The following is a 115,262-nucleotide window of genomic DNA, read 5'->3' on the forward strand; positions in this document are numbered from 1 at the left end:
TTGGTCCTTTTTTTGCAGAAGATTTCCTTGGTCCTTTTTTTGTAGAAGATTTCCCTGGTCCTTTTACGAATTTCACCTTAATTTTTTTTTAACACCTCTTGGGGCAAAGCCCCTAGAGGCTAGGGGCGAAGCCGCTAGTGTTTTATAATTCAGGTTGAAAATTAATACATTCCATATAATAAATATATTTTAGATAGAAATGTTTGTAACGATAAGTTATAAAATATAAGAATAAGTCATTATTAAATAGGCAGTAACTTCCATTTAATTTCTAAATATTTATACCAAAATTATATCATTTTCATTTTGATTTAGCAATAGTGATTCCTGGGATGATTAGGTGACATTTATGTCAACACAAGTTTAACAATGATGATAATCTTTGATTATGGATGTTGTCATCATTGTTTTTAACCATTAAATTTTCGGGTATAGTCCCTTTCGTGACATCGCCTTTCAAGGGGCGTTTCATCGTTTTTTTACATAAGCTTTTGATAATTTATTTTGGCTATGTTAGGTGATTGCCCCGCAGGGTTAGATCCCCCCGCAGCGGCTAGAAATAGGAGAAAACTACTGTGAAAATAAGACGAAAAGCCACTTATGAGGCTATGTCACGAAAGGGACTAAACCCAAAATTTCCAACCTCTTTAACTGTCTTAACTGGAATTTTTATACAGTAATAAAATGTTGGAAATTTTCTATTAGTAAATGTTGTGAATGTGACTTTTTATTATATGTCAAAGATTAAAATGCACATTTCTGCAATTTTAGTTTAATTAATTACTAATTAGTTTTAAAAATTTGAATTTTTTAGAAGGTTTGTGTAAAATCTTTATTATAAAGATATTTAAGGTTAACTGCTCTTTAATTTTATCCTCTAAAATCAGTACATTAATCATTAAGAGATAAGGAGTTAATTCAGGCTCTTATTTTGCTCGTTTAATATTTTGTTCTTATGAAGGTTTTCTCGAGTTGAACCAATATATATTTTAAAGCGTACTTTACTTTAGTACAAAAGTAACAGATGTAAAAAAATTAGTAAAAAACATGATAAAGGATATGTGTATAATTTTTTTTGGTGTATCTTCCCCAAACTTAATGATGAACTGTACTTAGAGAAATGCTTATAATGTTACAATTTTCAGACACATTACAAAATGTTTGAACATGAATCTCGTAAGAAAACAAGCAGAAGGAACAGTCTTGTACTTATCACATATGATACTTCAGGTACGAATTCAATGGAGTTAAACCTAAACGGGAGTGCACCCTATTGAACCCAAGCCAACACAATGCGAAATTTGTACTCCCATAAATTCCAAAAAAAGTTTGGGGGATTTATTACCTCCCCAAAAACTTTGGGGTTAATATTTTTATAGGAGGTGTAACAGCTAATTTATTTCCAAAAGAAATGGAGTGCCTAAGTTTTTAATTTTAAGCATAAAAACGTTTCTGTTTCAAAATTTATAATTGTTTTTCTTTTTTCAATCCTAAATTTTTAGAGGTTGGTAACTCAGCAAGTCCTGGAGTTGGTGGTAAAACCTGCCAGTACCTGGGGGATAATCTATTCCTGGATTCACCAAGAACAAGCACAATGCAAAGAAGTTCCTCACATCACAATCTTGTTTCATATCAAGATAAAGATCAATTAAAGGTAAATTACTAACATAACATTTTTCATTTTTAAAAAATATATTTTTTTTATAGAAAATTTGAGTATTTAAGAGTTAAATTACAAATAAATTGGTTGCAAAATAACTTATAACAAGGATGACAACATCCATAAAAGCGAAGCTCTGAAAAGGTAGGACAAAATTACATTAACACTTGTATAGTGTCAGAACTGAATAATCAGAATATAAATGTATAAGAGTCGAAGCAAAATTGTAAGTAAATTTGTTGAAAAACTGCTTGAAACAGGATAATGTTTATTGACAAACTTACATTTATAGGACTTGATTATAGATTAGCTTCGCTTATAATATTGTACTTTGCTGTCCCAGGAATCAGTATACCAAAAATCAGATCAATCGAATAATTAGACCACATGAAAATTTGTTGTTAAAAAAGTAAAAAAATTAACATGTTTAAAATAGACGTACGGACATTCTGGTAGTGATCATAGAGTTGATATGCGTTCTAACTCGTACCTAACTCCTATAGGAATCATCATGCAAAGTTTGAAATCGATAGGAAAATTCTAACATGCCTAAATTAACGAAAAAAGTTGGACAGACGGACCGACCCTAATTATAGAAAAGCTTCGCTATTAAAAATATTTAAATTGTGAAAAGAATGAATATATAGAGACCACAGACATGTAACTCGCAAAGATCAAGTCCTACAGCCTCAAACTTGGATGTGGCCTCTGGAAGGACAGGTACAATTTCATCTTTTAAAAACTTGAAAAACAAACAAGCCATACACAGTACACACATATTAAATTACTTCAATATAATGTTGTTGAATAACTTTCTATAACTTGTGTTCTGTTGTAATCTATGCGGTTTTTTGTTTCTCCGCAATCCGACCATCTAGTAGTTAAACTAATGGATATAGGATATTATTATATAAATACATGGATTCATTGACAGGCGAAAATTTGTTGTCATTCATTGGTTAGTTTGTTATATCCAGTTGGAGGGAGGGGAGGTATTTAACTACCTGCGAGCATCACTTTATCAGTGAACATGAAAATCTGGTGCAACATCAAAGTAATAATATATAGATTGTTAAATCATGTATAAATTAGGAGTTATTGAATTCGACTTTCTTGAAAATTCTGCTTATAGCCTAATTACGCAGGTTTATATGTCCATGAATCTGGACGACGGAGTAGAAATCCTTCTGGAAGGGGAAGAGACAGCTCTGGGAGGGACCGAGATAGCTCCGCCAGAGAGAGAGATAGCTCTGCTAGGGATAGGGACAGCTCTTGGAGGGACAAAGACAGCTCTGGGAGGGACAGAGACAGCTCTGCTAGGGACAGAGAGGATAGAATAAAATCAGGAAAATCTCCGTCAAGAAATTCTCATAGCCACCATGATAATTCAGGTAAATAAATGATATAAGAATAGTTATTTATCGCATCGTATTATAGACAGCTTTATGCGGGTATCAAAATAAAATAATAAGATCAACACCAGTTTTGTTAGCACTGAGGTTCTGAAGGCCCAGGATTAACAAAACTGGTATTAATTTTATGATTTTTATTTCAATATTCGCGGAAAATTATACGATACTGTACATGATTGTTCTGTATGGCAGAAAACCATTTCCAATCCAGCGGATATTAATCTGTTTCGAAGCCATACTTCCAAGTTTCTATCTCTGCAAGTCCTTCGGACTTTTGGAGAAGATTCGCTGCTGAAATATTTTTTTTTCTTCTGCAGAATCCCCAAGTCCCCAAGATTCTACATCACCCATGACTCGGAGATACAAAACAAAGACAGGAAGGATATCAATTATTCAAGTTAATGTTTCACAACAATGGATTTATTATCACTTGGATCTTACACCAGCTTAGAATGTACTCTAATAGAGTGAAACTTGTAGCTGGCTAAATAACTATTCCCCAACTGTCACGTAAATTCTATATCCATTTTCTTAACATTTTTAAAATTCTTTTCTGAAATTATACAGCATATGAATTACAAACTTAATTTTAAAATCCATTTAAAATATCTACATATATTTTGCTTGCAGATGTGAAAAAAAATACATAAATTTCATTCATTGTGAAAAAAATAAGTTAAGCAATCACTATGATAACGAAATGAGAGATACTTTTCTTTAAATATATGTATTTTTGTCATTTCTATATGTATTTAAGTATGACTAATATGATAGGATCTGTTGGAAATACAGAATTTTAAACATTGTGCATAAGATTTAAGATTTCATGCATATTTTTGTATTTCTATTTTACTGACTCAAAGTGTGTTGATTCTGAAGCAGCTTATAGTGCCTATTAAAAAATGATAGGATATTCGTGGATATATTGTTAGTAAAAATTTGTTGTCAATTTAGCTTGCTAACATGAATCTCATTTACTTGCCAGTTCGTTCATCCAAGTAATAATGTTTATAATAATTTTGACGTGTATGACGTAAATGTAACAAAAATTACAGTGTGTCCCTTGTTGTATAGAAAATCTGGTAATTTGTTTTAGCATTATTGGGCAGGTTTAACTAAAAAAGAAAAAAATACCTACCTTAAGCATGCATGACAGGCATTGCTATTCACTAGTTTAAGAATGACATTACACTAAATACAGTTAAAACCTTTCATCGTCAGTCAAAGTAATGCAGTGGTGCTATCCCCAAAAGTGTTTTGCAAGCACAGAAACGCCTCCCCCCCCCCCCACCCGACCTCTCATGTTTTCAATTAATTGAAAATATAGATAGTTGTGGTTGATTTTTTCCCTAATACTAACTCCTGCATAGGGCCCTAACCCACCCGTTGTCCTAGCCCTGCAGGACTTACCAGTACAGAAACCTACCTGGCCTAAAATAAAAATAAAACACGAAAAAGGTGCTCTCCTAGACATTTAAGGGAAACACTTGATAGAACAACTTTGAAAGTTAATTAGCTTCGAGGTATAAACTTTAAAAATACGATAGTATATCATTGTTTTTTAAGCTACTACATAAACTTGATATCCACTTGAATTAAATTCAGGTAAAGGTAAAGAATCTTCCAGCAGAGCCTACTCCAGAGAACCAGATAGGAAAATGGACCTTAATTTAACAAGGGATAGAGATTATAAAAAAAAGATTATTAAAGATAGTTTTTTTATACCTTTTGTTAAAAAGGTAAATACATATTTTTTACCGTTTCTACTAATAAAAAAAATTGATGTTTTATTGTTCTTTGTTTTGCCCTAAGGAACTCTAAAACAAGGATCTAAGAAAATTTGTCTGTGTATAGTATATGTATTTTTAGTATCTCGGCATCATTTTATAGTTTACGATATTTTCTATGTAAAATTTATCTCTATTTTACAGCAGTTATAACAAGAACAGTGAGGTCAAGAAATCAAGAAGTAAGAACAAATATCAAGGTTGGTATAAAATATGGGTAAACCTATATTTTTCTAATTTTTCATCGAATACAATCGTTTTACTATTTCAATACACGTCAGTTCCAATTATAAATTAGTATTTTAAATATATTGTATGTCTTTGCATTTTGAATTTTTCATAGAGACTGAATAGAAAGTAAAAAGAAGGATTTTATATCCTGAAAGGCCTGGTGAATATGCAAGTATGACAATAGATATTAGAATATCAAAAAAATTAAAAATTAAGAAGCTAGTAAAAGTGGTGACTCAGATTATGACGTCAAAACAAAATTAACCATTGAGAGGCCACGATAAGGCTAAATAAGTAGGTGCTCATTGTCCATGGGAATCATCACAGGAAATTTCAGTTATCAGTCTCATAAAATAGCTTTGTAGATTAGATTATTTTGCATATAATTTTGCCATGCAGACGCACACAGTTGGAAATATGCTCAATCAATTTAATTGCTGAAAATTTTAATTTTCAATCCATGAAATTGTTAGAATGACCATGATTCGGTTCAAAATCTCCAATTTTAATGTATTAATAGATTATATGCATTTAAAGATTCTGAATAAGGAAAAAATATATATTTATAGTGCAAAAAAAAGAATATAAATTGCTTCAATAAGCCGTATATTTCTTTTTCAATTGTTCCACAATTTTTATAAAAGTTCCGTTTCCAATATAGGATTTTTAAATGTATGAAATTTCCAATACCACACGCATTGTGCGCAGAAAAAAAACAAGAAAATTACACAACAACGCAAGCGGAATCCTTTTGTTGTAAAAGATGGCAAAACCATCGCTAAATAAAGCAACATGAAACTTGAATCAAAATCTTTTTAACACACAAATCCCAGAGAAGCCTTTTATTTAATCACAACCCATAGTTTCATTGGACCCAAAATCACAAATAAACCTGTTTTTTTTATATTTTTACCCTCTTATCGCTTTCAGTTTACAGCTGCTACAAGTCTTTACATTCTCAGCCGATTATTCGGCTGTGACTGGAGATTGTTTATAAATGAGTTTTTTGAGGATAAGGCCACTATTTATATTTTACGGCTTGGGATAGTAAAAATTGGTTTTCTCTGGAATGATATAAAAGGACGAATGGCTAGCTCTAAAGGAATACACCAATGGCTGATAAACCAATGTACATCCTCAATTCTAATACACAAATTTACCCCCTCTGTAGATTACAATTAGTGGTTAAAAGGTTTGGACACTCAACCTTACGAACCAAGCAATACAAATTCAATAAAAGTCCCAACAGTTGTTCAGCCAACAAATCGGAAACGTTATTATAAAACTTTGCGGACTAGTGTAATAAACCTTCCCTACCTGGGTCTTAAAGCATGCATATAAACATAATAGCCATGGTAAATTTTAGAAAAAGAGCTGTGCTCCTATACACCAAGTCTCCAATATTTGTGGATATGAGTGACAAATTAATATTTTCTTAGAAAACCTTAATTGGAAAAATAATTTGTATGCATCACAAAGTACCGGGTGCGAGTGCCAAACTTGCCGCTGATTTTACCGTGGTTTTGGGGTACCTATTTTTGCTTCTTGCTTTATTTTCGGCGGCGGTTTATTAACTCATGTGGACAACAAACAAGCTTGAAAATAGCAAAGTTTGGAATATTTTGATATTGATTTTCTGCATGAGTCACAAGACAAGTCGCCGGCATTTTTTACTGATTTACTTTGGCAAGCCTCAACTTGTCTTTATCAAAGATATATAAGGTCGTGTGGTATCATAAAAAAAGGTCCTTATCAAGTTGTCATTAGAGAGCAAAAAAAGAAAAAAAGAAAATGCAAAGCCGTAAACATCTCGATCCTAAATTCTCCAGATTTCTTTTTGGCTCGGCAGTTCTAAGAAGGACCCTTTAGGTCTCCTTAAATGCGTCTCTTATGAAAGCCATTATAGATATATCAATGAACAATTTAAGGGTGAATAATTAAAGTTTAGGATGAATTTATAAATTTGCTAGATAAAAATTTTAAAAATGGCCCTGTTTAATATTTATCTAGGAAATTGATCTAATTATGTATATCCGGGAATTTTTAATATAAAAAAATCACCGACTGTATAGTTTAAGAAATTTGTCTAATTTTTTTTCTCCAATTTTTCAGAATCACAGCTGTTCTATGACTTTGATATACTTGCTAACTTACAATAATAAATTAAATCATATTCATTATTGTTGAATCTTAAAATTGTAATATACATATATTTCATATTCGATTAATTAGTTATTTGATAAAATGTTATTCTCAGCGAAATTTGATAAAATCGTTCTTGTTTCTATTCTTCATATGCTGAAAGAAAACTCTTTATAAAGATTTAAATTCATTTTGAATATAAATTTTGTTGACCAGGACCTTAGGCCCATGGCAACCAACAAAACAGGAATTAATCCTATAAACTTTAATTTTCTTATCTACGGAAAATGGCCTGTAATGCTGTGTGATATATATACTGTAGTATAATTCAGTTTTAAGTTTTGGCTTAAAAGTAGAAACATCATTTACTCTTTATTGCTCTGTAAAAGTTAAGAGAACATTTAAGAGAACATTTAAGAGAACATTTAAGAGAACATTTAAGAGAACATTTATTTAGTTAGTCAGTTGCAATTGAGAGTCCTTACACAGAATACTATCTGGTTTGGGGTCGAGTCTTATTAGACCAATTCAGCTATTTACAGACATCCTACTACTTCAACTAGTTCAACACAGACAAATATTCCACCTCTTCAGAGTTATACAGCTAATTAATACCTTTGTATTAATTAGACAGACAGTCATCCTGCTACTTCAGAGTTATACAGCTAATTAATACCTTTGTATTAATTAGACAGACAGTCATCCTGCTACTTCAGAGTTATACAGCTAATTAATACCTTGTATTAATTAGACAGACAGTCATCCTGCTACTTCAGAGTTATACAGCTAATTAATACCTTTGTATTAATTAGACAGACAGTCATCCTGCTACTTCAGAGTTATACAGCTAATTAATACCTTTGTATTAATTAGACAGACAGTCATCCTGCTACTTCAGAGTTATACAGCTAATTAATACATTTGTACTAATTAGACAGACAGTCATCCTGCTACTTCAAAGTGCATAGTTAATTAATACATTTGTATTAATTAAACAGACAGCCATCCTACTGCTTTGGTGTCCTGACATACAAACAGACATCCCGCTACTTCAGAACTTTCCAGCTTAAATAATCAGTAGTTTGACTTATTAATATATTTAACCATTTCTAAATAAAGTATACATATTTAATCTTATTTACCCAAAAACTGCATTTAATCCAATATAAATAAATACTTAAAAAACTGTTTGTATTTTGAATTAAATATTGAATCTACTCTATCATTAACTTATGTAAGTCTGTCTACATCTCATTTGGCGCAGTCTTATTGTGCTACGTGTTATTTAGACCTGCTGCAGAGTTAAAGGTGGGGGAAGTGGTGTTTAATTTGAATTCGATCACTTTTTGAGATTGTTTATCTCGGATTTTTCACAGTTTTGTTATATCTTTTATATTTATAACTTGATTTATATTTTAGGTTTCTGTGGAATTTCACTCTTTATCTTTTCTGATCTAAATTTCACGGCGAATCTAGTTCTAGTGCTCGGATATGGCTGATGAAAAAGGAGAGCGGGGTAAAGGTGAAGGCAAGCGTGGACGGCGGCCTAAGCGGCCTCGGGAGGCTGAAAGTCAGGATGATGATGGAACTCCCGACAATTGGGAGGAGGATGACGATGCTGTTGATGATGTTGGTGGAGGTGCAGGTGCTAATGCAAATGTGGAGTCGGCGTTGGGCGACGTGGAGAATGATGTTGTGCCTGAAAGTATAAAGAAATATGTTAGGGCAATGTTAAAGGAGCATACGACTGTCAAGAGTCAGGTGGATAAGCTAACGGCGGCAAATAAACGGCTGGAGAATAAGGTGAAAGAGTTCAAAAGTTCAGATGAGCATAAGAAATTAGGTTATGATGTTGATTTGGCTACTATCAAGAAAAAGGTGGCTCAATTGCCACCAGATGGCGACATTGGTGGATTCTTGTATGAGACAAGTTTGGGGGCTAGTGTGGCTACAGCTAAATCGATGGGGGATGATTCATTTAATGCATCTTTTATTAATCGATTAAGTGTGGAGGCTAAATTGGATTCTACTAGTTTCGAGGCTAAGAGGGTAAAGAGTGCTCCTGGACATTTGAAGTTTTCGCAGATAGATTTTTTGGGTCCAGCTGGTAATGGTAATTGGATGAATGTACGTGAGAGTTGTTTGACCGAGTATGAGAATCAGTTATTGGATATATTTCCTTTAATCGAGGAAAGGGCTGAAGTGCTTAAGGCTTACAAAAAGGTGGCTGGTGGCAGTGTCAGTCAGCAGACTGTAGAGGGACAGTTTAAGGAGTTTTGTCTGGTAAGGGGTGTCAAGTGGGACAGTGATTTTGTGCGGGACGCTCCATTTTGGGATGGAAACATTGATTTTGAGGATTATTTTTTGTCCTTGTGGAGGGTTGCTCGGTTCGCAAAATTGGAGGATCCCATGCTTTTTAAGGATGTGTTGTACAATAGGATGTTTGAGTGCAAGGGAAAGAAAATGGGGAGGCTTATTACTCCGGAGGCTAATGCCTCCCTAAGTGCTTTAGGTTATTACCTGTTGATAAGGAGGTTGGTGATACCGTTTGCAGATACAGAGTCAGCTACTGAATTCTTCTACGCCCTGAAACAAAAGAGTGGTCAGAATGTGGATGTGTTCTTTAATGAGAAATTACGGTTGTTTAGACTTATGCATCCTGGTCATATTTCTAAACAATCTTGGCGTGATTTTTATAACAATGTGGCGAAGAATTTGTTGTTTACAGATTTAGCTAGAGATATGGCCAACTTTGTTGAATCTATGCATTACCTGGAGGATTATAGCTCATTCTTGACTTATTTGATTCGTAGAGGTCAACATTACATCAGCTGGGCTTATTCTGGACACATTTCACCTGAAAATGTGATGTCATGTTATTCCCAGGCTATGGAAGGGTTGAAATTGGAAGAATCTAGGGAGGTGAAATCTAGGCCTGTGATTAGTGAGGTGCATGTATCCGACTTGGCTGACAGAACTGGGACTGGCGATAATAATGCTTGGATTGAGGGGAAGGATGATATCCCTTGGGATCAAGTTGAGAATGTGATTGGGGCTTTGAATTCGAAGGCTAAGAATATGATTTGTTGGTATTGCGGGAAAGAAGGACATATAGTGGCTGATTGTTGGCAGAAGAGGGATGGTAAGCCGCCTGCCCCTGATTCTCGCATAGGTAAGACCAAGGCTAAGTTCTTTCCGGTCAATAATGAAAAGGGAGAGGGGCCTGGAGTGCCTAATAATCGGGTGATACCTGAGCAGTTTCTGAAGAAATCAGTCAATCAGAGGGGGCCGGCTGTGGATTCTGAAAAAAGCAGAGATGAAAAACAATACGAGGCTATGATTGCTGAAATGGCTAGGTTCAATTATCAATAATATCCTATGTAGTAGTGTGATAATTGATTCGATGTATAAACCTTATTTTATATATTGTTTCTTTGTTCACATATATTATATCTAGGTTATATTTTAAGCTATGTAAAATTTGAAAATTTTTGCTGTTTTGTATTCGGATAATGGCTTTCAATGTTGTGAAGAAGTTTCTGTTTTTGTTTTTTTTAGTCAATGTGTGGAGGTGCTATTAACTGTTAATGGGAACAATATATTATAATACATTTAGTACAATTGTGTATAAAATTTGGTAGGTATCTAAATAAAGTTTTAATGAATATTAAACCTTTGAGGGGTACTTACTTGTGTTGCAAGGAGTTTGGTGTCTAGTCACGAGGGGCTGGTGTTCTGCAGGCTGTGCATGACATAATATGTTGATCAGTATGATGGCGGCTGGTGGATGGCGGAGGGCTGGCTGCTGTGTTGTAGATTGATGGCTTTGTATCTGAAATTTGAAGTTAATTAATTAAATATATACATTAATTATTTATAACACGACATTGAAATTTTAATCCGACGGAACGGTGGCAGAAGTTACTAGGGCTTTAAAGGGATCGTGAAGTCTTGAAGATAAAGAAAGAAAAATGCCTATTTGCGCGGATTTAGAGTTTTTGTACCAGGAGCTGATATTACAGTGGAGGAATTAGGAATTGTTGATACAGGAAATAATTTTAATTCTTTAATATCTAGAGAAATTTTTGATAAACATGAAATTGGTTTCTGTCCTGCTAAGTTATCAGCCTATTCGGTAGATTAAAAGAAAGTTAATATTATTGGATATGTTGAGTTAAAAGTTAGATTTGTGGGAACCAAGCTGTGTTTACAGAAATATTTTATGTACCTGAGGTAACAGGCAAGTTGGTGAATCTCAGTTCTGATTTCCTGAAGAAAAATAAAATTAATATTTGTTTGGAAGTGGATAAATTTGAATTTCATGGGGAATCATTTCCTATTAATTCTTGTTTACAAAAACAGGTAGTGGCTGAAATGTAGAAAATTCCCATTTTGTCTGGTCATAGATATTCTGAGATTCTTTCTAAACCTACTCTGTCAGGGATAAAGGAGGGGTTAACGTAGTTAATGCGTCGATAAAACCTATTACCTTGCTTAAAAATGTGAAGATGGGGCACTGTTTTGTCATGGACAATCTGGATTCCACCTGTAAGAAAACAATAAATGAGTTAAAGAAACCAGAAAAGTTGTCAGGACAGAAAATGCATGAGCGAGTACAGTTTATTATTCAACAATTGAAGTTAGAGGAAAATCAGATGATTAAGGAAAATCCAGAATTGAAACCGAAGATTATTAAAATTTGCAACGCGCCATCCTTGTTTTGTGCTTTGATGGACAAGGTGTTATCCATTTTACTAGGGATGTATGGTTTCTGTATCAGTTACCTGGATGATTTGATTGTGTTTTCGGTTAGTCCAGAGGAGCATGTAGAACATTTGCAGGCGTTGTTTCCGGTTCTCAGACAGGGCAACCTGGAATGGAATCTGGATAAGTGTGATTTACTGACTAGAGAATGCCACTATCTGGAGCATATTATTAGTGCCGCCAGATTGAAGATGAATCCTTCATATTTGGAACGGATTAAGGATTGGGGCAAGCCTAAGACAGGAAAGGAGTTACAGAAATTTTTGGGATTCACTAATTATTACAAACGGTTAAGTTTGTTTTAATCATAATCTGCTTAGCTTATTTTCCAGGTATATATTTACGTGTCAGCTAGTTGATGCTAAGACTGAGACAGCAGTGAAGGCTATTTTGGAGAATTTTGTACCTACCTATGGTTTATTTTGGAGAATTTTGTACCTACCTATGGTTTATTTTGGAGAATTTTGTACCTACCTATGGTTTATTTTGGAGAATTTTGTACCTACCTATAATTTATTTCGGGCTTTGAGATCTGACAGAGTTACAAAAAGGGGGTAATGAAAGGATTGGGGGTGGACACCGTTTTAGTTCCTTTCAAGAATCCGAATTTGAATCTCGTGGAAAGACAGAACCAAAGTTTGTACGCAGCTTTAAGAGTAGACGAAAATCATGAAATACTTGGGAGAAAAAAAAAATTACCTGTGGCAACATTGGTGATTAACTGCTCCAAGAGCTCGAGGACAGGTTATTCGTTTTTTGGTCGTATTTGGAATTTCTGAAACATATGGAGGATATAATTAAGAGAATTTTAACAAATTCCAAACTATATTTGGAGGTTCAAAACAAACACAGAGTACAGAAGGAAGCATTAAGAGTGACGTGTCCAAGAAGTTACAGTCTTTCTACGGTGGGCCTTTTATTGTGGTCAAAAAGTTTTCGGATGCTTTGTATGAATTAGCGCCTTTTGGGAATCACCCCCTCCTTCAAGGGATTGAACATAAAAAAATATTATGTATCATTCAAGTCAATGTTGAATTCTGTTTTAAAGGGACTGTGTATGAAATATCTCCCTTTAAATATATGATGGCGGTTGAGTCTGTAGTACCTGTTTCTAAAGCTGGAACGAGTGTTGATGAGGTCAATTTTCCATTGGATTAGTTGTTTCCATTCGCTATCTTTGCCTGAAAAAGTGGTGATGATTAAAATGAGTGGGTCAGTAGCTAAATGGGATACAAAGAGGAGGTTAAATCTCAAGTAGGAGGTCCTGTGGTACATGTGCAGATTAATAAATATGAAAGTTTTATATATATGTTTATATAATGGAGATTCATTAAATTATTGTTTAATTATTTTAATAACAAATATGTGCTTATTAAGCTAGTAAGTTGGAAAGTTGATCTACAATAAAAGTTAAGTCCAGTTGATAGTTGGAACTGAGATTGTGAGCAGTTAAATCATAATATCGAGTTATAGTGGTAAACCATCAAAATCAGGTAAACATTTTTACTTTGTCTGGTTTTGGGAAATTGTCTTTTACATTTTTATGTGATGCTGAAGATGTACCTGTATTAATGACAGAGTGGAATGGCAGAACTGTGAGATTCTGATTGTGATTGTTCGGTTTTTGGGCTGGTTCACAACAGATCACAAGAAGATAGGTGTCATTTCAGTAATTTTTGGGCTGTAGAAATTGCAAATATCACCTTGTTTATTATTTTTAATTTTAAATATGGCGTCTGAAGTCATGGTGGCCAAAATTGGTTGGCGATTTCTCCACATTTTTCATTAGGATTGGAGTAGGAGGAAAAATTGGCATTTTCAGATTTTTTGATGGATTTGTATTATTTTATTCCTGAATAAAATAATAAATATTCCTGATGTGTTTTTGTGGGTTACATCAGCCAAGCTGAAATTTGTCCTGGATGCATAAAGTGGAGGAGAATAGTGTTTTATTGTTGCAGCTGACTTCTATATATCATCAAGTGGAAAGGATTGGTTTGTACATTTATTATGGTTGACTGATAGCTGGCAGCATTTTGTCATGGTGGTGATTGGCGCGGCTGGAGTGTGAAATTTTCTTGGTATCTTTCGATTTGTACCTTGGCATCCCTGACATAAAATTGATATGATGATTCGTATAATGTAATCTGTTTTAAATGTCGTCTTAAATATAAAAAAATATTGAAATTGTAATAATCAGGAAAGATGGATGATAGAGAGAGACATCGGCTGGTTCCTGGTCAGTTGCAAGAGGAGCACGAGAGGTCTTTAGAGAGGTTGGAGGATGGTAGGACCAACAGGCGGCGGGTGGTGTACAGAAAGGATGATAGGGCTGGTCCCAGTAGAAGACAGCATAAGGATGGGCGGCAGGTGGTGTACAGAATGGATGATAGGGCTGGTCCCAGTAGAAGACAGCATAAGGATGGGCGGCCCAGGTATGAATTTAATGATGAGTTTCTGAAGTTTCTGAAGAATAATGATGATATTGGCAACGACGGTTTGGAAGTGAATCTTGATGCATGGGACAGGTGGCCGAGCAGTCAAAGTGGTCTGGAGGAGGGCGAAGGAGGGTCAAGAAGAGGTGTGGCCAAGCGTCCTGCTGTTGGGTTAGATAATTTGGGTTCTAAAAATAAAAATTTGAGAGTAGAGGTGACATGTATTTTAAAGGTGGAAGCAGTAGTTCAACAGGTGGAAAATGCTTTGACAAGTCATGGGGCCAGTGTGAAGGGGGCTAATTTAGACATGTCACAGAAAGAGGCAGAAGTTCAGAGACATTTGACAAATATATTCAGCGAGATCAGGCGCAAAATAAGTAAAGATCTACCTGCTGTACCTTGGCAGCTGCAACAGGCTGGGAGTACCAGTGGGGCGGTGGCTGCCAGTGAGGTGATGGTGGTTCAGGGAGACGTTCCAGATATTGGTGCTGAGTTGGAGGTTCAGGCTTCAGTGCCTGCTGAAGAGGGTTCTGTAGCTGCTGCTGTAGATAATGCGGTAATGGCTGCTGATGTAGATTCAGATTAGTGAAGCCTTGACGGCGTCAGGAGGGGGAAAATGTAGTATAATTCAGTTTTAAGTTTTGGCTTAAAAGTAGAAACATCATTTACTCTTTATTGCTCTGTAAAAGTTAAGAGAACATTTAAGAGAACATTTAAGAGAACATTTATTTAGTTAGTCAGTTGCAATTGAGAGTCCTTACACAGAATACTATCTGGTTTGGGGTCGAGTCTTATTAGACCAATTCAGCTATTTACAGACATCCTACTACTTCAACTAGTTCAACACAGACAAATATTCCACCTCTTCAGAGTTATACAGCTAATTAATACCTTTGTATTAATTAGACAGACAGTCATCCTGCTACTTCAGAGTTATACAGCTAATTAATACCTTTGTATTAATTAGACAGACAGTCATCCTGCTACTTCAGAGTTATACAGCTAATTAATACCTTGTATTAATTAGACAGACAGTCATCCTGCTACTTCAGAGTTATACAGCTAATTAATACCTTTGTATTAATTAGACAGACAGTCATCCTGCTACTTCAGAGTTATACAGCTAATTAATACCTTTGTATTAATTAGACAGACAGTCATCCTGCTACTTCAGAGTTATACAGCTAATTAATACATTTGTACTAATTAGACAGACAGTCATCCTGCTACTTCAAAGTGCATAGTTAATTAATACATTTGTATTAATTAAACAGACAGCCATCCTACTGCTTTGGTGTCCTGACATACAAACAGACATCCCGCTACTTCAGAACTTTCCAGCTTAAATAATCAGTAGTTTGACTTATTAATATATTTAACCATTTCTAAATAAAGTATACATATTTAATCTTATTTACCCAAAAACTGCATTTAATCCAATATAAATAAATACTTAAAAAACTGTTTGTATTTTGAATTAAATATTGAATCTACTCTATCATTAACTTATGTAAGTCTGTCTACATCTCAATACATTACAGATATATTTGAAATTGAAACAAACAACAAATTAATTATTTTAAAACTTACTTTGAACCGCAATATCAAATAAAGAATAAAATATATTTGTGGAGCCCAAAGCATTAAAGTGATGCTGTGAGTATTGGTGCAAAAAATATGACGTAACAAAAAAAATTAGCCAATGAGAGGCCACTATAAATTTTACCATTGGTCAATAACGGCCTCTCATTGGCTAATTTTTTTGTTACGTCATATTTTTTGCACCAATACTCACAGCATCCATTAAAGTAAAAGATAGATGTGACATAAGCTTTGTGTAACTCTCCCTTCTGGGGGTTCCAGGACAAATGCAGGAGTCCCAAACGTCGGAGTGGACAAACGCACGAGTGTTAAAATATTAATTTAATTAAGTATTTCTATGCAGATTAGGTTAGGTTAAGATATGAATGTACAAATAAGCCTCCCCGCAGGGGTTAGGCATTTAAGAAAACCTATAAGATGGTCTAAAATAGGTTAGGTTAGGTTAAGTGTCCACTCCTGCGTTTGTCCACTCCGACGTTTGGACTCCTGCGTTTGTCCACTCCGACGTTTGGGACTCCTGCGTTTGTCATAGGATCCTTCTGGGAAGTGACCTTTTCTCGAGTTTGTATTTGTTTTTTAAAATCCGCTAGTTGTATCGGAAATATGAACCGAGTATCTTCTTTGGGAAGGTAGTTGTCTGGGTTTAAAATCTAATTTAAAATACATTTATTTCCAGAACTATGCAAAAACTACAAGCATTTTGGCTAAATTTAGATTCTATTAGTCTTGGCTAAAGTCCAGCTTTATAATTAGCTTTTTATACTATATTTAGACTTTTATTTGTTTCGTTGCAAAATGCATATTTTTAAAAATACTATTATAAAAAAGCTATTTTGTAAAGTATTATGAATTGAAAATAGTACATAATAAGCAGAGGTTATCAGGGGGGGAGGGGAAATAGGGTTGTTTATTACTCTAGTCCCCAAAGATTTATAGTAACGTTTTTTTTTTCATTTGCTTGACAACTTTTAGGACTTTTTTAAAATTTTGATTGGCTGGTTAGTTTATAATGTTGAGCGTCCAAACGTTTCGGCCACTAATTACAATCTTAAGAAGGTTTTGTTTATCATCATATAGGAGATGAACTTCAATTTATCGACCATTGTCTTAACCCTTTAGATCCCTAAGAATTAATGACGGAATCATCGATTTCGGTCAAGGCATAGTGCAAAGCCAATTGAATTATTTTTAAGTGTTTGAAGTAAAACTTCTATTTGTATATTAAATGAATTATACAACTTCAAATGCAATTTGTACAAATATGTCCTCAATTTTAAATTTCTTTGACTTTAGGTCAAAGTTCACTTATTTAGGTGGCCATAAATAGATTATTAATCTTTATCACCTAATTGTAAGCAAGTAAAACTTTGAAAATCACAAAAATATTATTTAAATAATTTGTTCCATTTATACCATTAATTTAGCTGACATATAATAAATTTTTTTGCAAACAACTTAAACTACCACAGGCTATATTTCACACATTAGACTTTGGCAGCAATTAATATTCAAAATTATGCATTGGTGTATGTGTTTTATTTAACTACTAGCGGCTTCGCCCCTAGCCTCTAGGGGCTTAGCCCTATGAAGTAATGGGAAGTCAACCCTCCTAAATAGAAATATTCAAAAAAAATATACTTTGTTTAATTACTCTGTGGTAAAATTAAACCCAGCTTGTGCGTTTTATGCACAAAAATTTTAATTTGTACAAATTAAACCCAGGTTGTTTGCCGTATACACAAAAATTTCAATTCGTAAAAATTAAACCTAGGTTGTTCGCATACACAAAAATTGCAGTGGGGTTCCCCCACCCCAATTACTGGTTTTTGTTTACAAAAATTTTAAAAAATTAGAAATTTTGGAAGTGAGGATTTTTTTATTTTTGGGGGGGGTTGGGGTGTCCCACCCCCCAAGAAAATAGCTTAAAACCACCCGAGGACCAGTGGGTATATTCCCAGAAGGGTAGAGCCTAATTTGATCAGCAGTTACTCAGATTTTACAAAAAATGTAAAAAAAATTTTTTTGGGGGTGGGTTTTTTTTATTTTTCGGGGGGTTGGGGGTGTTCCACCCCCCAAGAAAATAGCCTAAAACCACCACAGGACCAGTAGGTATATTCCCTGAAGAGTAGAATTCGATCGGTTCAGTGGTTACCGTGATCTTAAGGGACGGACGGACAGACAGACGGACAGACGGTCAGACGGACAGACGGACAGACATCAAGCTACTTTGTATTATAGATTATGAAAAGCGAAGCCTTTCTATAATTGGGGTCGGTCCGTCCGTCCGTAACAGATAGCTTTTTTCGTTAATTTAGGCATGTTAGAATTGTCCTGTAGATTTTAAACTGTGTATGGTGATTCCTCTAGTAGTTAGGTACGATTTAGAAAGCAAAGCAACTCTATAATCGTTACCCGTACGTTCATTTTAAACATGTTAGTATTTTTAAACTTTTTTAACAACAATTTTATGTGATATAATCGTCCGATTGATCTGATTTTTGGAGTACTGATTCCTACATCAATAAGATACAATATTATAAGCAAAGCATCTTGATAATCAAGTCCTAAAAATGTCAGTATGTCCTTAAACAATATTCTGTATTTACGAAGTTTTGCAACAAATTTACGTATAATTTTGTCAAAACTTAACTCTACAAAAGTTAATGTTCGTCTGTCATACCGTTTCAGGGCTTCGCTTTTATGGATGTTGTCATCCTTGTTAATAGAAAACTCATGATAAAATAGATTAAACTCACCTCTATAAAAAAGTACAATGCAATTTGCAATTTTTTAGACAAAAAATAAACCTTTTCTTTGTTTGATCTGTATAAATTTTTAATAGCTATAGCAGCTCTATACAGAGAACTATATCTTACAGAGTAAGTTTCACTCTATTATTCATAAAGGTAATAGAAAATATATACATATGATATATGTAGGATACAGGTGGTTTTAAAGTATTTTTTAAAAAAGACAGTTTTTTATAATTTAAATTTTGAAGTAAACTTAAGATAGTAACTGTTGAAGCTATTTTCTAACTAAGGAAGTCTTTGCATGGCATTTTTGGTCAGGCCTTCCAATCCATATACATTTCCAAACTGGACTCGTCTATCTTAGCTTTCAGAGCCGTTCCTTCTCCCTAAGATACAGAACCATTTTGCCTACATCACCTACCTACATTATTCTATTAGTCAGAGGTTTTGAAACTTGGAGACCTGCTGCGGATAAGAGATTTTTTTTATTCTGTAAGAACTTAAGAAGAAACACCCTGTTATTATAAACCAGACTTATGGTTGGAAAACAATTTTAAAGTTGAAATTTCTGACCTAAGTTTGTTTTACCAACCATTTCATTTCCTTTAAATATGGTAATTCAATAAAATGTATAATTTACATTTTACCTTTGAAAACAGTTTGTTTTGTTTTCAAGGATTTCATTGTTTTTTGTTTTTTTTTTTGGGGGGGGGGTATAGAGAAAAATATCTCAAAAGGGAGAGAATTATCCTTGAATTTTAAGGCAAAGAAAAATTAGAATTCCATTTTTTAAGTGTATAAAATTGTAGAGGTTAGCCAATAACCCGCCATAATTTTGACTTTATAAAACTACAAAATTCAGTTGGATTACTAGACCAGTTAATAATATTGCAATACCTCTGTTCAGTAAAATCTTTAAAGTACCTTAATATATAAAAGATATTTACAACCACCCGATACGCCTCCTTCCCTCCCCAAAAAAATATTTTGGGTATATATCGTTAAGAACTTACTCCCTTTGACAAGCATTATTTTTTTCTTTTACATTTTTAATTAAAAACCTTACCTTTGTTTGTACTTTAAACTTTTTATTCATAGTTTTACATAATCAACTAAAATGCAATTTCATAACGTCACCATTTTATGAATAGAATGAAAAAATAAAAGTTAAATAGAACTTGGTCATTCTAAACTTTTTACATTATGACAATGTAAAATTATAGAGAAAAATATGAGGTAGACTGGAGAATTGGTCTTATCTCTCAAATATACCTTTTTGGTGGTGTTACAAAAGTTAGCAAAAAAAATATTAAAGAATTCACTCGGCAATGTATTGTTCTGAAAAATCTGGTTAGAAGTTTTAAACTTTTTTTTAAAGGATTGTTTAGTATTTACCACACCCATAAGGAAAAAGGATAAGAGGATGAATACTCACCCCTTTTTCATGGTAAAATACTACTTCCCCATCCCTAAATTTAGAAGCAGACGAAAATCAAAAGCCGCCCAGGGCTTTTTGTAAGTCAATCATAAATAATAATGTGAATAAAAAGAAAAGCGATATTTAACAAACAGCCGTGGGCGGTCAGAATCAGCTGAATGTTCATTATGAAAAAAAATTCCCCCTTTTTAGAAATAGAAGGATTCATCTTTCATGAACAAATTTTTTTAAATAAAAATAAAATTCTATGTAATTTTTAATTAAAACATTAAAACGAAAATATCTAATCTAATATTCCTGCCCTAAATATGGAAATAGTAAAAAGTAAAAAAATATTTTTTTTAATAATTTTTAATCCTCCCATTTGAAAAGTAGTGGAATAGCAATAAATTTTAGCGCGGCAACAGCGCTGAGTAGGCCTCTAGGCCCACTGCCTATTTTCGTCTTCTAGTTGCTTCGATTCCTCTCTTTTATTTTTTTCTCTATGACCACACCCTTTCTATAAAAATGTACATGAAAAAAAATCTCTGTGTTTAAAAGTTAATATTTCTTAATAAAAGGAAGACATTTTTTATATAGATACTTTATGATAATATTTAAAGTATTATAAAGGAACTACGCACATTAATAACGAGAATTTTTTAAAATTCACCATAATAATTTTCTTTGTTTAAAAATATTGTAATATTTTGCTGCCATGCTTTAAACATGAAGAAAATATGAAAGTGTTTATTCTAAAGTTTAGTCTTTTAGTAAATATAAATTGTTTTTATTTTGAGAAAAATTTTACCGTATAATAAAAAGGATATATAAACTTTATGACAACAATTCAAGCTGGATCTTTAAATTGTTTAGTGTAGCCGTCGCCACTGCCAGATGTACAGCCGATGACTTAATAGCGATCTGTAAATCAAAATGGTAAAAGTTGCTACGTAGCAACAAAGACGGTCACTTTTGATATTTTAATAATTAATTATAATATTTTATTTCGAAACTATCGTAAAACAATTGAAATTTAGGTTTTTGTTAAATAATAATTAAATAAATTATATAAAATATGTATAAAATGTCGAGCAATAAAAGATTTTGAAGATCCATAATCCTAGGATAGCCGGCATTGCACTGCCGTAAAATCTTTTAAAAATACATGTTTTATTGGCATCACTGGCAGTGGCAGCGGTTATGGCAGCAGCAGTGGCAGTAGCGACGGCTACACTAAACGATTTAAAGATCCAGCAGGATAAAAAAAAGTACAAAGTATTACTTTGCTAACCTATTTTTCTTTTCAGCTTGTGTGCTTAGGGTCTCTATCCCCATTAGCTGTTTAAGTGGGTGTAGACCCCTTTTTAAGAAGGTTGTATATTGGTGTTGAGATTCACCTTCTGTATAGAAAAATAAAAATAAGGCCTTCAGACAGAAGGACATAGGCATCAAGATAATTTGTATTATAGAAGATGATTAAAGTCTTCAACAGATTATGACGTCATACGATAGAATAGCCAATGAGAGGCCAGTATACACTGTAATTTACCTATGGTAAAATTTATGATGGCCTCTCATTGGTTATTTTATCGTATGACGTCATAATCTGTTAAGGGATTTTAATCATCTTTTGTATTATATATAACTTCTGCTAAACATACAATTTTAGGTGGTCGAACAGCTACAACTCCCGAATATGGAAACTTCCTGGGAATAGGTAGGTATTTGAATTAAACTTTCAGTACACTTTGATGTCTTCAACTTTATATAGATTAAATGTCATGAAAAAACTAATTTTGAAAAGATATACTAAGTAGCTACAAACTTTTAAAAGGTTATTTTCTTATATATATAAACTTATATTTTTTAGGATTGTCAGATGAAAGTTCCTCAAGGTATTTTTTTTTTTTATTGATATTGAAGAGTAGAAAATAGGAGAAAAGCTATTGTAAAAATAAAAAAATCGCCCCATAAGGTGCGATGTTACGAAAGGGACTATACATGAATATTTAAAACTTAAAAATTATTTGGATTTGTCTCATTATTGATGTCGTTTTTTTTTTCTTCAGATTATTAAATTACAATTAAATTACAATATTTTCTTTAATATTTAACTTCTTTGTTGAAAAAAAAACCAGTAAAAATGCAAGCAATAAATCTGTATATCTGAAAAATCCAGTGTTTAAGGTATGTTTCAAGAGCACTTATATAGTAAAGATTGATTATTATATTATTCTAATTGTTACCTAATGATTTATTTATAATATAAAAAAAGTTACAACTGGTCAAATTATTCTTAATTGAAATTTGGTAAATATTTGATTATTTTTACCTTTTTTTCTATCCCCCCATCCTTATAAAATCTCTGATATTTTGTGCAAAATTAAAGTTGTGTAACAGTTTATTTATAGACACAATTTTTCTCGGAAAATTTTAGCATAAATCATTTTTTAAATTTTGATTAGAAGTTATCTAAATAAAATCTAAAGCAGTAAAAAATTTAATAAACTTTAGAATTTTTTAGTATTTGACTTTAAATGTCTTAAAAATCTCAACTAAAATTTACAGCTTATAATTTTTTTAGTTGTCAATTGCTTTGCTTAAGTCTAAGTGACGGAAATAATATTATACCTATGTCAAAATGTTTTTGTGTTACATTTCTTGTTCGGGACTTTCCTATCAATAAGCTGTGCGTGTAGCCTCTAAGGGTATCTTTAATTTAAAAATGATCCATGAAATAAGTATTCGATAATATACATGGATGTAAAAAAAGTTCAATTTTTGTAATGTGATTAATTCTTACTTGAAAATTTTCTTTCACAATAACAAAACTAGAAAAGCATATACAATACTTCTATCAACGGTAGGAGCCTAAATTTAAACATTTCATATTTCAGAGAAAGAAGAAAATCGTCTCCTGCTCTGGCATTTCAAACACATGAGGTTGGTATTTATTGTCACCTTCGATTCAAGGAAAGTTAATAGGACGGCATATGCATTTTTTTTTCTTTTAGAAATTGTCAAAAATGTTGAAAGGATGAATGGCATTCTTTAACAATTAATAGAGCAACTATGAGCGGTTTCCGTCTAAGTCTAGAAGAGACTCTCTCCACCACTCTCCTTAGTAAAAAAAAACGAATATAAGTTTGGTTAAGGTTTCTATTTCGTCCCGCATAGTTAGGGCACTGCATGGTTAAGTATTAGGCATACGAGAAAAAGATAACCTTTCCCCTTATTTCAATTTATTTTTAAAAATAGCGGGAGAGAAAACACTTAACTATAATATAGTGTCAATTATTTATAAGGATATACAACAACTATGAACTGTGTCATTTTTAGTTGACGGATTTTTCCTTCAATTTTTGCCAAACTTTTTTTAACTAACAAGATATTTTTTATCTGATTGACATATATGAGATGGTGTCATCATAAAGGGATCACCAGATGCCACATGGGATTATTATAATGGATTTATTATTATTTGAAACGTACATAAATTATCATGTACTCTAATAAAGTGAAACTTATAGCGGGCTAAAATAACGATCCCCCTATCCATCCCCTTTTACCCCATTTTCCCCTTTAACTGGATGAAGAGACTGACCAATAAATGATTTCCACGTTACAAACTAAATGAATGACAATTTTTTTTTTCTTGTCATAATATCCACGTATATTTCATATCCATTACTAATATAAACAATAAGCAAAATTTCGTGAAAAAAAATGAAAATTAAATCAAAAAAATTTTTAAAATTTTATTCAAGAAATTATTTGCTAACATCACCTTTTTGTTGCAATAGAATGTTATTTAAGCAAACAAAATTTAGCATAAATGGATATTTAAAACCCTCAGTATTAAATGATGAGCTATCACTCGATCATTCTATACCTTAGGCACGTACACAGGGTCTTGCCACAAGGTGTGAAAAACGTCAAATAAAGTTTGTACACTTGGGCGAACAAGACTTATTTTACGCGTTTTTTCTTCGGTGAAGCTTTCCCTGTACATCATTGGGTTTTATCCAGAATATTTATAGGCATTTTTATGTCGCTTAACACGAAGTGCGAGCATGCCATGTACTTTCAGCCGTTTGGCAGCTAGCATTTCATAGATTTTTCGTTACCAGGAATATTTTACATTGAACCGCACTAGATCCCAAATTTTGCAACTAAAATTTGATATTTAAGATACTTTTTTATATTTTACTTCCCTTCAATATAAGATACTAGCAGCTACGCCTCTAGGGGCACTTAGGAGGGGGAGTTGAATCCCAAAACCCATTTTTTTTTTTTTAAATAAAAAAATATGTTTTTATTTGATTTTTTTTCGGGGGGGGGGATTTTTTTCTAGATGCGTTTTCTCTTTTGAGGGTTGTGTCATCCTCCTCCAAAATAGTTACAAACCTTCCCGGGACCTATGATAGGCTTCCCTGTAAAGGAGAACCCGATCGGTTCAGCGGTTAGCGAGATCTTTCGGTACAAACATACAGACAGATATCCTGTTACTTTTTTATAAAGATAAATTAAACGATGACTCTCCTAAAATTGGTATAAATTTGTTATATTCCTCGACATTATGAATGACATCCCTGGTTGAGTAAACACTTATATAAAGAATTGGATTTTAATACATTATGTTTCCTGTGCACTAGTTTTGCTTACACTTATGTAAATAAGATTCTTCATGTTTTTAAAAGCGAAGCTTTTTATAAAATTAGGGTATGTTCGTTTGTCTGACGTCAATACGAGACGGATGAATACACTCTAATTTTATCGCTGATTCAGGGATACTCTATCGATTTCAAACTTTCCTTATGATTCTTGTAATAGTTAGGTACAATTGAGAAAGCGTAGCAACTCTATAGTCGTAACCAGAAAAACCCGCAGGTCTATTAAAACATGCTGATTTTTAAAAGCTTATTTTCACAAGTTCTTTTTATATAATATGATATGTTCTACACTGATTACTTGGACAACAAGGTACACTTTTTTGAGCGAAGCATCTCTATAATCTGTTCCTAAAAATGTAAGTATCCTGTATTTAAGCAATTTTGCAACTATTCAATATTCTGCTTTGTTAAGTTATAACACTTATATGAATGTTGTCATCTTTGTTGTATATAAAATCTACTTTCTATAAATACACTAAGACGTAAATCCATGCATCTTATTGTAAAGCGAAGCTTATCTACGTTTAGGTTCGTTCCGTACTTTTGTCCGTCTATCCATAACGAATAGCTCGGATTGTTTATTTGGACTATTTAGAGTATTTTGTCAATAAATTTCAAACTTAGTTGGATTCCTGATTTAATAATAAAAGTAACTCTAAAATTAATCTTACCTACTTGTATAAAATTTTGAAATGGGGAATTCGATGGCGATTTGGAATAATTCTTATGATTAATTTGATTAACATGATATGAGGTAGTATTGGTGGCGTGAACACGGTTTTTCCAGGGGTTGTTAAAAGAGGAGAACAATTCATACATTTTATAAGAGGATGTTTAGTGATCATTAACAATTTAAACATTTTACATTCATTTTATAATTAAGAGAAATTACTGCATGGTAAAAACTAAACATAATTCCTGTTATTTGGATTAAAAACAACACATTTAATAAATCAAACTTTAGTTTTAAATATAAAAAAAAAACTTTAATGCACATTGGCAAAGTCAATCTCTTTTGTTTCAATTTACTCCGGAACTAAATGCAAAAAAATCATTCTTGTTTTTAAAATAAAATGTGACAGAGAAAAACTTTGATAAAACTTTTACAACATTTTATAATTATCCAGTTAGATTAATTTTAACCTTTTAAAAATGCCACTTATATCAAGATTTTAATTTTGGTCATCAAAATAATTTAGCATTATAATTGAGATATCAAAAGAGAAAATAAGATTTCACTTAATGCATAAGGAAAAAGTAATGAGATAAAATAGCAATATCGACAGAGGGACGGACCAAAAAGTTACAGACTGTTACTCATTGGTAAAAAATATACAAGTATGTCCTATCAACAAAAAAAGTTAGGGTTGTGTTATTTCAATATTCAAGGCTTATGATGGTTTTCAGTTTTTTTTCTAGCCCCCCTCTGGCCCCTAGATTCTATGGGCGTTTCTGAATGTCTTGTATTTTAAATAGTAGTTGAGAAATTAATGTTGCCCAAAAAACGATGGAAATGAATGTATAATATATATAGAATATATATTATGACAGGGGAAAAATTGTCATTTAGCTTGTTAAGGAACTCGTATGTTGGTCAGTTTATTCATCCAGTAGGAGGGAAAGATTTGGTTAAAGAGGGTGGAAAGTAGGGTTGGGCCGGATGTTTCACCAGATACCGGATTTTGAATTTATCCGGATATACGGCTGATTTATAATGCCGGATATCAAATTGTCCAGCCGTATATACGGTGTTGGCCATATATCCGGCATTAAAAATCAGCCGGATATCCGGTGTCCGGCCCAACCCAAGTGGAATGGGGGAATCATAATTTTAGCCCACTGCAAGTTTCATTTTATTAGAGAACATGAAAAATCTGGTGTAGGATCCAAGTTATAATAAATCCATTTTTTTTTTGGGGGGGGGGGGGGGGAGAAAAAATAGGTTTAAAATGATTGAATGTGGACAATGTCCAAATTTTGTAACCTCAGGTGAACAAACAAAGAGACAACTCTCAAAAATTTTCTACAAAACAAAATTAAATTACATTACAGAAGCAAAAACATATTGGTCAAAACATTTTGTTGCATAAAGAGATTACTAGCCGCATATAAAATAAATGCATTAAATACCTTATAAAGTACAATTGATTTTCTTCTATTATAAACTTCTATTTATTTTCAATATATTTTTAGGGGAAAGATGATGAACAAGCCGCAATTTCTGAATCTTTAAACAGGCTTGCCATAGGTGAGAATATTCATTTATTCCGTAAAGCTTAGCTTATCCCATTGCTTATGGTGTAAAGGAATTACCAGTCATGTTTTATTCGGTGAACGTTGAATTGCAATCATTTGATACTGTAGTAGCGGCCGCAGTTATCAGCCGTTACCGAGTTTGGTTGTTACAGCGGTGTAGACAGACGGGGACTGCGCTTCTCTATGTTTCACCAACAACAACTAGAATATCTGTTAAGGTGTGGATTTATTGAAGGCTTACAAAGTACTAACTATAATACAACAAAATGGAAGATACATAGATTAGGGATAATCAATAATCAGAACCATAGGTTAAATATAGATATATACAACAATAATTGGCAAAAGTTAGCTCCATCCCTGAAAGGGGTGGAGAATGGCAAGATAAATCAGAATACACACAATAAGGCTGTCAAACTATAAATACTTTACTAAATGGGGGGGGGGGGTTTAAGTGCCCCACCTCCTTGTCAAGGGAGATCACTAGGACCGCCTCAACTTGGAAGTGAAGCGGGCCTACAATTAGGGACGTCGGGTGGCGAATACCACAATACTACACAAAAATGTCATTATATAAGATAGGTTAGGTAAGGTTAAGTTCGGTACTTCAAGATTTGATTAGTAAGTTTATAATAGATAAATACAATTGATTGCTTGAGTACAATTCAAATGGGGGTTAAATTCAATTGGAACCCTCCTTTTTACATGACACTGTTAGTAAATACTCTGCAAGTGTGGTATTCTGTTTGTTATTTGGTGATATATAGAGAAGCACAGCTTCTCTATAACTACACTTGTCCACGTCTGTTCACACCGCCGTAAAACCCGGACTCGGGAAGCGGCTGACAAACTCCGGCCGCTACCACACAAGCACTGGAAGACTGTCGACCCTAACTAACAAAGTATTCTAATGAAAGTAAATGATATAAAAGCAAGAGAAAATTTGAAGAAAATAACCTATGTTAGTATACATGACTGTGTGTATTGAAGGATATCGCGTCGTAGGGGGCGTCGTAGCTCAGTGGTAACGCACTGAGTTACGGTGGTGAGAGTTCGAGTTCAAGTCCCCATGTGGCAAGGGTAAGGTAATAAAGAGTAGGTCCCTTGAGACAGCGGGTCAAGTACTTGTGCTTGAGCGTGGACCTTGAGCTGGCCATAGTGCTAGCATACAAAAGAGTCTCGTCCTACTCCATGACTACTTAGGTCCAAACACTAAGAAACTATGGCTACACACACACACAAGGATAATGCTAACCGCTGAATCGATAATAATATGGTTCTCCTTGACAGTGAAGCTTCTCATAAAGCCAGAGAAGGTGGTGGGGAGGGTCAGAGAAATTGCAACCTGTAAAAAATAACCTTACCACAAGTTTTTTTTCTTAATTTTTTTTTCAAAACAGAAACTAAAGTGAAGGATCTCTCTTTCCCCCCCTCCTCTCTCTCTCTCTTCCCGTTAGTGAATAGATATAAGATATACTTGTGTACTATAGACAAAAGATAAAATATGTTTGTACACTATCCTGTCAAATAAATATACAACAATATTTTTCATAAAACTGTCCAAGTTTTGTTTTATCTATGTTTTGTAAAGCCTACTCTAGGTATATTTAGAGCAAAATATGTAGATACTGTAATAGGTAGTTAGCATTTTATTATTCTTTCAAAACTACTGGGATACTATAAAGGCAGTTTAAATATAGCCTTTGCCAAGGGCTTAAAGTTGGAGGTCTAGTTTAGGGATAAAAAGTTGGAATTCTAGTTTATAGCTAGAAAGTTGGAGGTCTAGTTATGACTAGAAATTTGGGGGTTCTATTTAGGGCTAGAAAGATTAGGGTCTGGTATGTAAGCCATAAAATTTAGGTCTAGTTTGGAGCTAGAAAGTTGTAGGTCTAGTTTAGGGTCAGAAAGATGGAGGTCTAGTTTGTAGCCAGAAAGTTGTAGGTATAGTTGGGGGCTAAAAAGTTGAAGGTCTAGTTTAGTGCAAGAAAGATGGAGGTCTAGTTTAGGTCAAGAAAGTTGGAGGTTTAGTTTAGGCTAGAAAGATGGAGGTATAGTTTGAAGCCAGAAAATTGTAGGTATAGTTGGTGGCTAAAAAGTTGAAGGTCTAGTTTAGTGCAAGAGATGGAGGTTTAGTTTAGGCTAGAAAAATGGAGGTATATTTTAGGGCTAGAAAGTTTAAATTTTAGTTGGAGGTCAGAAATTATTTTATTGTTAATTCTTCATATTAGCTTAGAAAAAGGAAGTTATTTATCTCTATAACATTTTATTATATATTGGTACTAAATAAATCAAAACAGAACATTTATTAGTTTAGAAAACTGTCAAAGTTAGAAATATATTATCATCTTAGGCAGACACGTTTATAGTAAATATACTTTTTTATACTCTTTTATAACCTACTAGCGGTTACGCCCCTAGAGGCAACCATCCATTTTTAATTGTAGTTGTAAAAAGAAAATGTTTTGTTACCCTTTAAATTTTGGTGGTTTCTCTTGGGAGGTTGGTGCTACCCTCCTCCAAAATAGTTATAGATCTTCCTAGGACCTAAGAGAAGCTTCATTGTAAAGGAAGGCCATATAAGTTAGCTAGAATTTTTTATACAAACAGAAACACAGAGATCCTGTTACTTTATTATAAGGATTAGCGGTTCCGTCCCTAGGGGATGGAACATTTTGACCAATCAAAGCAAACTTATAGGTTCTTAACATGAAATATAAGACAGTAAACAGGCAAACAGGCGGATTGATATTGAATACAGATAACCTTTAATATAAAAACAATGCAAATTCTTTTATTTTAAAAACATTATACACTGAAAGAAAGAAAGTTTTGAAAATTGCAAAAGTATAAAAAGTTATTAAAGTTACTACATATATGAGTGTTGTTATGTTCAAAACAAAAAATAAATTAATTTTTCATAAACAGAAACCGGGATAAAAATTTTCTTCAAAAAATAAAGATGTTTGTCTGTCCAATGATTTAACCATTTAATTCCATTAGTTCGCTTTCCAGGGGTTGCTTCATATAAGTCTTAGCAGGGATTTTTATAGTTTTTTTTGTGCAAACGTCCTAATGCGACAAACATCCTAATCCGACAAACCTCCTAAACGACAAACGTCCTAAGCGACAAACCTCCTAAACGACAAACCTCCTAATGCGACATCTCTTAAGTAAAACCTCCTAAAAACTTTTTCAAGTGATATCACATTTAATAAGTGTGAGGTAAGGGTCGATATTTTTAATGCAAGGTTGTATCGGGTTCGAAACCATGCCGTTGGGTAGCCAACACAGACTTTGGGACAACTGTCGGACGGATTTTTAAATTTCACCCTGTGGACAAAGTTATTCAAGAAATAAATTTCGGTTTTGAATTTCGTCCCTGTGTGTTTTATCGCCATATTGGATTTTATTGTTCAACTTTTTCAACAGCAGTGGTGGATTTTGTCCTCAAATTTTGGAAGATTTTTTTGATTTTTTAACTTTTGAAAAATTTTAGGACGTTTTACTTAAGAAATGTCGCATTAGGATGTTTTTCCCTTTAGGTGGTTTGTCGCATTAGGGGGTATGTCGTTTAGGAGGTTTGTCGCATTAGGATGTATGTCGCATTATGCGGTTTAGGACGTTTGTCGCATTAGGACGTTTGTCCCTTTAGGAGGTTTGTCGGTGTACCTGTTTTTCTTTTGTCTCTTCTAATTTCAATTTTTAGGGGGTGTTGAAAATTAAAATGTATAACATTAAAACCAGTTTTGTTAGCCTATGGAGACGAGGGCCTTGGCTAACAAACTGGCATTAATTTTATGTTTTTTATTTTAATATTGATGAAAAATTGTAATATAATATTATATATGAAAGACTTTTTCACTCAGTGAATTTAACAATTAAGATACCTTTTTTGTTATAGGTGCCCTGAACACTTCAAGCTCCGACATCTCCCATAATCCCATCAGATCTGGACACAGGGTAAGTTGCAGAGTAGCTTCCTTATAATATGAGCAAATTTTCAGTTGTTTTTTATATTGATAAAATTGTTCTATCCATTTCAAACCTTTTATCAATTATGTTTGGTCAATTGCCTGATTTTTAAATCGAAGCTTCTCTATAATTTAGGTCGTTCCGGTTAGCTATTTTCGTTAATCTATAAATGTTAGAACTGTCCGATCGATTTCAATCTTTGCATGATGATTTAGCAACTCTTTAATCGTTACCTAAAAGTCTGTACGTCTATTTAAACTTGCTATTTTTTTATTTAGTTTACTGTATTTACGCAATTTTGAAAATTTATGTACAATTTTTTAACTTATAAATTATTGTTCTGCTTATTAAGTACTGACACTCCTTGTTTAAGGATTATTTTTATATATGTTGCAATTCTTGTTGAATTATAAATTTAAATTTTTTTGTTTAGGATATCATAGATCTGGAAAGTCCTATTAAGCTGAACCTCTTGAACTGTCCTAATTCATCTACCTTACAGGTTTATTCTTTTGGTGCTTTTACTCAAGTGCGAGCTCAGAAACTCTTTCCCCCGTCCCTTAGCAGTGGGTTACCCCGTATAACCTAAAGTAACCTAACCGAGTGTAAAAATATATTTCTAAATAAGTAAGGAGGTTTTATCTCTGCTCGAATGACACTTTTATAAAAAAATACCGTACTTATAACTTTAATCTGTTGAATTCTTTGTCTATATATTTAGGAACATTGGAGTGTAAGTTACACTGGATCTATTTATCTTAACCGTTGACTCTATAACGTTTAGTACTTGTATTGAATCCTAATCGGTTAGCCTGAAACAAGTTCTGTCCAAACTTTTCATGCAATGATTTTAATCTACTGTAGTCAATTTTTTTATATCATCATGAGAGATATGTATTAATTTCAATTCCTTCTCTTATATACCTTGAAATATCTGTGTATATTTGGCTGTAGTTGAGGCATTGCTTTTCAATTTTATTGTTCTTGTTTAGCATATTTTTATAACAATCAGAAGCAGAATTATTTATGAGCAAAAACAGAATTTTTTTTTTAAGTTTCAAACCTACAGTTATAATTTATATCTTTTTATATATTTTAGTGTGACTGTGGGCATATAAACTGTCCCTGCTGTAACCTGCTGATGAACCTGGAAGTTACTGATCCTGCAATACTTATTTAGTCACAGTACACCACAGTTTTTTTTTTATCAAATATTCCAGCCAAAGTAAAGTTAACTTGTCATAATTTTAAAAATATTCTAAAATTAAAGATGCATCTTTCATAAAACTAATATTTATAATTCCAAAAATTATATTTTATTATTTTTCAGTTGCTGTATTACCTAAATTGATGTATTTTTAAAAAAGCTTGAGTTATTGTAGAAAATGTTTTTTTCATTGTAAAAAGTAAGATGTTGTCAAATTAAAATGTTATCTAAAATGCAGTGTTATATAAGCTGTTCTTTCATAAAATCAAGACATTTTTAACAAGGTCAACAAACAAGGCTGAACCTAATTCTAAATTATTTCTCTTCAAATTTGGCCCTTTGAGATTGTCTATGAACAAATAGCAATTGCACTGCAACGAAATATATCTTTTTAAAAAAAAAACAGTAGAATAATGTCTGTTTGAATGAAGATTAAGATCTTGCTAACCGCCGCTGGACCGAGTGCGATTAAGAAATATCCCTGTTAGACACACTAACGGCTGGAACATTCCCCATTCCCTTTGCGATAAAAAAAAATTAGCAGTTTTTCCCCCCTACTCCATCTAGTTCTTGTCACTACTCGATTGAAGCTAAGCAATTACTTACTCTATATTTGTTTGACAGAGTAACATTAAAACATACAAATGTTTAATCAATCTATCTGAAAAGTAGATCTAATTTAATGCCTATTAGACCTTTTTATGACCTGGCAGAATGTCCTGATGATATTTAAGGAAGGTGTGGCTATCTTAAGATTAACATCTTTGTTAAAATAATATTCTATAAAGAAATATCGAGGTTTTTAGATAATTAAAATCGTAGAAATGGACATTTAAGAAAATTTGAAATACTCCATTTTTATATCTCAATTACTTATAAAACTTTTATGACAAATAACAATAACAAGGATGACAACATCCATAAGCAAAGCAGCGAATCACCAAAAAACCTTCGAACGGACAAAGTGAGTTATTGAGCAGATGTTCAGTTTTCATAACAAAGAAAAGAAACACAGGGAACAAAAACTCAAAGAAGATCACGAAACCTTAAAAATAGGGTCTATTTCTTTTGAATCATGACCGACAGGAAGACGGACAAAAGTATTTATAGACCAGATGTGCATCTCATAAGAAAGTTAACTGAAAATTTTAGCTGTTTATTTTCAATAGCATCCGAGAAAATCACATTTTCCCCACAGCGATTGGGATTACACGGACAGACAAAATGAATTATAGCTTAGCTTCGCGCCTAAAAAAAAATATTTTGTGTTCATTGATTTGCATATTAATTGATGACTGATTTATTCATAATGTAATTATATTGTTCATTATCATGTAATTATTGTTATACTAAGACAAATGAAAATAAAAATGTATATTAACATATTCATTTTTTTTGTAGCATCCGTTTTCACGCTACAGGGGAAGCGTAGACTGTTTCTGTAACAATGTGGCTTTTTATGTATATGGGATAGGGTTGTCAGCCCTAAACCCTATGATTGCAGTGTAAAGCATCCATTTGTCCATCAGACAACCAACCCCTTGATTGCACGACCTTTGTCTGAGAAGTCCTAACTTTGCAGGTAGTGAATTCCGCCAAGGCATTCCCCCTACTCTTAACTATTTATGTTGCGCACCTGACATAGCAGCAGTAGGAACCATTTTTAACGTCTATAATTATGACGCGGCGTCGGATCGAGATTCGAACCTATCACCTTCCCGACGACGAGCGGATGCGCTACGTGTTGAGCCACGGTCGCGGGTTTTTGAAGCATCGCTTCTCTATAAATATTCCTCAGTTGGTAGTTCTTGCATCGCCTAATTGTGGTCTAATTTAGTTTACTACATAGAATAGACAAAGATTGAAGAAAAAATCAGATGCGTTTAAGCAAATGTTAATTAAATAAGAAAAAAAATCTTTAAAAAGAACCTTAAAACAAAGGTTGTTAAATAAAAGGGTAAAGAAAGCAAAGTATGACTCAAAGTCAGAAATTCTTTAACAAACCGGGGACATGCACAAAACTTTTAGCTAATAGGAGCTAAAAAAAATAGGATCAAATTTTGAATAGCTACCTCAAAACGAAGCAAAAAATGGATTTGAAGAGCTGCGGCTAGCGAGTTATAAACACTCATTTTACTAGCATCAATTTTTTTCCAATATCTGACTTTGCATGGATTTAAATTTTTTGTGAGAAAAAAAACATGAAGTATGTGCTGGATATATTATTACTTGGATTTTCATGTTCTCTAAATTAAAGCGGGCTAGAATAACGATTACCCCATCCCCTCTACTCATACTGGATGAACCAGTATCCAGGTATATCATACATCCATTATAATTTCATAAACATATTATGCGTTCTCCTCTTAGAATAAAGGTACTAAGAAAGAGAGGGAATGTCTGATTGAGCCAATAAATGAATCGCATCGGAGCATACATGAAATCTCATTGGTTGAATTAAACTGAAGTTTTCTAGTTTTTTCATTAGAGTTAATTAGAGCTGTTCTTTCAACTTTTACTCGAATCAAGTCCATCACATGAAGTACTGTCTTCATATTGTTGTTTCACATCTATGTTTTATCTGTGCATTAATAATAAATATGCTTCATCTATTGCAATCATTGTAAAATAATAAAAATCCCTTTATGAATTTAAGTTAATAAAATCATATTTTTTTCTTGAGTTTCTATTAAAACAAAAAAATAATATCTCGGACTTCAAATGTACATGATTTATAATCTTTAATTTGTAATTCGTATCTATTATAAACATTTAAAATACATAAATTCATAGTTTGTTTCATGTTTACCTCGAAATAAATTATATAAAAATAAAATAACAACAAATAGCAATACAACAGTACGTTCGTTACGTTTTCAACAGGACCTAGCGTTGTACTGTGTATACACTGTACACATATGGGAAAGGGAAAGGGCATATTTTTTTCATTTTGTTCATATAAAGAGTCAGCTGTAAATAGTCGCATTTCTTAAGATAAAGCTTTTCTCACGTAAATTATATCGTGTTAAATTTTATTTTCTAGTATAGTGTAAAGCATATTACAAATCCTTTAATAAGTTAGCTATGAATTGTTGAATTCCTTAATATAAAGTTAGCTTTCTAGAAATTATATACTCGAAAAATTTTAAAGTTTTTTGTCAGCTGGAGGAGTTCCTTTGTCAGATTTACGAAAAAGGAGTTCACACTATAGTTCTTCTCTCCTAATTCTATTCCTCTTAGAAATATTTTTTTTCAATTTAAAAATTTTTGTACCCCCCTTCTCTTGACAGATTAACTACTTTAGGGGGGGGGGGGGATAAAAATTTTTAAGATTTAAAAAAAATATTTCTTAGAGGATATTACCACATATTGTAATTAACTAGATCGAATAAACACACTGACAGTTTGAATAACCAAATCAAAATTTAATTAGTTTTTTAGCTAACGAATGAGAGGATGTATTTATAATCCTTTGAATACTTCTATAATATAGGATGAATTATAGAGTGGGTAAAGTATGCTGTGCAGATTAATCAAATTAAGATTTATTTAAATTTCTGCCTTCTATCTTTAATAGCGGCCAAAAAAAATACTTCTCTGATAGAAATGAAATCGTTCTATGTTCATTTTGACGGAAGGACGAACCAAAGAGTTACAAAGTACATCAAAGAAAGATAAAGTGAGTTATAGAGCATATTTGCTACTCAAGTCATTTACACCTTTGCAATTTCCCATGAGGCCTGTACAAGGTTTGGTGATTTTACAGGTGTCGAAAATTATTACCTAGATAAAAGTATATCTATAAATTTAATTTTTGTTGTTAAAGATAATTAACAAAAACAAGGATGATAACATCCATAAGTAGCGAAGCTCTTGAATATAAAAGTAATAAATAACAGCAATGCAAATAATAGAAAAAAGAAGCAAAATACGGACATAGTATAGATGATCAGTAGACCTTTTCATAAAAATACACTTTTTCGAATTTCAGTCTTTCAGAAAATCCTCATTGTTTCTATAATAGTAAAAAAATGATGTCTTCTAAATCGCTACTGACAGACTGACGAACCAAGCGAGGTGTAGAGTAGATGCTTATTGAAAAGTATAATCTTCACCCGAAATAACAGCTGTTTATCTACAATAGTACGGAGTAAATACAATTTTTCTGATATAAATCAAATGATCCTCAGCGCATTAACGGCAGACTGGCAGACCAAGTAAATTATATATTGGATGCTTATCGGTATAGGGAATATACAATAAAATTTTTAGTCGTATATCTTAAAAAGCAGCTAAGAAAATCACTTTTCCTCCAAACGTAGCTAGAAAAACGGGCTTTTTTAATAATAGAGTAGCTTCACTACAAATAAACAAAAAAGAATAGAATGATAGAAAATGTTTATTCTACAAATAAATGCAATACTTATAGACATACTGATTTAAATCCATAATTAATTTACAAAATTGATAAAAAGATTCATATAAATACCTATTAGGAAGGCCTTAGTCGGAATTTACCTCCTCCAGCTCCACCCCCCCCCCCCCACCTAAAAAAAATACCAGCTATATTTTAAATACCAAATAAATTTTATTTTAAATATCAAATTGAATTGACAATAGGTACCTAACTTGTTATTTTAAAAAATGCTTTTGAACTGAATATGAAGAAAATTATTTTTTTTAATTTCTAAATATGAAAAGTTAATTCAAAGTCATCATCCCGCTGAGGATGATATTTGTCATTCTCCGGCTGAGGCTGATATCGGACACGTTTTGCCGAATTTTCATACCTATCCGGGCTACTATCAAACCTTACTCTAAATTTAGTGTTATTTGTATCCAAAGTATTAACACCTTCGTCCTCAATATCACTTATTTCAAAATTATTTTCACCGGGGGATGATTTTCTTTTACGTAACAATGTTCTTAAATCATTACACTGTTTAGTATCAAATTGAATTTCTTCATCAATAAGATATTCTTCATAAACTTCTTCACTTTCAATTTGAACATTTTGTGTGGATTGCATTTGGAGCTTTGATTGGAGTTCAATGATTTCCATACTTTTATCTATGAGTTCTTTTTTTAGTTTGTCATTGTCTTTCATAAGATTATCACTGACTTTATTCAGTTCATCTCCAATGTCCTTAATATTCTTCACTTTATTCAATTTATCTTGTAGATCTTTAATATTCTTCTCATGCTTAGCATTTTTCTGGTTCAGCTTTTGGTCAAGTTCACTGATTTTCAAGCTTTTATCTCTAAGTTCTTGTTCAAGTTTTTCATTAGCAGTCATAAGATCATCACTGATTATATTCAGTTCATCTTCAAGTTCCTTAATAGTCTTCTCATCTTCAGCAATTTTCTGGTTCACCTTTTGATCAAGCTCAGCAATTTTTACATCTACATCGGTATCAGTGATGCTTTTAGTTTGTTCCTCAGGCTCCTGGTACCTACATTTCTCTCTAAGTATATCAACAACAGATTTTAAGGAAGCTAAGGATATTTGTGACTTTGACAGTTCATCTTTCAACTCTTCCTTTTCTTTTAATGCTTTGTCATAATTTTCATCTTTAGTTTTGATAGTTTCATCATGCTTCTTTATTAATTCCTCATAGTTTGCAACTTTCTTGATATAATCTTCAATTTGATCAGAAAGTACTTTTATGCTGTCATCTTTGGATTTTAGTTTCTCTGTTGCTTCATCAGATTTGTCTCTGAATTGTTTTCCTAGAGTTTTCAAATTCTTAATCATGGCATTTTTCTGTAATAATTCTTCATTTACCTTTTTAATGTAATTTTCTTGTTCTAAAATTTTAGCATTTTGAATTTTAATTTTCTCCTGGCTTTTCACGTACTTTTCTCTCCATAGATCACCTAATTTCTTTAATACATCAGCATTCTTTTGTTTTTTAGGTTTCCTATCAGTTACTTCCTTGGTGTCTGCGGTGCCGGATTTGCTGTTTGCAGTTGAGGTTGAGCCTGGTCCGCCTGGTGTCGTGCCGCTGCCCATGTTGGGACTCAAAACGCTACGCCGCCGTGGCACCATCAGAATTTTCCCACCTGAAAAATGTAACATTATCATTGATTTTTTTTGTTGCCCCCTTAAATAGCCAAAATCCTGTCCTTGACAAATATCAAGCCTCCTCTTTTATATGGATTGGTTACATTTGATAAAAATAGATGATTTCTGTAATGCAATTTTATTGAAAACTTTTTGAAAAACTATCCTACGAATTGTATTAATAAGACTATACCTAGATTTTTTACCGCCACTTTGTACATATACTAGCGGCTTCGCCCCTAGCCTCTAGGGGCTTTGCCCCAAGAGGTTTGATTAAACCAATTTTTCGTATTTTAGATTTAAATTTTTTTTTTGGGGGGGGGGGGGATTTTTCAATTTTTGAGAAGCTACCCTGTAAAGGAGAACCCGATCGGTTCAGCGATTAGCGAGATCCTTCGCTACAAACAGACAGACAAAAAAACAGAAAGACAGACAAACAGACAGACAGACATGGTTCTACTTTGTATTATAGATTACATATCCTTTTATTTCCGTAATAAATAGTAATATATATCGCATCGTATTATAGACAGATTTCTTCTTATATTAAAATGAAAAATTATAAGAATAAAACCAGTTTTGTTTTAAAAAATCGTGCAAAATTGTTTATAATACGATGATATACGTGATTTTTTCGTATGGCTGAGAACAGGTTCTAATCCAACAGATATTAATTGGTTTCGAAGCTATACTGGAAAATTAAATTATTACCTCAAAGTTAAAACTGTATTGAAGGATTTGAATGGTAAGAATTTCTAAATTCGATCTAAAAAAAAACAAGGATTAGGTAGGTAATTAAGAAATCTTTTTCTCATATTCATTCGAATCCGGTGGATAGGAACCGGTTCTCATCCATACAAAAAAACTATGTCTAGCATCGTATTATATCCAGCTTTCTACGAATATAAAAATGTACAATCTTAGATTAAAGCCAGTTGTTTTAGCCGGTGCCTTCGGTACCTCGGGAATAAAAAAGATAGCTTTAATATTATAATTGTACATTCTATATCCGCGGAAAGCCGTTTATAATACGATGCGAGAAATAACTATTAATTTTTCTATTGACAGACAGGACTTGACAACAAATATCTGCCCATTTAAGAGCAATTATTGGTGAATGCAACCTATTCCAATAAGCATCCAGTATATAATATACTTGGTTCGTCAGTCATACTCAAATAGACATCAAATTTTATTTTCCCAAAAAGATTTCTTGATTTGTTTGCTTAATCGCATATTTTAATTCACTCTTATTACAAATGAACATATACTCTGTTAGACCATTTGTTCTTTTTTTGTGCTTCGCTACTTTCCTTGAATAATGCCATCCTTGTTTATAAACATGCGATGCGATAACGGAAAAATTAAGAAACATGGTGGCTACACAAAAAATACAAAAAAAATTACCTCAATATGGTTGAAGATGTTAAATGATAGGTAATATTTCTTAGAATTATAAGAATTCATTAAGGTTAGGTAGACAAATCCGGAAACTTGCACAAATTTAAATCCTTGCAAAAACAGCAAACTTAAACTGATACTTTTTTTGCAAATTTCTGCAACATAGAAATTGTCTAAATGTTTTGGGTAATAACTTAGTTCATTTACTTTTTAACTTGTGTCAATGCGGATATTTTTTCACTAGTTCGATTGTTGTTTTTTCTTGCAGTTTATACTTCTGATTGTAAATATAATGTAAGTTTGATTGTTTGTCTAATTAACGTAAGAACTATTAACTAAAACACTTTATAGTTATAAGCTATTAGCTAAGGAATTGGATTGGAATTTGGAACTGAACTTCAGAACAGAACTGGTCTGATGAGAGAGAACTAGGAATAGGATTCGTCAAGGAAGGAGGAAGTTTAAAAAGGGAAAGAATTCTGCGCATATCAAATTTCAACTTATCAAGAACATCATAATCCCTCCCCATATTAAAATACCCCCCTTCTCTTTACACCAAAGTGTCCCTCTCTTACGCGCGCGCTTTCTTTATAACAACACACATGCATCAACACCAAGCAGTGTGCCTTCAATTCCACTAAACACACACAGATCGCAAATTTTTTTCAGTAGAAATTAAAGAGCGAATGGTTAATATAACAATGAAACCAGGAATAGGCATAATCATTAATTTAAAAATGTAATTATTTATACCTATGTCTCATCATATTATAGTCAGCTTTCCGCGGATATTAAAATGAAAAGTTAAAAGATTAAAGCCAGTTTTGATAGTCCAAAGGTGCTGACTGACAATGCTATACATGATATTTCAGTATATGGCTGTATTTGGTTTTATGATTTGACATTATGACGCAGGTGCAGAATTGAATACCCACCTGAGCATAACTGCATAATAGCCCGTTTTCTTAAACAAGCTGCTAACTGATCTAAAATAAGTGTGGTTAGGTTACTGGGCTCAGTTCAGTTACCAATGATAAAGTACGCAGAAGTTTTATTACGGTTTCTTAAATAAACTGATGTGGACAATGCGTCATTTTTAACATAAGTTATAAGCTGTCGCAGTTAACCGATGAAAGGCAGGGTTGCCGTACTAAAATTCATTTAAATTAGCATAAAAGGCCTATTTCGGACAAATGTCGTCTTATAAAAAAAACCTAATACATCTTGGTATTTATTTTATTAATGGTGTAAGTAATGAAAAGATGCAAAGAGTATAAAAAATAAAGAAAAAGTACAAAAAAGAAATTTTTAATTATATTATAATTAAAAAAATATTATTTATGATAAAAAAATTTTTAAAAAATCCCTTGTCAATTAAGATCTTCAAAATAGGCGCATGCTGAATTTTTCTACTTTTTTTTTTGGGGGGGGGGGGCAGGGGGCTGGACCCAACTGCAGTCCTTTAATAAGTAATTTTTAATGTTTAAAAGTAATTCAAAATTCAAAATTTTTGGAAAGCTTTGTTTTGGTATGGTTTACAATTTAAGAAAAGATAATTTTTTTCCTTCAAAAACTTTTGTTTTTAAATCTACAAATCATCGTAGCTATTTGCTAATTTACAAAATTAATGCCACCCCATTTCCTATTTGTTTTTATTTTTTTCTTCTGAAGTACAAATGTTCGACAGCTTGCTTTGGTTAAGCTGTTTTTACCACCTTCGGTTAAGTCGTAACTGATGTGAGCATTGGTTTAGCTTTAACTTATGTTATGACGTCACATATCGGTTATCATGATCAGTTAAATTTACTTCAGTTTGGTCTATGAAACACTTAACAGCACCCTTAATTTATGTCTAAGCTGCTAATCGATGTCAATTTATTTTATGAAAACGGGGTAATATTTTAACTATAATCCCTCCTCTTTTCTCATTGACTTCATATCAAGAGTAAAACTACCCTAACCTTGCGTTAATCTTTTTAAAAGCTACGCTTTTCTATAATTAGGGTCGGACTCGGACCGTCCGTGACGGATAGCTCTTTCCGTTAATTTTGGCATATTAAAATTGTCCTATCGATTTCAAACTTTGCATGATGATTCCTATAGGAGTTAGGTACGAGTTAGAAAGCGTAGCAACTCTATAATCGTTACCGGAATGTCCGTACGTCCAATTTAAACACTTTTTTAACAGCAAATTTTTATGTGATAAAATTATCCGATTGGTCTGATTTTGAGAATACTGATTCCTGGGACAACAAAGTACAATATTATAAGCGAAGCAACTCTGTAATCAAGCCCTAACAATGTGAGTATGTCCATAAACATTATCCGGTATCAGGCAGTTTTTCAAGAAATTTACTTACAATTTGCTATGACTCTTATACATTTATATTATGTCTATTCAGTTCTGACTCTATACAAGTAATAATGTTCGTTTGTCCTACAGTTTCAGAGCTTCGCTTTTATGGGTGTGTCATCCTTGTAGTAACTGACTGATCTCTCCTCTTTTCTCATTGACTTCATATCAAGAGCAAAACTACCCTAAAATCTTTTTAAATAAATGCCAGAGCGTTATCATTGTATAAATATAACACGATCTGTGTGTGTGTACCGAAGGATCTCGCTAACCGCTGAACTTGAGGCTCTTCTTTACATTAAAGCTTCTTATATGTCCTGGAACTACTTTTAAGGGAGAGAGAGACCACCACGCTCTCAAGAGAAATCGCCAATGTCACCTAAAAATGCATGTCACATCAGGAATAAGGTATAGCCAACAAGCAACAAGCGATTCTAAAATAATATTTTGGGGGCAGAGGTAGATGTATTCAAACGACAGCTGAAATCACGTATAGGTTTCGTGATTTTTACGAATTAATTACGTTCAGTACGAAGGGTGTGGTTAGACTGAGTATCCCCATATTTGATTGGAATGGGGGGGGGGGGGGACAAAACCTGCAAGAAACCATAAAAGCAAAGTATAGCACCATCGGTTCAGCATCGCCCCCAGGCGTTTTTCAGTCCTTGGATACTTGTATTATATTGTGTTAAACCTATAGCATTCATTGTTTACAAAAAGAATAGTTTATTAATAAATTCTTAATGCAATGTAATGCATTTAATTTTGATATCTATAATTGAAAAAAATTTGGAAATCAGGCCATAAACACCAAAGGTATAGAGAAAAATAGCCCAAAACCTGCTTAAAGGCAGCCTGACCATCATAGTTGTTTTCTTTAAACGACAGGAAATTTAATTTTGATATCTAACTAAAAAAAATTTTGGAAATTGGACCATAAACACCAAAGATATGGAGAAAAATGTGAAAAATACAAAAATAGCCTGAAACCAGCAAAAAAGCGGCCTAACCGCCATTGATGTTTATAGTTTTTTGTGCTCCTTAATGATGGGAATGTTGTCAAAAAAATTCAGCCTTTTATCTTTCATAGGAACCGAGAAAATCACGTTTCCCCCGAACTAAGACAGACGGACATTTCAAATTTTAGAGTAGCTTCGCCACTAAAAACTAGGGGTAAAACAGTAAGTCTATTAGGTTAACAAACTTATTCAACCGTTAAATTTAACTAACAAACGTACGCACGCTTGTATACACTTTATTTGTAAAGTCGACAAGAATTTTGATTTTAACGATAAATAGCGATTTATAGAATAGCTTTAAATAATAATTGAACATTAGAGCATCAATTTAAAATGTATATTAAACAGTAGACAAAATTTTCATTAATACATTGGACTAGGTATTTAATAGTTACATACTTACATACTACAAACAGGTTCATACTTAAATATTTTAAAAGCACAAAAATTTAACATACTATTTTTTCAAGCTATTTTATAATAAAATATTAATTTACTGGAATAGATATAGAAGATCTAGATAGTCATTCAGGTCCCATAATCCGTTAAGCTTAAAGGGCAATTCAAAATAGACGAACCTTAATAAAACAAGCGACGAAACTTTTCTTGAAAATCTTGAAAGATTGCATATCCTAAAAAATAAACTATTCATTGCTTATTTATTATACAATATTACATATATTCTTGTCATGATTTAAGCAAGCCAAGTTTTATCCTAAGAAATGCGACTATTTATACCAAACTCATGATGCAACTGAACTGATAAATAATCGCCATTTCGAAAAAAAATCTATTACTTTGTAATCAACTAGCGGCTTCGCCCCTAGCCTCTAGGGGCTTTGCCCCAAGAGGTGATAAAAAAAATTAAGACGAAATTCGTTAAAGAACCAAGGAAATCTTTAAAAAAAAATGGGGGGGGGGGTATATTTTTGTTTTTGGGGGGTTGGGGGTGTCCCACCCCCCAAGAAAATAGCTTAAAACCACCACAGGACCAATAGGTATATACCCTGAAGAGTAGAATCCGATCGGTTCAGTGGTTACCGAGATCTTAAGGGACAGACAGACAGACAGACGGACAGACGGACAGACATACATCGTTCTACTTTGTATTGTAGATAACATGACCAGATTGTTCCTCCAATGTTTTCCTGTTGGTTGGATCAGAGAGTATATATCTAGTTCTACTATATCTATTTTTAGAGGTAGTTCCATCAAGAGTATTTGATTAAAACTTACATAGTCAACCTATTATTCTTTAATTTTAACATTCAACAATAACATTTCTCAAAGCTATGATTCTAAACATTACAGGTAAAAACTTTTTAATTTCTTACACGAACAAAAAGTTTCTTTGGAACTTTCACATATGATTTAGAAGTGTAATAAAAAATTGGTTGATTATAGGACTTCTTAGGGATTAGACACTTTTTGTAAACACGCCCAAAGTACAAAGAAACTCGACAAAAACAACAGTTAAAGCACTGAATTTTGGAATGGCAGTTGCTTTAATGTACAAAAAATATGGATTTGTGTAGTAACAGTGCTGCGGCAGAACCTAAGCACCCGCCAAAACCGATAAATTTTTTACCTTTTCTCGCCACATTAGACAATTTTGATTCAAACATCATTTTTTCATTAAAAAATCAATTTTTTTACTTGATACTTGATAGGTAATATTTCAAGCCTCTTTTGTAAAAATGATTTTGTTGATTTTGTAAAAATGATTTTTTTGATGTTGAAAAAATAAATTTTGTCTCAAATGCTTCAAAATTGTCTAATTTGGTAAGAAAAAGCAAAAATTCGGCGGCAACGGCGGTTAAACCGCCGTTTCTCCACAGTTGCTCATTGTGCATTATCAAAGCAAGCCAAATTTTAGAGCTGTAACTCTTTTTTTTAGTTCCTATATGTTTACTTTATTCAACAAGTGTCTCATCTGTCTATGCCTGTCAAGTTTTCAAACAGCAAAATACTTAAAATTATTATCACAAGAATAATTTGAATTAAATGTTTTGTTTTATAAATAGTTGTCTTGTTAGCACTTTGATATATTGATTCGCCAAAATTTTTCAACTCAGCATTAATGCCTCATAACCTAAATAAAATAAAAATAATTTTCATAGTTATACAATATACATACACACAGGACAAAAGAGGACTATCCAAGAACAAGAGCACGTGATTCTAAGTACCTTCCAGCATTGATCCTGAGTATTTTCTTTCAGAATATAATAGGTCAATATCAATAATTAATATATTGACAAGAAAATTTATGTTTCACCACTTCAAGTTGAAGAAAAGTAAAAAATGTCCACAATTTTTCGTTAAAATTTTATCAAACGTTTTGTTGAGTTTGGAGTGTCTTTAATTGTCCATGTTGTCAAATGATAAAAATAAAAAAAAGTCAAAAGCACATTTACTATATCTCATATGTAGGTTTAAATTAATGCTAATATGGATTAATTTACAATCTATATAACACGAGTATTCGCATATGTATCATCAAATATCCATTTTATAAAAGAATTAGCTTCATAAAAGTTTTCAAAATCAATTAAAATACCTAAAAAAAACCATGGTGAAACATAAATTTTCTCGTCAATATATTAATAATATATGGTGACTACCCCGTCCCGGATTTGAAAAATTTTGTTAAAATTTTTGCCCCCAGCCAAAATATGGTTGATTTATGCATAAAAATGACCCATGCAAAATATTTTTTCTGTAATGCAAAAATTGCGACGGTACAAGCACTGCAAAGTTTTTAAAATCTGCAAAAAACCCTGTTTTTATGGCTTTTTTTGGGCTTTTGTACCATCCCAATTTTAAAGATTTTTACAAAATTTCAATTCGAGTGTGTTGATATATACCTGAAATTTACCAAAAAAAATGGGGGCAGTCTCAATTATAACATATGAAGGTGTAGCAAGTAATCTTACAAATACAAAATTGTCAAATTGCATACATATATAATAGGATTGGGCTGGATACTTTTATGGACGGATACTGGATATCTGGCTGATATATAATGCCGGATATCCGGCAAATATATGTATTTGGCCGGATATCCAGTTATTTGACCGGATATCCGGTTATTTGGCCGGATATCCGGTTATTCGGCCAGATATCCGGTTATTCGGCCGATGTTCTTTTATTTGGCCAGATATCTGGTAATTTGCCATATAACGATTATCTGTCATTAGAAATCAACCGGATATCCGGTATCCAGCCAAAAAAGTATCGGCCCAACCCTATTATATATGTATGCAATTGTTTCTTCTTTACAGTAAAGTTTCTGATAGATCCAGGGAATGTTTCAGTTATTACCACTTAAATAAAATTAGAGGATCGACCCTTCTCTCAGGTGCCCAAAGTCCTTTAGGAGCGTTACCACTAGAAAGTAATATAGAGAAGCTCTTCTTGTGAAAATTAGATAATTTTTAACATTATCTTTTTATGTGTCATTATTCATTGTTTATCTCTGTTAATTTTGTATTGACTTAATGGAAAAAGATGTCTCAGCTTATAAAAGATGTTCGGTGCTTTCCCTCAAAGTGTCTTTTGATCACTGACAACCCCTTCCTCCTTATATTAACTTGCAAGGGTCCCTGGTACCCATTATAAACTATCCTAACCTGACCTTATATAATTAAGAAACAAACTAGAAAGTATCCCTTCCTTTTTTCAAGGTCGGAAGATGGGGGGGGGGGGGGGTGTGCTCGACTTGGCACTTGGGAAACTGGCAATAATTTGCATTAAACTCACGTCTTTAATATATCAAAAACTAAAGCTATAATGCAGAAGTACCGATTGCAGAGTTGCTACACTTTCTAAACCCTTATTGTTACAGGAATCATCAACCAAAGTTTTCAATCAAAAAATTTCAACTTGCTTAGATTAAATAAAAGAGCTAACCTTTACGGAGTTCGTTCATACTCATATTATAGAAAAGATTTGCATTTAATAAGTATCAGAAATAGATTGGACAAAATAGGCCATTTAATACACTAGTCCTAAAAGTTTGAAAATAACCTTTTCTTATTCGTTGACTTAATAACTTTGTGGACTTTCAATAATTTTGATGGATTGGTTTATTAATTTGAGTGTTCAATCGTTTCTACCACTAATTTTAATCTACAGAAGGGTTAATTTTGTGTATTATTAGTGGGGATGTACATCCATTCATTAGCCATAGTCTTATCCCTTAGATACTTCAGTAACATGTTATTTCTTGTTACGTAATAAAAATGAAAGTGTTATTATTAGACTTTGGGTACAGAGATCTAGAGGGATAAGACAATGGCTTTTTAGTTTATTTGTATATCCCATGATGATACACAAACTGACTCGTTTTTGTTGAAAACATAGTGGTTGAAACGTTTGATCACTAAACCTAATGAACCAACCAATTATAATTTTAAAAAAAAGTCTCCAAAGTTGTTGAGCTAAGAAATAAAAAAATGTTATTATAAACCTTCCGGGACTAGTGTATTAAACAGCCCAATGTCCCCTCCCTCCCTAGTTATTATTAGACTTGTGATACACTCTTGTACAGTTCAGGGAGGGAGGGGACATTGAGCTGTTTATTAAATTAGTCCCCAAATTGTTATACTGGTGTTTTCTTACATTTGGGTTAAAACATTGGGGAAATTCAGTAAATTTTATTTGGTTGATTTATTAAGTTGAGTGTTTAAAAGTTTCAACTTCTAGTCTTAATCTACAGGAGACCCTTACTGTTGATTACAATAGGTGGTTGGAACATCTTATTAAACCGATTAAAATTTCAAACAATCTAAAAAGTTGTTGAGCAAACAAATGAAAAAGTTTTAAAACTTTGGGGACTAGTGTAATTAACAGCCCATTGTGCTCTGCCTCCCTAGTTATTATTAGACTTTTGGTACACTCTGGTATAATTCAGAGAGGGAGGGGAAATTGAACTTTTTATTTCACTTGTCTCCAAAGTTTTATAACTGTTTTTCTAATTCATTAGGTTAACAACTTTTGAGAATTTTATTGAATTTTGATTGGTTGGTTTATTAAGTTAAGTGTATAAACGTTTCAACCTCTAAGTTTAATCTACAGAAGGGATAGTTTTGTGTATCAAACAAATTTCATACTTATATAATAGAGGTAGGCCGGATACTTTTTTGGCCGGATACCGGATATCTGGATGATTTAAAATGCAACATATTTGGTATCCGGCAAATTACCGGATATCCGGCCGAATAACCAGATATCCGGCCAAATTACCGGATATTTGCTAGATATCTGGCAAGATGTCGGATATCCGGCATTATAAATCAGCCAGATATCCAATATCCATCCAAAAAAGTATCCGGCCCAACCCTATTATATATGTATGCAATTTGACAATTTTGTTTTGGAAGATTACTTGCTACACCTTCATATGTTATAATTGAGACTGCCCCCATTTTTTTTGGTAAATTTCAGGTATATATCAACACACTCGAATTGAAATTTCGTAAAAATCTTTAAAATTGGGATGGTACAAAAGCCCAAAAAAAGCCATAAAAACAGGGATTTTTTGCAGATTTGAAAAACTTTGCAGTGCTTGTACCGTCGCAATTTTTGCATTACAGAAAAAATATTTTGCATGGGTCATTTTTATGCATAAATCAACCATATTTTGGCTGGGGGCAAAAATTTTAACAAAATTTTTCAAATCCGGGACGGGGTAATGGTGACCTATTATATTCTGAAAGAAAATACTTAGGATCAATGCTGGAAGGTACTTAGAATCATGTGCTCTCGTTCGTGGATAGTCCTCTTTAGATCTATTTTTCAACATTTTTTTAAATTCAAACCCAATCTATAACTAAGCAGGAAGAGAGGGACTTAAAAGGGGGGAGGCGGATGTGCCACTTTTTGATTCCAAAACTAAAAGTCAAAGGAACTCAACTAAATAAAGAGTTACAGGTCTGAGATTTTGCATGGCAGTTGCTTTATAGGGTTACAATATGGAACAGTAAAGAAACGGCGGCGCAACCGCCGAAAACCGCCGAGAAATTGCAAAAAAAATTTCGGCGGGAAACGGCGGTTGTGCCGCCGTTTCTTCACAGTTCCATATTGTACCCCTATAAAGCAACGACCATGCAAAATCTCAGACCTGTAAATCTTTTTTTTAGTTGAGTTCCTTTGTTGACTTTTAGTTTTGGTCTCAAAAAGTGGCACATCCGCCTCCCCCCTTTATTTTGTTTATAGGTTTTAAAGATTTCCTTCGGGTTAAAGTTAGCTTCCATTGCATTAGCTTCACTTGTCCCTGACTATACCCCCCCTCCCGTCCTCAAGCACCTCTAGCAAAAACTTTAAGTAGAATACTTTGATACTATCGTAATTAATGTAACAATAGTTTAATAAGGGGGGGGGGGGCGTAATGACTTTTATTCGTAATCCATGAGCAAAATGGTCTAAAAATTTAGCTAGATCCTTCAAACTTGACATATAAGCCTAGTCCTATAGGTATTACATCTAAATGGCAAAAAATCCAAATATTTTTATTTTAAGGTTAGGTTAGGTAAGAAAAACCCTGCGGAAATGGGGGTTTTAGGCTTTTTTTTGGTCTATTTTGATGTGGAAACTTACCTTAAATTGTTTTTTCTTAGGGTTATAACTTAAATACACTGTATCTATTCATATGGACATTATTTAAGATGATTCAGCAAGTCAGGGACCGACCCCAGGGGGCTAGGTGGGTAGCCCGCAGGGGTTAAGTGCAATTTTCCCAATACATATGTTGTGATACATCTAATTATAGGTTTTTTAGGTCAAGGAACTCAAATTTAGAGCTAATATAAGCATTAGACTATTCTGAAGCTAGCCCCATCGGGCTAGGTTGGTGGCCCGCAGGGGTTAAGTTCATTTTTTTCAATATATATCTTGTTATATATCAAAATATAGGTTTTTTAGGTCAAGAAACTCAAATTCTGAGCGAAAAATAACCTGAAGCTAACCCCCCCGGGCTAGGTTGGTTTTCTGCAGGGCTTAAGAGCATTTACCTAACCTAACCTAGAAATTTACTTATAGTTTTACATGTTTTTCTTGAATAAACTTGTCTATTAATGAGGACTTTATTTAAGATAATCCAGCAAGTCGGGAACCGACCCCAGCGGGCTAGGTTGGTGGCCCGCAGGGGTTAAGTGCATTTTTCCCAAAGTATATGTTGTGATACATCTAATTATAAGTTTTTTAGGTCAGTTAACTCAAATTCAGAGCTAGAATTAGCATAAGACTAATCTGAAGCTAGCCCCAGCGGGCTAGGTCGGTGGCCCGCAGGGGTTAAATGCATTAATTTCCAATATACATCTTGTTATATATCAAAATATAGGTTTTTAAGGTCAGGAAACTCAAATTCAGAGCTGAAATTAGCATAAGACTTACCTGAAGCTTTACCCCGCGGGCTAGGTAGATCTTCTGCAGGGCTTAAGTGCATTTTACCTAACCTAACCTAGAAACTTATTTATTTTTTGATTTTTTCCTTGAATGAACTGTGTCTATGAATGAGGACATTATTTTAGATGATCCAGCAAGTTGGGGACCTCCTTGTGTCAGCCTCCTGTATGAAGAATCTTTTAAATGATGGCTTTAAGACTGAACACTGTGTATCTAAGTAAAAAATGCATTTAAGCCTTGCAGGCAACCCACCTAGCCCGCAGGGGCTAGCTTCAGATTAGTCTGATTCTATTATTAGCTCTAAATTTGAATTTCTGGACCTAAAAAACTTATAATTTTATGTATGACAGCACATACTTTTTAAAAATGCATTTAAATTCTGCGGGCCACCCACCTAGCCTGCTGGGGTCGGTCCATGACTTGCTTGATCATCTTAAATAATATTCTCATAAATAGACACAGTTTATTCCAGAAAAAAACCCTAAAAAAACAAGTAAGGTTCCAGGTTAGGTTAGGTAAAATGCACTTAAGACTTGCAGGTAACCCACCTAGCCCGCTGGGGTTAGCCTCAGATTAGTCTAATGCTTATTTTAGCTCTGAATTTGGGTTCTTTGACCTAAAAAAAACCTATAATTGGATGTATCACAACATATATAATGGGAAAATGCACTTAACCCCTGCAGGCCACCCACCTAGCCCGCTGGGGTCGGTCTTCGACTTGCTGGATCATCTAAAATAAGGTCCTCATGAATGGACAGTTTATTCGAGAAAAAAAAACCTAAAATAAAATATTGAATGTAAGTTTCTAGGTTAGGGTAGGTAAAATGCACTTAAGCCCTGTGGGCAACCCAACTAGCCCGCTGGGGTTAGCTTCAGATTATTCTAATGCTTATTTTAGCTCTGAATTTGAGTTCATGACCTTAAAAACCTATATTTTGATATATCACAAGATATATTTTGGAAAATAATGCACTTAACCCCTGCAGGCCACTGACCTAGCCCGCTGGGGCTAGCTTCAGATTAGTCGTTCCGCGACTTGCTGGATCATTTTAAATAAAGTCCTCATTAATAGAGACAGTTTATTCAAGAAAAAAACCTGTAAAATATAAGTAAGTTTCTAGGTTAGGTTAGGTAAATGCTCTTAAGCCCTGCAGAAAACCAACCTAGCCCAGGGGGTTAGCTTCAGGTTAGTCTAATGCTAATTTTCGCTGAGAATTTGGGTTTCTTGACCTAAAAAACCTATATAAAACAAGATATATATTGGAAAAAATGCACTTAGCCCCTGCGGGCCACCAACCTAGCCCGCTGGGGCTAGCTTCAGAATAGTCTAATGCTTATTTTATCTCTAAATTTGAGTTCCTTGACCTAAAAAACCTATAATTAGATGTATCACAACATATGTATTGGGAAAATTGCACTTAACACCTGCGGACCACCCACCTAGCCCCCTGGGGTCGGTCCCTGACTTGCTGAATCATCTTAAATAATGTCCATATGAATAGATACAGTGTATTTAAGTTAAAACCCTAAGAAAAAACAATTTAAAGTAAGTTTCCACATCAAAATAGACCAAAAAAAAGCCTAAAAACCCCATTTCCGCAGGGTTTTTCTTACCTAACCTAACCTTAAAATAAAAATATTTGGATTTTTTGCCATTTAGATGTAATACCTATAGGACTAGGCTTATATGTCAAGTTTGAAGGATCTAGCTAAATTTTTAGACCATTTTGCTCATGGATTATGAATAAAAGTCATTACGCCCCCCCCCCCTTATTAAACTATTGTTACATTAATTACGATAGTATCAAAGTATTCAGGGTGGCCACAGACTTTTTTTCAAAATAGTATAAAATAGTATGCAAAAAAAAAGTAAATAGTATGCAATAGTATGTAAAATTTTAAAAAATAGTATGCAATAGTATGTAAATTTTTTAAAAATAGTATGAAATAGTATGCATTTTAAACAAAATAGTAAGAAATAGCAAGCATTTAAAACACTATAGGGCCTTAAAATGTTGGTTAGCTATCAGGAAACCATTACTTTCTTGTCTTATTAGATTGAAAAACATAGTAACAAACACCAACATTCTAATCTGAAAAAAAATGAGCTAAGAATTAGTAAAAAAATACGTTGTTTATTGACTATTAAAAATTTTGGACTAGTAAAATAATTTTGTTGTGCACAGTGTCATAATTCATATCGTGATTTTAAAAAGAAATATTATATAAAAAAATTGAAAGTTCAAATATAATAATAAATAAAGGTAAAGTTTCTGACAGGGGCGTCCAAGCTTTTTATTTTGGGGGGGTTAAAAATTTTTTAAGGGGGGGGTAATTCGTTTTTGGGGGGGGGTAAAATGGCGCGCGAAGCGCGCCGCAAATTTTTTTTACCCCCCCCCAAAATTTTTACCCCGGGGGTAAAATTTGCTTGGGGGGGGTAATTACCCCCTCTGAAATCTGTTGGCAGGGGTAAATTTAGTTTACCCCTCCCAAAATTTACCCCCGGGGAAAAATTTTTGGGGGGGGTAATTTAAATTTTGTTAAATATATAGTATTAAAAATGCGTGCGAAGAGCGCAAAAAAATTTTTTATTAGAGATTTTTTATTTTGGGGGGGTAAATATCCCCTCCTAAATGGTTTAATAAATAATAATAATAAAAGTTCAAATAATAAATATTTTACAACAAAATGAGAGGATCTTTCTTATGACATAGAGAAACACATTATATTTATATTAGTTTGTTAGGAGTTAATCATAAACCTCATTAACCTGTAGGATCATTTAATAATAAAAGTACTCCTCAATGATATTAAAATTTAAAAGGAGAAATCTTTACATTGAATGTAGAAATACCAATAACTTTCAATAAAGGTACAACAATCTGAACTGAAAGACTACTTTCTTCTGGAAACATTTCTAAAAAAAAATTGAAAACAAAGTAGCGAGTTTGCCGCATTTTCACAGTAGCATAGATAGGCATTTAGGTTAGATAAGTGTTAATGATTGCCCCGCAGGGTTAGAGCCCCCCGCAGAAAAGATACTGTGAAAATGCGATGAAACCTGCTACTTGGCTTTCTTTTCATGATCAAAAAAATCAGTTTGTTTTAGTTACCTAAAAATTGAAGATTTATCTGAAATCCAAAGAAATAGTGGAAATAGTATGCAATTTTGGACAATAGTGGAAATAGCATATTTTTTTGGAATAGTTTGCATAGTATGCAAAAATAGTGGAAATAGTGGAAATAGTGGAAATAGTATGTTTGTGGCCAGCCTGAGTATTCTACTTAAAGTTTTTGCTAGAGGTGCTTGAGGACGGGAGGGGGGGTATAGTCAGGGACAAGTGAAGCTAATGCAATGGAAGCTAACTTTAACCCGAAGGAAATCTTTAAAACCTATAAACAAAATAAAGGGGGGAGGCGGATGTGCCACTTTTTGAGACCAAAACTAAAAGTCAACAAAGGAACCCAACTAAAAAAAAGATTTACAGGTCTGAGATTTTGCATGGTCGGTCCCACCTAGCCCCCTGGGGTCGGTCCCTGACTTGCTGAATCATCTTAAATAATGTCCATATGAATAGATACAGTGTATTTTAGTTAAAACCCTAAGAAAAAACAATTTAAAGTAAGTTTCCACATCAAAATAGACCAAAAAAAGCCTAAAAACCCCATTTCCGCAGGGTTTTTCTTACCTAACCTGACCTTAAAATAAAATTTTTTTGATTTTTTTTTGCCATTTAGATGTAATACCTATAGGACTAGGCTTATATACCAAGTTTGAAGGGTCTAGCTAAATTTTTAGACCATTTTGCTCACGGATTACGAATAAATGTCATTACGCCCCCCCCCCCCCCCCCTTATGACTTGTAATTTATTCATCCTTATAAAAAATTCGAATCTTCTAATAATCAGAAAAGAAATTCATAAAAATTATCCCCATCTCTGACTATTTGAAAATAGTATAGAAAATAGAAATAATAAATCAAGACCTCCAATATCCACACAGACTAAGCTTGGATAATAATGAAATAACTAATGAAATTTTTAGTCCCACAAAGCTATATTTTACCTCAAGTATTTTGAATGTTGAATTTTCTCTGTTACGCCATGTTTTTCAATTCAAAGGATCAGATTCAGCAAATACCTTAAAGAATTAATAATATATTTTTATTTAATTGGGACTTCGCCCTAAGCATCTAGTAGCTTTAAATTATAAGAAAAGTCAGAAAAATAACCTAAAACCTACCAAAAACTTTCAAATGAAATATAAATTACACAAACCCATTTCAGGACCTATGTGAAGCTTTCCTAAAATGAAATACCTACCTAATTATTTCAGCGAGATCTTAAAGAAAATATTAGAGGCTTTCTGTTTTTAATCCGTATATGAATTAATATGATGTCTATCTGTGTGGCTGATTTACCAAAAAATAATAAATCAATGAGAACATCTATAAGTAGCGAAGCTTAAAACTTATGAATGGATGCCAGGGAAAAAATTACTATAAAGCAGTGTCATACACTAATCATTAAACTTGATTAAAAAGGGAAATCACGAACCCTTTAAAAATATGCAACCTTAAATCAGGAAAACTAAAAAATCTTGGAATAGATCTAGCACTGCAATTAATAAACAAATCTTAATGAAACTTGATGAAAATATGTAGAATATGAGCATATTCAAACCCTAATAGTTTCAGCCGTCAATACTGATTAAGAATAGAGAAAATCACAAAAACCTAAAAATCTAGGAATCGATCTAGCACCCCAATTAATAATCAAAATCACGTTTCCCCCATAGCGTTACGGACTGACGGACGGACTGACAGACAAAGTGAATTATAGAGTAGCTTCACTACTAAAAACTATTTACCTGATTTTTATTTGTCACAGGATTCGACAAATCCAGAATCATTCCCATTCTTCTTTCTCTTTCCAGCAACTTCGGTTTCTTCGGATTTTCTCTTCAGACCAATTTTAACACTTGAATCGTGATCTTGTTTACCAACAGTTTTCTTGTCCTCAGTGTCAGTAGGATCATAATTGATATCCTCTTCATCTTCTGACAGAGAAATATCACTACTTGACAGAGAAACCTCACATTTGGAGCTTGTGATACAGTGTTCAGTTTTACTGTTGCTGATAACTACAGAGGTCTCAGTAACTTCAGCAATTGATACCGTATTTTTTTCTGTACCACAATCAATTTCATCCATATTTTTTATTTCATCATTCTTGACGACACCAAGATCTTTAGAGGATTTTAGTTGAAATAATGTACCTAATGGTGACAACAAACTGTAAAGGGATTCCCCTTGTTGATCAATTTCAAGAGGCGATGCAAAGGCGAAAGATTTTGTTGCATTAGCTCTTAAATTCAGGTCAGGGTCTTTCTCTACATCAAGTTCTGTCTCAGTTTTAGGCACAACAGAATCTATATGGACAGGTTGTCTAAATGAATAATTCACCACTAGACATTTGGAAGTTAAAGTTTGATGAAATCCAAACTCTTGATCTTTCAAGAGGTTGAAAAGGTGATCTCTAAACCACCTGCCTATAATTTTAACTTTCTTAATTTTGGTTTTTAGAAGATCATATTTTTCCTGTGAAAAATCCAAATTCAACCTGTTGATTTCTTCCTGTAGACTATTATTCTTTAAAGTAAGCTGATAAACCTTGTCATTTAGTTCATTTATTTCTTTAGCTTCAACCTCAAATAAGTCTTCTGTTGTTTCACATCTCTCCTTTAAACGTTTTGCTATTGCTATAAGTTTCTGAATTCTTATCTTCATTTGTTGATTTTCAGTGTTTATTTTTGACACTGTTTCTATTAATTGCTGTTTTGACTCGACTTCTTTGCTCAAAGATTCATTCAGAGCTTTTAAATCAGCATTAACTTTTATAAGGTCATCTTCATATTTACTATTTTGCTCTGTGAGGGCATTTAATAGGTTTTTTTGTTCATTTTCAGTGATAGTTTTATCTTTTACAGACTTTTTCATAGTATTCACTTTTTCATCATATCTTTTCTTGATATTTTCTAGCTGAATCTCAAAGCTCTCGGCATATTCAGCCTCATCAGATTCTTTCTGGGTAAGTTTTTCTTTTAATGCAGCAATTTCTAAATTCTGTTTATCAATTTTAATCTCTTTAGAGCGTATTTTCAAATTGAATGCATTGTTTTTTTCTTGGAACAATTTTCCAGCTGATCTTAGACTAGAAATTATAGTTTCATTCTTTGTAAGTTTATTCTTCAGACTTTCATTATCCTTTAAAATGTTCATGTTACAAGCACTGTAGTTTTTTAGAATCTCAGAAGAGTCTTTCTCTTTGGAAAGATAGCTTTCAACTTGATCTGTTAAAACTTGAATACTCTCATCTTTGGATTTAATTTTCTCCTCTAGATTTCTACATTTCTCCCTATACTGTCTGCCCAGCAAAACTAAACGTTTATTTCTTTTTGTTCTTTCATTTAATTCTCTTAATAGGTTTTTATTATTCTCCTGAAGCTCTACTGTATTCTTTTGGTTAACTTTATGTGTTATTACTAGAGTTTCTTTTGATTCAATATCTCCAATAATTTTCTGTTGGTTATTCTTTGGCGCCTTGGCATGATTGTGTTCAACTGCCATCTTTTTATTCTTCTTTATATTATCCTGTTCAGATTCAGAATGGTCTCTATCTACATAATCATTTCCATTACTAACCTTAGATTCATCTACATCGACTTTAGTTGTATCATCATATTTTAAAGATTTATCTTCTGCTGGCACTTCAGATTTAATGACAGCATCATTATTTGTTATACAATTTAGATCACCTTTATTCTTTGACTGATTATTGAGGTTCATATGAAGCTGATTTAATTTAGCAGATAATGCTTTAGTTTCACTTTCAAGATCAGAATTTTTTTTGCATAACTGATTTCCAAGAATTCTCAGATTTCTTATCAATTCAGACTTGTTTAACACTAAACCTTTAAGTTCATCATTATCTTTTTCATAACTCTTCAACTTTTCTTCAATTGACAATTTTTCTTGTAGCAATTGATTATACCTTTCTGTGAGAGAGGCTTCCTCTAGATCTAAACAATCAGTTGATTTGTCTTCCAGAATCCTTTCTTGATGTGGCTGTTCTTCTTTGAATTTCAGCTTATTTAATTCATCTGCCTGGAGTTTGTTCTCCTTTTTCAGGTTATCACAGCTATTGCGAAATTTATTTGCTAGATCAGTAACTTTTTTAGCCAAATCAATCTTAGAATTCAATGTCTTTTGAAGTTCATAATTTTTTGTTTCACAATTCAACAATTTTTCCTCTGCTAGATCTTTAGCTTTTTTCAATTCCTCCAAATCATGACAAATAAACACAGTTTCTTGCTGTAAGTCAGAACAATCAGTTGATTTATCTACTTGATCCTGCTTCTGAGTCCTTACATTAAGTTCAGTCATAACCTTGTTTTCTTTTTCAAGACTTTCACTTTTTTCACGATATTTTTTACAATATGCTCTTAGACTGTTGATCAAACTCTTGTTGCATGAAACTAAATTCTTAAGCTCTTCATTTTCAGATTCTAATTTATTTAGTTTCTCTTTAGCACATATGTTTGCTTTCAGCTCAAGTCTCAAATCCTCGCAACTTCCTTCTCTCGAGGAATTTTCTTGATTTAAATCCAAACAATCAGTTGATTTATCTTTTGATTGAATAGAAGGTGTTTGAGTCAACTGTTGGGTCAATTTCAATTCATTTATTTCCTCCAGCTGAAGTTCATTAAAATATTGCAGATTTTTGGATTCACTACGAATCTGTTTGCTGACAGAAACTATGCTTTTCATCTGCATTACTCTTCTTTCAACTATCTTTTCAATCCTATCATTTTGAGATTTTAACTGTTCTAGCTTGTTTTGAGCAAAAGCTTGAGCTTCACTCAATTCTTTCTTATGTTGCACCTTTAATTTTTCAAGTTGATCAGAATGTTTGTTACTTTTTTGAACATAATCACTAGTTTTCTTTTTTAACTCCAATTTTAGATTAGATACAAGTTTATCCTTATTAGCAATATCATTTTTTAATTTTCTTTGATTTTCTTTTACTTTATCAATGTAGTTTATAAGTTTTGATTTTAACCTTGAAATCTCCATGTCTTTACAATTAATTAACTCTAGTTTCCTATCATTATCAAGAACTTCATTAGCTGTAACAGGATCTTGATACAGTTTATCACTCATTTTTAACTTTTCTGCTAACCTTGAAATTTTATCACCAAGTTCAATTCTATCACACTTAATACCTTTGTCTTAAATCAATATGATCACTGTCAATATTATCCATTATTTTAAGAATATAAAAAGGTTGCTGAACCCCTTTAATTGTAGAATGTTGATTTTATTCATTTGGATTTCTTATCAATACAGCACAACCAAAAACACCTAAAATAAAAAGAAACATTAGTATTAATTTAAGGATAAAAATGTAGATAAAAATGAAAAGATTTCTTTACATTTTAGACGGACAGAAAGAGTTAAATAGTAAACTCTACACTGTTATTGTTTTTGCCAGGAGGGGGGGGGGGGGGGCAAGACCAGATGTGACACTTTTTAAAACCAAAAATAAAAGTCAAAAGATCTTGGCTAAAAAAAAGCACTATGATTTCAGATATAAAAAAAAATGAAGAAAGTAACAACAGCGCAACTTCCAAAACCACCATTTATTTTCAAAAATTAAGCCATTTTTTTGGTTATTTGTAATAAACTTCTTTTTCAAAAAATTATTATGTTCAGGTATTATGCTGCTTTTAATAGATAATAAAAAAGAAACAAAAATTTTAGTAAACAAAATTACCCTTTCGGTTGATTAAAATTATAGTTTTAAAAGTTTAGTTCAGAAACATACCACCAAATTTAAAACTTTAACAAGGAAATGTGTGAAACCGTTATTTGGTAGAAAAGTTGTTTTCTTGGGAGGCGATAAATATTTTAATTAGTGTAATCTTGACTTTAGCAACATGTTTACTAGCATTTGGTACCTAGCAAAACTAACAGTTCCTCCGTTATATACTCACAGTTCTTTTCTTTGTGATTTGTTTCAAAAAAGAGCACTCCCCCCCCCCTCCCCCTATTTTAGACATGTATCTATACCAAAAGCTTTAAAAAATCATAGAACGACTACCGTACTGACAAGAAAAAAGTAAACATTGTATCAGACAGACAAATGAAAGGCACACAAAAAATAGTGTTATAGAATAGCTTGTCTACTAAAACTTCTGGCCATGCGCAAGCAGCTTAATTTAAATGTGCTTTGGCATCTCTGAATGATACGAAACTGTGTTGAAAAAAACATTATAGACTAAAAATAAGACAAAAAGCTTTTTGTGACTGTATGTCGGAAATAAACTTAGAAACATTGCAGAAAGTTTTAAAAAAATACATAAATTGACCAGAAATTTTTTTATTTTTCCAATTAAAACTGTCAAAAAGTATACACGGTCATTGTAAGAGGAGTAATTATACAAAATATATTAGGTAGGTATCAATAGAAAAAAGTAAATTTGAAGATATTTAAAATGTATAGAAATTAATTGTACAATTTAACCTTACCTCAACAAAGAATTTGATATTAAAAGCAAATGGTCACTGTTGCAGCAAGGAACTAAATGAAAAATTTTTGGTTCAAAAATGCGTACCTAATAATGTAAGAGTTTTTATCAAAGAACGCTAACTTAATGCTTAAGAAAGATGGAAACAAGGATGACAACATCCATAAGTGACACTTAGAATTCAAATTTCGATCTGAAATTTTGCGTGAGTAATCATTGGTAGGTCTATTTTCCCTAAATCGAACAAAGAGTTGAAAAAGTAACGGCTCAGCCGTTTAGCCGTTTTTTTGTTATTTTTAGAGCAAATCTGTCATATATTACGCAGGAATCAACTATTTGAAATATATTTTTGCTTTAAATCATGTGAAATGATACAAAAAAAAACATTTTTTTAGATTTCTAGTACCAGCCCTTACCGACTAGAACCGTTTGAAAACGTTTTGAAGCAGCAAAGAGTATTGTGAGGAGATAGGTTTCGTGATTGATTTGCCTCGAAAAAAGCCAAAAAATGGCTAAACGGCTGAGCCGCCAGCCGTTACTTTTCCAACTTTTAAGGAAAAATAGACCTACCAAGGATTACTCATGCAAAGTTTCAGATCGAAATTCGAATTCCAAGGGCCATTTATACATTGATTACGAGATGGTTGCATTAAATCCCCCCCCCCCTTATGAATGGAAATCGGGAAAAAATTACTATAGAGCAGTGTCATACAATAATCATTAAACTTGATTAAATAGGGAAATCACGCAACCTTTGATTCACGAAAACTTAAAAATCTAGGAATCGATTGAAAATGGGATAAAATACAAAAATACGATTTTGTACAATGAGCAAGACATGAATTTATAAATTACAAAACCAAAACATAAAATCATTAGGTATCTAAACAAATAAAAAAATTTTAAATGGACAAAAATAGAAATCCAAACTATGCATTGGTAATATATTTTTTTTTAAAAACCTTCACAGGAAAGAAGCCTTGCACAAAGAAAAAAGTTTTTATTTTATTTTTAATGGGTCCGGGATGGTTGGCTTATTATTATTTTACTCGGTGAAATGACAAAATAAATGCTTTTTTACGTTTTAAGCATATTTACTATTAAACTATCAATGCCTTATTATTTGCCTTTTTTGACCTAAATGGTTTTAACTCATTCAAAAATTTGGAACTACCTTTAGTAAAAGCAGACAAAATGAAGACACTAAGCTTAATTGTAAAAACTTTAAAAACTAAAAATTACCTAGTAAAAGATTTAAAGCGAGAAGACAACTGTGTTAAATGTGGTGTAGAAATTATTTGCTTCGCCATTGGCCTGAAATGTTAAGAACATATTATAGTTTTGTTGTGTTGTCATATTAAAACTACAGCTCCCCCCCCCCCCCCCTACCACCTCCCTAAAAAAAGTTTGAAAATCAGAGTGCCTATGCCATTAGTCATTAGCTCCGAACTGCCCTGGGGTGTGCAAGGGTAAAGCATATTGGGGGACTCCCCCCACCCCCTTCACCTATAATATTGTAGCTTGTTGTCCTAAGAAATCTTTTTCCAAAAATCAGCAGAATATTATTATTAAATCATACAAAAAAATTTAACAAAAAGTTAAAAATAAACATATTTTAAATTGTAACTTTCTGCTAACAATTATATAGTTGGTTGCTATGCTTTCTATATTGTACCTAACTATTACATAAATCATGATGCAAAGTTTGAAATCGATAGGACAATTCAATCATAGCTAAATTAAAGATAAGAACTAATTTGTACCTTCGGACTGACACTAAGGGGGGGGGGTGGTTTTAATGCAACTATCTCGTAATCAGTGAGCAAATGGCACTTAGAATTCGAATTTCCATCTGAAATTTTGCATGAGTAATCCTTGGTAGGTCTATTTTCCCTAAATCGAACAAAAAGTTGGAAAAGTAACGGCCAACGACTGGCGGCTCAGCCATTTTGTCATTTTTTGGATATCTATATTGCAAATTAGTCACGAAACCTATCTACAAATAATACTCTTTTTCACTCCAAAACGCTATCAAACGGTTCTAGACCGTAGCTGTTGGTACTAGAAGTTTTAAAAATGGTTATTGCTATCATTTAACATAAATTAAACCAAAAATATGTTTTAAAAAGTTGATTCCTACGTAATTGATGATGGATTTACCCTGAAAATAGGCAAAAAAAAACGGCTAAACGGCTGAGCCGCCAACTTTTTGTTCGATTTAGGGAAAATAGACCTACCTAGGATTACTCATGCAAAAGTTCAGAGCGAAATTCGAATTTTAAGTGCCATTTGCTCACTGATTACGAGATGGTTGCATTAAAACCCCCCCCCCCCCCTTAGTGCCAGTCCGAAGGTACAAAGAGGGAGGTCATTTTCTAGTAAATTCCGTAAAGGTGTGTGTGTTATAAGGCCTAAAAATAGTAGTAGAACGATAAGGTGCTCTATATATTTGTATTCCCTATTGAATAGAACAATAGGGAGCACCTTATCGTTCTACTACTATTTTTAGGCCTTATAACACACACACCATTTCACACTTTTACGGAATTTACTAGAAAATGACCTCCCCCTTAGTTCTTATGTTTAATTTAGCTATGATTGAATTGTCCTATCGATTTCAAACTTTGCATGAGATGGTTGCATTAACCCCCCCCCCCCCCCCCTAATAGAAAGCATCTCTTTATAAAAATTACCTTTTTCTTGGTCCTTCTTGTAGTGTGTTCAGATGATTTAAACATTACAGGACAAACAGACAGCCTTAATAATGTATTCTGAATTAATACAAAATTGGATATTTTTACAACTAGCGGCTGTGCTCCTAGCACATGGTTACTGTGTATTCGAAGCAGTAAGGAAAGAAGGAATATGGGCTAAAACCAAGCTTAGATATGTATAAGAATTTAATAGAGTGAAACCAACCAGAGACCCGAAAATGGAAAACTCAATCAGTTCAGTAGTTAACGAAATCTTAAGCTATGAGAAATTTAACCTTACCACTTTATATAATAGGATGTATTCATACGTATAAAGCAAAATAAATACTATCCTTTTTCCTTATGATAAATACCAAAATATGGACAAATTCATTCATTTTATAGTCTGGTAAGAGTCTGCACGTTCCTAAATATCCAAGGGGGGTATTAAGTTTTTTTTTTTAAAGTCAAAACCCCCCCTAAATTTATGTAGGTGTGGGAGAACAAAATGCACTCTTCGCGAGTCAAATTAACATTAAAAGGACGCCTGTTCGACTATTGAGTAAGTCGATTATGCATGGGAGTGGGGTTAAAGGTCTAGAGTGCTCTGCTTACTTTTATATACGTCTGGAATAAACCAAATTTTTATGTCCAAGAACACTTCCAAACATTACCATTTTCATCTAAAAAAGTAATTAAAGTAACTTTATAATGTGTGATAAATGTGTGATGGAGGTAATGCAACCATCTCGTTATTAATGCACACATATAGTGCTATAGAATCTAAATTAAGTTATGAAAGGGAACTATGCACGTATGAGAACAAGTGATTCTAAGCACCTTCCAGCATATACCAATAGTATTTTTTTAGTGAATACGGCTTAAGTTTATGTTTGATATTTGTATCATTAACTAAAAAGTTGGGTTTTACTATAGTTTCATGAGATACAAACTTTGAAATGTAAATCGTTTTTTAATGCAATATTATTAAATGCTTTGTTGAGTCCAAAGGACAAAATAAATAACACGGCAAAGCATTAAATGCTATACATAGCAAAAGTACTTTAATTAAACTGTTTACAATATTACAAGTTACCAACCCTTTTTTCTAAATATACATTTTCAATCAAAATAATATACTTTTATTTAGAGCTTTTAAAAAAACAGTTTAAACTTATCAAAACATTTGATGATATTGCACCAAAAAAATTATTTAGTTTTAAAAGTTTTTTTCATATAAAAACATGATGAAACATAACTTTTTAGTAGATAAAGCAAATATTAAACATAAACCTAGTATATTCACTAAAAAAATACTAAATATCAATACTGGAAGGTGCTTAGAATCACTTGCTCTCGTTCGTGGATAGTTCCCTTTAGCAAGAGTAATCCTTGGTAAGCCTATTTTCTCTAAATCTAATAAAAAGTAGGAAAATTGATATTGCATTGATAATAAGATAGTTGAACTCCCCCCCCCCCCCCCCATCCACATCCTCCAAGGGGGGTGGTGGTGGGGGGCCATTAAGCCATAAAAGTATTTGTTTTTAAAACATGTAAAACATGTGTAAACAAGGATGACAACATCCATAAAAGCGAGGCACTGAAACGGTAGGACAAACGGTCATTAACACTTGTATAGTGTCAGAACTAAATAATCATAATAAAAATGTATAAGAGTCAAAGCAAAATTGTAAGTAAATTGTTGAAAAACTTCTTGATTCAGGATAATGTTTATGGACATACTTACATTTTTAGGACTTGATTATAGAGTTGCTTCGTTTATTACATTATACTTTGTTATCCTAGGAATCAATATACAAAAAATCAGATCAATCAGATGATTAGATCACATAAAAATTTGTTGTTAAAAAAGTAAAATAGATCAACATGTTTAAAATGGACGTACGGACATTTTGGTGATGATTATAGAGTTGCTACGCTTTCTAAATCGTACCTAACTATTAAAGGAATCACCATGCAAAATTTGAAAGCGATAGGACAATTTTAACATGCCTAAATTAACGAAAAAAGCTATCCGTTACGGACGTACGGACGGACCCTAATTATAGAAAAGCTTCGCTTTTAAAAAGCTAAAATTTAGCATATGCTGTAGTGGGCTACCATATGGAACTGTAACGAAACGGCGGCGAACCATTCGAAATTGTCTAATTTGGCGAGGAAAAGCAGAAAATCGGCAGTTTATGGTGGATAAAAAATATAACGAATAAAATATAATAAATAAGGTTTATGTGTATAATATATTAACGTAACGTGCATAATTTACAACTTTAGGGATTTTTACAGTACATAGAAAATATATTTATATGTCACTCAAAATTGTTTTTGTTGTGAGATACTTTTTAAGGATTTTTAATTAGTCCAGTCGATATTTTACACAACAAGCGACATTTCAGCTGGAAGTCAAACAATCGACTGATACGAAAATTTCCATAACCGGTTTTCTGATACTAATAAATATGGTTTAGGGAAGCTCAAAATGTTAATCATTACAGCATCATTACGAGGGTGATGGGGTGGTAACTATGGTGTCACACTAGATTAAATTTATCTCTGAAACGAGAAAGAATATAAATTGACATTAGACCAAAATATACTTGACCAATCATTTTGAAACTATTTCATCAATTCTTAAATTATATATTTTATTTACGAAAAATTTACAGTTTTTTAATTAGGGAGTGATCTGCACATTGAAAAAAAACTCCCCTATATTTACAAATTTTTTTCTGAGTAGGTAAAGTCTATTGTTTATTTAGCCCTTTGCGGATGTTACGTATTGGTTATATATTTTTTTTAAAACAAGGATGACAACATCTATTAGTAGCGAAGCACAAAAATGTTAAAAGGTTTCAAGAAAACAAAAATTAAACAAATAGTGACAAAGGAATCATCTTGTATAATTTTAAAAAAAACTTTTATCATCCTTATACTAAAGTAACAGGATGTCTGTGTGTCTGTGTATCTGTGTGTCTGTGTGTTTGTACCGAGAAATCTCGCTAACCGCTGAACCGATCGGGTTCTCCTTAACAGGGTAGCTTCTCATAGGTCCCGGAAGGTTTGTAACTATTTTGGGGGAGGGTACCACCACCCTTCCAAGAGAAATCGACCCTAGAAAAAAATAACCATTCCCGAAAAAGAGACTTGAACGAAACATAAACCAATTATTTCTCTAATTAGATATTATACATAAAAAAAAAAACATTGCCACTAGAGGCCTCTAGGGGCGTAGCCGCTAGTCTTGTAAGATTTTAAAAGAAAAACATTTATCATCCTATTATATAAAGTAGTAAGCGTTTTTTGTCTGTCCTTAAGAATATCGCTAACCGCTGAACCGATAATGTTCTCCTTTACAGTGAAGCTTTTTATAGGTCCTGGGAAGGTTTTAAACTAGTCTATAATACAAAGTAGAACGATGTCTGTCTGTTTGTGTGTGTGTTTGTGTGTTTGTCTGTTTGTTTGTAGCGAAGGATCTCGCTAACCGCTGAACCGATCGGGTTCTCCTTTACAGAGAATCTTCTCATAGTTCCCGGGAAGGTTTATAACTATTTTCTTGGGGGGTGGGACATCCCCCCCCCCCGCCGAAATGAAAATACCCCCCCCCCCCCAGAAAAAAAATTCTTTCTAAAACTAAAATTAAAATACGAAGAATTGCCCCTTAAGATGCGATATCACGAAAGGGACTATAAGTTCTTGCCCACTCTATTCTTTTATATGCTCCATAATTTTTGCAATAATGGCCAGAAGTTTTAGCCGTCTATCTTGAATAATATCGAATGATAGAGTATCTTCGCTATTAAAACTAAAATTAACAATTGGTAATGTATATTTTTTAACAAAACTAATAATTCATTATATAGATTTTTATCACATCATGGCATAAAATTAATAAAATACATTGACTGACTGGACTAAACAAGTTTTTCAAGTATAGCTTTGAAACAAATTAATATCCGCTGGATTCGAACCGGTTCTCAGCCATACTGAGAAATTATTTATAGTATCGTATTAAACTGTTTTTAACCTATTTTTGAATGGATGGTCAAAGATATACTAGGACACCTATAGAATCAGACTGCAGAGCCCAAATTTGAATTAAGTCCCCAATAAACCTTTTTTGGGGGATTTAAAGATTAATTTTTAATGTTGCTCTGGTCCTTTTGTCTAGAGCAAAAGGTCTTTTTTTACTCGGGGTAGTATTGTGGCTTTTAAAACAATTTATATATTTCACTTTATATTGATACAATAAAAAAAAACATTACTCTGTTCAATAGAAATATTTTTTTCTAAAACAATTAATTAATTTCATTGAAAAATCTAACATATACAATAAAACATATAATTCTGAAGTCTGAACCAATAAGAAGTCTTTTTTCATTTCAATTCTTTACATTTCAAAAAAGAGTGTTTCACAAAGTGACTTATTTCCAATGTAGTTAAATAATTTTTATTTAATTAAAATGAAAAGAATGAAAACCATACACATAAAAGATACATACTTTTAAAAAATATTTTTAAAAAATAAGTTTGAATAATCTTATATTATATCATATTTGTATATGTGACAAAAATAAATTTGTTGTATTGCATAAACATTTGTTGTCATCATCTTAATTTATTTAACAGCCAATTTTTATGTGTTTTAAATAAGTGATAGAAAACAAACATGATAATGTTAATTCATTGATATGTTGTAAAGAATTAACTTTTTAATGAATTAATTTAGATGAAATCAAAAGGCCTAATTTTACTCTATACCAGAATACAATATTTATGAAGCAAAACACTCTAAAAGCTATGAATTTTAACCAAATAAAAAAAGTCCGTTTGCTCTGATCAAAAAGGACCACAGCAACAGTAAAAATTAATTTTTAAATCCCCCAAAAAAAGTTTATTGGGGACTTAATTCAAATTTAGGCTCTGCAGTTTGATTCTACTGGTGTCATAGTATATTTTTGATATATGTTTTAAAAATAGGTTAAAAACAGTTTAAAGATAATTTTCCACTAATACTAAAAATCATAAAATTGATACCAGTTTTGATAGCCCGGGCCTTAGGTCACTCGGGGCTAACAAAATTAGTTTAAATCTCATAATTTTTTATTTCAATATTCGCGAAAAGCTGTCTATAAAACGATGCGATAAATAACTATTACATGATAGAATTCTGTCTTTTTTTTTTTATAGCACCAAGCATTTGATTTATTTTTATTTATCTATCTAAGATATTAAAAAATTTCATTCTATCTAAATATGGTTTACTACATCTAACAATTTTGCATTGAAAAAAAATAGGTAAAAGTAACAACTTTGCTTTTATTGTGGATCAGGAGCGTTGATAGCATAGCCAATTTTCTGTAGAGATAGTTTGATATTTTTATAAACAGAAGGATCTTCAATAGTTGGAGGTATTTTAACTTGTTTTCCATCAGCTAGGTCAGCTATAGTCTTCCGGGCAGTCTTGCCTAAATTAAGCTCGATGTTTATCTGTTTTAATTTGAAGTTGACCTAATTCGGCATGGATCTAAATGGATAATTCAATGGCCGATAAATTGATGTACGTACAACACAAATGATTATTAACAAAATTAGTTCTTCTGTAGGTTACAATTAGTAGTGTAAACGTTCGGACACTCAACTTAACTAACCAAACAAACAAAATTCAATGAAGTCCCCAAGGTTGTTAAGTCAACGAATAAGAAAATGTTATTTTATAACTTTGAGGATTAGTGTAATAAGCAGCATAATGTACCCTCCCACCCTGCTTAGAGCTTCAAAATTAAGATGTCCATGAGATGTACATATATACCTGATCTGGTTCTTGGAAGGCCAGCAACTAATGTGACAAGTCTGAAGGCTGCCACCGCACCAAGATCATTTCTTACCTGAAATACAAATCCATGTAAATATTAGGGTTTTCTTGCAAAATAATAAATCAACACTGTACATTAAGATATACAAGTTGAACAGAATTTTAATGTTAAAGGGAGATTTGAAATCTGCTTAAAATTTTAAGATTTTTTTTTATAAAATTCGTTTTTTGTATAATTCTTTATCTAAAAGCGGACATACAATTTAAGTTAATCAATTTTGACATCTGTGATTGGTGGATTGAAAACTATCTGCGCTATGATTGGAGAAGCTCAAGTGTCGTACATCATTCAACCAATTAGAACGCAGGTAGTTTAAAATCCACCTATCCTATTGGTCAAAATTAATTAACTTAAATTGTATTTCCGCTTTTAGATAAAGAATTATAAAAAACGAGTTTTATATAAAAAATCCTTAAAATTTGATGCAGATTTTAAATCTCCCTCTAACATTAAAATTCCTTCCAACTTATATACCTTACTGTACATATAATATTTTTATTGGAGCGCATCTTTTTTTTTAATTTGCAAAGATTTAAACTCAACCTTAACATGTTCCATTAATATATAAATTTTAGCTTAAACCAACAACGAAATTAATTCGGAAAAAAATATCACTAAATCTATACGTGATTTTCAGCTGTCGTTAGGGGACAACACTAAAGAATTTACGACCTTTTTATCTGCGCCTCCCAAATATCATTTTTGATTTATTTCACTTATTGGCTATACCATATTACTGTATAAATTTAGTTTACATGTCAAAAAATAACTTATATTCCAAGTCCTTTTATAAAAGTAACAGGATGTTTTCTGTGTGTTTGTACCGAAGAATCTTGCTAATCAATGACCCCCATCCCTCCTTCAAGTGCTCATATAGGCCTCAAGGGGCGTTGCCGCTAGTGTTAAATAAAATAAGGAAACCTTGGCAACTAATTCTTGAGCCAGATCTCCAGCATAGCCAGGCCTGGGCACCACAACTCCCAGGGGAAGCTGGCCCTTCAGCTTGTCAGCCACACCAACCACAGCAGCATCTCCCACACCAGGATGGGTCAGTAGAACTTCTTCTATGGCAGAGGTTGAGAGACGGTGACCAGCCACGTTGATGACGTCATCATCTCTAGCCATTACCTTAACAAGATTAGCAATTTCGACTTTAAAAATCTATTGTTTAATGTTTATTCATTGCATCGTATTATAGATACCTTTCCGCGCAAAAAAATAAAGGCCCGGAGTAGAGAAACTGGTATTAATTTTATTTTAATATTCGTGGTAAATCGTCTATAATACAATGCTATACATGATTTTTTAGTATGGCCGATAACCGGTTCTAATCCAGCGGATATTAATCGGGTTCGAAGCCATAATGGAATTATAGATTGAATTAAACTCCCTTTCAGTCATTCCTGTCATACTTTGACAAAACTTATTTTATATTAACATTTTTATACTGCAGGTGCAGGAATGAGACGATGGACGATACATTAATGTACGCCCAACTAATAATAAACAGGATTAAAAGTGTAGGTGGAGAAGTTTTGACATTCTTACGTTGTGCAACCAAATAGTGTTTCAACTCAATAAATCTCCCCCAAGTTTTTTAATCTAACGATTTGCAGATAAAGTTTGTAAACTTTGGGGTCAGTATAAATCGAGATCACTCCATCCCCGAATCAAATGATATAAATTATTTTATAATTAGAGGGAGGGGAGTTAGTGTTGGATTTCATGTCATTTTCTGGAGATTGAACTCTCCCATGAACTAGAAACTGCCCAGAACTATAATATGTAGATTCTCTAAAACAGTGCTCGGCCACCTGTAAGCCTAAGATAAATTACAAATTTAAAAATCAGCTTCAAGTCAAAACCTGACCCAGATATGGCAATAAATCTTTGCAAAAAAAGATTAAAGCACACAAACGGGTATAAATTTGAGTTTTAGTCGCGGCTGACAAAATACTGCTGTAAAATATGTTTACCCTTGAGTCCTGTAGTTACCAAGATCTTAAATAACACACACACAATTATATATATGTATATTTAGATTTATAAGTTGGAAAGAATTTCAATGTTAGAGGGAGATTTGAAATCTGCATCAAATTTTAAGGATTTTTTATAAAATTCGTTTTTGTATAATTCTTTATCTAAAAGCGGAAATACAATTTAAGTTAATTGATTTTAACATCTGTGATTGGTGGATTGAAAATTATCTTCGCTCTGATGGGAGAAGCTTAAGTGTCGCACATCATTAAACCAATTAGAGCGCAGGTAGTTTCCAATCCACTTTATCCTAATGGTTAAAATTTATGAACTTATATTGTATTTCCGCTTTTAGATAAATAATTATACAAAAAAACGAATTTTAAAAAAAATCCTTAAAATTTGATGCAGATTTCAAATCTCCCTCTAGCATTAAAAGGGGGGGGGGGCGAAAGTGACACTTTTTGAAACCAAAACTAAGAGTCAACAAAGGAACTCGACTAAAAAAAAGGGTTACAGGTCTGAGATTTTGCATGGCAGTTGCTTTTTAGGGGTACAATATGGAACTGTGAAGAAACGGCGGCGCAACCGCCGAAAACCGCCGTTTCCGCCGTAATTTTTGTTGCCTTTTCTCGGCGGTTTTCGGCGGTTGCGCCGCCGTTTCTTCACAGTTCCATATTGTACCCCTATAAAGCAACTGCCATGCAAAATGTCAGACCTGTAACTCTTTTTTTAGTTGAGTTCCTTTGACTTTTAGTTTTGGTTTCAAAAAGTGTCACTTTCGCCCCCCCCCTTCCTTCCAACTTATATATCCTAGTATATACTGTTTTAACTTACCTTAATATATCCCTCCTGATCTTTAACTCCAGCATCCATGGTATCATAGTAGCCTGGATAGTTACTAAAGTAGGTGGAAACAAACCTTTCATCTGCCCTAAATAATAATAAAGATAGAATAACAACACTCATGAGTATAGCGTAGCTTAGGATTTAATTGTCTGGAGTTTTCCTTCGAAGTGCCTAGCAAGCATAGAATCCCCTCTTTTAAAGGAATTGAAAATCTTTATGAAAAAAAGTGGAGGAGGAGGCCTCTATACTTGACTCTAAAAATTGCCAATTTTCTAGTTATGCTGTTTGTATGCATCAATTAATTGAACAGCCAGTAAGTTTTTAGTAAAAGTATAGCTAAAATTATTGTAATTAAACAAACATATTTTATTATTTTACCTAAATAATGTTGACATACAGCCTGGGGGCATTGGGAGTTTAGCTACAATTCTACCAAGCTCATTTGGGGCTGCCTCATCCCCATCATCCTAATAATAAAATTAATTTTAGAAATATTTATAATCAGCTTTAGAAATATTTGCTTTTAGTAATCATTTATATGTAACAGTGTATGTACAATTATGAAGGAATTAAAACTATGTAATCTACAATAATATTTTAAAGAAATTTTATAAACTTACATAGATCATTTTGTTAGAATGGCCAAATCCTATAAAATTTCTTAGATTAGCCTAGGAGTTAGGGTTTCCTAAGTTTTACATTTTCCTTTATATCTATGTAAGTCCATGGAAACTAGGAAATTTTACAGGAATTTGCCCGAATTTTTTTTTTGAATATATTTATGTTCTAGCTAATATGATTAAGATAAAATTTCCTAACAAATGTTTTAATTGTTTGTTGTAAAGTTTTTGGCTTATAGGAAGTCTGCAGCAAAAGCTTGACTTTTTCTATTGAAAGATGGTATAGTAATCAGTAGCTGAAACAGTAAAAGTGTACCTTTAATATTTTAATGTCCCATCCAGGTACGGCTTTGCCGCTGACATCCTTTGGAGGGTTTAAACTGTGTCCATAGCCCATACAGCTAGCTGTCAGGGCATGGCCTAAAATAATACATTATTCAGTATGACAAAGATAAAATAATAGACGGATTATAAATTTTAAAAATTCTTTTTTGCTGAAATAATGTCATTTTAAAATTGAATATTTGTTTTTAAATGTTTATAAATTGTAAGGGGTATTGTTTAATTATTCTATTAAAAAAATTACCAGTTTCAGTTTGCCACCAATTATCAAGAATTGCAGTTTTAAACACCTTTTCCGCCCATAACCTGTATAACAAAAATTATAAACCCATTCAGTTAAAGATTCGAGAAAAAAAAAGACAAACTATCCTATTATATGATCTTGAAGTAGTAGGTTTTTTTGTCTGAATCTTAAGATCTCAATAACAACTCTTTCTCTAATTCAGGTAAGATTCACAAAGGTACTTAATTAGTTTTAGGCTATTACATTTTCAGATTCAATTCATTGGATTGTTTAATGCTATTATTCTAGACTTAGATGCAAGGTGCGTAATCGCTAGTAATTTTATAAGATAGTATAACAAACCTTGTATCATAATCACAATGTTCTCCAGCCACAAATAGATATCTGAGCTTGCTTAGATCATATCTTGAGGCATATTCTCCACCCTGTAATAATAAATATATAGATAGATATCTAAGCTTGCTTAGATCATATCTTGAGGCATATTCTCCACCCTGTAATAATAAATATATAAATAGATATCTGAGCTTACTTAGATCATATCTTGAGGCATATTCTCCACCCTGTAATAATAAATATGACCAGTTCGTTCATAGATCAAGAGGGGAGGGGATGGGGTAAAGGGAGTGAAAGGTAAAATCGTTATTTTTGCCCGCTGCATGTTTCACTTCATTAGATAAATTTGTTATACCTACTATTTTATATAACTCATTTACCTGGTCCTCCCGCTTTATTGCGCGGATGGCGGTTGGCGCGGTAAACATACCCGCAACTCCATATTCTTCAATTACTCTGTTTTATGGTTCATACAAATTTAAAAAATTATAAGATGTTAAAAAAGTATGAAATTTGTAAAAGAATGAAATTTTGTCACCTACTTTGTAAGATAGGTGTTTTATTTTTTTTATGTAGATTACCATGACTATAAGGTATTGTCAGGTAGAAAACAGCATTGTTAGTCCAATAATTTTAAGTATAAGCTAGCTGCTCTACTTATAGACAAATTTGTCTTAGGAATAAGGTATTAGCAACAAGCGAAATAAATCTAAAATTAAGGGGCAGTCAAGTCTACTAAGTGTTTCCCCCAAACAACAGTTAAAAAGAACGTATAGGTTTCATAATTTTCGAATTAATTTCGTTGGTGAATGCTGGTTTTGTCTTTGTTTATATAAAAGCATATCTTAAAGGTTTTTCATGGTTTGTATGAGCTTCCCTGAAAAATTGTCCCGGGTCTGGAGTACCTACAGGCTTTCCTTCGTACAATACTGTTGTGTTTCTGTTCAATAGAGGACTATAGCATATATACTCATGTCCTACTATCCATCTAAATATAAGTATAATTATATACATAGTAGGATAATAGATGTATTTATATTAAATAGAGGACTATAGCATATATACTCATGTCCTACTATCCATCTAAATACAAGTATAATTATATACATAATTGGATAATAGATGTATTTATCTATAATACAAAGTAGAACGATGTCTGTCTGTTTGTTTGTATGTTTGTTTGTAGCGAAGGATCTCGCTAACCGCTGAACCGATCGGGTTCTCCTTTACATGGTAGGTCCCGGGAAGGTTTATAACTATTTTCTTGGGGGGTGGGACACCCTCAACCCCCCCAAAAATGAAAAATACCCCCCCCCAAAAAAAAAAAAAATCCCCCCCCCCCAAAAAAAAAAAAATTTCTTTTTCTTTTTTATTTCAAATCTAATATACGAAAAATTGGGCAAAGCCCCTAGAGGCTAGGGGCGAAGCCGCTAGTATCATATAGAGGACTATACCATATATACTCAACTCGTGTCCTCCTATCCATCTAAATACATAGATAATAATGGATAATAGATGAACCTATCCTTATGCAAAAGAATCAGGATCTGTGTCTGTCTGTATGACTGTATGTCTGCCTGTACTGAAAGATCTTTGTCACCACTGAACCGATTACATTGTAGCTTGTAATAGGTCCTGGGAAGGTTTGTAACTATTTTGGGAGAGGGTACCAACTCCCAAGAGAAAACGCTTTAGAAAAAAATACATTCAAATACATTTTTTTTAAATCAGAGTATTTGCACTGGAAATAAATTTCTAAAAAAAAACTTACCCAAGGTCTGATGCGGCCCACATAAACGAATACAAATGATTGAATTTTTTTGATGTAAAATGAAATTGGCTAGAAGGCATTGAACACATTTTAATTTTAAGATTTTTTATTTTTATGAAAAAGAAAATACAAAAGAACTAAAAAAAAACTAGTACAATCATAGAATTTAAATTTGAGGGCAGTTGTAACACTTTCTTTAAAAAAAACTCAAACTAACAAAAATGAGTTCAAGCACATTGGGATTTAGCATGGCAGTTGCTTAAATGAGGTACAATGTAGAATTGTAAAGAAACACTAGCGGTACCGACGTAGCCTTCGAAAACAACAATCTCCCCACCGATATTTGCCATTCTTCGTTTGATTAGATATTTTGGAATAAAATAAGTCTATCGCATTAAAGCAACTGCCATATCCAATATCTTTATTGAAATTGTAGGTTTTGTTACAAAAATTTGGACTTCCACACTCCCCATTTTAGATTTTGCGTATTTTAAGAACAAGAACAATCATTTGCAACGCTGCGCATAGCTGATTACCATGTCTCTCCCGGGCTCATTCCATATATTGTCTCCATAGTCCATTTATTGACGACAGCATGACCGCCAGTAGGATGTTGGACACCCTTGGGCTGCCCGGTTGTTCCACTAATAAAGAATTCAACAATTATTTTGATATGAAGTTTCTCTAAATGTCTTAGTGTGAAAAAAGTAAAGTTTGGTTTTCTATAATCTATCAATTTGATCAAAAATATTATCTACCCAGTATACAAATAGATATAGGATATTATCTATCTAGTAAATAGATATCTAATATTTTCTACTAATTAGATATTTAGTATCAATCTCGTAAACAGATATATAACACAGATATAAATTATCAATCTAAAATACATTTAACTATCTAGTGTATGCATACAGTATAGATACCTATTATCTATCAAGAAAACCGATGTATATTATCTATCTAGTATACAGATATCTATCATCTATTAAGTCTACAGATATTACCTATCTAGTATACAGATATCAATTATCTATCTAGTATATATACATACTATCAGCTTCGCCTCTAGCCTCTAGGGGCTTTGTCCCAAGAGGTTTGATTAACGTATTTTTGTGTTATTTAAATGTAAAAAGAAAAAGAAAAAAAAATTGGAGGGGGGTAGTCGACCCCATTTTTGATTTTTGTTAAAAAAATTTGGGGGATGTAATGTTTATTTTTCATTTTTGGGGGGGTTGGGGGTGTCCCACCCCCCAAGAAAATAGCTTAAAACCATCACAGGAACAGTAGGTATATTCCCTGAAGAGGAGAGCCCAATCGGTTCAGTGGTTACTGAGATCTTAAGCTTCAGACGGACAGACATCGTACTACTTTGAATTATAGATATCTATTATCTACCTGGTATAAAGAATGTAAAGAGGGTCCATTGCATCTACAGGTACACAGTCATGTTCACAGGTTCCAGGTACAGCATCCTACCAACCAACAAAGTTAAAAATCTTTTATGCCAATAAGATAATAATTACAATACATATATTACATTTAGACCTAATATCACTAAACCTAGACTAAACTCGGCCTAACCCATTCACAGCTGCAGCCAAAACCAGCTACACTCAGCTCAAGTCAATCTAGGCCACAGCCCGCAGCCAACGATATCTGGTTGTAGGAGTAATGGGGTGTATAACCTCCTCAAACTTTGAAATTTGAAAAACCTCATTTTAAAAATTTAGAACATTTCATTAGATTAACCCCCCCCCCCTCCATCACACCTTTGAAGTTCCTTTTTTTACCCCCCTCAAAATAAAATGCTTAGACGTCCCTGGTTTAGGAGTGAGTTGGATCGCATCGAAAGATACAGTGTTTGGTAATCGAGTAACAGAAATTCAAATAAAATAAGGAAAGATAACCTGATAAACAACATCTCCATGTTTGATATCAGCAAAATATTCATCTCTTTGTAGGACAACATTATGAATGATATGTTCAGCACCAGCTAATGCTATGGCCTCGTCAACATTAGGTTTATATTTTACTATTCTGTTGGGTTCAATACCACAGCTGGCTGAGATTATAACCTAAACATGGAAAAGTATATCAATAAAAAGAAGTCAGTCGTCGGTCTTGAATAGCATCCGAGAAAATTACAATTCCTGGATAGCGTTACGGACGGAAGGACATGCAAAGTGAATTATAATGCAGATTTGCTACTTAAACATTTTAAGATATTTGTTTTAGCTAACTTACTTTAGGTTGAGTGAGCATTTTTAATTATGTTTGTTAATTCCTTGTCAGTCAATATCATAAATGTTAACAGGGTATATAATCTTACTTTAGGTTGAGTATGTTTAATTCTGGTTGCTTATTCCTTGACAGGTAATATCATATATGTTAACAGGGTATGTAAACTTATTTTAGGTTGAGCATGTTTAATTCTGGTTGCTAATTAATTGACAGCTAATATCATATATGTATGTTAACAGGGTATATAAACTTACTTTAGGTTGAGCATGTTTAATTCTTGTTGCTAATTCCTTGTATGTAAATATCATAAATGTTAACAGGGTATATAATCTTACTTTAGATTAAGTATGTTTAATTCTGGTTGCTTATTCCTTGTATGTAAATATCATATATGTTAACAGGGTTTATATTCTTACTTTAGGTTGAGCATGTTTAATTCTGAATGATAATTCCTTGACAGCTAATATCATATATGTTAACAGGGTATATAAACTTACTTTTGGTTGAGCATGTTTAATTCTGAATGCTAATTCCTTGACCGCTAATATCATATATGTTAACAGGGTATATAAACTTACTTTTGGTTGAGCATGTTTAATTCTGGTAGCTAATTCCTTGTCAGTCAATATCATATATGTTAACAGGGTTAATAATCTTACTTTAGGTTGAATATGTTTAATTCTGAATGCTAATTCCTTGACAGCTAATATCATATATGTTAACAGGGTATATAAACTTATTTTTGGTTGAGCATGTTTAATTCTGAATGCTAATTCCTTGACAGCTAATATCATATATGTTAACAGGGTTTATATTCTTACTTTAGGTTGAGCATGTTTAATTCTGAATGCTAATTCCTTGACCGCTAATATCATATATGTTAACAGGGTATATAAACTTACTTTTGGTTGATGAGCATGTTTAATTCTGAATGCTAATACCTTGACAGCTAATATCATATATGTTAACAGGGTATATAAACTTACTTTAGGTTGAGCATGTTTAATTCTGAATGCTAATTCCTTGACAGCTAATATCATATGTGTTAACAGGATATATAAACTTACTTTTGGTTGAGCATGTTTAATTCTGGTTGATAATTCCTTGACAGCTAATATCATAAATGTTAACAGGGTATATAAACTTACTTTAGGTTGAGCATGTTTAATTCTGGTAGCTAATTCCTTGACAGCTGATATCATAAATGTTAACAGGGTATATAAACTTACTTTAGGTTGAGCATGTTTAATTCTGGTAGCTAATTCCTTTGCTGCAAAACCTCCAAACACAACAGAATGAACTGCTCCAAGTCTGTAGGAAAAAAAGACAAATAATTTGGCGGTTTCCCTCATTTCTGATATGGATCAAAATTAACTATTTTCAGAACAAATAGTACTAAGTAGTTATAGGGCCACACAGGGTCATCCCCCTTACGTTACATTGAAAACTATGGGGACTTTTATTGAAGTTTAATTATTTGGTTCATAAAGTTGAGTGTCCTAACGTTTCAACCTCTAATTGTAATCTACCGAAGGGGTAATTTAATAAATCATCAATGGGGATGGACATAAGTGTATTGGCCATTGTCTTATTTACTAAGTATATTTGCGATAACTTTTATTTAATAGATTTTTCCAATTTTTAACATTTACAAAAGGGCCTGCTTTATTGCTTCAAGATCCATGACAGATCTATATAGGAAATAAATGTCTATAAATGAGCTCAAATTTTCCAAGGAATAATCGTTTAAAACTCATAGTGCTCCAATAATCCATGATAAACTCTCATTGCCCAGAACGATATGACCCATTATTTACTTTATTAAAAATAAATTCATTTTTTTCATTTCATGTTGCTATTTACATTATATTGATGTAATTAATTTATAATCATAAAAAAGAAAATCAAAATTTATAATATAGTAAATTTAAGAAAACTCTGTTTTAAAAGAATTCGATTGTAACGACACTTTCTGTGTGTTCAAATATTGAAACTAAAATTTTAATCATATTAACCCTTTGGTGATGGTAAACTGAAAAAAAAATATAATTGAAGAAATCTCAAAATCATTTAAATTATTAAATATTCACTAGGTACTTTCTTTTAGATAATAATGGCCGGGGCGGAATATTGATTTATTGAGAAATAGATAAATAGATATATATAGAACACTAGCCAATAGCGAGATCTATAGTTATATCGAGCCAACTCTAGTCCCTATATATCCTGGGCTTTGAAACTAATACATTGTTTGTCTTGGCATAATTATTTAGTAGCTGCGCCAAATTTTAAATTGTCTTTTCCTGACAGTGGCCAACATGGCAGCAACGGCCTCAGGTACAGCTGGCATGTATATAAGTACACGGTCACCCTGCATATACAATATACATCACATTTATATGTATAATACTAGCGTCGACCCCCCCCCCCCCCACTTTCAATTTTCATTTTTAGTTTAGAAAGGTTTTTAGGGGGGGTAATATTTTTTCTAGGGGCCATATCTCTTCGGAGGATGGTGGTAACCTCTCCCAAAATAGTTATAAACCTTCCTAGTACATAATAGAGGCTACCCTGCAAAGGAAAAACATATCAGTTCAGCGGTTAGCGAGATACTCTGGTACAAACAATGAAACGAATATCCTGTAACTTGTATTATAAGGATTTTAGTTAATTCCAAAGTCCCAAACCATGCCAAGAGAAATCGTCTCTAGAAAAAATTAATATCCCTCCTCCCAAGATACCTGTTCTTTAAAATTAAATTTAAAGTTAGGTGTCGATATCCCCCTTAGTATAGTTAGTTTTTATAAAGAATGATTAACTGGTATAAATGTAATATTTTCCTTTTCAACTCCAAGTTTATTAAGTAGTCCCGCCAGTCTGCCAACCTCCTCCTGGAGCCTCCTGTAGGTCCAGGTATCTTTTCTATAATACAAATATATTTTAGAATAATAGCTCACAACTGTCTGGTTGAAAATAAGGTGGGGGGGAAGGTAGGTTTTATTTTCTTTGCCTACCCCTTGCAGTAGGCCATATCTTGCGGGGCTAGCCAGTACTCAATATAACCTAACCTAACATGACCTAAAGTCATAAACAAACATTCAAAAAATACACACACCATCCTTCCCCGTTATTTTCAATTTATTACAAAATAAGTGGTTGGGTTTTCAGTGCTCAAGTGGGTACTTTGTGATTTTCATTTTTTCAACTTTATAATTAGAACAACCTTTTCGTCAAAAAATCTCTTATTGTTCCACAGGCGAACATTTAAATAAAATATAAATTTAATTAGGGCTTTGCAGGGAGCGGCAGCGTTTAAGTGTGGGGTTAAATTAAAATTCAGCTTACTTTGATGTTATAGCCGAGTCCCATTGTATGGCTGGCTGGTCACCGTATCCCTCATCAACATGACGGTCAACAGCATTGTAACACAGGGATAGCTTTCCTCCTTGGAACCATTCAACAAAAGGGGATCTTAACAAGACATAAAGTTAGCAAAGGTAGCAAATCCAACATTAAAAATTTATTAGAATTGTTCTTTAAGTACACTGCATAGTCATACTGAAAACCCGCGACAGTATCTTAAAATTTTCTCGTTGTCGAATCTCGGCTCTAAAAGCGTTACGACTAAAGGCGTTTAAAGTGTGCTACTCTTTTATGTCAGATGCACGTCAATATCAAATTTTATTGAGGAACTGCCTTGGCCAAACTCATTACAAAGGGGGGAGGCGGATGTGCCACTTTTTGAAACCAAAACTAAAAGTCAAAGGAACTCAACTAAAAAAAGAGTTACAGGTCTGAGATTTTGCATGGCAGTTGCTTAATAGGGGTACAATATGGAACTGTAAAGAAACGGCGGCGCAACCGAGAAAAGGCAAAAAAATTCGGTTGGAAACGCCGGTTTTCGGCGGTTGCGCCGCCGTTTCTTCACAGTTCCATATTGTACCCCTATAAAGCAACTGCCATGCAAAATCTCAGACCTGTAACTCTTTTTTTAGATGAGTTCCTTTGTTGACTGTTGGTTTTGGTTTCAAAAAGTGGCACATCCGCCTCCCCCTTTTAGTGATGGCAATCCGTCAAATTTTTGGGCCGGATTCGGATTCCGGATTCTTAAAAGAATTAGTCAAAAAAATGGCGGATTCCGGATTCTAGCAGTATTTTAAAAGGATTTTTTAAAAAAATTAAAAAAATTAAGTGCTACATATGTCCTAAAAATTAATGTTCTTGGTGTTCTCTATTATTCACTTTCGATAATCGAACCAGATTTTAAAAGATTTTATATGTAATGATGATAATCTTTGCCTTCAAAAAGAGGCAGTTGAAAGAAAAAACTTGAGACGCTAATTTTAGCCTACCAATTAAGAATCCGGAATCCGCTATTAAAAAACGGATTTCGGATCCGGATTCCAAAATTGGCCCAAAAATTGGGCGGATTCCGGATCCGGATTGCCAACCCTAATTACAATACAGATTTATTTTAAAATCACACCTTATCGACAAAACCATTTTCATTCTGTAATGCAATTTGAATGTTTATATTGACAATGAAAATATTTGCTGATAATTTTAGCTTTACTGATGGATTTATCATAACTTGGATCTTAAACCAGATTATTATGAACACTAATATAATAGAACCAGTTGTAGCTGGTTAAAATAATGATTCTCCCTTACCCCATCCCCTACCTAACTACTAGATGAACGAACTCACCAATAATTAATAATCATATTTGCAACCAAAATTGACACGACATTATCCCCCTGTCATAATATTTCCGAAATTTCTATATCCATTACTATACTTTAATATCATTTTAATTTGCTGGCAAGAAACTTAATTCTAATATACCTGGAATTATCCAGAACCTTTTGCCATGGCTGGTGCCAGATAATATTCTCAGATATCCTCCCCCAATATTCTTCCGGGTTCCTCAAAGAATCTGCTAATTCTGTCTCATAACTAAACAAGGATGAACAGAAGTTTAAGTTATGCAGCTTGTTCACATGAAAAATTACCAAAAATAAGAACGCACACGAATACACTGTCCCAAATTAACAAGAACATCCATAATTATTAATAGCGAAGCACAAAAAACTTGTGGTTGGACAATTATATTAAATGGGTACCTCTCGTTTGTGGCATGATCGACGAATAACAGAACCAATTCAACTACTAGATATACTAGGTGCAATGGTACAGGGAATATTATTTTTTTTAATCAGATGTCAATCTTTAAAAGCATCCGAAAAATTCATGTTATTCTCATAACTTTTCTAAAAGACGCCTGACTGCCATTTTTTACTATAGAATAGCTTCGCTTTATAAACAAAGGACAATCATTATATCAAGCTAAGTATTTAAACTATCTTAATTCACTGATTTTATTAATTCAATAGTATTCAAAACTTTATTAAAAACAAAATTATACTAACTCACTTTTTAGTTGCAAAGCTAATATGTCTCAAACTTCTTATCGACCCTTTGGGCCTAACACACAGTAGGCCTTTTCTGGAGGCTAATAACGAGGCCAATTTGGTTGCCGACCTCATAGTTGGTTTTTCAATTAAATTCACTATTCAATAAAAACCCCGTGATTAAAAATTAACAACACACCAATACTATTCACAAACACACTCAGTAACAATTTAAACTTGAATTATGTGTAGGCTCTCTCCTTCTGTCTCTGTTTCTCTCTCTCTCTCTTGCACCCTGTTTCTCTTGCACTCTCTCTCTTTCTCCCCCTCTCTCTCTCTCTCTCTCTCTCTCTCTCTATCTCTCTCTCTCTTTCCCCTTTCTCTATCATTTGTTTTACTGGCGAACAAGAAAAACAGGCTTTAACCCCCTTCAGGGCCTTTGTTACCCTTTTAATATCTCTCTCTGTCTCTTTCTCTCAATTTTTCAATTATTTCAAAAAAATTTATGTTTCGAGTGTTAAAGGGCATTTTTCATCAATCCTCAAGTTAATTTTTGAGTATTTAAGCTGAGCAAATAATAAGATATTTGTACACAATCATAACTAAATACATATGTAAGAATTATATTTGTACTCTAAAAGACAAAGTACGACTTAAAATCAAATTTTATATTACATCAGGGCTCAATGGAAGAGTAAAGACTAAAAAGAAGAGAGATTGACTTCATTTCCAACAAAATATCTTTAAGATATTGCTAATCTATTCTTAAATTATGTTTTAAATAATTTAATTTATCTTCCGTTGGCATTCCAGTCGACTAATATTTGGATAAAATTTAAGCATTCTAGTATCAGATTTGTAAATGAATTTGTGAGTTAGATAAATGTTTCATTGTCTAGGTTTCTATATATATAGGAAGGGGGGGAGGCCATTGGACTTCTACTTATACTGGTTCTCAAAGTGTAATTCTGATTAGGTTGTACATACTATAAGATTTCCAAGTTTTCTAGCTAAATTTTTGCTTGCAAAAGATGTGTATATCAAATCATCGTCCATTGTTTTATCTCTTTATAAACCTGGATATTTCTGGTGATATGAAGTAAGAATTAAAACATTAAAACCATGGCTGACTGACTCTTCTTAAAATCTTCAATAGAAAAGAGGACCTGTAATGTCCACAATTTTAATCTCAAAACAAGATCTTTAAAACAAGGATGACAATATCCATAAAAGCGAAGCTCTTGTAGAGTGTCAGAAATTTATAATCAAAATATAAATGTATAAAAATCCAAACAAAATTTTAAGTATAATTCAAAAAAAAATGCTTAAATTCAGGATAATGTTTAAGGACATACTTACATTTTTAGGACTTGATTATAGAGATACTTCTCTTTTAACATTGTACTTTATTGTCTCAGGAATCCGTATCCCAAAAATCAGATAATAATAACACACAAAAATTTGATTTCAAAAAGTTGAAAATCAATGTGTTTAAAATGAATGTACGGATATTCTGGTAATGATTATAGAGTTGCTACGCTTTCTAAATCTTTAACAACTACTTCAGGAATCACCATTCAAAGTTTGAAATTGATAAGACAGTTCTAACCTGCCTAAATTAGGGACGGACGAACGGACTGACCCTAATTATAGAAAAACAAGAATGACAACATCTATAAAGCGAAGCTCTGAAAAGCTTTATTCCTTAAATCAGATCAATCACATAAAAATTTGTTGTTGAAAAAGTTAAAAATCAACATGTTTTAAATCGAATTGTTCGAGTTTAAAGGTGTGCTTTAGGAAGCTTGCATCTCTATAACCATTACCAGAAAGTCCGTATGTCATTTTAAAACATGATGATTTTTGGCTTTTTAAAAGCAATATTTAATATGATATAATCATTCTTTTCACTTAATTTTTGGAATATGGATTTCAAGAACCATTAAACAAAATGTTATAAGCAAAGTATCTCTATAATTAAGTCTTAAAATGTAAGTATATCCATATTAAGGATTCTGAATTTAAGGAATTTTGTTCAGATTCCTAAATGATGTTGAACATCAAATGCGTTGTTACTCTATATTTGCTATTATTCGTTTGTCTTTTTAATACGTTGAGCTTTGCTTTTATGGTTGTTTTTATCCTTGTTTCATATAAGGAAGAAGGAAAAGTCTGAGAAATTAAGAAAAGCAGGCTCCTGTATAGTACTAGATGACATGGCATATTTGTGTTTCTACCATAATACCAAGTTTTAACAAAAATCAATGATGACAACATTTATTAAAACAAAGCTCTAAATTTAGAAGGTAGGTCTAACGAACCTTTATACTAGTAGAGTGTCAATACATATTTTTTACAATATTGTAGACACTTACAATAAGTATATACTTTCAGTTGTATGTGAATTTGATTAAAGAGCTGTTTCACTTCTAATACTATACCTTATTGTCATAAGGAATCATTACTCAAAAAAATATAATTATATTTTACAAAAAGTTACCAAAAAATATGTTTAGAGATAAAACTAGTTTTTATTTCGCTATTAATTTTACGATTGGAAACTATTATGGCTACATTATAGGAAAATTCCTTATAATATGGTTGAGGGGAAACGATGTAATGGGGGTGGGGATGTCTAAGGCATTAAGGTGACCCGGCTTTAATGGTATATGGGGAAAGAGCCTTAGGGTATTACAGCAGGAGGGGGGAGGGGGGGGGGGGGCCTTGCTTATGTGTGGCGTTTCTGTATTTAAACAAATAATTTGTTTTCTTTTTGCAAAGTAGTTATTCTATATTTATTAGCGTAGTTACTATCCTCCCGGTTCAAACCCCGCCACGTCCAAAATTAACTCTGATGAATTGAGCCATACTGATGAGCCCTAAAAGGGCGAAACACTGTGTCTATGGATATAATATAAAGTGGTAGGTTTTTTTTTGTCTGAAGCTCAAAATCTTAATAACTACTAAACTGATTAGGTTCTCTCTTATAGGCAAGCTTCACATGGTCCAGTGATGGTTTTTGGCTATTTTATTTTCGGATTTAAGTCTTGGGATGATTTTAAGCTATTTTTCTAGCCCATGTGGTTATTTGAAATATTCTGATAATAACTGGTTACTTTTCTTCTGTAAAAAATCGCTAGAATCTGAAATCTTAAACAATATTGTAAAAACACCAGGGCTTTGAAAATTGTAGCTACTTTCACTATGAACTATTTCATCAGTTGAACTTAAATCTTTAGAAGCAACAGTTTGAAAAGAATTACTAAAATACAATGGCTACCGAGCAGGTTTGTGTAAAAAGTTATTGCTGGTTGTGATTAAAATATTAGTTATTAAGTTATTGGTTATTGTTATCAGCATATTAGTTATTAAAAGTGAATCAGTATTAAGTTAGATTAGGCCAAAATATCATAGATGAATGTTTCAAAAAAGATTTATTTAGTACAACAGTAATATGATATGACCCGACCCCCTTCTTCTTAGGCTAAAACCCCTAACCCCCAAAAATGAATAAAATGATAGTTTCCTCTCCCCCCCCCCCCCCCCCCCTCGGATCTACATGGGGATAGTCAAGAAAGGCCGAAAAATTCAGATAATATATTGTAATTCATTCACTTACAATATGACTTAACTCTCCCCCATTTCTAAATTCCTAAAAATCTCCTTGGGTCGGAGGAAGACTTACACACCCACCCCCCAGCTGAAACTGTGTGCACGTCCTTGCATCCTCTGCATGCCCCTGATTATTAACACACACAGTGCGTTTGTTCATCCTTGTTATTATTACAGGTATCAAGCAACCCACTTCCCGAGTTCATGATAGGTAATTTCTAGTAGCAAAGCTACTCTATAATTCCAATTGTCCGTCCGTAACAAAATAAAATTTTCTGTTGTTAAGAGCATCTAGTATGTAATTGAGTTTGAACGTCAGTCTGTCAGTCATCATGCAAAATTTAAATATTAAAAAGTCTCAAATACGTGAGAAAGGTTTCGCAATTTTTTTCTCCAATAATCTATTCTTGATTTCAACAAATGCTGTTAAAATCTTCTTGTCCGTATTCTTATGCAAGATTTTTTGTCCTTCGTTGGAAGTTGTCCTCATTGTTTTAAATTAAATTTTTTAAAACATGTATGTCTGTTAGTCTGCCATTTACAGGAGACTTCATAAAAAGAAGACACTCCAATGTGTTTTATAGTAATGTATTAAAAATTACTGAGCCATTATCTATAATACAAAGTAGAACGATGTCTGTCTGTCTGTCTGTTTGTTTGTCTGTTTGTAGCGAAGGATCTCGCCAACTACAACCGATCGGGTTCTCCTTTACTGGGTAGCTTCTCATAAGTCCCAGGAAGGTTTATAACTAATTTCTTGGGGGGTGGGACACCCCCAACCCCCCGAAAAATAAAAAATACCCCCCCCCCAAAAAAAAAATAAAAATTCTTTTAAAACTAAAATTAAAATAGTGAGGTCGACTTCCGCCCCCCCCCCCAAAAAAAAAAAAATTTCCCCCAAAGAATTTGTTTTCAAATTTTTTCTTTTAGAATTTAAAATACAAAAAATTGATTTGATCAAACCTCTTGGGGCAAAGCCCCTAGAGGCTAGGGGCGAATCCGCTAGTTATCAATAAATTACTATAAAACACATTGGAGTGTCTGCTTTTTATGAAGTCTCATGTAAATGGCAGACTTACAGACATACTCCACTTACAGAGGAGCTGCAGACTAAGCAAAGCATTGTTTAATAACTTTGATTAATACAAATTTCTATAAAATAAATTTCATAATGCGATGCTAATATGCTGTAAGATTTTTTTTTAAACCAAGAAAATTGTACAGGGCGTTTCAAAAAAAACTGCGTTTTCCGGTTTTGGGAAACAACCAGTAGGAGTATGAAAAAAATGAGTATAGGTCCATATTCTATGTATAAATGTACACCAGATTAGCTTAAGGTGTTTTTTAATATCTCTAAAAATACGGCTTTTCTAATAGGTACATGTAGGAGAAAAATGCTTGATGTTAAATTTGATATATCAATTTGATTGAAATAACTTGTAAATTTTTAAGAAAAAAGTTTTAAAATCCCATTAATAATATGGTAAATGGTTAAATGAAAGTGCATGTTTAATTTTTTGTCATTATTTCCCTTTTTTTCTCTGAAAAACGCTTTTTAGATCCTTACAAATTGCAATATTTCTCGTTTCTCTTGGTTGAACAAACTTTAGGTAACTAACTCTTTATAGTATTTTAGATTATAACATAAAAATTAAAATACTTTTTATCCCAAGAAGTTATCTTTAAAAACAAAAAGTTACAGCAGTTTGTTTTATTTACTTAAAAGTGCAACCTACAAATTAATAGCTCAAATGTTGATTTATGCACTTGAGATTTATGGTTTGACCGTAAATATAAAACATTTGATCCGTATTTGAAGGGGGGAGGGGTGGATTATAAATGTCCGTTAAGTTCCAGTTCAATTAGATGCCAAAAATGAGCGGAGGTTTTAAAGTTTGACCGGAATTGTCTATGATAAAAAAATGCGTTTTATGTTTCAGTAAACCTGTAAATAAGTTGAATAAAAATTGAAATGAAAATAAAATATGTTTGTTTATCATTTTAGACAAATAGGAATAGTATTTTTTTATAAAACAATATAAAAAGCCTTAAAAACTGACCTAAAAAATTATCATTCATGCTTTTTAGAATTAATCAACTCTAAAATGCGCCGTTGTTTTTAGAGTAATCAATAAACACCTTTTATAAAATTAATCCATATTTTTATAGAGAATAAGAATATAGAATTATTTTTTTCATACTCCTACTGGTTGTTTCCCAAAACCGGAAAACGCATTTTTTTTTAAACGCCCTGTATGTTGTTTTATAAGTGACGTTTTAATACAGTTTTCTCCTTTACATATAATAAATCTTTATTGGTAAAAAGAAAACTGTGAAATATGGTTTCAGAAGGCCAATATTCTTTTTAGTAGCAAAGATACTCTTTTGATAAACTTTGTTTTTCCGTTTGTCTTTTTGTCCTTCCTAATGGGAAAATGTTATTTACTCAGGTTCTATTAGAGATAGAGGTTTTTTTGTTGGATATCTTTTAGTATTAAACATCTCGTGTAATCGAACTGCTGCGTTTTTTTTTGTCCGATTTTCGATTTTTCTGGGTAAAGGTATTCATATTAAATTTCCAGTAATTTTTGTTGAATGTGCATACCTGATCCTGTTTTCATTCCAGGTGACTTCCAGATGGAGACAAGTGACAAGTTTAATGAATTTATGATCGAGCTTGGAGTTAACTGGGTCACCAGGAATTTATAATACATTAACCATAGAATATAGTAAACACGACAGTATAGTAGTTGTCTATAGTGCCCTGGCAAAATGGGGATAGATATCACTGCTTTTGGCTTACCTATTCTATTGACGTCAGGATATACCCCATACCCCATCTTTTTCTAGGTGGTTTTTTTCCCCTTCCCTTACTCTTTCTCTCTACTATGACGTCAATAGAATAGGTAGGCTACAAGCGGTGACATATATACCCATTTTCCTAGGGCACTAAACACAGCTACGACTGTATAATGTATCTATATTTGTGGTCATGGCTCACATTTTTTCGACATTATTATAAGTTATTTAAATATCATAATTAGTAGCGAATCTACTCTATAATTCGAAATGTCTGTCCGTCTGAGACAGAAAGTGGGAAACGTGATTTTCTCAGCTCCTATAAAAGATAGAGAGCTGAAATTTTCAGGGATTAATTATGTTAACAGTCTTAAAATTCAAATACTTTCATATTCTGCATACTTTTATTAAGTTTTATCGAGATTTGCTTATTGGCTGGGGTGCTAGTGTGGTATGCGGCAACTCTGGGCCATGCAGAAACCAAGACATTATAGTGATGCTACGCACCCAGCTAAATCCTGTTATTCTACAATTGTAAAGCCACCTGAAAATATGTCAGATAACGGTATTGATTTCATCTCTCAGTTGTCCTGCAAATGGAGGGAGGGGTGTTACCCCTCCCTCTCCCATCTTAAGCACCAGAACCTTCCCCTTCAACCACCAAGTTATCAGCACCACCTCAACCCTGAGGATAAAGGATCTAAGCCTTCCCTCACCTGATAGAATCACCCCCACACAGACTGTTGTTGTCACAGTAATCATCAAACCTTCCCTTTTTAGTACCCAGACCTACCACTCAACCCCTCTATGCTTATCTACCTATTGTGCTGTTCCATGGGCTATCCTGCCTTCCCCGGACAGGGATAGCCATCTACCTAACCATTGCAACTATCTATGTTCTACTTGTATGATTTACCTTTAACTATCTTTATTCCTAATCCATATGTATTTATATTATGTTGTACAACTTTAGTAATCCTTAGACCTTCAATAAAGGAACAACTGAATAGATGCTGTTTGTTATTTAGTGATTGTTAGAGAAGCGTAGCTTCTCTATAGTAAGGTGTCCACGTCTGTCACACTGCCGTAGTCTTTTCGAACTCTGGTGTCTGCCATTTATCCTAGGCGGATACCACAACTTTTGGTGACAGCTGTGTGAGATTACGGCAAACCACAAGTGTAGAGCAGACGCGCAGCTGAGGCTAAGGTACTCCCAGCAGTGAAACTGGCAAAACTGACACAAGCAACCTGAATTACCCACCCTGGATAGCAAGGTCTAACTCTGCATCCGGCAGTTGTGGAAGTGAAACAGCGAAACTTGACGGAGAACCGCGAGAAGCGCCGACATCTAACGGAGAATTGAGCGCTCAAAGGGCTGAAACAGGCCTGCGGACTGGCTGAAACAGGCCAAATAAGTGCAAACGGCTGAAAATAGGCCAACATTTACTGCAAGAGATAGCAGGATCCGAACCAGCGGCGCTAGCAGGACGGGACATTCCCTGCCGCCATCAGCCGGATTCGGATACACGGCGCTGCAGGACGGGACATTCCCTGCCGCCGATAGACTGAAACAAGCCAAGGATTCGAACCAGCGGCGCCGCAGGACGGGACATTCCCTGCCGCCAACAGTCGGATTCGGATATACGGCGCTGTAGGACGGGACATTCCCTGCCGCCGATAGGCTGAAACACGCCACATAGCTGCGAGCTGCGAGCCAACATACGAGTGTAGTGTACCAAAGCAGAGAAAACTACATCAACTCCAAGTATCCTGAGAGGCTACAGCGCAGCCACCCATCTAGAAAAGCAGATATTATATCACATTGTAGGGATTACCACCCTAGTGTGATGGTTAAACAATAGATTTATGAGCAAGGATTGGCAAACAATTTGTTGTGTATTGTGATAAAAACTAAAAATAGAACAGGCTTGGATTTGTTGTGTATTGTGATAACAACTAAAAATAGAACAGGCTTGGTAAGCAAATCTGTTATGTATTGTGATAAGGCCAAAAATAGAATCTAGATGTAATATAACAATGCCTTGATAAACAATCTGACCACCCAAGCCTCCTGCACAACAAATACACCCTTTATTCTAGAGGAAAGGGAGGGGCCCACTCTCCATTGAAGAGAATACAATCAAGGTGATATAACAATAAGCCTAGGATTAAGGAGAGAGGGCAACATTACCTCATCACACAGTTACCTCAAACCCACAGCACTCCCCCTTCCCCACAGGGGGAACGGACGGCTTTACCCCGTCCCCTCACGCACTTCCCCCCTCCTACCCACACTTGACTAAGTCCGCCCACGGTGTGGAGCTAGCGATCGGGAGGACAGAGCGCCATTTACGGGTCGCGCAACTGAGTGCGGGACATATCATAAAATTCAACGGACAAAGCGGACCAATGAGAGAGCGAGTTGAGGGATAAGTGCGCGTTTTACCTGTGTGCGCGGATTTGACGGTGCGTAAGCGCGCTGCAAGGAAAGGAGATTTCACGCACACACACACACACACACACAGGAGAGGGGCCACTCTATAGCATACAACAGAGATATTTTTTTAGAAGAAAAAACTTGCAAGCTCCTCCCTCCCTATCTACAGTGTGATAAGGAAAACTAAATCAGTTCCTTAAACCCGCTCAGACCCTCAACATCTTCCTAGCCCTGCCAACCCTACTTCAAAGCTGAGTGGCTAGTGAAAAAAAATATATGTATATATAAATACCCAAGTGATAAATAGTGTTGTTTTTGTATCATGGGTGCAAGTAAGTGAATACTAACCTCACCATACAACACTGGAGACTGATATGGTAACTGAACGAAAGTATGCCCACCCTGTGGACATAGCCTGACTTGATGCCCCACACTGGGCAGTGGTGGTGTGTACCTTGACCATAGACCCTCATGGTTGTGAACTATATACAGAGGAAGCATGATTTTTTTGAAGCAAGGAGGAAAGCTAGCTAGCTCTGGGGATATTCCTATACACGTATATATATATGGGAGTGTAGCCATATATATAGATAGCCTACATATCCATATATCTACTAGCGGATACGCTCCTAGAGACATCTATGGATACCTAACATATTCCCTTTTATCTCTAAGCTAAGATCCGCTGGTTATCACAGGAATCAAGAGCTATACTGGAAAGGAGAACAACTCAGGCTCAACAGTTAAACAAGACGCTGGCACCAACAGACCGACCCCCTGCTACTTATCATGGGGACGCTCCAGCCACCGAAACTCTTGAGCCAGGAGGACAGAGCCTACGGCTATGTGGACTACCACCCTAATTACACAGCTATAGTATCTATAATAGGGGTGAGCCGGCTCGAACCTCCTTGCGGCGCGGCTACTCTACTCTGCTCCTATATCTACAAGATGAGAAATTGTCAGCCCCTAGCCCGACGTGCGGCAATAGAAGACATCCCTGATTGGGCATTAACTGTGTGCCTAGGCATGCTGCTGGCACTGTGGTGGACAGAAGTCTTCATTTGGACCATAACCACCAACATCTGTACCCCACCACTCTCTGCTTCTTCATACAAGGTGCTGCTTCTGTTATTACTTTGGCCTACTGTGTTGAGTACAGTGAACATAAAACACATGCCAGGTCACAGACCCCTGGTCCCTGAGATGCCCTTGTCTGGAAGGGTGACTGAATGTCCGCTGCACAGCTCCTGTACAGTGGGTGCTCAACGCACGAGAAATGGAGATACTGGACTGGGGATTGTTGAACCTGTATGTGTCCTCCTGGGGGTGTTGAACGATGCGACTGAGCCTAAGGAGAAGGTGACAAGCTTCAGAGACTTAGTGGCCAGCCCCAAGATGGACACTACCACCAGAACTGAGACTCCAAAGGGGCCCAGCCTTAGGGCCAGTACCACCTGTGTCTGGGGTGGAAAGGTCCTCCCTGGCGCTGGCCTCACCAACCTGGAGGATGGGGAGCTGTCCCAGGGGAATAGGCTCTTCACCCAGATGCCCGACGCGTACCTGGGGGTGGGGGAGCCTCCACCCAAGCCTCCCTGGGAGCCCCCAGGCATGGAACGACTGGGGACCGGCCTAAGGATGGGGAATGGTGACCTGCTGCAGTGGAAGGCTTTACCCAGCACGGAGGGAGCAGGGTTGACCAGCAGCAGTGAGGCTGTTCCCCCACACTCCAAGACCAGATGCCTCTACTCTGTTGAACCACTGCACATGACCCAGCCAAGTCCCCCCATGCTGCTGAAGATGGAGGCCCACCAGGATGCAGAGCTCCAACTAGGGAAGTCAATAAGAAGGCCACCCCCTGCCAAAACCAGAACCACCGCAGGGGCTCCCCACCAGCAGCTGGCGGAGCCTGGCAGGGACGCAATACCAGCTGGCAACTCTGGCCCAACTCAGGTGGCTACCAACAGCCTGCTGGCAGTCCAGAACACAGTTCAGGCTACCATCAGTATGGCATCTTCTGGGCCTTGCTGGTTCAACTGTGGGTACCTGTCCACACACTGGCCACAGGTACCCCCCAGAGATCATAGCCCCCCTTCCGACTGGCACCATCAACGGCCTTTGCTACCAACTACCTGGCGTAACCAGAGGCAGGATCCCTCATGTGGAGAAGCACCTGCAGAAGCTAAGGCCGAGGCTGGCCTCGCCACCCAGGAGAGGAGAGCCACTGTTGGATGGAAGGGACCTGTGTGTATGGGGAGGAGGCTGAATGTAACCAAGGAGCCACCACAAGCAGCCCAGCACTGCCTGACCCCTAGTAGGGGAGACCCTGTTTGTCAGCTGGTGCCCCAACTGGAGGAGGAGAGACCTGGCAGGTTGATACACCCTGGGGAAGCCGGACTGATGGGACCCAGCTGGACGAAGGAGCGCTGCCGCTTCAACGGCCACACAGCCGCCAAGTGTAGAACCGGTTGGGACCAGGCAATGAAGAAACACCAGGCAGCCCAACAACCTGCCTACAACCAGTCTGACACCCAGGTCCACCTGGAGGGAGATGCCCAGCCGTCACCCCAACCAGCTGCCGCTGCTGGGGCCGCGGCTACCCAGGAGTCTGTGTCTCAGATTGGGACCATAGTGGCCAGGATCAACGTGCTGGGAGGAGCGGCTGAACCCAACCGGGTTGGCCTGGACCTCAGCCTCAACCACATGGGACCGGTGTTAGTGCAGCCAACCAACATTGCGGAGCCAGAAGTCCTGCGGCCTCTGCCGGTCGGCCTCAACATGATGGTACCCGTCAGACCGCGTCCCCCGAAGGAGGAGGTAACCCCTGTCACCCCCAGCAAGAGCCGAGGGGCGCTACCCAGCGCCACCGGGACGGTGTACGGGGAGGCCCTGGCGGCCGCCGAGCGGGAGAGGCAAGAGGCGCTAGCCAGCGAGTCTGAGTCGATGTATGGGACGCCAACCGGCGTCGCCACCTGGAAGGAACGAGAGGTGCTTCCCTGCACCACCAAGCTGATGTCTGGGGCGACAACCGTCGCCGCCACCTGTGAAGACTGGGGGGGTGCTATCCAGCGCCCCACGCTGGTGCCTGGGGCGACAACCGTCGCCGCCACCGAGAGACCTGGACCCCTGTGAAGACTGGGGGGTGCTATCCAGCGCCCCCACGCTGGTGCCTGGGGCGACAACCGTCGCCGCCACCGAGATACCTGGACCCCGGAACGAGCCCGCAGCCCCAGAGGAAGGGGTGACACCCGTCACCCCCAGTCAGCCAGAGCCCCCAGCCAGCAGGGAGAGTCCAGCTGTCCCTCACCCTCAACTGCATCCAGCTGTCTACCTCCCTCAACCAAGCCAGGGTAATTGTATTGCACTGGTGTACCAGGAAGATTGTGCTGGGTCAAACTTGCCTGCGCCCCCTGCATCTGCCCCAGGAACCAGGATATCAGCCATTACCAGCCAAACTGAAGAAGCTTTGACCGCTGCCTGGGGAGTAACTCAACTAGATGCGCCAAGTGCCGAGCCTAACCATAGAAGTAGAGGATCCCCAACAATTATGTCTACCCAAGATGGAGACGATGTGCCTGGACACCTTCAGGCTAGGGGAGGAAATCCGGAGCCTTGTGCCTCCAGTCCACCAGCAGCAGTGGCCGTGGATGGGCCTGTCCCCCAGCCAACTAGAGCGGAGCCACCCTTGCAGATCCAAGACAGCCTCCGGCACAGGGGATGGACTGTTACCTTCCCCTACCCTGCAGGTCTGACTGCCATGCACCACCCTGCCAATGTCCAGGATGAGCCTGAGGGAGGAAACGCTCCTACAGTATGGCAACCACCACCTGCCCGCGTTGACAGAGACCCTGGAAGCCGAATGAACCTGACCAGCCCCGAGGGCGAAGAAGCTGCGCCTGCATCCAGTAGCCAGCCTGCCAGCAGCAAGGTGACCAACACGATGGAGACCACCAACCCAGTAGAGAAACCTGAAGAGGTGTATACCAGGCGGCTGTTGGTCCAAGCCCCCTCATGTGCTGTGCCACCCCTGGAGGTTGCCAGGGTGGCCTCAGAGGTACACATCCAACGGCCAGAACATCCAACAGGACCAGCTACTCCAGCAGATATAGCAGATTCCGTTCGACCTGGGGAGGGCTGGAGTCTACCACCGTCCAGCAGCTGGTATCCTGGCGGACCCATTCCACAAGGACAACAAACTGAAGGCCGCAACCACTGTCGGAAGTCTGGCGGTGCAGACAACCCCTCCCAGCCTTCCGAGGGGAGAGTTGTGGTATGCGGCAACTCTGGGCCATGCAGAAACCAAGACATTATAGTGATGCTACGCACCCAGCTAAATCCTGTTATTCTACAATTGTAAAGCCACCTGAAAATATGTCAGATAACGGTATTGATTTCATCTCTCAGTTGTCCTGCAAATGGAGGGAGGGGTGTTACCCCTCCCTCTCCCATCTTAAGCACCAGAACCTTCCCCTTCAACCACCAAGTTATCAGCACCACCTCAACCCTGAGGATAAAGGATCTAAGCCTTCCCTCACCTGATAGAATCACCCCCACACAGACTGTTGTTGTCACAGTAATCATCAAACCTTCCCTTTTTAGTACCCAGACCTACCACTCAACCCCTCTATGCTTATCTACCTATTGTGCTGTTCCATGGGCTATCCTGCCTTCCCCGGACAGGGATAGCCATCTACCTAACCATTGCAACTATCTATGTTCTACTTGTATGATTTACCTTTAACTATCTTTATTCCTAATCCATATGTATTTATATTATGTTGTACAACTTTAGTAATCCTTAGACCTTCAATAAAGGAACAACTGAATAGATGCTGTTTGTTATTTAGTGATTGTTAGAGAAGCGTAGCTTCTCTATTGTAAGGTGTCCACGTCTGTCACACTGCCGTAGTCTTTTCGAACTCTGGTGTCTGCCATTTATCCTAGGTGGATACCACACTAGTACGATTTCTAGATAGGTTTTTATAATTTTCTTTACTCCTATCTGAGATAGATGGCTGATATTTTTAAGGATTAAATAAGTTCACAATTTACATATCCCCAAAAATTTTGATTAGTTAATTTGCTGAGGTGCTAGATCGATTCCTATATTTTCACGTTATAAATCGTACAAGGTTTCGTAATTTTTTAGTTGAGTGTTTTTTTTATGAAACTGCAATAAAGTTATTTTTTTAACTTGTATGATTAATGTAGATTATATAACAATAAGTTTAAGTAGACATGTCTGACAACATAACGGCATGCCGTTATACACATTAGACTAATGACTTTATACACTTTAGACACATTAAATATGAATGGGGTATTCCTGTCCAGTTTTTTGTTTAGGAATGAATAAATGATGACCTATCGGTCCATCATTTATTCCCTCGGGTAAGAAATATTCATTCCTAAACAAAAAACTGGACAGGAATATCATTCTCATTTAAACCAAAAACTCATTTTTTTATGCTAAAATGTGGTTTAATTTTGGTTTTTAATTTTCATTTATTTCCAGGCTATGATCATTTATATCCCTGATATCAAGTTTCTTTTAATAATTAATGAAAATTCAAAAATCTTCCAAAAAAAAATTGAAAATCTTCTAAAAATGACTACCTCCGGGAAATAAATGATTACCTCCGGGAATAAATGAATATTTACATCCACTATTTAAGGGGTTGTTTATATGGGAATGGCTATTTACTATCATTTATCTTGATGTTATTTAAAGGTACATCGACTTTATGGCATTAATTAAAAATAGGAAAGTCATTCAGAAATTAATTAATGATGAAGTAAAGAAAGTGAATTGTCTCAAATTCTCTCAAATATCGAACCATGCTATCATTATACACAGGTTCCGGAAAGGTTTATTACTATTTTCTGAGGCTAGGGGCTAAGCCGCTAGTTTAATATATATTAGTAAAATGTCACATGTGCCAACTTTTAGAATTTACAAATAGGGTTTGTTTTAGTTAAGGCTAGACAGTGTGGAATTGTCGGGATGACTTTACAGATAAAGACCCGAATAACCTAAATCCACAAGAAAAATCATTAAAATACGTAATGAAATTGTGTAAGAAATATGACAGAGACTTGGCAAAATTTTTGCATAAAAAATGTTAGAATTAGATAAGAAAGAATTAGCATAAAAAGTTATGGCAATATCCATTATTTTGTCCAAAAGGAAAATTCAACCCCCTCCTCACCACTTTTAAAACAAATAGCACAACAAAAATAAGAATATTTTTCCAGTACGGCTTTGACACCATTAAAATCCACTGGACTAGAACCGGTTCTCAAACTGAAAAATCATGGATACAAACATATAACAGAAAATTTTCCACGAATATTAAAATTTAAAAATCATTACCAGTTTTGATTTAATACATTTTCATTTTGAGGGGAAAGCTGTCCATAATACGATGCAATAAATAACTTTTACTGAATTGAATTATGAAATTTAAGAAATAAAAAGATATATTTTGGGGTCTAATCGTCGTGTAAATAAGTTGGAGGTGTGTTTTTTAGAACATATTTAAATTAAGGGAAATTGTCAAAGTTGGTATATATGAGATGTCTTGGATACACCATAGAATTGTGTCTATAAAGTTAAAGGAGCGCAGTTACATACAGTGCAGTGTTTTTCTTTAATGTTTGTCCTACTTTACTTTTTAATTATGAAATTTCAGCTGAACATTAGAGAACTTTTTTTTTTGAAATTCAAGCAGTGCAGTTGTATTTATTATGCCAAAAGTTTAATAATTATTATTAATGGTTTATTATGTAATTTCTCTAAATCACTCCTCCTGTCCCAATACATATTACTTAAACATTTAAACATTTCTAACATTAAAAAATCTGTTTTATTGTTTGGATTTAGAACAATTATGAAACCTCTTTTTTATATTCTAAGTAAATTTTTCTTGAGCTATAAAGATATTTAAATCCTTCCAATAAAATTGTTAGAATGAAATATTGGAAAATGAATTTTCAAGGAGATAAAATAGAAGAAAAATTTGTTAAATAAATTTATTTGGAAAATGCTTATAACAAAGTATATAAATTTATCTAAATTAGATTTTGATGGATGAAACCATCAGCGCTTTTAGAAGTATAACACTTTTTTTCCGATGAAAGCGGCTGCGCTCCTAGCATCTAGGAGCAATGTATTCGAAGTAGTAAGGAAAGTAGAAAGCCCAAAACTTAAATATGAGAATTAAACAGCCTAAAACTATCCAAAGCACTACAAGTAGCTTCCATGAAATGGAGAACTCATTCAGTTCAGTAGTTAAAGTTATCGAAATATTAAGCTAGAACAATAAAAACTTACTTCTTTATATAATAGGACATATTTTTTATTTCGTTAATGTATTGAAATGTTGTTTAGAAATATTGCCAACAATCTGTATCCTGTTCAGAAAATTAGGTAAGCAAACCAATTTTGCATGAAAAGTTGATAAAACCGTAAATATATGCAAAGCTTTTCATTTTTAGGGTATACAATTCCATCAGTGCATAACGGATATCTCTTATATTAAATTTTGACATGTTAGTAATGTCCTATCGATTTCAAACTTTGTATAATGGTTCCTATAAAACTCGGCTACGATTAAGAAAGCAAAACAATTCTACAATTTTAACAAGAAAGTTCATACGTCCATTAAAAAAATACTGATTTTTGACAACATTTTATTATGATATGTTTAACATATTCTTCTGATTTTTGGAACAATGATTCCTAGGACAGCAACGTACAAGTATGACTACAATCATAAAATTAGATAAATAGGATGGTTATAATATACAAAATAAATTATCCAAAAAATCAGCATGTATCAAATTGACGTGCGGACAATCTGGTCACGATTGTAGAGTTGCCCTGCTTTCTAAATCATACCTTGTGCAGGAATTAATTTGCAAGGTTTGAAATAAATGAACGGACGGACGTCCATACAGATCCCAATTATAGAAAAGCTTTATCTAAACAAATATTTTGAATTTTTCTTTTAATTTTCAGACAGGAAGGAGATGAAATAAGTTTGAACACAGAGACGACATTTAGAACTACGGAGACAAAGTTCAGGCTGAATGAAACTTGGAAAGAAGATACTGCTGGTATGTACATTAGACTATAAAAGTTGGAAAGATTTTTAATCAATATAAAAGATTTGAAATCTGCATAAAATTTTAAGGATTTTTTATAAAATTAGTTTTTTATATAATTCTTTATTTAAAGGCGCAAATACAAATTAAGTTAAATAATTTTGAGATCTGTGATTGGTGGATTGAAAACTATCTGCGCTCTGATTGGAGAAGCTTAAGTGACGTACATCATTCAACCAATTAGAGCGTAGGTAGTTTCCAATCCAGCTATCCTATTGGTCAAAATTTATTAACTTAAATCGTATTTGCGCCTTTAAATAAAGAATTATATAAAAAACGAATTTTATAAAAAATCCTTAAAATTTTATGCAGATTTCAAATCTATTATATTGATTAAAAATCTTTAAAACTTTTATAGTCTAATGTACATTGTACATATCATATCTGGAATAGTCTTCAATTATTATCAATCATTTGGTGGCTATTAAAGATAGATGGCTGAATCTTTTTTTAAATATTCCGCTTACCCAGGTCAACGTAAATATGTATTTATTGTCTGAACAATTCATAAAATCCCATCAATATAGCCGCATCGTAAAATACCAGTTCTCCTCCACACTGAAAAGTCTTATATAGCATATCGTATCACAGACACTTTTCAACAAATATTAAAATAAAAATTAATAACACTTTTGTCTGCCGGGCCCTTCGGCCCCTTGATTCTAACAAAACTGGTTTATTATAGTTTTTCATTTAAATATCCGTGTAAAGACAAATAATTTAGCATTATTGTTTGATGTAATAAAATTTAATAAATAAATACACATTCTATTATTTTAGATGGTCGACAGACAGACACTGTAGCCACATTGGTTGATGGAAAGAAACTGAGGAAAGTTCAAGTACCAGATCCCAGCACTGGTTATCATACTACAGAAGAGGTAGTGGATTTAAATCACTTTTATTTCGTTTGAATTAGAGGTGCGCGCGATAAAATGAGAGTGTTAAAATTTTTAAGTTTGCTTCGCGCAACCCTCTGGCATAACCCCACTGTTTTGAATGTAAGGAAGAGATGTGAATTTTAAAAAAGTAAATAATGAAGTGAGAAAAAAGAAGGAATCTATATATATTTGGTATTCTAAACCTAAACTATACGTTTGAAAGCTATTTTTTTATTAAAACCTATTTGAGTTGGATAAAACGAGGAAGCCCGTAACACCGGGTATAGAATCTCTAAGTAGATACATCCTCCCTTTTATTAAGTTTAGGAATCTAAGAGTGAAACTACTTTAGTTGAAACGTCTTTATGTATCAATTATAAGCTTTAAAATAGTTAATAACCTAACCTTTTTTAGTAATGGATGTAATTGTACATAGAATATACGGTACTACGTCAAACCCTAGATACGTCAAACAGTAGATGCGACAAACGCTAGACAGACAAACAGTAGACAGACAAACCCTAGACACGACACACGCTAGATACGACAAACGCTAGAATCCGACAAACGCTAGAATATGACAAACGCTAGATTTTTTCTAACGGCGTCAAACAATAGATACGACAAACGCTAGAATTAATCATTATGATAAAGTAAAAGTATGTTTGTTTGTCTGTACCGAAGGATCTCGCTAACCGCTGAACAGATCGGGTTCTCCTTAACAGGGTAGCTTCTCATAGGTCCCGGGAAGGTTTATAACTGTTATGGGGAAGGGTACCACCATATTTCGCCCCTAGAAAAAAATTAAACCCCCCCAAATTTTTTTTTAAAATGCTAAAATAAAAAATGGGGTTGAGGGGGGTTGAAAGTTTTATAAGAAAGTTTTCTAATTCTTTGGCTAACCAACTTTTGGTACTTAATGAATTTTGATTGGTTGGTTTAATAAGTTGAGTGTTTCAATCCCTAATTTTATGCTATAGGGGATGTACATAGATTTTTAGGCCATTATCTTATCCCTTTAGATCCCTGCATTGATAGTAATAAAAATTTAGTATTTATGAACGAAAGAATCTATGAATATTTTTTTAAGTTTAAATTCTAGCGTATGTCACTTTAAAAATTCTACTGTTTGTTGCGAAATTGAAAATTCTTCTGTTTGTCGTAGTCTAGTGTTTGACGCATCTATTGTTTGTCTGTCTAGCGTTTGACACATCTACTGTTTGTCTGGCTAGCGTTTGTCGCATCTACTGTTTGACGTATCTAGTGTTCGACGTAGTACCAGAATATACGTGGATATTATGACAGGCGAAAAATTGTCTTCCATTTTGATTGCTTTTTCCCTTGTCATTTATTGGCAAGTTCGTTCATCCAGTAGGAGGGGAGGGGAAGTATTGGAGGGGGGATCATTATTTTAGCCCGCTACAAGTTTCCTTTAATTGGAGTACTTGCTAATCTGGTGTAAGATCCAAGTACTAATAATTCCATTTTTTTAAGTTGCGAGAGTTTAATGAGGACGGGTCTGTAATGACTCTTACCCTGAGTATACCTGGCAAACCAGAGGTCACTTGTGTCAGGCAGGAGCAACATTCAGTTTAATAGTATGTACACCAAATGAAAATAATTTAATTTATTTGTTTTCAAATGCAGGAAATTTTTCTAGAAATTATGCACAAAACCACCAGGGAGTAAGGGAGGGGACAATGGGTAATTAATTCAAATTAAGAGTTTTCGCTGAAAGGCAATGAAAATCAGATTTATCCAGAAAACTTGACCAAAATTGTGAAGGGATCATGGTAATATAATTTAGAACCAAATTAGTTTTAAGAAAAAAATAATTTACTTGAAAATTAAATTACCAGTACATCACAATGTAGTAAACATTCGGTAATTAATCACTAGAAAAATCACCCTTAGAACTTCGTCAACCCTTCTCATATATTTTTAACTGCTACCTAAATTCAAGGGGTTCTTAGATTGTTTGATACATAAATATCACAGTAGAGTTTCTATACATAAAATGACATTTTCTTGGGAAAAATATTTGTTAAAATTAGTCATCCAATAACAAATTTTTCTGTCTGCTATATTCAAAACTAACTCAGCTAGTTAACGGGGCATTGATGCGCTAGTACCCAAAGTCAGTCAGAACCTGCTGAATTCTTGCACATTCCCTTTAAGCCAGTACCCAAAGTCTGAGACTCTTAAAAATTGAATATTCGATCCATTGCCCCCTTCCTTACTCTCTGCAAAACCAAACCATTTCCCCCTTCCCTAATTCTAAATTTTAAAATAAAGTGAAAATAAGAGGGGGAGCGGGTAATTTTTGGCGTGTTTTTAGTTAGGTTAGGTTAAATTTGTTACAGGGTAGCCAGCCATGCAGGACCCACAAACAATGGGTAGGTCCTCTACATAATATTTGGAAATAAAAATGTCGAAGGTTTCTGTGCTCGCATGGTACTTTGAGATACACCGACCAAATGTTTGATTTACAAACTTTTTAAATATTTCTGAATGTTTGCCATGATTGTACAGAACGTACAAGCGCCTTGTCCCTGAACCTGAACAACCAGAAAAGGAACAGCAACAAGAATAAAAGTCGTCGTCCATTAAAGAAATATCAAAAATAGTTAAATATGAACTATATGTAGTTTCAAAATAGACAATCTCAATATTAATTTATGTTTATATTTATACTTTACAATAAGTGTCCTTTTTTGTTTAAATAAATAATGTAAAATATCTTAAAACTAATTTTTTTCATGTAAACTTATTAAGTTATATATATTGTTTCCATTGCTAAAATTTGGATGGTAAAATTTCTAAACTTTTGCTTTTAGACTACGTTTAAAATTACCACTAATGCCGGAAAAAAGTGGATTAAATTGTGGTTCTAAAAAATTACTTTTTATTTTATGTTTTTAACTCTAGCTACCTCAATAAAGTGAAGGAATTCAAGAATTGTGCATTTTTTTGTATCTACTATGTCATTTTGGCAGAGTACAAAATTGCAATTGAATTTTATAGCCACAGGAATCGTTGAAGTTAATTGTATATATTAGATACATCGCTTCAAAACAAGGATATCTTTGTTAGAGATAGCGATGGTCTATGTTACAGAGAGAGGACAATGGGCTGTTAACCTTTTCTTATTCGTTGGTTTAACAACTTTGGGGACTTTTACTGAATTTTGATTGGTTGATTTATTAAGTTGAGTGTTTAAACATTTCAACCAACAAATTTTTATCTACAGAACGTGTGATTCTATGCGTCATCATTAGGGATGTACATCAATTTATCGGCCATAGTCTTATCCCTTTAGATCCCTGTCTAAATTATATGCTTTATGGCATATCATATGTAGCAATGTAAATAATATAATATTATATCATTGTTCTTTATATAATAAAGAGAATTAAATAAGATGGTTTATATGATTTATTGAGCATTGATACATTTGTCATAATAATGATAATCATATTGACCAAATCTCAAGTGAACAGTAAAGTTAGAGGACACAGAAAAGTATTCAGAAAAAATATTTGATTAGGAAATTGGTGTACATACATTTGGAATTCTTCCCATTTCACTTTCTCGTGACTCTATGAAAAATATCCTTTATTCAGCACAAGGAGGTTAAATACATCCCCCACCCTCTAATCTCGGTTGAAATTTTGTTTAATGTCAGCACCCCCCCCCCCCTCCTCCTAATAAAAAGCATGGACGTTAGCAGCTATTTATAAAGCTAATAAGTCATAACTTTGCAGTCACAGCCGAACTTTCAGACAATATGCAGTCGTAATTGAAAAACATGACGGCCAGATTTTTTGAGGTGAATGTCTTTCATCAGATTTTCATCAGACTAAGCCAAGCCAACTTTAAAGGTTATCGTTGCTGAGCCCTACAGAAGTTAGTGTGATATTTCCATTAGATTTAAATATGAAGGTTAAAAATTCATACTAACAATTACAATAGAAATAAATAAATTTTAATAGTTATTTCTCGTATCGTATTATAAACGGCTTTCCGCGGATATAGAATGTACAATTATAAGACTAAAACTAGTTTTTTTAGCCGGCTAAAAAAACTGGTTTTAATCTTATGATTGTACATTTCTATATTCGTAGAAAACTGGATATAATACGATGCTAGACATAGTTTTTTCGTATGGATGAGAACCGGTTCCTATCCACCGGATTCGAATGAATACGAGAAATAATGTTCTGCATATTCTTATACCAATATTTGTTTATTAGAATATTTACACCTGACTCCTATGATAGAGGTATGAATATGAGAGTATAGGGAATACAAGCATACCTATTCTGCATATTCATGGCCCCGCAGGGATTTACAATAGACATTTATGTACACAGTCATAGGCAGGACAAATATTAGAAAAAGTAAAGAGGAGAGTAAAACAATGATGTCAAAAAAGTGTTTGTCTGTTATGTCAACATATGTAATAGTCTTCATGACATTGGATGTAGAATATACGTGGACATTTTTTGACAGGAGGAAAATTGTTGTTAAATTTAGATTGCTATTTCCCTTTCATTTATTGGTCAGTTTGTTTATCCAGTAGGAGGGAAGGGGAGGGATCGTTATTTAAGCCCGATACAAGTTTCACTTTATTAGAGTACATGATAAAATGGTGTAAGATTCAAGGAATAATAAATCCATTATTATCTCTCATTAGAATGTCACAGTTTTGAAACATACAAATTAAGAAGAATAAAAATCAAACCTTAATAAACCGAGATTTTCCTTTATTTTATAGAATACTAGCAGCTGCGCACCTAGCATCTAGGAGCAAGAAAATTAGAAAAAAATAGCCTAAAACTATCCAGAAATTTATAAGAAGCTTTCATAAAATTAAAATAGAGAACTCAATCGGTGAAGTAGTAACCGCAATCTTAGGCTACAGAACAAAATAAATTTTTACTTTATATATAATGGTATTGACCTAACATTCTTATTATTTATTTATCTGTCAATCCTTGTATGCGTCTGTCTTTGCATATATCTAGCATATAATAGTTTTAAAAGTATTGATCCATCATTATTATATTCATTTACTCACCTATCTGTCTATCAATCCAAAAAAATGACTTTGGTATATTCGAGATAAATAGAAAGAATTGGAGTTTAGCCAATATATTGCATCAACTGTACCTCTAGCACATGAAAATAGGAACAGCAAATGAATAAAAAACAAAACCCCTCTAACGAGAATCGAAAAAATTATCCTATAGTCTTAAGTAGCTGAATGTATATTATATGTGTTTATTAAGATCTTGTAAACGACATAACCAATATCGGTCCATTATTCTCACAAAATACTTTGTTCTTGACAGGTTTTGGGCTATTTTGGGTTTTTTTTGAGCTATCTTTTGGCTCCTACTAGAGGTAAGGAACAAAACCACCAATATTCTTATAGATAATTTATTGGTGGTACTTAACAGTCACTAGAACATGTTGCTTTTTAAGATTATTAGTTACCTTACCTCTGGAGGCTTTGACCACAGAGCGGATTGTGGTTTACACCCTCATTTGACAAAAAATAACTTGAAAATAGCTTAAAGCAATCACAGGACAGTGATTTTAATCACTAAGAAGCATAGTCTAATTGAATGATCGGTACATCGAAGTCATAAGCCTCAGACGCACGGAAGACGTCTTTCTACTTTGTATTATACTAGTCCCCAAAGTTTTATAGTAACGTTTTCTTTTCTTATTTGTTGGCTCAACAACTTTAGTTGGGAGTGGGGACAAAACACCTAATTTAAAAATGCCTAACTAAAAATGCCTAACTAAAAACACCTAAGTTTAAAAATACCTAATGTTAAAAACACCTACGTTAAAAACACCTAATTTATAAATGCCTAATTTAAAAATGCCTAACTAAAAATACCTAATTTTAAAAATGTCTAATTTTAAAAACGCCTAATTTAAAAATACCTAATTCTAAACTATCTAAACGCCTAATTTAACAATGCCTGATTCTAAAATATCTCTTTTTTTCACTAAAATACTTAAAATTTTTATAACACTAATCCAATTGGCTGAAGGATCTTGCTAGTCATTGAACCAATATGGTTCATCTTTACAATGAAGCTTCCCGTAGTTCATGGTTTATAACGCTTTTGGGGAGGTTACCAACACCTTCCAATGAGAAATCGCCCTTTCAAAAAATCCCCTCCCCCCGTTTTTTATATTTCTTTAATCTTTCTTTATAAAACTAGAACTAAAATGGGGGATGGTCAAGGTACAAGAATCAAGCTACTTTGTATTTTAGATAATTAAATATCTTATATTATTCTAGCTTTTACAGTACAAAATCCCAAAACCCCCAAAATACCCCAAAAACCCGGGTAAACCCCCTATTACCCACGGCCCTGGGATATTTTTTAAAAACCCGGGTTTTGCACAACCCTGCTCAATCTCATGTGAGGTGCCACAAACTAATCATAAAATTTTACTTTTAAAAGCGAAGCGTTTCTATAATTAGGGTCAGTCCGTCCGAACGTCCGTCCAGTTTTCTATTTCAAACTATATTTTAAAATTTTGGAGGGGGGTCGTAACCCCCTCCCCCCCCCCCCACTGAGACTTATTGAATTCCCCTCTGCACTGCAATCGCTCTTAGAGGACTTTAGGGGGCATAGCCGCCGGTTTAATATATTCAACAACAGTTTTAAGATATGCTTAAAATTAGGTTTTTTTAAATTAGGTATTTTAAAATTAGGTATTTTTAAACTTAGGTATTTATAGTTAGGTGTTTATAAAATTAGGCATTTTTAAAATTAGGTGTTTTGTCACATTAGGCATTTTTAAAATTAGGTATTTTTAAATTGGACATTTTTAAATTAGGTATTTATAAATTAGGTGTTTTGTCACATTAGACATTTATAAAATTAGGCATTTTTAAATTAGGTATTTTTAAATTAGGTGTTTTGTCCCCACTCCTTTAGTTGAGTGTTTAACGTTTTAACCACTATTTGTAATCTAGATAATGGTAAATTTTGTGTATTATCATTTTAAATATACATCAATTTATTGGCCAATGTCCTATCCCTGTAGATCCCTGACTATCCCCACATTCATTGGTCATTAATATTCATTCAGTTACAAAGTTTCAACTTTATATCAAAATTTCACCAATAAGCGTCAATAGAGGGGGGGGGGGTGTAGACATCATCATAGAAATGAGATGCAGCTTGGTCCAAATAATTAAAATAACACTTTAGGTAAAACTCTTTAAGCTATAATAATGATTTTACAGCTGTTTCCCTTAAAATGCCTAAAAACTCTACCTCCTTATATTGAAAGTAGTTCTTCAGTTCTTGGAAGCTTTATGCAGGTCCAGGGGTGGTTTTAGGCTATTTTTAATTTTATATTTAAGCCTTGGAATGCTTTGAATCTTTTTGTTGCGTCAACATTACTCAACAACTATATCCAAATTTTCATCAATTTTCAAAAGGAATTAATTTGCTGACTAATGGACCCTGTATCTCCCTAATTAATATCTCTGTATACGCTCCAAGTTTGATCTAATTCAGATATTAGAGAATGGCCTAACTAACTCTATAAAGTGCGCCATAAAATACATAGAAATTTTCATGGGTTAGGCTTATTAGGGTTATTTACTTAACCCTTCGGGAAAACATGCATACAATTTCCAGTAGAGGCCTCTAGGGGCAATTTAAGGGGGAGGGGGAAGTCGAAGCTCCCCCCCCCATAATCAATTTAAGTCTTAAAAAGAAAAAAAGAAAGAAACTCGGGAGGGGGGGGATGTAAATATTTTCTTTAGGCGATTTTCCTTGGTAAGACGTCTTACATCCCCCCAAAAAAGGTATAAAAGTAGATAAACTTTCGAACATTCCCAGGACCTGTGACAAGCTAAAGGAGAACCATATCGGTTCAGTGGTTTGCAAGATCGTTCTGTACACACAGACAGACAGACACAGATCCTGTTACTTTTATTAAGGATTACATGGTCAAGTATTTCTATCGTATTTTAAAATAATATTTTTATGCTTTCAAATGAAAAGAAACTACCCGACTCTTTTCTATATTTGTCTATGTACGTGTATCTCTCACTCACAAAATCATCCATGCAGACAAACTTGGAAAATTTTAAAATGGCAATTTCCCTTAAAGTCCTTGTCGAGCACATTTATGAAATATATTGAAAATAGATGGGAGGGGGGCTAGTTTTCGTTTTCTTGCCTATTACTTTAGGTTAGGTTGTATTTAGTACTGAAAGCCCAACAGGGTTGGGCACTGTAGGCCCATAGGGTTAAGGCTCCAGAAGGGTTAAACATCAGAAAAAAAATAGTTTAATTTTATTTAGATAAGGGAGGGTGGGGGCGTTACTGCTCGATAGGCACTTTGATGGAAAGCAATTTTAAATGTTTAATTTAAAGCAGTAAAATATAAGTTTCTACAAGACTTGAGATTATGTCTTCTTCGCGGAATTTATGAAAGTTGTATATTAGGATTTAGCACACACTTTGTTACATAGAATACTTTTAAAAGAGCATTGAAAAACTTTAATTTAGAAACAAAATAAAAACAAGGATGGCAACATTTTTTCAGAGGATCCTATAAATAAAGCGAATTTGACTACTTACAAAGATAATAACATCGAATCCGTTTTAGTGGTCTTTGGAAACAGACTGAAAGAATATTCTATATATTTGTAGTCTGTAAGGTAGGAAGGTGGAGGTAAAGAAAATAGCTTAAAAATAAAAAGCCGTGAAAAAAAAATCCTGTCGGACCAGCAACTTCCGAGATCTTTAGCTTAAGCCAAAAAAGTTTACTGCTTTATATAATAGAATATAAGATTAAAATTATCTGCTGAATAGTTTTTGTAAAATAAAGTTTTGTCTCTACATATATTAATATGTCAATCTGTAGACAGAACATTAAATATTAACATTAATTATCTTATATTATTTTCTGTTGAAGTATTTATTTATTATACAAAAGTTCCTGCATTTAGGGATCTTAAAATAGATAAGAAGGGGGGTGGGGTGGATTAAAATAGTCTAAAACCAAAATAATACAACTTCTTTTATAGTCACTGGTCATTTGTTAGAATTGTCGTATCGATGTTAAACTTTAAATTATGATTCATGTAACAATTAGGTGCAATTTAGAAAGCGTAGCAACTCTATAACAAATACCAGAAATTCCGTCCATTAAAACATACTCAACAAAATTGTGTATGATATTTTTATCCTCTTTTTCTGTTTACGACAACATACAATTTCTATAATACAAAATAGCTTAATGTCTGTCTGTCCGTCTGTCCGTCCGTCCATCAGTTCCTAAGATCTCGGTAACCAATGAACCGAATGTATTCTACTCTTTAGGGAATATATCTACTGGTCCTGTGGTAATTTCAAGATATTTTCTTGGGGAGTGGGACCCCCACCCCCCCCCCCCCCCCCATAAAAAAAAAAGAAATTCCCTCTCAATTTAAAAAAATCAATTTGAAATTAGTGATCGCAGCACCAGAGGTACTTATTTTTTTTTTAATTACATCTTAGGGCAAAGCCACTAGAGAATAGGGGCGAAGCCGCTAGTTTTAAATAAAGCATCTCTATATTCAAGTCACAAAATGTAAGTATGTCCTAAAACAGAATCCTGGAATTATGTAATTTTGCAACAAGTATTAAGTAAATAAATAAACTATTTTGTAAATTTTAAGTTTTGATATTTTTGTTCTTCAGTTTAGTTTAAGACCTTTGCTTTATGGACATGTTGTCATTCTTATTATATAAACAAATCAAATGACCAATTGTAAGCTTACCAATAAAAAGTGATTAATGCTTTCTTTTAAACAAGGAAAATCCTAGGAAAATTTTGTAACGAACATGAAAGGGATCACTGACCTGAAAATTGAATTCTAATTCCAATATCATCTTCATTTTAAACGAACCAGTGACGGTAGAATACATGACTAAAATACTATTTTACAAATTTTACGAAGCATGGACAACTTTGATGGATAACCGGACAAAGTAAATTAAGAGCAGGTGTTCAGTTTTTATAAACAAAAATCTTTTTAACATCACGAAACCTTTTTAGAGACGTATATCTGTCTTTTAAAGCTTGACAGACAGACAAACGGACCAAGTAAATAATATACTGAAAGCTATTGGTGCATGGAATCATCACTTAATATTTCAGCTGCCTATCTGAAATAGCAACCGAGAAAAAAAAACTTCACTAATATGGCGTTACGGACGGCCAGACAAAGTGAATTAAAGAGAAACTTCTTTACAACAAGGATGACAACATCCATAAAAGCGATGCACTGAAACGGTAGGACAAACAAACATTACCACTTGTACAGTGTAAGAACTGAATAATCAAAATTGTAAGTAAATTTGTTGAAAAACTGCTTGATTCAGGATAATGTTTATGGACATACTAACATTTTTAGGACTTGATTATAGAGTTGCTTCGCTGATTACATTATACTTTGTTGTCCCAGGAATCAATATACCAAAAATCAGATCAATCGAATGATTAGATCACATAAAAATTTGTTGTTAAAAAAGTAAAAAAATCAACATGTTTAAAATGGACGTACGGAAATTTTGGTGGTTATAGAGTTGCTACGCTTTCTAAATCGTACCTAACTATTAAAGTAATCACCATGCAAAATTTGAAATCGAAAGGACAATTCTAACATGCCTAAATAAACGAAAAAAGCTATCCGTTACGGACGTACGGACGTATGGACGGACCGACCCTAATTATAGAAAAGCCTCGCTTTTAAAAATATAATTGTTTTATGTCGTAAATTACAGCTGCTTAAGTACAAATCAAAAATACAGAAAACAAATCATTTTGGGCTTCATAATTTATTAAAAAAACACCTTTACAGTTTACATATTGAAAAAATATTTCATTATTGCATGTAACTCAAAACTGAGTTATACTAAAGACATTAAATACTCAAATCTAAAACAGTAAGAAACCTAGGTGACTTGTTACGCTTCAGTTTAGCATTTACAAAAAAAAGGTATTACAATCAAAGCGCCATGGTTATTTCCATCATAATGAGTGTACATACAATTACATTGACGAAAAAGATCAAAAGCCTTATAATTTCAAACACATGTCTATCTATCTATCCATCTGTTGTAAGTCGGATTAGATTTAATTAAATTGGAAAGCACTAAATCCTCTAATATAGATACATATGTATGTGTGTAGTCAGTTTAGTGTGAATGGGGGTAAGCACTTTTATCCTTGTATAAGTAACAGGATGTGTAGGTGCAAGCCTGTACTGAAGGATCTTGCAAACTCCTGAATCGATATAGTTTACCTTTACAGTGTAGCTTATCAAAGGTCCTGGGAAGTTTTATATATATAATATATATTTTTGGGGTAAGGTTTTTTTTATCTAAAGCTTAAGATTTTAATTTACACTGAACATATTCATTTAGGGAAACTTCAACTTAGGTCCGGAATGGTTGAAAGCTTTTCTCTTAAAGTTCAGTTTATTTTTGGATATTTTAATGCCCCCTTGACATTTCTTGACAAGAAAAGACAAAAAAATTTTGGGAGACGATGAAATTATCTTCCATTGTCCTTTCCCAGCGTAAATTCCATGATAAAAGTTCCAGTTTCTGTGTGAATGAGAACAATTGAATTTGGGTCATCTGTTAGAATTCAGGGATAGGTAAATACAAGATAAATTAATATAACCCCAATTTAAAGTACAAGCTGCAAAAGAATAATAACTTGACAAATTTGTTTAATTTACTGTTTGTAACCTAATTACCAATTTTATACTTAGTTTTAGAAAACAAGAACATAAAAACTTCAAATCAAAAATATTTTCCATTTACCTATTCCTCTGGTGAATGTTTGAGACTAGAAAATATTCACTAGAATGTCCAACATAGATTATCTACATCAGGTTGGTCAACAAGCCCTGTTATGGCAACTTACCCATTATTTTGTGTGTTATTACTTCGATCCATTCCAACTTCCATTACTCAGTAACTAATGTCTATAAGCTTAATTCAGAGGCATGCAAAAGGAGGTTTTATCCAGCCCCCCGGCAAAATTAATACAGGTGGATACACCTCCTAAGGTATCTATTCCTGTACTCTCCCCAGATAAACCTACCTAAAACAACCAAGGGGGGGTTGTCAAGGTAAAAAAGTTACAGCTACCTAAACTTTCAAGGGGGAGTTAAAAGAATTTGCAAGCTTCGCACGTACCAGTCAAAGGACGCTTTTCGCAATTTTGAGAATGTTTCATATGAAGTGGGTAGACACCTAATTACACTCTAATTATGCTCACATCACCATTAATTGGGGTTTTAGGGAAGTGTTAAAATCGTAAAGGAGTATCAACGTTTTCGGGTGCGCATCGCGCACCCCCATGGCAATACCCTAATAACTGTTAAATCATTGATAAAATTTGTTTAACTTTGTCCTTAGGTTTGATTTTGTGATTCATTGTGTCATAGTTTTTTTGCCCCGTAAAGTATTAACCCAACTTTTGAATGTAAGAGTTACAGGTATAATCCTGTTCAAGGATATACCATAGAATTAGTAGACCAAAAGTAATAGATATAATCTAGATACATACTCTCCAAATCAGCCAATTAAAAAAACAGTGGAGGAAAAATCCGGACATAACATTGGTTAAAGTGTACATTTTTTATGAAATGTCAGTTAATTTTTATTTCGTTTGCATTATGATTAAATAATCGCATTTCTTAGGACAAAGCTTTTCTTGGTGTTAAATTTTATTTCACGTGTAATGTGAAGCATATTACAAAACATATATGACAAATCAGCTATGAATAGTTGATTTTTTTGGGATAAAGTTAGCTTTCGAAAAATTATATATTAGGAAAAATTCGTACTGTTTGAATGAATCGTAAATAACAAAAAATAACAATGCTGTTTGTCTACTAGAAATTCCTTTTTTAAGTTTGGCGTATTATTGAACCTGTTTGACCATCTAGATCTCCTATATCTATTCTATAAGTAAACTAGATAAACGAGAGTAAAAGGTCTTTTAGTAGCGAAGCTTCTAAATCCTTCAGATAAGATTAGATAAATACAAATAAGAGAACCTTAGAATTATTGAACACACTTGCGTGATATAATTTGACATAAGTAATGTATAAGACGACGTATATTCTATTTTCTTGATTAATTACATGCTACTATACTAAAAATAGTCTAGTTTATTCATAGATTATATTTTAATATTTCAAACAAGAACAAATATGATAACGCGAAATGAGTTTTGGGTTCATTTAGCAGCTATATACGTTCCTCAGGTCTCTAGAGGGTGGGGGTGGGGGGGGGGGGGGTGGTGGTATCTCTTTTATGAAAATGAGATAAGGATGGTAGGCTGATTAAAGACCAATTTTGTACAGCATGTACAACTGAGCTTTTGAAATATTTAAAAGACCGGTTTATGTTCTAGAACATACGAATCAATTAGCAATTACAGCTTTTTAGATTGGCTTCGTTGAATAAATAATAACGTTCTTGAGTAAGCTAAAATGCATGACTACATGACATCTAGAATCCTTTTTCTAAAATAATTATAGTGAGGTTTTGGAACTGAATTACTTTATAATGCATTGTGATAATAATGATACAATATGATTGTTAGAACCATGTGCAATAGTACAATAGTATGAATTGTATGTCCGGATGATATCAAGCAACTATATGGAAGGAAAGAAGGGGTAGGGAAAGGAAATTATTGCAATCCTCTCTTTATGTTCATGTTTGTTAAGAGAAATACCACCCTACAATTTATCATATTCGTACGTCAATGTTTCATTTCACTAAATCATTAACGACTTTTAATGTAAAATGACAAAAAAAGTCTTTTTCAGTAACTTTTAAAAATTTCAATTGCTCATAGACTTTTATGTTAAAAAGAAACCCCTGTGTTTGTAGCCTTTCTGCAAGTACAACTCAGAAGCTGTACCTGTATGGATGTAATTGTCTTAGAATTTAAAAAGCATGGTTTGTTTGATTAGCCATAGTTTCTTAGGGTTTGGACCTAAGACTCCTGGAGTATGTTGAGACACTTTTGTATATTCACCAGGGCCAGCTTAAGTATGACTTGACACGCTGTCTCATGAGAGCTCCTCGTTATTACCTCACCCTCGCCGGTTTTGAGTATGGCAGGTGTCCCAGATTAAGTCACCGTAATGAATGACACTCTCCTCAGAGGAGCCTGGGATTAAGGGAAGTGATGGTATTATACACTTGTTTATTAGGCATCCATTTTACCTAACAATCTCCCTTCCAACGCAACTGGGGGAGGTTGCGTGAATACACATTGGAGAATTCGAGACAACATGTTGTGATTGCAACATGCATGGGTTTGAACTCGAATTCTCATCACCGTAACTCAGTGCAGTACCACAGAGCTACGGCGCCCCCGTAAAAAATATGGTAAAAAAGCATGGTCTAAGTTGTTGGTGCACTGTATAATTATTCCTTACATAATAATAACAGCCTTCCTCAATCATTGCACCAGATATTAAGAAATTAAGCTTTTTCAACAAAAATAGATTTTTTCTTTTAATGAGCATTAAGACTCATTAATTTATTTTTTTGTCTTTCTAATTGTCTAGGTGCGACCCCTCCTTTAGCAAAATGCCTCTAAAGATTATAATTCTTTCAAATAAATTCTTCAATTAACTTCCGCGAAGCGCTCCTGAATTGGAAAAAAAATTTACACACCCCCCTTAAAATTTAGGGAGGTGGGACATTTTTACTTTGACACTCCCTTGGCTACATTAGGGGGATGTGTCAAGGGGGTGTAGACCCTTAG

The 115,262-nt window shown here is 33.9% G+C and overlaps 5 protein-coding genes across 7 annotated transcripts; 2 read left to right on the top strand and 3 right to left on the bottom strand.

Annotated features, from left to right (window-relative positions):
* The first annotated feature begins 1,149 nt into the window (after positions 1-1,149).
* On the top strand, positions 1,150-33,699 carry LOC145312680 (uncharacterized). The gene is made up of 14 exons (XM_080151939.1): positions 1,150-1,230; positions 1,503-1,654; positions 2,308-2,380; positions 2,806-3,051; positions 3,390-3,446; positions 4,675-4,748; positions 5,002-5,059; positions 21,876-21,923; positions 22,077-22,101; positions 23,104-23,149; positions 27,073-27,127; positions 31,037-31,095; positions 31,541-31,609; positions 32,207-33,699. The coding sequence occupies exons 1-14, from the start codon at positions 1,158-1,160 to the stop codon at positions 32,285-32,287; spliced, it is 1,116 nt and encodes a 371-aa protein (XP_080008065.1). The 5' UTR covers positions 1,150-1,157; the 3' UTR covers positions 32,288-33,699.
* A 3,003-nt stretch (positions 33,700-36,702) lies between these two features.
* On the bottom strand, positions 36,703-40,198 carry LOC145334330 (uncharacterized). The gene is made up of 3 exons (XM_080179762.1): positions 39,786-40,198; positions 39,090-39,144; positions 36,703-38,377 (listed from the first exon to the last, which is right to left on the bottom strand). Exon 3 carries the CDS (start codon positions 38,361-38,363, stop codon positions 37,002-37,004), a length of 1,362 nt encoding a protein of 453 aa, XP_080035888.1. The 5' UTR covers positions 38,364-38,377; positions 39,090-39,144; positions 39,786-40,198; the 3' UTR covers positions 36,703-37,001.
* A 4,763-nt stretch (positions 40,199-44,961) lies between these two features.
* LOC145334339 (uncharacterized) lies at positions 44,962-63,525 on the bottom strand. Of its 2 annotated transcripts, XM_080179770.1 has the most exons (7): positions 63,456-63,525; positions 62,841-62,904; positions 61,390-61,461; positions 60,149-60,200; positions 55,429-58,981; positions 54,625-54,699; positions 44,962-45,243 (listed from the first exon to the last, which is right to left on the bottom strand). In XM_080179770.1, the coding sequence occupies exon 5, from the start codon at positions 58,778-58,780 to the stop codon at positions 55,436-55,438; it is 3,345 nt and encodes a 1,114-aa protein (XP_080035896.1). In that variant the 5' UTR covers positions 58,781-58,981; positions 60,149-60,200; positions 61,390-61,461; positions 62,841-62,904; positions 63,456-63,525; the 3' UTR covers positions 44,962-45,243; positions 54,625-54,699; positions 55,429-55,435. The 2 variants fall into 2 exon arrangements, with proteins under 2 accessions (XP_080035896.1, XP_080035903.1); XM_080179777.1 differs by lacking the exon at positions 60,149-60,200.
* A 4,255-nt stretch (positions 63,526-67,780) lies between these two features.
* Positions 67,781-82,761, bottom strand: LOC145334355 (acyl-CoA synthetase short-chain family member 3, mitochondrial). 2 transcript variants are annotated; one of them, XM_080179790.1, is made up of 20 exons: positions 82,549-82,761; positions 81,961-82,071; positions 80,460-80,585; positions 79,954-80,036; positions 79,418-79,484; positions 78,344-78,425; positions 76,781-76,948; positions 76,269-76,345; positions 75,405-75,514; positions 74,871-74,889; positions 73,977-74,087; positions 73,480-73,555; positions 73,106-73,257; positions 72,764-72,825; positions 72,494-72,597; positions 71,936-72,024; positions 71,546-71,642; positions 69,653-69,859; positions 68,668-68,743; positions 67,781-68,323 (listed from the first exon to the last, which is right to left on the bottom strand). In XM_080179790.1, the coding sequence occupies exons 1-20, from the start codon at positions 82,659-82,661 to the stop codon at positions 68,175-68,177; spliced, it is 2,079 nt and encodes a 692-aa protein (XP_080035916.1). In that variant the 5' UTR covers positions 82,662-82,761; the 3' UTR covers positions 67,781-68,174. The 2 variants fall into 2 exon arrangements, with proteins under 2 accessions (XP_080035916.1, XP_080035925.1); XM_080179799.1 differs by having other exon boundaries at positions 67,786-68,323; positions 73,106-73,188; positions 82,549-82,760.
* Positions 82,762-85,745: 2,984 nt separating this feature from the next.
* Positions 85,746-103,168, top strand: LOC145312681 (fatty acid-binding protein-like). The gene is made up of 8 exons (XM_080151941.1): positions 85,746-85,813; positions 86,316-86,349; positions 88,765-88,835; positions 98,763-98,803; positions 99,395-99,492; positions 100,321-100,421; positions 101,916-101,995; positions 102,954-103,168. Exons 1-8 carry the CDS (start codon positions 85,799-85,801, stop codon positions 103,012-103,014), a joined length of 501 nt encoding a protein of 166 aa, XP_080008067.1. The 5' UTR covers positions 85,746-85,798; the 3' UTR covers positions 103,015-103,168.
* The last annotated feature ends 12,094 nt before the right edge of the window (positions 103,169-115,262 follow it).

Source organism: Acartia tonsa, chromosome 2, assembly GCF_053477335.1.
Source record: "Acartia tonsa isolate MP-2025a chromosome 2, ASM5347733v1, whole genome shotgun sequence".
Lineage (NCBI taxonomy): Eukaryota > Metazoa > Arthropoda > Copepoda > Calanoida > Acartiidae > Acartia > Acartia tonsa.

What these genes read in the sequence shown, in the direction of transcription:
- LOC145312680 (XM_080151939.1), top strand. Translation starts at nt 1,158, where the DNA reads ATGTTTGAACATGAATCTCGTAAGAAAACAAGCAGAAGGAACAGTCTT. An exon ending in TCGGAGATACAAAACAAAGA is followed by an intron (nt 3,447 to 4,674) that starts CAGGAAGGATAT and finishes TTGAATTAAATT; the next exon opens with CAGGTAAAGGTAAAGAATCT. An exon ending in TGGAAACTTCCTGGGAATAG is followed by an intron (nt 21,924 to 22,076) that starts GTAGGTATTTGA and finishes TATATTTTTTAG; the next exon opens with GATTGTCAGATGAAAGTTCC.
- LOC145334330 (XM_080179762.1), bottom strand. Translation starts at nt 38,363, where the DNA reads ATGGTGCCACGGCGGCGTAGCGTTTTGAGTCCCAACATGGGCAGCGGC.
- LOC145334339 (XM_080179777.1), bottom strand. Translation starts at nt 58,780, where the DNA reads ATGAGTGATAAACTGTATCAAGATCCTGTTACAGCTAATGAAGTTCTT.
- LOC145334355 (XM_080179790.1), bottom strand. Translation starts at nt 82,661, where the DNA reads ATGAGGTCGGCAACCAAATTGGCCTCGTTATTAGCCTCCAGAAAAGGC. An exon ending in ATTAGCTTTGCAACTAAAAA is followed by an intron (nt 82,072 to 82,548) that starts GTGAGTTAGTAT and finishes ATCCTTGTTTAG; the next exon opens with TTATGAGACAGAATTAGCAG. An exon ending in GCCATGTTGGCCACTGTCAG is followed by an intron (nt 78,426 to 79,417) that starts GAAAAGACAATT and finishes TTTTTCCTACAG; the next exon opens with ACTTGGAGCAGTTCATTCTG.
- LOC145312681 (XM_080151941.1), top strand. An exon ending in ACTTCCCGAGTTCATGATAG is followed by an intron (nt 86,350 to 88,764) that starts GTAATTTCTAGT and finishes TTTTCATTCCAG; the next exon opens with GTGACTTCCAGATGGAGACA. An exon ending in TTGGAAAGAAGATACTGCTG is followed by an intron (nt 99,493 to 100,320) that starts GTATGTACATTA and finishes CTATTATTTTAG; the next exon opens with ATGGTCGACAGACAGACACT.